The sequence below is a fragment of the Benincasa hispida genome, chromosome 11 (genome assembly GCF_009727055.1).
Source record: "Benincasa hispida cultivar B227 chromosome 11, ASM972705v1, whole genome shotgun sequence".
Lineage (NCBI taxonomy): Eukaryota > Viridiplantae > Streptophyta > Magnoliopsida > Cucurbitales > Cucurbitaceae > Benincasa > Benincasa hispida.
Genome location: NC_052359.1, coordinates 12,083,550 through 12,227,728, shown reverse-complemented (window position 1 = coordinate 12,227,728; position 144,179 = coordinate 12,083,550). Strand labels below are relative to the sequence as shown.

Genomic DNA, 144,179 nt, shown 5'->3' with positions numbered 1-144,179 from the left:
CATTGTCTACATGATTGAATGGTTGTTCTTCATTTTCTTCTTCCATCGTCTACACGATTGCATGGTCGTTCTCCATTTTCTTCTTCCATCGTCTACACGATTGCATGATTCTTCCATCGTTTACTCAAAGTAGTCGCACGGATCAAACAAGAAGACACTAGGGTTAAAAGAAAGTGTAAGGAATTCAGAAGGCAGAGAACGAGAGAACCAGAGAGCAATAAAGAGAGAAAGAAAATTAATTTTGAATTAATCACCCATCAGAAAACATTTTTTTTTTCTTTCATTTCCATCAGACAAAGAGCAGTGGTTCAAACCACGTGTAAAGAATCAACTGGAAAATCGTGGGCGCTTAATAGCCAAGTTTTCTACCAAACCAAAGTAATTTTGGGGCAAAAGAACTGAGCTCACGTTTGGATCAACAAAGAAAGGCCATACAAGTTTTCATCATCTGGGCTGAATTCAACAAATATAAAGAAGCAGGCCCAACAAAGTGGTATCAGAGCAAAAGACTTACAAAATCTCAATTCTTGAAGAATCAAGACACAAGTTTTTCATCCAAAAATGTCAGTAACAAGGTTTGAGGTGGAGAGATTCGATGGCAAAGGAGACTTCAGACTATGGAAGGCCAAGATCAAGGCGATTCTCAGCCAGCAGTAAGCTCACAGAGCCCTCCTTGACCCATCAACACTCTCTACCACTGTGACAACTCAAGAAAAGGAAGACTGAGAACTGGCAGCCTATGGTATATTGGTTCTAAATCTTAGTGATAGTGTTCTTAGACAAGTTTTAGATCAAAAAACTGCATACAGGATATGGACTAAGCTAGAAGAATTATATGCTACTAAAGATATTCCTAGCAAAATGTATCTTAGGGAGAAATTCTTCACATTTAAAATAGATTCATCTAAAACATTAACTGATAACTTAGATGAGTTCAAGAAAATTGTTGCTGAATTTAAAACTCTAGGAGAAAAACTTGGTGATGAAAAAGAGGCCTATGTGCTTCTAAAACTCCTTGCCTGAACCGTATATAGAAATAAAAAATGCTCTAAAGTATGGAAGGGATAGTATAAGCACAAACATTATAATTGTCACACCCCATCCCGAGCCCGCACTCCTGAGCCCGAGGTGAGGCGTGATATTAACTGATGCTACTTTGGTTAACCTACTAGTTTCTTTTAATAACCTTACTTATAATAGTAGCGGAAAATATTACATGCTTTTATTAGAAACTAGTTTACAAACTCAAGTTACATTTACAGAAAGATCTTATCCCGATAACCAATTTCATTTAATACTATTTCTAAACTTGTGGCAGACCTTTACCAACACCACAACCTGGACTTGTCAGCTACCTGCAAGAGAAACACAAAGACAAACCATGAGCTTTACAAAGCTCAGTGAGTGGTAAAACAAATACAAGTCTTTTACAAGCATTATCACGAGGTTCTCATGCGAACCCCCACTATACCATGAAGCTTTCACAAACCCACCTACACACACGGTAGATGGTTAACATATCATAACTCAAATATCAACCTATGTGCACATAGCTCTCCCTATCATGGGTTCAGAAGTTAGGCCCGTCGGCCCTCTGACCATCCCATTTCAAGGTTTCTCTATCCCACAGGCTCAGGTACTAGACTCCTCGGTCCCCTGACCATACTATAAAGATCTATTATGGGCTCAGGTTCTAGGTCCCTAGACCCTCTGACTATCCCAACGTCATACATATCTCATAGCATAACCTACAACATATTAATTCACAATATGCTTAAAAGAATAAAGGAATAAACCACTCACAGTGATTTGTTGAGAACTTTCTTCGCAGTTCACCTGGTTTTCCTTGTTCGACCGTTGGATCCTATTTCAGGTTTAACTTTAAGCTTAGATTACTAACGCTTTCGGGCCTTATCTCAAAACATTCTCTTCTTCAAAAATGTGTGAAAATGTCTTAACTATACTACCTTAAAGTTTCACCTTGAAATTCCTTGGCGAAAGTTCCGAGTCTCAAGTTTATTCCTCTTGGCCCGACTGTTTCCTCACTGGTGAGCACCTCACGGTTTTCCTTGAATTTGACAGTCTTAAAGTTAGAATTGCATTGAGGCAGCCCTCACACTGAACTTAATTTAGAAACTTTTGGTCCAAAAATCACCTAATTTGCACGAGTAGTTTGGAAAAACTTCTTGTTTGAAGTTAGCCTATGCGTCTGTCCATATAGGCCTAGTCCCTTTGGCACCTTTGCTTGCACCTCCGACCGCGCACTGCTTTCCCTTCTTCGGGATCTCTTATTTTTTCTATTCTTTGTGGTTTCTAAGTACATAATTGATGTGTGGGTGGAAGTGAGGCATTCTCCCTCTTTTATAGGCGTTCAATCCTTCTCCTTTGCCCGACACCTTCTCCCTTGGTCACATCCAAGTGTTTTCCTTAGCATCTACCAACTTCCAACCTTCTCCACCTCCTGCTTGAGGTGTCTTCACCTCACACCATCAACACAATCTTAAGTGTCTTCCTCCTCCATAGCCAACACTTGAGGCTTAACTTTGCATGTCTACTCGTGCACCCACCTCATTTCCTTAAAGCCTAAGACTTCTTCCTAGCAAGCCACATGTCTGGATGATGTCCTTCATATGCGCCTATCCAACTCAATATGCGTTCAACTAGGATGATGACCAACACCCCTTTCAACGCATACTACTAGCCTCAGATATCCAATGCATAGCATATCACCAATGCATAACATATCATCAATGCATAGCAATCCTTGGGTCACCTTGGTTCTCAACTCAACACCTCAAGGCATAGCTCACCATCACCTAGGTTCTTGCTAACGCATCTCTTATAACCAACGCAACCCTCCTCATTTACCTTGTCGCCGCAAGCCTTAACAATGCAAGGGCAAATCACTATGCGTCCACCTTAGCTCGTTGCATCGCATAACTTATACCTTATCAAGGCTGCCGCATCCAACGTATCCATAGTGCATGCCATCGCATACTACCAACACATTCCCTCGCCCGCATACGCGCACACCATTGGCCGCATACCTTTAGTCACATACCGTAAGCCGCTCCATCGCACGCCCTCGGTCGCACATTCTCGCGTAGCAAGGCCGCCGCAGACCATCAACACATAGTACCGTGCGCATGTCGTCAACGCATAGCATGGTCGCATGATATCAACACATAGCGCGCATATCATCAACGCATAGCTCTGTCGCATGACATCAACGCATAGCACATGCATGTCATCAACGCATCCCTTCGACTGCAAACCATCGGCTGCATATTCTTGTGTCATCGCATGCCCTCACATCACCGCATGCCCTTGCACCATATGCCCTTTCACCACCGTAACCTACCAATGCATCTCCTTTGGTCGCATGCCTTCGGCCGCATAGACGCATATCATCGTGTACAACGCATCCATCGCACCCCATGTGTTGATCTAACCTCCAAAAGCAATGGTTGTCGCATGCGTTATTCTTGACCCTACTTCAATCTCTCTCCATGCCCAAGTAATCTTAAACCTCAAGTAATCTCTCTAAACTTCATGGCCAACGCATGGCACTACATCAACGCATAGTCCAACACTTAGTCACTTCCACCTTAGCTTCTACCGCATGGTTATACTTAGCCAAATCTTCACTAGTTATGGCTTATTTCCAAAGTATTTAACAAATTATTTTTATCACTTAGAAATTTTCCTACTCTTTGTCTTAGGATTTAACTCATTCTTAGTTAATTCCTTTTATTTCCTGCTACGAAAGGGAAAATAGATTTTGGGTTTCACAATAATCTCAGTCCTAAGAACTAGAGAGCTTGAGTTACAGATTGATAGAAAGGATAAACCTAGTGGTGAAGGTCTGTTTGTAAAAGGAAAATTCAAGAAAAATCATTCAGAAGACAGAAAACCTCATAACTCAGAAGAAAATAAGTCAAAACAGAAAATAAAATGCAAGTACTGTAAGAAAAAGGGACATCCAATTAAGGTCTGTTTTATCTTAAAGAGAAAGAATCAAGAGAAAGAAAAGGATTCTAAAGGCAAACAGCCCGAAGCATCTATTGTAGAAAGATCCTTCATTTACTTAGATGCTTTAGCCTCAACTTTAGACAATTCCAATCATGTAAACCCTCTAGGAAAACATGATTGGGTTCTAGATTCCGGATGCACCTATCACATGACCTCAATGAAACCTTGGTTTAACACCTTTAAAGAAATTGAAGGAGAAATGGGATATATGGGAAACAACCAAGGCTGTAAAATAGAAGGCATTGGCTTTGTTTCCATGAAACTTAAGGATGGAACATTCAAACTTCTTAGGAATGTGAGATATGTTCCATTACTTATGAGAAATCTAATCTCCTTAGGTATGCTAGATGCTATTGGGTGTGAGTACAGGGGTAAAGGAGGAACCCTTGAAGTGCTAAAGGATTCTAAAGTGATATTAGTTGGGGAAAAGATAAATGACTTATTTGTGGTCAAAGGAGTTGAAATGATGACAGGGGCATATGTTGCCACCACAAATGAGATCATAAAGGCTGATGTATGGCACAAAAAGTTATCTCACATTAGTGCTAAAGGCCTAGAAGTCATATCTAATCAAGGGATTCACCCTAAAGGTCTCTCAGAAAATCTAACCTCTTGTGAACACTATGTTTTAGGGAAAGCCACAAGGCAAAGTTTCACTAAAGCACAACATACCACAAAAGCTATCCTAGACTATATACACTCTGACCTATGGGGTCTAGCTCCTACACCTAGCCTAACTGGCTCAAAGTATTTACTTTCTTTTATTGATGATTTCTCTAGAAAAAGTTGGGTTTACTTCCTTAAAACTAAAGACCAAGTGTTTGATAGGTTTAAGGAATGGAAACTCATGATAGATAAACAAACTTCTAAAGAAATTAAATACCTAAGAACTGACAATGGACTGGAATTTGTAGTGAAGAGTTTAACAAATTATGTAAAAAAACAGGAATTACTAGGCATAGGATTGTTAGATTCACTCCTCAACAAAATAGAGTAGCTAAAAGATTAAATAGAACAGTCATGGAAAGGGTTAGATGTCTCCTATCAGATGCATTTCTGAGTGAAAAATATTGGGCCGAGGCTGCAAGCTACACAGTGTACACCTTAAATAGGTGTCCACATTCCTCCCTAAATTTTTTGACTCCTGAAGAAAAATGGACCACACATCCACCTAACCTAGAAAACCTAAGGGTATTTGAATGTGTTGGTTATTTTCATCAAAATCAGGGGAAATTAAAATCTAGGGTAGTAAAGTGTATGTTTATATGGTTTTCTGAAGGAGAAAGGATTTAAGATGTGGAATCATATTGAGAAAAGGTTTGTTATAAGCAGAGATGTCACTTTCAGAGAAAAAGAAATGTTTATGCAAAAAGAAAAGACATCTTATGCAGTTTCTAATAGCCCTAATACTGCTAGGATTGAGGTGGAGTCACCTAAAGTTTCTTCCACTAACCAAAACCCTCCTATAGAATTAGAAGAAGAAGGAGAGGATGTCTCAAATGAGAATACAGGGAATACTGAAGTGGTACCTGATTTAAGTCAGTATTCCTTGGCTAGGGATAGACAAAGAAAAGTGATAGTTCCTCCAGCTAGGTATACTGAAACTAACTATATGAACCTAGTTTTAAATGCCACAATAGCTTCTAATGACCAAGAGCCAGCTACTTTTGAAGAGGTAGTGAACTTCCCTAATGCTAGGTCTTGGATTCAAGCTATGTGTGAAGAGATGGAGTCATTCACTGTCAATAATACATGCTTCAGAATAAAGGTGTCTATTAGCTTTCACTTTATAAATTTTGATAGAATATTAACAAGGTGTCTTTTCTTGAGTAAAGATAAAAATGATTATTATTGTTCATCTAGTTCTATATAAAAAAGTATCTAGAAAACAATTAAAAAATGTATTTAAAGTATAAATACTAAATTTGAATTTGTGAAATCTTTCTTAAAAAAATGTATTTGTGAAAGAACATGAATTAAACAAGAGTACAAAAATCAAGATTATATTTTACCTGTTTTTTTTTATCTCATAAGTAAATTTAAATTTATTAAATGAATACAAATTTTATTTATTAGGTAAGGTAATCAGATAAAAAGTTTCCTTATAAACATAAGAATCTATTTTTTTATTATGGAAGTTTAAATTATTTAGTTTTTCTTAGTATGTAAGAAAAGTGGGGAATTAAACTACGTACACAACTTATGCTAATATGGAGCTAAGATCTAATTAAATTACCTTTTCTTTAAAAAAATTTCTAGAAAACAATTACAAAATTTATTGAAAATATAAAAACTAAATCTGAATTTATGAAATCTTTCTTAAAAAGATTGAATTTGAGAAAGAATATAAATTAAAATAAGATGAGTCCCAAGAGTACAAAGATCAAAGTCGATGCCCAAATAAGCTTTTAAGTTCTGAACTTCTTGTAACTTAAGAACCGGAACACATGTGACAATTGCCATACTTATGTGAAGATAATTCATTTTGTTTTGCGAGCTAATTTTCTTCTTTGGTGAAATAAATTTACTGTTGCTACTCATCAATGGTTAGGTCCGAGCCTCGACAAATTTTTGAAATCAACAAATCTAAATCCAAATATTAGTACTAATTTTGAATCAAATCTTTTGAATTAGTTTATGTGATGTGGATAAAAAAATTAAAATTTCTTTTTAAGAAGATTAAAAATTTAGAACTTTTCTATCTTTCTCTCTTTTTTTTTTTTTTTTTTTTTTTTTTCATTTAGATCGACATCGAACCAACTCCAACGCTTTTCAACACGGACTAGAAAAGTTATGTTCAAGCCTTTTGAATTTGGTTAAAATAATCTAGATTGGTCTTTAACCCTTATATGCTCTCTTTTCATAATTTGGACTCGATTTAGAGTGTTTGGATTCAACTTTAAAGATACGTTTGGGACAAAAACATATCCCTTGAGCATTATTTGGTTTGATTAAGGTTTTTGAATTAAATTTGAACTATAAAACCTTGTGCTTGTTGTTTAGGAGCAATTGGACTCTCTTGAGAGTACTTTAGTAAGTAAAATTCTACTTATCGAATTTGCTTGTTGTGTGCTAATATTTTGAGTACTTTAATTACGTAAGATTTTTTATTTACATTATCGATATTCTTGAATTGTATATGTTATGGATATTGAGTATGTTGTGCTATTATTGTAGTGATATTGGAATGACTAGCATGTTGAAGTGCTGGTGTAAGTGTAGGATGAAGAAAATTGCTCCTAGAATATGAGGTGTAAGAATAAATATTAGTTTTCATTTTGAATATCTTGTCTATTTTTCATACTTTTATATATAACTAATTCCAGTGTTGTTTCTTGCTATTTTGTTTTATGAATTATAATGTAGAACCAAATTGATAATTATGGGAACCTCTTTCATATATTTATTGGCAGTAATTTGTTATAGTTTGATATATGAGGGGTTATTTCAAAAGTGATTTCTTCTTTCTTTCATCCCAACTTTACGTAAAGAGTGCTGACTGGTGAGTACACACACTTCATTGGGAGAGCCTCATGGTCATCATAATTTAATTTTCTCTGTCATTTTTATGAAAGTTTTTATCATTTACTTTATAAAACATTATCTAACCAATGCTCATTAGTTAAAATTTTAATGTGTTTATTGGAATTATGTGAGATTTCAAGGTAAATAAGATTTAACTTTATAATTCTAAATTAAGCTCCTCATATTTTTTCCTTTTCATAGTACCTCTGGGTTTGTAACTTTTGCTATTTGTTCAAAATTGTTCTAATGATGGGGAGCAATAACTCTTATTTTCTTTCTTTGTTCAAGCTACTAATACACATTTTCTTTTATGATCCATGAAGAAACCACCAGTGGGGGAACCATCAGTGCAAGTTAATACAAATTTTGGATCTATCATGGATGATTTTGAAGAAAATGATTAGTAAGAATCTGAATCTTGCTTATTAATGTTTCTATTCCAATTAGAATTGATTCAATGACTTTCTCATAGTCTCCCTTTTGCCTTTGTTTAAGGTTACCGGCTTCCTTTCGGCTTCAAATATGAAAGTTTAAGCTTGTTTAAATTCCATCGAGCAAGTGTTTGAATCTTTTTGGATAAAATTCCATAGATATAAAACACTTTAAATTCCTATCAAACTTTTTAAATGTTGTAGCTTAGTTTCTAAACTTTAAACCTTTCTTTATGTAGCAGTGACCTGATTTCGATCTAATTAGAGCACTTTCTAGCGAAATTTTAAGTATGTTTATGTGAGTTTTAAGTATTAAAATTATGCCTTTTCAAACATAGTTGAAATGGTTAGATTGGTTTCTAATTCTTTGAAACCCTTATTAGCAGATTTGGATTGGTTTTGAACTCTTTAAAATATTTCTTTCAAGGAAGCACCAAGTCGATTTTTTGTCCTTTTTCAACGAGTTATAAATGCCGTATATTAGTTTATAACTTTTGAAACACTCTTTTGTAGTTTGATGTTAATTTGGATTGTTCGAGTTAAGTCTTGAGGCCATTTTGAAGGGACACATGAAATTATTTTAGGAGCACATTAGGTAAGTGTAATTCGAGCTGAGGAGTTTGTTTGTTTTGTGCTTAGCTATATTATGTTTATTGTTTATAACTAAATGTTTGATACTGTTACATTGTAATAACTTTCATGTTGACGAGTTGCAATACTCTTTATGTGGTTTCACTCTGTTAAAGTTCTTATTTGTTTTCCATGAGTTTGGTTTTTTTATATAGATTTTATGATCTAGAGATTGAGAAATGATTATGATTACTTAGAAATTTTAGGGTTATAGTCTGACTTTAGTTTTTGTCTGGTTTCATAATTTTGGCAAGTTAATTCTTCTAATTTAGACCGTTGATTTTAAATTGGCAGTGTCTTTAAACTTGGTATGTTGTCATGGCCTCTTTGTTTCTTTTCATTAGGTAAGAAAAGATGCCAAAGGGTGTCCCAATTGGAAATGGAAACTTTGGACGAAACTTGTTCAACCTACAATTTTAATTGTTTTATGTTTGTTGCCTCCTAAATTTTCTTTTTTGGTTATGGGTTGATTTGGTTGTTTATGATGCTCTAGTTATTCGATTTGTTATATATTATATTTTGTGATTATACTTCAAGTTTATTTATTTATTAATGTTCTTTATTTTGTTAAAGTGTGGTTTTGATTATTTTGAGCGTATACAAAGAGAGATTGTGAACATTAAGAAGGTATATATACCCTACGAGTATTTTTATTGTTATTAACGTTGATGTATTGACTTAAATTCTAAAATGACTGTTGTTTTTTTTTTTTTTAAGTCTTGTGCAAAGTCGTTGAAGTAGAGAGATCGTCGAACAAGTTATTTATATGTGTTTTTCTTGTTAGGATAGTGCCAACACCTTTTTAGCAACTCACGTTTAGTAATTTCTTCGTATATAACTTAACCAAATTTTGGTTACCAATTTCTTTGTATAAATGTTATCAACCTTATTGTTATATATAAAAGTTATTTATGTTTTTATGTATTTTTTCTTATCAAAATTAGAGTGAACTTTGGTGTAATGACAAATATCAAACAAATAACTATACGTCATTATAAACATTTTTTTTTTTTATATTTCACATGTCATAAGATGTATCAATTTGACATTAGAATATTACCATCAATAAAACTCCAATAATTATAAATAAGTATCAATATATGTAATTATGTGTCGTTTAGAAAGTGTAACGATTAAAGTATTATTGACATTGTAAATGTGTCATTATTCATGTTTGTGACAGATTTTCAATACTAATATAAATGTTTGATTGATAGAAAAAGTCAACTTTTTTTTTTATCATTTATTGACAATGAAAAATTGTCATAGAAAATTTGTCATGACATCTTAAATGTCAATATATGTTTATTGTTGACTACATTGGAAAGTCATAAAACAATAATTAATGACATGTTTTTCATGTATCCTCGATGCATTTTTCTTGATGGGGGATTCAAACACTAAACAAAATAAGAGTAAAGAAATGTATTAATGATAAATTTTTAGAGTCATAGAAACTTTATTAAACGTTATTACACTTAACATAATTAAAATTACATTTTTTATGTTTAAAATTACACCAAAATATGCAATCAGTCAAAATCAATTCAATGTTTAGTTTTATACTTTTAGACAAATTTTTCATAATATTAAAATTGATTTTGAATTATTAAAAGCATTTTATGAGTGAATTTAACTATTTTAGAATCACTCGTAAACATGCCCTAATTAGTATTGTTTAGTGGTTTTCTTGTTTTATTAATACAACATTGTACAGTTAAAGTCATATTTTATTTCCTCTAAAAAAAATAGTAGATTGAAATCCTTTCACGCTATATGTGATGTAATATTCTAAATATGTATATGAATGATGATTTTACTTTAAATAAAACGAATACTAACTTTAACTTCAATACATCTTGAATATTGTGTGATATAGTGAATTTTGTTTGTCTAATTTATGATTTTTTAATCTTACAGTCGACCTAAATCTAGGCATCTAATTGAATTTAAATTATGTCAATTCAATAATCAATTTTTCTGTCAATAGCTTTTTTTAGAAGCTTATATTATAAATGTATCAATGAGGTATCCAACATACCACATTTTAAAGACATTTTAAGGAAACTATAAAAGCATTATCGTCGTTTGTTGCTCGAGTTTGGCATGATTCCAACTAATTGAAACACATACCATATATGATTCAAACTTTTAAACGGCTAGTCAGACATGCCTTAAATATATGAAATTGACTTAAAATTTAAATGTTTATCTATGATAATAGTATATATTTGCTTCATCTCCAAACTTTAAAATATTTTAATTTCATTCCTAAATTTCTATTATACTTTTATTTAGTCCTTATTATGAAGCAATACTAGCATTAATTTGTCTATATTTGTCTACTTAATTAGTCAAATATTTCTAACAAGAATGTTAAATCATTAACATTGTTGTGGTTGTTGTTACTACTACTACTATTACTACTATTATTATTTTATTTTTTTAAAATTATTTCTAAATATGTCTTATTTAGCATTGTTTAGTAGTTTTCTTTTTTTACTAGTACAACATTGTTTAGTAGTTAAAGTCATATTTTACTTCCTCTCATTGTAGGTTGAAATCTTTTCACACTATATGTGATGTAATATTTTAAATATGTACATCAATGATGATTTTACTTTAAATAAAATATATGCCTACTTTAACTTAAATAGATCTTGAATATGTGTGTGATATATGAATTTTGTTTTTTTAGTTTTCGTTATTTGCTAATTTTATTGTCGACTTAAATCCAGGCATCTACTTCAACTTTGATTATGTAAACTCAAATCTCAATAATCTGTTAGTTTGTCAATTGTTTTTTTTTCTTTTTTCTTTTTTTTTTTTTTTTTTTTGAAGTTTACACTATAAGTGTATAAATGAGATGTCCAACATACTATATTTTAAGGGCATTTGAAGGAAACCGTAGAAGTGTTACCGTTGTTTCTTGCTCGAGTTTGGCGTGATTCTAGCTAATTGAAATACATACCATAGAAGTAGCTGCTAATTGAAACGCATACCATATAAGCTTCAAACTTTCAAATGGCTAGTCAGACATGTCTTAAATAAATGAAATTGACTGAAAATTTGAAAGTTTATTTGTGATAATATATTTTTTTTTGTCTCCAAACTTTAAAAAAGTTTTAACTTCATTACTAAATTTCTATTATACTTTTATTTAGTTCTTATTGTGAAGTTATACTACCATTAATTTGTCTATGTGTGTCAACTTAATTAGCCAAAATATGTCTAACATGCATGTCAAATCATTAACATAATATTGTTGTTATTATTATTAGGGTTGGCAACAGGCTAGGGCGGGGTGGGGGAGGGGGATTCCCCATCCCCATCTCGGAAATCGAATATGAAGAAAATATAATATAATAATAAAATAAATAAATATTAAAAAATTAAACATAACATATAAATAAATAAAATAAAATAAATTAACAAAATAAAAAATAAAAAATTTATCTAAATTCTCTACTTTCTACAATTTTCATGGATATGTGTAGCTTTCAAAACCCACAAAAGACAATTTGGCAAGCAGGAAATGAATTACATGAAAACTAATAATGTGTAATCTTGAGACACATGGATAACATATGAAGTAATAGATAACTAACACATGACCAATAGATATTAATAAGGAACATCTATATTACACCTAATCTAACATATTTATAATAAATATTATAATTTTATTTTATTCATTCTCATAAAGTATAACTTTTTCACTCATCCTTGTCTCTTCGAGATACAAGAATAATTAAATTTATTAAAATAATAAAAATTTGAGCAGATGAGGATGCAAAATGACACAAAAATTGGAATTTATTAATGTTGAGGTTGGAATTCGAACCTCTAATGTGCTCTTTGTTTTGTTTTTGCTTTTGTTTTTGGTTTTTAAATTTTTGCTCCAGTTTCTAGTTAGTATTTAAATTTTAAAAGGTTACGTATGTAATATTTCAAATTTTGTTTTAATTTGAACTTTAAATTTTAAGATCCTACTATTTTACTTTTAAGATTTGAGTTTTGTTTCAATTTGGTCCATAGATTTTAAGATTTCACATTTTTTAACTTTAATTTTTCATTAAATACCCATTTTCAATCATTGACGTCAATTTCTATTAATTAATTACAAATAATTACAATTAAAATTTTAAATTTAATTTTAAAAGTGATAAAAATTATGAAATTTAAATAATTATAATTCTTTTTATGTTTCTTTTACTTTATTAACATAAATTAATTCTAAAAACAGAAAGTAAGTATTTAGTGAAAAATAGAGGTTAAAAGGTATCTTGAAACCCAAAGTCTAAATAGCAACTAAACTAAAAACCTGGAGACTAGAAAGGTATTTTTCTCTTTCATATTTTATTTGTTGTGTTTTTTTTTAATCTTTTGATCTTCATTTTTCTTTTATTTATTTAGTTTTTACAAACTTTAAACAATTTAACTAAAGTTTATTATTCTTATTTTCCTTGAATGTTAAAGTTTATCTCTATATGCCCCTCAACTTTTAATTTTAACATTTTGAATTTTTCTTGGATCAATTTTTTTAATATATGTTTAAATAGTTAATGAAATGGTTAGATTACAAATTTAGGTCATCAACTTTAAATTCATAAACAAACTTAAATATTGGATAAATTATACTTTTGATCTCTAAAGATTAAATTTGGTGTCAAATTAATCTTTAGGTTTACAAATCAAATAAACAAGTCTCCAACGTTGAAGAGATGCTCAATATCAATCCTCAATGAAAAAAATATATATAATAATAATAATAATAATAATATTTATTATTATTTAAAAAATCCAATCCAAACTCACCCATTAATTATTCAAATATATTTCCAAAAATTGATTAAAAAAAAGTAATTAAAAAAAATACTCAAAACTGAAAGCTGAGAAACCAAATAAAGACAAACCTTATATTGAAGGAGAATAAAAAAAAAAAAACTACAATTACATTATTGAAAAATGTAAAAAAAAAATAATAATAATAAAGGAAGAAAAACAAAAAAGAAAATCAGAAGAAAAAAAAAGAAAGAGAAAAGAAAAACAACAAGTAAAAATAGAAAAACGAAAAACGAAAAAAAATAAAATAAAGGAAAGAGTGAGCCAAGGTTAATTGAGGAAGCATGCAATCCACTTTAGCTAAATGCAGTATTATTCTACATTCCAAGGATGCTCCAATCTTCATTATTATTATGTTTTTAATAAAACTACGACATTTTAGTACTAAGCTCCAAAATAAGAGTTAATTGTATAGATGCTCCTCAAAAGAGTCCAAAATAGTTTTTCGCCTATTCGTTGAAACTTAAGAATTTTATATTTTCTTACATTATCATCGACCAATATTATTGTTGAAATACATTGAGTTAGTTCTAAGGGCATTTTTGTACTTTATACTATATTTTCTAAATTAGGGTTTCACCTCATTCTATTTATATCTGAGGTTGGGGTCTATTGTATACATGACATTAAAATAATAAGTCCTTTTCTATCGTGATTTTTCTTCCCTGAATTAGGGTTTTCCACATAAACTCCTTGTGTCGCTTTCTTTCTCTTCTATTTCAATATGGTATCAGAGCAAGGTGATGAAGCCCTAGCCCCGATAGAAGAAACTCAGTCATCAAACTTGATAGGTGAAGGTACACTGACTAATGAGGTTATGATTCAAGTAGCAGTTGATCGATATCTTCGAACCATCATCCCAGGTAGCGCAACCGGCAGGTGGTGGGCTTACTCCAGCCGGCGCGTCGATTAGCATTCAGACTCAATCGTTCCAGCCGAAAATCATCGATAAAGGTCCCTCGGCTTTCGCACGCAAGTGATTCTTCTCCAACGCACGCACTCTGTCCCTCGCAGCCGATTGGTCCCTCGACTTCGCACAGGATCGGATCTGCTCCAAACGGTCGTGGGTTTGTTCCAGCTGTCGGGTCGGGTCAGATCGGCGCAATTTCTTCAACCTCACAGCCGATCATCGAGCCTTCTGTCCGTTACCAACAGTCGTAGCCGTCTGGGAGCAACGCCAGTCACGGGTTGCCACATTTTACCGTCGGTGGACTTCCGGCAGTAGCTTCTTCACGGTACAGTGGTGGAAAGCCTCTACCTCATGTGTACCCAGTTCAACCTCAGTTTCGAATGGGTGATTCCGTTGAAGAAAATCCCATGACTTTTGGATAGAAAAATTCCAGATCTGAATCTCATGGGGAACTCCAACAAAAATTGGTTAGTCTCCAGCAATAGATGGCCACCCTTGGAGCCAGATTGAATGGCCATGATTCTTCCCCGATGTATTTAGAAAATCCGGTATCAATGTTTCCTACTCTTCCTACTACTAATTTTTTATCTGGAACTATAAGAAATTCTGCAGGAATGATCACGGGAGAGAAGCTAAATGGGCAAAATTACTTCTCTTGGTCCCAAACGATTAAAATGGTTCTTGAGGGACGCCATAAGTTTGGATATTTGACTGGAGAGATACCACGACCGAATCCTGGGGATCCTCAAGAGCGTGTCTGGAAGGTAGGAGATTCTTTGCTCCGCTCAATGTTAATTAGTAGCATGGAACCACAAATTGGAAACCTTTACTCTATTCAGCCACGACTTATATGGGTATATCTTCTTGCTGATAAGTCTGAGGTTTTATCTACCTTCAAATAGTTCTATACCACTATATTAACACAGTTCAACACAAAGATTTCCATTCTTCGAAGTGACAATGGCTGTGAGTTTGTCAATCACACCTTCCAGGAATTCCTAACGTTAAAGGGGATCATCCATCAAAACTCGTGTGCATATACTCCACAACAAAATGGGGTGGCTGAACGGGAAAATCGCCACCTCATTGAAGTTGCTCGTTCCTTGATGATTCCAGCGTCTCTTCCTTCGTACCTGTGGGGAGATGCGGTTCTTACCGCAGCTTATCTCATTAATAGAATGCCTTCACGAGTTCTAAAGTTTTAAACTCCTCTTGAGTGCTTTAAAGAGTCCTATTAGTCTACCCGTCTTATTCCTGAGGTTCCTCTTCGTGGGTTTGGGTGTACAGCCTTTGTTCATACTCATGATCCACACCGGACTAAGTTTGCTCCACGAGCTAAAAAATGTGTGTTTTTCAAGTATCCCCTTCATTAGCGAGGCTATAAATGCTTTCACCTATATTTCAGAAAATATTTTGTCACTATGGATGTCATGTTCCTTGAAGATAGATCGTTCTTTCCCATTAATCATCTTCAGGGGGAGACCACGAATGAAGAGACTAATAGTTCCATGTACTTCATACCTTTTAGCTTCAATCTTGAGCCTAGTCCTAATATTCCCGGACCCAGTCTACCTAGTCTTGAACCTAACTCTGTTGTTCCCATGTCGGTCCTTCCTACTAGTCAAGTGCCCTGGATAACATACTATAGGAAGAATCTCAGAAAGGAAATTCAGAAAACCCCTAGTGTTCCATCGGAAAGTGTCCAAGCGTCGAAATGAGCTCAGGTTCAAGATCCCGTTGTTTCAAAGAAGATTCTTGAAGAGAAGTCTGGGAACATAGAAAATGATGAGACGAGCTTAGAGAAGGTTGAAACTCCAGGAGGTAATGAGGTGCTGAAAGATCCTCAAAAAGATGCAGAATTGTCTCATAAGTCTGATATTGAAGAGAGACAGACGAAAATTGACAACTATGATACCACTCTGGATATGTCAATTGCTCTGAAAAAGGGAACCAGGTCATGTACAAAGTACCCTTTGCATAGTTTTCTGACATATAGTAACTTATCTTCTAGTTTTATGGCTTTCACTACTCAGCTGGATGCTCTAGCAATACCTACCAGTGTACATGCGTCCATGGAAGTTCCGGAGTGGAAAGCAGCAGTAATGGAGGAAATGAGAGCTCTCGAGGCAAATAAGACTTGGGAGTTAGTAGTTCTCCCTCGAGGTCACAAAACAGTTGGTTGCAAATGGGTGCTCACAGTGAAGTATAAGTCTGACGAAACAATCAAGAGATATAAGGCCAGGTTAGTTGCTAAAGGGTTCACTCAGACGTATGAGATTGATTATTCAGAAACTTTTTCCCCAGTGGCTAAGTTAAATACGATTTGTGTTCTTCTGTCTGTCGCTGTAAATAAATATTGGCCCCTACATCAACTAGATGTAAAAAAATGCCTTCCTAAATGGTGAGTTAGAAGAGGAAGTTTACATGAGTCCACCTCCAGGTTTCGAAGCTAAGTTTGGGAATCATGTTTGCAAACTCAGGAAGTCTTTATATGGGTTGAAGCAACCCCCTAGAGCATGGTTTGACAGGTTCACCGTGTTTGTTAAGTCCCAAGGGTTTGTTCAGGGGCATTCTGATCATACCTTGTTTACCAAAAAATCACCCTTAGGAAAGATTGTTGGGTAGTATATATTGATGACATCATCCTATCAGAAGATGACACGACAGAAATTGCTAAGCTAAAACAAAGGATGGCAGGTGAATTTGAAATCAAGGATCTTGGTAGTTTGAGGTATTTTTTCGGGATGGAAGTGGCAAGATGAAAAGCAGGAATATCTGTATCTCAGCGGAAGTACACTCTGGACTTGTTGAAGGAAATAGGAATGACTGGATGCAAACCCATTGAAACTTCTATTGAGGTCAATACCAAACTGAAAAGCATTTCGGAAGGAGTTCCTGTGAATAAGGAGAGGTATAAACGCTTGGTAGGAAAACTGATTTACTTATCTCATACTAGGCCCGACATCTCCTATGCTGTGAGTGTGGTAAGTCAGTTCATGCAGAGTCTATATAAGGAGTACATGGAAGTTGTGACTCGAATTTTGAGATACCTAAAATCCACCTCTAGGAAGGGCTTGGTGTTCAAAAAACACGACACGTGGAGCATCGAGGCATATACTGACTCAGATTGGGCCGGATCTGTGATTGATAGAAAGTCAACCTCAGGGTACCGTACCTTTGTATGAGAAAATTTGGTAACTTGGAGGAGTAAAAAACAGGATGTAGTGTCCAAAAGTAGTACTGAGGCAGAGCTATGAGTCTGGGAATGTATGAAGAAATCTAGTTGCAGAAAATTTTATCTGATCTTCATGAGAGTAGTCCGGGGCCCATGAAGCTGTATTGAGATAATAAGGTTGCCATCAGTATTACGAATAATCCCGTGTAACACGATAGAATCAAACATGGGGAAATTGACTGGCACTTTATTAAAGAAAAGTTACGTGGAGCTATCTGTATTCCCTATGTACCTTCAGTCCAACAGGTTGCAGATGTTCTTACGAAAGGGTTATCGAGACAGACGTTTAAAGCTTCTATTAACAGGTTGGGTCTTGCCGACATTTATGTCCCAACTTAGGGGGAAGTGTTGAAATACGTTGAATTAGCCCTAAGGGCATTTTTGTAATTTATATTATATTTTCTAAATTAGGGTTTCACCTCATTCTATTTATATCTGAGGTTGAGGTCTATTGTATACATGATATTAAAATAATAAGTCCTTTTCTATCATGATTTTTCTTCCCTGAATTAGGGTTTTCCACGTAAACTCCTTGTGTCGCTTTTTTTCTCTTCTATTTCAATAATTATCAAAATATCTTTAATCATTTTTGCCCTTTTCATATCTTCTCGATTTTCTTCTTTCTCTACATTTCAGTTGTTGTTCATTCTAGTTGTCGACCATGTGTTCACCAGAGAGGAAGTGGAGTCAATGAAAGGGATCTAAGAGGTCGACGGAGTGTTGTCGGATGTGTGGATTTTCACTAGAACATTGGTTTGTTGGATTGATTAATTTTTCAATTGAATTTGTGTTTTTCGTCGAAAAGTAGTGTTGAAGCGATATCGAGAGATGTGAGTTTTGAGTGTCGGATCAGCAGGTGGGAAAGGGACAAGAGTGTGTGAGAGAGAGGAAAGCAAGAGAGAGAAGACCAAAAGTAAGGGATGAGAGCGAGAGAGACAAAATCGAGAGAGAGGAGAACGATAGTGAAAATGGGAGAGAGAGGAGCTAGAGAGCAAGAGATTGAGCGATGAGGAGTGAAATCGTATTCTACATGCAAAATAGCCCATTTTAGTAATTTCACCTTGATATGACATAAGAAAAAGCTAAAAAAAAAAAAACAACTTAAAATTTAAAAGATAGGATATATTTCATTTTAAGCTCAAGTTTTAGGCAGTTGGTATGAAAAGTAAATATTTAGTGAAAATCAAGATTAAAAATGTAAATCTTGAAATCTAGAGACTAAATTAAAGCATACTCAAATCTCAAGAGTAAAATTTGTAACTATGGACTAAATTGAAACGGAACTTAAAACTCAAGAATTAAATGTTTCTGAAAAAACCATTCCTACTACTGCAAAAATAAGCATAAAAATAATCGAGGAGGTGTTTGACACAAAAAGTTGAGTTGAGTTGAGTTGGTAATAATTATTTGGGAAGTTAAATCATTTGTTGAGTTAGATGGTTGTGTTTGAGGTGTGTCAGAAATATTATATTGGCTAAATATATTTCTTTAAGTTCCTTAGCTGCACTTTCTTGAGCTTTTTGGAGTTGTCTCTTCTCTAGTCCCAGATGGATCTTGTCTCAGAAGTTGCCTTTTCAGTTGCTGACTCTGCAGAATATTTTTTCCTCATTTATCATATTCTATAGAATATTTCTTATGAAATATTTTCCTTTCTGATGGGCTAAAGATTTTTTGTGGGATTATTTTCATTGTTTCTGTTATGCGATTTATGCTCAAGAAGATCGTTTATGCTAGAGTTGCCACTACATTCATTGTTTGAGCATATTGTGTGTCATCTTTATTCAGTAAGAGCTTTCTCTTTGTAGTGAAGACGAAGTTCTCTATGTTGCATTTATGGTGGTGTGTTCTTCATTAATTTTCATTACAGTTCACAAAGATTGTTTGGTCTTAGAGAGAGTTTAAGATTTTATTCATCGAGAAGGATTTCTCAAGCCTTAGGGGGAGCCTAAGTTGCTTTGCATCAAGAAGGGAGTTCTCATTACATAGGGGGATTATATGTTCTCTTGTGAAGGGAGTTCATAAGTAGAAGGAAAGATATGATCGCGTGAAATGGAAAGCCTAAGTGTTTCGTCACTAATGTTCATATATTTGGGGGAGCCTAAGTTCAAGAAAGGGAGTCTCACTTCTAGGACGAACCTAGGTGTTCAACAAAGTCAGGCTGAAAATGTGTCACTGTAAGGTGCAAACCTACAAAGCTAGACTCGTGAGAAAAGGGTTTATTCAATGAGATGGGGTGGACTATGAAGAAACCTTTTTCGCTAGTTGCCATGATTAAGTCAATTAGAATACTCTTATCCATCGCTGCCTTTTATGATTATGAGATATAGCAAATGGATGTCAAGATAGCCATTTCGAATGGATACCTTGAGGAAAGTATCTTTGTATCTCAATTAGAGGGGTTCATTTAACAAGGTCAAGAGCAAAAGATTTGCAAGCTTAAAAGATTCGTTTATGGGTTGAAACAAGCATCTCGATCCTAGAGTATAAAATTTGATACTGCGATTAAATCTTAAGGCTTTGAACAGAACGTTGACAAACTTGTGTAAACAAAAAAATTGTTAACAAGACTATAGCTTTTCTGGTATTATATATTGATGATATCCTACTCATTGGGAATGAAGTAGGATTTCTTGCTGACGTTAAGGGATGGCTAGCATCACAATTCCAAATGAAAGATTTGGGAGATGTACAATATTTTCTTGGAATCCAAATATTTCGGAACCGCAAAAATAGAATGCTAACATTATCTCAGGCATCTTATATAGACAAAATATTGTCTAGATATAAAATGCAAAATTTCAAGTGACATGGAATTCATTTATCTAAGGAACAATGTCCTACGACACTTCAAGAGGTTGAGGTTATGAGATGAATTCCTTATGCATTAGTAGTTGCCGTTTTAATGTATGCCATGTTATGTACATGACCAGATATCTGCTGTGCAGCTGAAATAGTCAGCAGGTTTCAGTCCAATCCTGGATATGATCATTGGGCTACCGTTAAGAACATCCTTAAGTATCTTAAGAGAAGAAGGGACTATATGCTTGGTATAGTATTAAGGATCTAATCCTTACAAGATACGTTGATTTTGATTTTCAAACTGATGTGGATTCTAGAAAATCTACTTCAGGATCAGTATTCACTCTAAATGGAGGAGCTATAGTATGTAGAAGTATAAAGCAAAGTTGTATTGCTGACTCCACCATGGAAGCAGAGTATGTAGCTGCATGTGAAGCAGAAAAAGAAGCAGTATGGCTAAGGAAGTTCTTGACTGATTTGGAAGTGGTTCCAAATATGCATCTCTCTATCACACTCTATTGTGGAACCTAGAAGCCATAAGTGCGGGAAGCACATCGAGCGCCACTGTAACAACCCACATTTGTACGCATACACTATAGAAAATTAAATGTCAAATGTTAAGCGGGACGAAATTTTATTTAAATGGGTGGTAAATGTAATACCCTAACCCTAATTTAGAAAGCAAGAAAAAAAATCTGTCTCTTATACACATCTAGATGTGTATAAGAGACAGACCCACGTGTGAAAAACTAGCGAGATTAGAGAGGAAATTGGAGAGAGCGAGAGTGGAGAGAGCGAGATTGGAGAGAAAATTGGAGAGAGCGAGAGTGGGAGCGAGAGCCAAACCAACGAGTGCAAGAGTCACAAGAGCCGAACCAGTGAGAAAGCTGGAGAGAGCGAGATTCTGAGAATAGAAAGAGCGAGAATTGGACAGGAACATGGATTATGCATTGAATTTGGCCATGATCTTATAGATTATACATGGAAAACCTAAAATGGAATACAAACAAAGGTGGATGATGTAAGGGTAAATGTTAGCCAAAATTAGGTGACTTATTAAGAGAAATTCTTAAACCTAAGTAATGTGTAGGATGAGTTGTCACACAAAGAAGAGCTGAAACGGCGAAGGCTTTAGGCTAGAAGTTAAACGGATTCTAAAAAAAAACTCAGTAGTAAAAATCGTGTGAAAAGGGTGAAGTAATTCTGTTAGTTTGAAGGAGGAAACGCGAGGGAAGTGCTGCCCAAATTTCCTTCTGATTTAAGAGGGAAAGCTCTACTGATTAAACCATACAGAATAACTAGGATCACAGTCAAGGTAAGTAGTTTATCTCACCCTCTTTTTAAGTGTTTCATGGTAGTATACCTTTAATATGTTGCATAATTATGTTATTTTTATGTTGCATTACATGTTTAAAATATGTTTATCGACAAGGGACCTCATGCATTATGTTTGTTCATAAGATTAAATTTTAATTAGATAAAGGTTATGCTTCTAGGGCTAGCAGGGCAAGTATGGTTGCACTCCTCTAGACCCAATTCTATGTCAAGTTTATGCTAGGGACTAACAGGGTATATATATGGATGCACCCCTCTAGTCCAATCTTACATTTATGTTAATGGTTGATGTTAGATGCAACTCTGGCCCTACTGAATACATAACCCACTAATCATCAGATGGGTTAGTTTCCGCCTAAGTTCTCATCTTCCTATCAAGGCGGAGAAATTTACGTTAAAAGCATAACCGACACCACATGTTATTATATGTTTTTGGTCCCAATCATATGTTTTCAAGACATGTTGCATGTGATTGTGCATTTGGTCACTACCCTATGTGAGAACTACTTACTGGGTATATTATGTACTCATCCTATTTTTACAGACTTTGTAGGTAAGAACACAACGTAGGTGGCAGAACTGGACATCGCTCAAATGGCCAACCATCAAACTCACTATTATAGGCATATGCATTTTTGTATCACTACGCTAATGTTTTATGGATCCTGGTCTTTGTAAAATAAACTTTTTATATAGTTTTCTACCTAATTAATAAAATCTTAGATATGTTCTTTTGATATTTTTGCCAAAACTCATCTCATAATAGAAAAGTCTAAGTATGCATGTCATAGCGATCGGACCATAATATGTAAGGGTCCGATCGTTACAGCAACTACCATCTCATCAGGAAGATAGTACATCGAGGAGATGTGATCGTAATGTAGATAGCCCTAAAAGACAATCTAGCTGATCCATTTACAAAGGCCCTCATGACTAAAATGTTCGAGGGTCACATAGTCAAACTAGAACTACGAGATAGATAAATCTAGGGCAAGTAGGAGAATTCATGGGTATCTGATGCCCTGGTTTATAGTATTCATATTTATTCTCTCATACCCAACATGATATATATTTGTATACATGTAAACTCATTGGATTTTTAGTCCAAGTGGGAGCATGTTGGGCTGTATGTCATAAAACTCGCAGTTTGTAGACATTAAACATATTCTATTGTTCAATAAAGATGTTATTGAGCTTAATTCAATAAAATTATTATTGATTGTGTAAATTGCACTTGTAAAGACTAAATCCAATGGACTAATAAACCCCTTGCTATAACATGAATACTTAAACTTATGTGGAGACATAAAAGAGGATTAGGTTTGAGTATATAGCCTAAACGATCTATAAATATAAGGATAAAGTTGGATACCTTATCTTGGGAACATTATGGACGCAACCCGTTTTGTATTTGATACAAACAATGTGATCCCGAAATCGTTCATGTGGAGACATGCGAGTGGAGGCATCCTATGTAAAAGATGTTAGCATAAGATTGGACCACGAAATAATCACTTTTCTTTATAATGTCGTTTACTGTTAAACTGACTATTTCAATGGGCTCTGCCCTCTATATGACTGAGAGGGACTAAGTTTATTCGTGGGACCATAAACTAATTGTTCATTAATGGATCAGTGGAGACTTAAGGAGCAAGATGTATTATAGAGGTAAAATGGTTTTTGACCCAACGATTAATATGAACAACCTGTGAAGGGTCAACTTACTGATCATGGTTAAATTAAGTAGATAGAAATATATCTATAGTTAGGAGAGTGCAGCTATTGATCTTTAGTTGAATGACCCGACAATTAACGAATGTTGATTAATTCAGTTAGAACAGTTTAGCTAATTAATCTCAGATCGTTAGAGTTCATGATCTGTAGGTCCATTAGGTCCCTCTACTAGCTCACAAATAGATTAAACCTTAGAATAGCGTGATGAGAGAGTTTGAAATGTTCAAATTCGATTTAAGGAAATTATTAATTATATGTGATATAATTGAACGTTTAATTATCAAATTAAATGAAATTGAAGAGTTGGATAATATTTAAATATGATTTAAATATTAATTACATGAATGTGGATTCATTTTTAGGTGTTTTATTAATTTAGTATTTGATATTAAATTATTTTTAATTAAAATTAATTAATTAATTAATTAATTGAATTTGTGAAATTCAAATTTAAAATTGAATTCAAATATAAAAATTAATTTTCCTTTTAAAATATGAAGTTTTGTGAAATTCAAATTGTAAAATGAAAGTTAAGATAGTGGATTGTTCCAACAATTCCCACTTTGAAAACACCTAAACCCACTTATGTTAATGCTTGATTTGGTGTCTAAATTCCATGCAATTTGATTGCATGTCTTAATTCTTCAAAAGAAATGAGAAAGCTGCTGATTTTTTTTTTCATGCAACTCTAAAAATTGAAGAAGAATTGAGAGAAAAGAGTTTCTTTCAATGCTAACACTAAATACTAAAAAACTCCTAGCTTCCCTTAAAAAATTTCTCATTTTGGATCCCACCATCCAATCTAAGGGCTTAAAGGATAGTAGGGAAAATTGAGGAGTGGTCTACAAGATCTTGAAGAAGAAAATCGAACCAAGGAGTTGCTGATTTGAAGGGGTTCTTTAAAGGTATACATTAAAACCCTAAAATCTAGAATTTATGACCTTGCATACTTTTAATCTATTAGTTAGAGTGCTTAAAGTCCTGATTAATTTTGCTTATTGAATGTCAACACCATCACACTCTTCGCACTATAGATATCTTTTTGTGTCCATAGATATAATCGTTACTAGTAAGTCAATCTTTCACGAGTCATTCATAATTATAGTTGGGTAAAATTACCATTTTACCCTTATAAGTACCTCATGTTCCTTAAGTCCCATTGATCCTCTAATAAACAACTTGTTTATGATTCAACCATAAATAAAATCCTTCTCAGACAAATGAGAAGGAGGGGCCCCATTGTTCAAGACCTGAAGTCAACACTTAAAAGAACGACTCCTCTATTTTCCCTAAGGGTGGGAATGAGCGAATTCCATCTTGTGTAGCTATGTTCTCCGCTCCCCACTTAGACTTGTCTCTAAAATGATAGTCTTATTGAGTTGACAACTTGAGCCACTCTCATCCATACAAATCAAAGGCAAGTCTTTCATAGATAGGAATTCATTACTCGCTTAGGATTGAGATTGAGTTACCTATGATCATCCTATGAAATGTTAATCTTTTCTATTAACGCTATTATAAAGAAAGATTAACTATTACATGGTCTGATCTTATACAAACTCTTTGCATAAAATACTCCCACTTGCTTATCTCTACGTGAACAAATTGGATAAATTCATTTGTAACACTTACAACAATTGTAACACTTAGAAAGTGGACCATATCCATAGTGTTATCAGGATAAGGTACCAAACCTTATCCATATACTATAGACCATTTAGATTATAACTTGAACATGATCTACCTTATATGTCTACACACACTGTTCAAGTTTACATTAATAATCATGGACCTTAGTTTATTAGATTTAATTATACAGAACTAAATGTAAAAGAAATTAACATCTTATTTTATTAAATAAATAATTTTGTTTGTAATTTATAATCTATGAGATTTAGGACACACGGACATGTGGTAAATCCTCCTTCTTTTACTTCTTCCATCAGGGAGTGACAAGATCACAACACCCGAGATAATGGTGACCTACTCGGATACCAATTGAAACAATGTAAGGAGGTGTCTGCTGCATTTTAACAATGTTACATATAAAGTTACAACATTCCACAGAACAGTTACCGAAAATAATAAACATATAAATGAACACAAGATATTGATAACCCAGTTCGGCGTAAACAACCTACATCTGAAGGGCAGTGTGCCTACGAGAAATAGCTTCACTAATATGAATGATGAGCAATTACAACCTAGTACTTGTTTGTAACAATTACACGGTTACAATGACTCTCGTACAACTTTATCACTCAATTGATTACCTAGGATCCCCCTAGGTATGAGACTCCCTCTAATGGTAACTTAGGTTCCCCCTAAGTTATAGTTTTAGTGAAAAATGTCTTGGGCTCCCCTTAAGACAGAAACTCTCTCTCTACAAGACTCTAGACCCCTCAAGTCGTGAGACTCATTCTCACTTGAATTGTATCTTTCCTCCTAAGTACAAAGTCCCTTTTACTAGATTAACTTAGGCTCCCTCTAAGCTTGAGAATCCATTCTCAAATGAATCTCGTCACACAAGATGGGAGTAACTTGAAATACATCTCCAAGCAATTCAACTATTTCTTCTATCTGCAATTTCGACCAAATACAAACTATTGTATTACTCAATGGTGCTCTTAGAAAAAAAAATGGCCAACCTAGCCAAAGGAATAATGTCATTTAAATATGCACAACGAATACATGGAAGAGCAACCCTTAACTTCCAAAGCAGTCACACACTGAAAAAGGAAAGGGATCAATAAATAATACTGTAGAAAAAAAAACTCGATAAAGAAAGTATTTTGCTGAATCAACATTCCCGTAGTGTTGGATTTTATGCTCTAAAACTCGTAGATAGTAAATGTAACTTTTGACTGTTCATTAATAAATTATTATCGATGTTTTTCAATAGAGCATTATTGTTTAATATTATAATAATCATGCCTAAATAACTCTAATCCAATAAACTAACATCCTAGGTTGTTGTATGGGTCTTGAGCTGTATGTGGAGACATACGGGGATCACTGTTCAAGATACAACCTAAAGGGTCTATAGTATAAGGATAAGGTTGGGTATCTTATCCTGTAACACTATGGATACAACCTACTTTGTATTTGATACAAACACAATGATTCAACGTGTTCGTGTAGGAGACATGTGAGTGGAGGTATCCCATGCAATAAGTTTGCATGAGACTAGACTGCGAAATAGTAATGCCTAGCTGTAACACCATTGACTAGTTAGGTTTCTATTTCACTAGGATGACCTAGGCAACTTAGTCTTAATCCTGAGTGAGTTATGAACTCTTGTTCACGAGAGATTGTCCTTGTATGGGTGAGAGTGGTTGATTCGGCGACTCAATAGGCCTACCATTTTGGGGACAAAACCGAGTGGATAGCTGGGAACGTAGTTTCATAAGATGAAATTCACTCATTTCCTACTTTAGGAAAGTAGATGAGTGTTCCCTTAAGTGGTGTTTCCGAGTCTTGAATATAGGGCCCTGTCCTCTCATTGGCTCGAGAGGGATTTTTGTTTTTGGTTGGACAACAAACAAGTTGTTCATTAGAGGAGCACTAGTACTTAAGGATGTAGAAGTAACCTAGGGGTAAAAGGGTAATTTTGACCCAGGTGGTGTTACGAACACTCATGAAGGACTAACTTATTGTTATTGGTCTATATCCGTGGACACAATAATATATCTACAGTGAGAAGAGTGCAACTGTGAGTCTATAGTGGACTGTACCCACAATTAACGAATATTGATTAACTCGGTTAATGAGTTTAGCTAATTAATCTCATATCGTTAGAGCTTTTGATCTGTAGGCCCATTAGGTCCCATTGGTAGCTCATTCAAGGGTATTGAGGAAATTAAAGTAATTTGAATTGGTCAAATTAACTAAGGGAAAATAATATGTTGTATGTCGATACATTATAATATAAACTTTATAATTTAATTAAACTTTTTGATATAAATTTATTTTTGAATTTGATTTGAAAATTAATTTATGGGAGAATTAAATATTTGAAGGATTTTAAATATTAATTGTAATATGAATTAATTATTTTAATTTAATTATATTTAATCAAATATGATTTGATTAAATTAATTGAATTAAAACTATAGAATATATGAGAGAAGATAATTGAATGTGATTCAATTATAAGATTAAATTAAATATGTGATATTTAATTTAGTGATTAATTAATTGGAGAATTAATTATTTTATTTTAATTAAATTAATTGAATTAAAATTATAAGTTATGTGAGATGGATGTATTAGAATATGATTCAAATATACATTTAATTAAATATAGGAGATATTTAATTATTATTAATGAATTTGATTAATTAATAATTATTTAATTTTATATTTTATAAATTAATTTGATTTAATTTATTTAGTTAAATTAAATATATATTTATTATTATTATTTAATTAAAATAAATTAAAATTAGATTTTTTTTATTTTAATTAATACTTATAATAATAATAATAAATTAAATAAATAAATGCAATTCCCCACATTAGGGAGTTACGTTTTTCAAGGAGAGGGAGAGTCTTCTCCCTAAGATTTCTCTCTCTCTATGATACTCATGTATGAGGCTTAGATCTCTAATAATTAGTGTGTGAACGAAAATAAAGATCTGTCTCTTAGATTTTTTTTTCTCTCCCATTATTCTCCTTCAATCCAAGATCAAGAAGAGGGGATCCCACAATCTCGCCTTGTCAGGTCCATGAGAAAATACGCTTCTTGGAGATGTCATTGATATCCAATAAGTTTTTTTTAAGGTATGAATTCCTTTTAATTATTTTTTAACGTATATGTTTAGTCTAGGTTTATTTTTCAATGCTAATTTTGTTTGATATTAAATTAGAGTTAGATCTTATTCACACGAGATTTCCGGAGAAACGGGCTTCATGAAGTTGAATTTGAGTTGGTGTTGACATTGAGGTTGATTTTAATACGATGTGGTTTGATCTCTAGTACTTGATCATCTAATCCTCTAATTCTCCAAGTCTTGGAAGAGTCTTTGTGTCTTCAAATTCTCTCTAGCTTCTCTGAATGTAGAAAATGTTTACCCGCAAATGAGGGAACTTCTCTATTTATAGAGCTCCCTGATAGGTTTCATGGGCTTGAGCCTGACCTTGATTGGCCAATGGGCTTGGCCTTTGGGCCTAATTTAATTGGACTTGGGCTTGGCCTTTGGGCCTAATTATTTGGACTTGGGTCTAGCATTTGGGCCTAATTATTTGGACTTGGGTCTGACATTTGGGCCTAATTAATTGGACTTTGGCCTAATTATGTGGACTTGAGTCTTACCTTTGTGCCTAATTAATTGGACTTGGGCCTGACCTTTAGGCCCAATTAATTGGGTTTAGGTCTGTTTTGATGTTTTAAGCCCACCTTAAGGCCATATTTGGGCGTAACTAAGCAACGCCCAAATTATAGCGTCAAATTGGTCGAAATTAATTTTACTCAATTGACGTCTGTGACAAAAACATAGAATTTGTCCTCAATTTCAATTCAAGACACGTGTCAACTCTTAATTGGTACAAATTTGACGAGTTCAAAATTCCGCCATTAATTTAGCAAATGAGGTGGTGGTCCGTGATTGGTCAAAATTTTTCCTCCACCAGTTTTCTGCTGCGCGGGGCTTTAATCCCTGCATGTAGAACATTCCTTTATCAGAAACCCACCAATGTAGAGACAACTTAGATAACATGTGTGGAACTTAAATAACTATTGTCAACCACATAATATTTGATATTATGTTCAAAGAATGCAATAATAATAATAATAATAATAATAATAATAATAATAATAGTAGTAGTAGTAGAATGTATATTAGCATGGTGCTATTTCCCTCCTCTCTTTCAAACTCAATTTTTGGAAAGTGGGTAGAAATATCCCGTGCCAATTCTACTTTGGGACAATAAATAGGAAAGTTAATTAGATTCAATATGCATAATTTTCCCCCAACCATAATAACTCTTCTGTCAAACTAATTAATCTTAATTTCCTTTTTAACATTAGAGACAAAAAAGAATGATTAGGAAACACTGTTGATATAATTTCCATAAAAATATCACTCATTAATTTAAATGTCAACATTTAAGAATACGACTACAATAGTAATTTTATAACAAAAGTAATTGACCTATAAAGAAATAAAAATCTCAATTGTAAGATTATTTCTCTTTTAGGTTGTTGAATTTATTTTATAAAAATGCAAAAAAAAACAAAGTAGAAACAGAAAAAACCAGACATTTTAGAGAGAAAAAGATGGGTTTGAGTTCATCAGAAAATGGATATGTAATGTTCACTATTGTGTTACTTTGCATTTGTCAATCTTATGCCCAAAGTAAAGTGTTCAATATTATGCAATTTGGTGCCAAACCTGATCGAGTGACAGATAACAGCAAGGTAACACAAACCATTATTAAACAAAATATAAATATATTTCTCTCTTTTTGTAGTTTTTTTTTAAGAATAATTTTCATATATTATGTCCATAGCATATCTTTCATTTAGTTGATGATATATGTATCCGAATGTGCTAAAAATATGAGGTTTATGATTCAAATTTCACTATCTCAGATGTACTAAAAAAAGATTAGATGTTTAATGTTGATTAATATCCTCACATTTTTTTTTAGTTTCCTACTTTCAAAATTAACCACATGAATAAAAATGATTTTAACAATAATTTCCAATCGACATTTAAAATTAGAGTAGTGCATCCGTTAAGTTAGGTAAGGATTGAAAAAATAAAGGTTTGTTTTATTTATTTATATATTTTTTTGAAAATTATGGGTGGAGGATTGAATTTTCAATATCAAAATTATTGTACATATTTGGTATTAGTTGAAATATGTTCATTTTGATAAAAAAAAAAAAACAAGGGTTATAAAAATTAGAATTTTGATTTTGACATATTTAATACTCAAAAGGAGATTAACAAGACATTAGTATTAGTTTTTCAAAATTAAATAATACGTTACATTTATAGGAAACATTTTGGTCAAAATCTTCAAATTTAGGTAGAGAGAATTTTGATTTTTCCACCATTTTTCGAAATTTCGAATTTTCGATCAAATTTTTGTTCTTTGTTTTTTTTTTTTTTTTTTTTTTTTTTTCCAAATGGAAGTTTTTTCTCATTTATCATAAACTTTTTTATCTTCAAGACATCATATATTTATTTTTAACTTTGTTCAAACATTTATTAAATTTTTACATCATTTAACCTCAAAATTAAATTGATATGAGTTTTGTTTTTTTTACCATCCAAAACTTTCTTTTTCAAGAAATCAAAATTGAGAAAAATCATATATATTTATTTTTAACTTCATTCAAATCTTTTTATTGAACTTTCATATCATTTCATCTCATAATTGAATTCACTTGAGTTTTTGTTTCTTTTACCAAAAGCTTTCATTTTCAATATATAAAAATTGAGAAAAATAACATATATTTACTTTTAACATCATTCAAATTTCACCTCCAACTTAAATTGAAGTGAGTTCTCTAGTATTCCTCTCATTTCCTTTGAAGCTCTATATACTTGTAAAGTTTTCTTTTATTCTTTCTTTTTCAATATTATGTCATGTCATATTTAATGTTATGCTTTTTGTATCCCTCTTATATTTAATGTTATAATTCTTATATCCTTATTATGTACTTGTTATGTGTTATTCAAGTTTAATGCTATGATTTTTCATTATTGTATTCAACCCCTTTTATGATAAACAATTTACATTTATTTTGTATGCAAATATATCATGTCCTTTAATTTTGTAATTAATTACAAATATTGGATATTATTTTATATTTTTTTCACTTCTTTTTAAAATTTACGCTCTCACATCAACATTTGCATAGATATTTTATAATATACATCTAAATGTTATCTTATTTTATAGAAATAATGATTAAAAATGGTCAATTATAGTCTAATTCAACAAAATTCAAAGTTTCATAAACTAATTATAACAATTTCCATCTATTTCCATAAAATTTCTTGAAATTTCAGTCGATATCAATATTTTTATGAAATTTTCATAAATTAGAACCTCGATATTTCTATAGATATCGATATTTTGAACCTTGATTGTTTTCTTCCTGAACTTTGAAGGTGGGGTGTATTAAGTTACTAAAATTTAAAATGTATTTATAAATAAAGTTTCTTGAATTTTTTTTCCGAGAAAGTTTCTGAATTTTAATTATAATTATATGTCCACACGTGGGTTTATATGTTAATGTGAATGTGAAAATAATATTTATAAAATCTTTAAAATAAAAAATCATATAAGATATTTATATATTAATATATAAGGATTTCACCTAATGAGAGTATATATATATAAATATGAGTTTTATTCAATATACTTTTATATTTTATTGATATCTTATGATATAATGGAAAATGTCGATTCACTTGTGAATATCAAATTCATGAACCGTACATAAAGATCATTGAAAATATGTTTTGACATGTTAATGAAAATTTAATATAATATATATCACGTGATATATTTTCAAAATTTAAAAAGTATCTCAAATATGTCAAAGATTTATTGGACTCAATACTAAAAGTTCTTATATTTATTAGAATATTTCTAAAATTGGAGGTAGCTATTGAATACAATCTCGAGATTTATTAAAGATCTGTTACACATAACCTTAATGGCCCATTTGGTTTACGGGAATAAGGGATGAGAATGGGATATTATATTCTATTACATGTTTAGTATAAGTTTTTAATTTTGGGCACGAGAATATCTTATTCCAACGCATTTCATATTTATATCCATTGAGGTTTTTCATAACCAATGAGTTTTCTCCATTTTCAATGGTTTTTCTCTCCCTTACTTTTTATTTTTTATTTTATTTGGTTAATTTATTTAACTTTTATAAATATGTTTAAATTGACATATATAATTAATTTTATTAATAATGCTAATATAATAATTCATTCTATTATTATAAATTAATATGAAAAATCATAATCTTTTTTTAAAAAATATGAATAATCATAATTATATTTGCTTAAATACCTTTTTATTGGTACTATATATTAACATCATAAATTATTTATTAAAATTATTAATTAGTCTTTAAAAAATATTAGTTAATTAACTAATAATAAAAGTAGTTAATTTTTATCAATTAAACAATTTTGTACACTTGTAATTCTAGTTTTAATCTATAATCATAGTTATTTTTCTAAAATTAAAAACATTTTGTTTGATGATTTAAAATCAATTAGTTTATATCAACTTTTTTTGTATATATATATATATATATATAAAACTTATAATTGACATTAAACAATTAGTTAATTAACTCTTCAATTAACAATATTACTAATAATTTTTTAATAAAAATTGGTAATATAAATGCGCAATATAAATGTTTAGTTGATACTAAATATATTAAACTGGAGGATGTGGATAAATTTAGTTAAATTTTAATGGCTTAAAATTGATTTAATAACTTAATGTAATAAAAATAAATTAACAAACAAAAACTAATTACTAAAATTAATTTTGATTGATTTTATACTTTATAATTGCATAAAAAAGTATCACACATTCCGAGACATCCCATGTTTTCATTTTCATATATAACCAAACACAATCATCTTTCATTCTTCTAAGACATGCATCCTTTATTTTCAGACAATCTTAGTCCAAACAGCTCCTAAATATTTAATGTAGGAACAAAATATGGAAATAATTAGAGGTGGTTTATGAGTATTTGATTTGTAGGCTTTGAGTATGGCATGGAACGCAGCATGTGCAAATAATGGAGGTGGTCTGGTTTTAGTACCAGCAATTGGGAGGTTCTTGGTTTTGCCATTGTTGCTTCAAGGTCCTTGCAATGGCTTCATTCAATTGCAGATCGATGGCGATCTTTTGGCTTCCCCCGATAAGGCTTTCGTTTCCGGTTACTATTGGCTCCAAATCCATCAAGTCAACAACTTAGCCATCCATGGTCTAGGCCGCTTGGTCGGCCGAGGTCAAACTGCTTGGCCTTACAACACTTGCTCTACAGACGCATCATGCACTAGGCTTCCTATCGTAAGTCTATTAATTAACATTTCTCATATATACCTTTTACATGCACTCCCAAACATATTTGGTTTAACATAAATATTTGACGATTACACATGTAGAATTTGATATTCCAATCAGTCAACATTGCAAGGATCAGGAACATAAAATCCTTTCATAGCAAATCTTTCCATTTCGCATTGAATGGGTGCAACGACGTCTTGTTTGATAACGTTACAGTGATTGCACCATCAGATAGTCCCAACACGGACGGAATCCATATTTCCATGTCTACAGGTATCACCATTCAAAACTCGTTGATTGCCACTGGAGATGATTGCATCTCCTTGGGTCCTGGAAGCCATACCGTTAACATAACCAATGTCCATTGCGGTCCTGGCCATGGAATAAGCATTGGTAGTCTCGGAAGATATCCGAATGAATCAGATGTTTCTGGAATCACAGTGAGAGACACCAAGTTCTATGGCACAATGAATGGTGTCAGGATCAAAACATGGTCGTCATCGTATCAAAGTGTGCTTAGCAACGTCGCGTTTTTGAATCTCGAAATGCATAATGTCAATAATCCTATTGTCATCGACCAAAACTATTGCCCCCACAATGCTTGCCAACAAACCAAAGTGGTATATATATATATATGAATCCCTTGAAAGTTATTTGATTATTAACCAAAGTTGATTCTCTAAAGAAAAATGTGTGTGGTTGCAGAGTGAATCAAGGGTACAAATTAAAGATGTCAAGTATGAAGATATAAGAGGAAGTTCAAGCATCCAAGCAGCGGTAACTTTCAATTGCAGCCAAGTTGCTCCATGCCAAGGGATAGTGCTACAAAACATTAACCTGACCTTCAATGGCACTGGCTCCTCCACTTCCATTTGTCAAAATGTTAGGGGTTCTTCTTTTGGCCCTCAATTGCCTCCTTGTTGTTTTTAATTAATAGTCTTTCTTTCTTTCCACACTTATGAAAATGAAGCCATCACATTGTGTCTGTCTCATCCATATATTCATTGTATGAGAGATGCTTCTATCTTTACATCTAACATAAAAAAAAAAAAAAAAAAAAAACTCTCTATGTAGTACACTCATCTCATGTACAAGATAATCTTGTACTATGAGGTCATCCAAATTCAGAATGAAGTACATCTAACATAAAAAAAAAAAAAAAAAAAAAACACCTATTAGGCCGCATACATTGTGGTAGTTTTTCTGAATAATTCTTTCCATTTAAGAAATTTCGTATTTATTTTTAGCATGTGATGATATTTGAGACAAATTCTCAGGCTTTTTATTGCCATGGTCTCGGTATATTTAATTTGTCAAGTATTTCCACTCAAAATGCCTTTTGAAATAGTTTCCTCATGTATTTTAAAGAGCTTTTATTAAAAGAGTTTAAAATGAGTTATAATTACTCACTAATTTATTATGTTATATAAATTATTATTAATTAAATCGTAAATACATGTTTAGTGTTAAAAATTTATATAATTATTATTTGAGATAATTGTTTTAAATAGTAAAATTCTTGAAAATATTTTCAAGTATAGCAAAAAGATACCATCTATCAGTCATAGACCATGATAGACTGCAATAGACTTCTACGATAGACTGCCATAGACTTCTATCACTCAATGCGATAGAAGTCTATTGCAGTCTATCTAATAGACATTGACATTTTATTATATTAGTAAATAAGTTGGCCCATTTCTCTTTGTTTCAAAGCAACCCTTATTATTTTATAATATCATATAAATTATAGTATATTATATTATATATTTTTAATTTAATAAAAATTAATTGAGTTTATAACATGAAATACTATATTTATTATAAATTTTACATTTTTAAATATAAATATGTATTTTGAAATTTCAAATATAGATATGGATACAATAAAAACTAGAGGTGATAGTCGCTTCAATTTTATCAGTTTTGGAGCCAACTAAGAATCAACCAAACTGATCGATTTTATAAAAAAGGAATCAAACCAATGTTTAATAAAGAACAAAACCAATAGATTGGGTTTTATTCGATGCGGTTTATTATTGGTTTGATACTATTGGTTCTTAATTTATTTTGTTCCATTTTTTATTTTTGCTTTGGTTTTGGATGAGTCTTTAATTTTTGCTATTTTCAAATGAAGCTATTTCTTTTTTTATAGATTGAAATTTGACATTTTTGTTTTTTTTTGTTCTGGACATTTTTTTAAATAACAAACATACATACACCATAATAATTATACATACATCATAAGAATTAGTTTTTTTTTACCTCAACAACTAATATGCATGCACCATATAATTAAAATACTAAAATGCACCTAGGGTAGAGTTTAGTTTTAAGGGTACATATGCCTTTGGTAATTTGTTTGGTTTTGATTGATTTTTCCAATAAAAAACTGTTATGAATGGATCATTCTTGATTTTCTTGAAATACAAACTAAGATGTCTCATTTTTAAAAAAGAAAACCAAGAACTTAGTGAATCTACAAAAACATAAAACATAATAGATCTAGCTTGGCTAACAACAAATTAAGTTAGCTACACTAAAAAATGTTTGCTTTTCTAATAAAACATATATTCTCCCCACATGATTTTTGATATCTAATAATGATTTTTGATATCTAATAATACCCTTTTTAGTTCTTTGTAAGAGATACCAAAATCCATGAATGTTATGAAGTAGGAGTGTCACTCTTCTAGAAGTCTTAACAGTAGACCAATTTTGAATAGTTCAATAACTTGAGTCACATATATCCTTGATTAAGAGATTAAATGCTCAAATATATCCACGTACATTGTTCAATGAAAAGAAAATATGTAATGATGTGATAAAAAAAATTATAACTGTATACCCTCATGAATATGTTGTAAACCAAATGTGAAATTGTAGATAAGTACAAACTACTATTTCAAAAGTCAATAGTCTCATCTCCACTCTCGCAATTGCGAGGAATACACGAAAAAAAGGTTAATATGATATTTCGGCTAAACAATTAAAGTTGATGTCTTTGTAAAAGCGAAACTCACTTCTTTTTTTTTTAATTAAACCCTTCAATTTTTCATGCAACGTTCCTATAAGTCAATAATACACATCATTTTTTAAAAGAATTGAATTTCTCAAGATGATTTTCAACCACTTAAATTTGTGATGGAGTTTAGAGTTTAATTCTACATTCTTTTTCAGCAAGAGATCAAAGATATAGAAGAAACTTGAGGAAAGTAAGACAATTTTTTTTTCCTTTAAAAGTTGATTTTATTAATCTCCCAACGCCATGGTTTATGAATAAAATCATTATAGAGATTTTCTAACAAAATAAATTGACCTATAAAAGAAACCAAAAAAAAAAAAAAAAAACTCAGTTTTGAGAGTTTTTCCAGTTTTGGTTGTTAAAATCCTGATATAAAAATGAAGAAAAAAAAAAAAAAAAAGAGAGAGAGAGCAAAAATTAGCCATCTTTAAGAAAGGAACAAAAAAAAAAAAAAAAGGGAAAAAAATGGGTTTGAGTTATTTAGCAAATGGATGTATAGTGTCCATTATGATATTACTTTGCATTTGTAAATATTGTAATGCTCAACATAAAATGTTCAATATCATGCAAAATAAAACCAAAATACTTTAAAAATCAACAAATAACATTTTTTTTTTAAGTTTTGAATATTTATATATATGACATATAGAAATTACTTTACAGATTTGTTTTTAGATATTGGTAGGTTTGCTTCTTCCATCTTTCTTCCATCTTTATTATTTTCCATCCTTATTTTATTATGTCATCATAAGACATAAGTATAAAGTTTTAAATTGTATATTTATCTATTTATTATTTTTGTTATTTATATCAATAATTTTACTTAACTTTTTATTACTTAATAACTTTTTGTAGATTGTTGAAGGACTATCAATGCATACAACACCTAGACAACAAACACAAAACTGAAGTTAATTGGATTTTTTTTATATCAATATTTTGTAATTTATAAAATTTATGTTTTGTTCATCCTCAAATGTATGATACTCATTTATATATCTTTATTTATTTATTTACAATATAAATCTTGTATAAATACTTATTTTGATGATGTGGATTATACTTTTTTTTTTTTTTTTTTAATTTCACTTTACAATGCATAAAACACAATAATAGAAATAGAAACATAATTGTGAAGCTTCAAAACGTTCTTCCTTAAAAAGCTATAAAATGTTTATAAAAGTTAAAAGGAAATTTTTTGAACATCTGAAGGCTTATTATATCTTCCATTAAACAAATAGTTAATTACAAATAAATGCTTTAATAGACAAACAATAACCTCATATTTTGAATATATAAGTATTTTTAAAGCTTTTTCAAAATGCTATATTACATTTTACAAAGATCAAATATGATTTGCAAAATGTTATAAAAAGTCAAGTATTTCACAACGTATTGCTAAATGCTATTAAAAAATCGGATTTTTTATAGCAAAAATGTTATAAAAAGCCTCATATTTTTAATGGTTTGGGTTGTCACGGCTTTGCAAAAAATGTTATAAAAGACCTATTATAGCGTTTTTTCGGACCTATCACATGCCTTTTTCTCTGTAGTATAGCTTTGAGATTAATAAATAACATTATTCTTTTAGATTTTTTTTTCAGAAAAAAGCTTCTCATTTTTACTATAGAGATACATTAAGCAGTGTTATTAAAAATAGACTTTCCTACGAGCCTACAACATTGTTGTAACAAACAATTTGTGACATACTACGGCTCTTAGCAACGTGTGAACATCAGCCAAAGTTGTCTTTTGGCGGTGTGTAGCCAATTAATCTGTCATTAAAAGTTTCCATCGTGGTTATTGCAACATTTATGACACACTTTTATGCGTTACTAATACTTTTAGCGACATTTTCCAGCTTGTAACAACTTGTTTTCTTCATTACTAAAAGTGATTTTTCTTGTAATGAATTAAACATTTTGTACGTATTTAATCCATTTTACACATTATTATGTATATGTATGTATATATCATCATGTGTATATATATACTATTACTTATATATCATCATGTGTATATATATACTATTACTCATTCTCTCAAGTTATCATTAAAAAAAAAAACATTATTATTATTACTGTGTGGAAGCCTACATTGGTTTTTTTTTTTTTTTTTGAAGAATAAAAAGAATATACCAAGTAACTATAGGCAAGAGGGAGGTAATTGTTGCCCAAAAGTAGAACCCCTAACATTATGACAACGAGAAGTTGAATTTCCACCACCATTGAAAGGAAGGTTAATGTCTTGCAACCCTATGCCTTCACATGGAAAAACTTGGCTACATTCAAAATTTACAGCCACTTGGGTATTTGAAGTCCCCCTTATGCCTTCATATCTCACATCTTTAATATGTACTCTTGACTTACTCTGCCAACCACAAAACCACATTTTTCTTTAGAATCTCATATATATATATATGTTCATTATATTACCATCTTTTATACTTGCTAAAACCCTAATAATTTTCTTAAACTGTCATATACATACCATTGCATTTGGACCGCAAGAGTCGGGACAGTACATTTGATCGATGGGGACAGGGTTTTTGACATTATTCATTTGGAGATTCATATATGTGACCTTGCTAACCATGCTTGAATACGAAGACAACCATGATTTTATTCTCACACCGTTGGACGTGCCAATGAATGTGGAGTCTCTTACTGTGACTTCAAAGATGTCTTCTTCGTTTGGGTACTTTCCGAGGCTACCGATGCTGATTCCATGGCCAGGACCACACCGGACATTGGTTATGTTGATGAATTTACTTCCAGGACCTAAGGAGATACAGTCATCTCCTGTGCCAATCATTGAATGCATGATGTTGATACCACTCGACGATGAAATGTGGATTCCATCTGTATTAGGGCTGTTCGCTGGAGCTATCATTGTAACGTGATCAAATGTGACATCATGACATCCATGCATAGCGAAATGGAAGAGTTTGCTATTGTACGATTTTATGTTCCTGATTCTTGCAGTGTTGATATTATTGAGTTTCATAGACTACATAGAGTAATATAAAATCGTTAGATATTGTAATGAGTATATGTTTTAGAGTTGCATTTAAAATAATTGTAGGAGATGTGATCATATAAATATTTCATTATCAACATAACAAATAACTTTTCTTCAAATTAAGAAAAAAATTACTCAAAACAAATTTATAGTTCTTCCAAACATATAGTAAATGTAATGTTAGGTTTTCTATTAGTGGGAAGGAAACGAAAAGATGAACTTACGATAGGACGATTAGCGGATTTGTAATACCAAGCGGTAGAACCACGACCATTCAAGCGACCTAAACCATCGATGAACAAGTTGTTGACTTGGTTGATACTAAGCCAGTAGTTGCCGGTGGCAAAATGGTTATCCGTTGGAGCCAACAGTTCGCCATCAAACTGTATACGAATGAAGCCATGGCATGGACCTTGAAGCAGCAATGGCAAAACTAAGAACCTCCCTAGTGCTGGTATTAAAACCACACCACCTCCATTATTTCCACATGCTTCACTCCATGCTCTACTTAATGCCTATTATACAAATCAACTAATTAACCTTTTATACTAATTATCATTCAACAAAATGATAGCTTAAAATTTTAGAAAAAACATCACTTTTGCATCAATTTTGTTTTCAAACTAAAAAGAAATGAAAACAAAAGAACATTATGTACCATGAGTGCTATGATGACATGTTTTAGATGATCAAAGAAATAAGAGCTGATTTGATTATGTACTTTTTTTAAAATAATAATAATAATAATAATAATAATAATAATAAGTATTTCTATGTAGGATTTAATTTATTTGTTTTCTTTAATCTACTTTATAGGGAAAATACAAGTCTAGGTTTTAAAAACTTAAGAAGGTAGCTTTTAAGAATTTCTTTTGTTTGTTTTTCTTTTAAAATAATAATAATAATAATAATAATAATAATAAGTATTTCTATGTAGGATTTAATTTATTTGTTTTCTTTAATCTACTTTATAGGGAAAATACAAGTCTAGGTTTTAAAAACTTAAGAAGGTAGCTTTTAAGAATTTCTTTTGTTTGTTTTTCTTTTGGCATTTAGCTATAAATTTGTATTTTTTTCGAAGAAAACTATTGTAAATAAATTATCTGAATAATAAGTATATAATTTTCAAAAGTAAAAATAAAATACAAATAGTAATCAAACGAGAGATAGGAAAAATAGTTTCTAAAAAGTAGCTTTTTATTTATTTTTTTTCCCTTGAAGTTTGACTCTAAATTCAAATTTTTCCATAGGAAGAGATGAAATCCATTCTAAACAATTGGCAAGACAACAAGCACATTCTCCATTCTAAAAAATTGGTAAGACAATAAGTACGATTCTAAGAAAATGTAAAATAATTATCAATCGAAGCCTGATAAACTTCAATTTTGTTGTTCCCAAAATTTTTACATCATTTTTTAAATCACATTTCGAAAAATAAAAACAGAAAAACGAACCTAAAATGAAAATATACATATACATACATTCGTTGTCAATATATATATAAATATAACAAGAAACAAAAATACAAATTTCCCCAAATAACATCTTTTTATCATCATTAATTTTATAAATTACTACCAGATATGCCATATATATAAATACTGAAAACTAAAAAAGAAATAGTTGAATTCATTTTATTTTAAAGTATTTGTGGTTTTATATTAAAATGAATTTTTTTTACCTTACTATTATCGGTTATTGCATCAGGTTTGGCACCAAATTGCATGATATCGAACACTTTATGTTGAGCATTACAATATTTACAGATGATAAGTAATATCATAATGAACATTACACATCCATTTGCTAAATAACTCAAACCCAGTTTTTCCCCTTCTTTTGTTTCTTTCTCAAGGATGGCTGATTTTTGCTCTCATTTTTTTTTTTCATTTTTATAACAGAATTTTAACAACCAAAAATGGAAAAACTCTCAAAACTGAGATTTTGGTTTCTTTTATAGGTCAATTTATTTGGTTAGAAAATCTCTATAATGATTTTATTGATAAACCATGGCATTGAGACCTAATGAGATTAATGAGATTTAACTCTTAATGGAAAAAAAAATAGTCTTACCTTCCTCAAATTTCTTTTATATCTCTGATCTCTCTTGCAGAAAAAAGAGTTTAGAAATTAAGCCCTAAACTCCATTACATAATGAGAAGTTGAAAATAAATTATGTGTATTATTGAATAGAAGGAAAGATGCATGGCAATTGGGGTTTAAGGGTTTGTTTGTAATGACAAGAAAAAAGTATTTTTTTTTTTAAAAAAAATCATTTTTGTTTAAATTCTTTTGATAAAAAAATAAAAGTATTTGTGACGAGTAGTATAATTTTCTTCTTAATCATGTCATAACAGTTACACTATTGTTCCATACTCTTTCTTTCTTTCTATTTTTTGGTATAATAGAGAGTGAAGAGAATTTGAAAACCATAGATATTTTGGCCGTTAAAACATCTAAATATCAATTGAATCATGCTCGTTTTGACATTCATGCACTATCTTTATATTTGAGGCTTTAATCGATTGATTGAGGATATATGTGTCTCAAATAATTGAGTCATCCTGAAATTAGTCTACTGCCTACCCCTTCAAGAAGAGTGACATTGCTATTTTTTAACATTCATAGATGATGGCATCTATTAACAAGAGTTAAAAAGGGTATTATTAGATTAAAAAAAACCATTTAAGGAGGAGATATGTTTCATAGAAAGAAAACATTTTTTAGTACACCTAACTTAATGGTTGTTAGGAAATTTTGATTATGTTTTTACTAAATTCTTCTATGAATACGCCTTCAACATATATATATTTTTTTAATTTTAGATTTTCAGATTTATATTTGAAATTTTAAAATAAAATTTATAGTTAAAAAAAGGTAAAAATTTTAATATATATATAGTATTTAATGTAATAACCCAATTCATTTCTATTAAATTAAAAAATATACATTATCATATATTATAATTCTATAAATTGTTATATAATAGGGTTGTTTTCAAATGAAGGATGATGAACCAATTTATTTACAAATATAACAAAATATTACTGTCTATTAGTAAAAGATAGTGATAGATTTTTATAACTATAGACTGCGATAGACTTCTATCACTCAGTGACAGAAATCTATGACAGTTTATCACTAATAGATAATGACATTTGTTATACTTGAAAATATTTTCAGCAGTTTTACTATTTAAAACAATTACCCTATATAATTATTATACAATTTTTTTTAACATTAAACATGTTTAAAAGTGAATTATTAATGGTTTATACAATAAGATATTTTAGTGATAACTACAACTAGTTTTATGATTTATTAATATCTTATATCTAACATATTTTAAACAATAATTGTTTAAGTTGAGATCTAATTTTTAAATATACACTACTAAAAACATATATGAAAATATGATTTCTTCTTCTTTATTGAATCCATTGTTTTCACATTTCTATTTTTAGATCACCTATCTAAGAGATCGAGATCTCTAGAATACAAATGTTAAAATATATCACATTAGATTATTTGAGTTAGATTTATTTCCTATTTGAATTATGTTTTGATATATTAAGGTAACTAGATATTACAATTAAATCTTATTTGGTAGAAATAGGTTCTTAGATATGTACATATTAGGAAATTAAGCCTTATCCATTCTTTCCAATTTCTCCCATTTTTACCTTCCTCTAACTTTCATGACAATGAGAACTAAGGTGTTTCATACTAATCATTTAAGTATGAGAATCTGAGGTCATTACAAAGTATATGAAACCTCATGAAAGGGACCCATATCAATAAAAAGCTAAAGAAAATTTCTCAAATATATACAACCCATGTTAAAAGTAAATGTGAAATTACATACATTGAAAATTATTTGGTTAGACCACCATAATGTGTTCGGCTGACCATGCTTTTATCCATTGAATACATGTGCGTAAAGAAGCATCTATCAAACTAGGGACATGCCGATTATTGAAACTACGTTCAACAATATTATAAGACAACCACAATATAATAGTTTAATTTTAAAAAATCCCGGAAGAAAGAGAAGTCTAGTTCTTAGATATTTATAATATAGGGAACGAAAGTAAAGCATTCTTGAATATTTAAACATAAAAAGTGAATCTAATTATATGAAGACTAAATTCATGGTAGAAATTTCAAATTTAATTGAAACCAAGCGAATTAGATGATGTTTCATGTACAAATTTAATATATAGAAAAGTTAAATTTGTAGCTTCTTCAATCTTAATGAGTTATGTTTTAGTAACAATCCAATTGAGTTAAATTTGTGAAAGATTTTTATTTTGTATTTATTTAACTTATTTTATTTATTTTGAAATTTTGGAGAGTTACCAAGAGCATGTTTGGTAGGAAATTTGAAAAACAAAGATCTGAAAAGAATAGATTCAATGAAAATAGAGTTGTATTTCATATTTTTCATATATGTGTTTGACAGCAGATATAGAAATTAGATTCTAGTTTAAATAATTGTTTAAGATGTGATTGATATCATATTTTTAAATCATAAAACTTCTTGTAGTTTTCCAACTACAATTGACTATAAATTATTATTAATTTATTTATGAACATGTTTTATATTAATTTTTTGTATAATTATTATTTTGTAATACTATATAGTTTATAATATATTACATAATATATTTTTTATTTTTCAAAAAATAAATTGAATTTATAACATGAAATACTGTAGTTCTAAGTGTTTTTATTTTTATTTAATATAATTTCGAGTTTTAAAATTCTAAATTCAAAATATGGACACAATGAAAATATAAAAATATTATTTTCAGAATTTGTATTGTTTAAATCACAGAATCTGAAAGCAGTTTTCAAACACGTATTGTTGAGCTTAGTAAATCTGAAAATATAAAGGAAAATTTGGATTCTCTACCAAACATGTGCTATATTTTTAATAGTCGATAATAACAACTTGTTTCTTCATTTGTAGCATCACATTCCAAATTGACGAGTTCTCTCATTTTTTTTCTTTCTTTTGATCTTGAGTTGATTTGATAGTAAGTATCAAAAAGTTTTCTTAGATTCACCTGAGGATGCTAATGCTTTAAATAATTGGAATATCAAGGCAGGAAAGGTCATGTTTGGAATTAAAACTATGGTTGATGAAGAAATGTTAGAGTACATCAATATAGTGGAGACACCAAAAGTAGCATGGGACATATTTGTCTCACTTGTCTCAAAGAAAAATGATGCGAGATTGCAATTTCTAGAGAGTGAGCTCTTGTCAGTTGTTCTGAATTATATCCCACTTCCTCTGTTTCATAATTGAGAATGAGGAGAATTATTATCCATGGATATAGACCTGAATATAGAAGCTTTATTGCTTCTATTCGAGGTTCGGCCGTCCAATCATCTCTCATTGACCTAAAAAATATACTTGCTAGTCAAGAAGCATTAGCTAAGCTAATGTCAGATGTCACATTAAAGAGCAATAATAAAAAAGTGCTATTTAATGGCCAAAGAAAAGTCATTTAAAATATCAAAAGAAAGTAGGATCAATAAAAGATGAAGAAAGTCCAAAATGCTCTGAAGTAAGGGGATTTAGTAAAATTGTGATTGAAAATACAATAGAAAAAGGGTAAATGTTATAATCAAGTGGAACTAGCGAACATATGTTATGTGCTAGGAATGAAAAAGAATTTGGTGTTAGTATCTCAAATGATATCAATAGGCAACTTTATTGTGTTTGGATCAAATGGTGTCAAGGTGTACCGAGATCACAAAATTAGTGGTATGTTATTAATAAGGACAAGGAATGGACTTCATCTATGTCATGTGAGTAGAAGGCGCCTACGAGAATAAGTAAAGTCACCTGAGGATAGAGCGCATTAATTCTATCAATGAACAATGTTATACATCAAATGTTGCATTTGATAAACCATCATCTTGTTGGGCACTCAAATCATGAAAGACACCCAAGGGTGAGAGGTATCTTAAAGAAGGATAAAAAAAAAAAAAAGACAAGTCAAGTGCAACAAGCTCTAATAGAAGAAGAAGAAGAAGAAAATAACGAAGACAAAGAGGAGCAATTAAGTATGTATAAAGTCCTTGACAAAGTGGCGTACATGATCCAGAACAACAATTACAAAGATCAACAAGACAAATAATACCAAATTTTAGGTATGCCAATGCAACGTTAGCAGCATTTAAAGAACTAACAACATGCGAACACTACAACAATTTTGGCTTTACATATCAGTTGACATTTTCTAAATTGATGATAGATTGACTATATGATGTCGGTTTTGAAAAAAGGCGCCTCATTTTTTGAAACTTTTCGTACATCTTTAATATTTCAGGTTAATGTCTTGCAACACTATGGGTTGACACGGAAAAACTTGGCTGCATTCAAAATTTACTGCCACTTGGGTATTTGAAGTCCCCCTTATGCCTTCATATCTCACATCTTTAATCTGCACTCTTGACTTACTCTGCCAACAAACAATCACAATTTTACTTTAGAGTCACACATATATAATATATTTTACCATATTCAACATTTTGTTAAAACCATAATGCTCTCAAATTATCTTATATATACCATTTCATCATTTGAACCGCAAGAGTTGAGGCAATACATTTGATCAATGATGATAGGGTTTTTGACCTTGCTTATTTGGAGATTGAGAAATGTGACATTGTTAACCATGCTGGAATATGGGATGACCAAGATTTGATCCTCATTCCATTGTAATTTACAGTTAAAAAGGTAATAATTTTAATATATATATATAGTATTTAATGTAATCAACTCAATTCATTTTTATTAAATTAAAAAAATTATAATATTATATATTATAATTCTATAGTTTTTATATAATAGGGTTGTTTTCAAATGAAGGATAATGAACCAACTTATTTACAAATATAACAAAATGTTACTATCTATTAGTAAATGTTCGTGATAGACTTCTATCACTGTAGACCGCGATAGATTTCTATCATTGACTTCTATCACTCAATGATAGAAGTCTATGGCGATCTATCACTAATAGGCAATGACATCTTGTTATACTTGAAAATATTTTCAGCAGTTTTACTATTTAAAACAAGGGACAGTTGTAAATATAGACATTAGACCCAAAGTATTAGCAGATATAACATAATGTAAAAAAAATTACAAACCTGACCAAATTTAAATAGTTTATCGATGATAGACCATATTATCGGTAAGAGTCTATCAGTAATAGAACATATCATAGGCAAGTTTTTTTAAATGATATTATACACTTGGTTATTATTCCTAAAAAGTGCTACCAATGGCAATTACCCTTAAAATAATTACCCTATAATTATTTTACAGTTTTTTTTAACATTAAACATGTTTAAAAGTGAATTATTAATATTTTATACAACAAGATATTTTAGTGGGTAATTACAACTAATTTTATGATTTATAAATATATTATATCAAACTATTTTAAACAATAATTGTTTAAGTTTAGATCCAATTTTTAAATATACGCTACTACAAACATATATGAAAATATGATTTTTTTTTCCTTTATTGAATCCATCGTTTTTCAAATTTCTAATTTTAGATCAACTATCTAACAGATCCAGATCTCTAGAATACAAATGTTAAAGTATATCACATTATGTTATTTGAGTTAGATTTATTTCCTATTTGAATTATTTAACAACCTAAATTTGTATGCATACACTACAGGAAATTAAATGTCAAATGTTAAGCAGGACGAAATTTTATTTAAGGGGTAGTAAATGTAATACCCTAACCCTAATTTAGAAAGCAGGAAAACAAATAAAATATATAATTAAGAATGAAAAATATATAAATTTAATAGGAAAATCGGGTGGAAATTTAGAATTGGACAAAAAAATAAGAAATTTATTAATTATCCAAAAATAATGAATAAGGGGCAGAATCAGGGAGGATTAATTAGAAGCTGGATACTAGCTAATTCAGGAAACAAAGTGCAGTAGATAACTTTTTGTTTGGGCACTGCTCATTTGAGAGAAAGAAGGAGAGAGCCTCACTGGCGAGATTGGAGAGAAAATTGGAAAGAGCGAGATTCTCAGCGAGAAAGTGGGAGAGAGCGAGAGCCACGAGAGTAAAACTAGCGAGAAAGCTGGAGAGAGCGAGATTCTGAGAACAGAGAGAGAGAGAGATTGGAGAGAAATATTGGAGAGAAAACTGGGAGAGAGCAAAGTTGGAGAGAAAAGATGGAGAGAAAGAAGGAGAGAGCCACATTGGCGGGATTAGAGAGAACGAGATTGGAGAGAAAATTGGAGAGAGCGAGAGTGGAAAAAGTGAGATTCTCAGCGAGAAAGTGGGAGAGAGCGAGAGCCACGAGAGTAAAACCAGTGAGAAAGCTGGAGAGAGCAAGAGCCACGAGAGCCAAACCAGTGAGAAAGTTGGAGAGAGCGAGATTCTGAGAACAAAGAGAGCGAGATTTGGACAGAAGCGTGGATTATGCATTGAATTTGGCCACGATCTTATAGATTATACATGGAGAACCCTAAAATTGAATACAAACAAAGGTTGATGACGTAAGAGCAATCGTTAGCCAAAATTAGGTGTATTATTAAGAGAAATTCTTAAACCTAAGTAATTTTAAAGAAGCCATTTGTAGGATGAGTTGTCATACAGAGAATAGCTGGAAACGACCATAAATAGAAGGCTTTGGGCTGGAAGTTAAACTCATTCTCAAACAAAACTCAGTAGTAAAAATCATGTGGAAAGGGTGAAGTAATTCTGTTAGTTAGAAGGAGGAAACGCGAGGGAAGTGCTGCCCAAATTTCCTTCTGGTTTAAGAGGGAAAGCTCTACAGATTAAACCATAAGGAATAATAAGGAATAACTAGGATCGCAGTCAAGGTAAGTAGTTTATCTCACCCTCTCTTTAAGTGTTTCATGGTAGTGTACCTTTAATATATTGCATAATTATGTTATTGTTATGCTGCATTACATGTTTAAAATACGTTTATCGACAAGGGAACCCATGCATTATATTTGTTCACAACGATGAAATAAGATTAAATTTTAATTAGATAAAAGTTATGCTTCTAGGGCTATCAGGGCATATATGGTTGCACCCCTCTAGACCTAATTCTATGTCAAGTTTATGTTAAGGACTAATAGGGTATGCATGGTTGCACCCCTCTAGTCCAATCTTACGTTTATGCTAATGGTTAATGTTGGATGCGACTCTGGCCCTACTGACTGTATGACACGTAATCATCAGATGGGTTAGTTTCCGCTTAAGTCCTCATCTTCCTACCAAGGCGGAGAAATATACGTTAGAAGCATAACCGACCATCACATGTTATTATATATTTTCGGTCCCAATCATATGTTTTCAGGACATATTGCATGTGATTGTGCATTTGGTCACTACCCTATATGAGAACTACTTACTGGGTATATTATATACTCATTCTATTTTACAGACTTTGTAGGTAAGGACACAACGTAGGTGGTAAAACTGGACGTCGCTCAAATGGCCAACCATCAAGCTCACTATTATAAGCATATGCATTTTTGTATCACTAGGCTAATGTTTTATGGATCCTGGTGTTTTGTAAAATAAACTTGTTATATAGTTTTCTACCTAATTAATAAAATCTTAGATATGTTCTTTTGAGATTTTTACCAAAACTCACCTCATGATAGAAAAGTCTAAGTATGCATGTCGTAGCGGTCGAACCATAATATGTAAGGATTCGGTCGTTACAAATTATGTTTTGATATATTAAGGTAACTAGATAGTACAATTAAATCTTATTTGGTGTAAATAGGTTCTTAGATATGTACCTATTAGGGAACTAAATCTTATCCATTCTTTCAAATTTCTCCCATTTTTACCTTCCTCTAAATTTCATAACAATAAGAACTAACGTGTTTCATACTAATCATTTAAGTATGAGAACCCCAGGTTATTACCAAGTATATGAAACCTCATTAAAGGGACACATATCAATAAAAAGCTAAAGACAATTTTTCAAATATAATCCATGTTAAAAGTAAATGTGAAATTATTTACATCGAAGAATTATTTGATTAGGCCACCTTAATGTGTTTGGTTTACCCTGCTTTTATCTGTTGGATGCATGTAAGTGAAAAAGTATCTCTCAAACTATGGACATGCAGATTATTAGAATTACATTCAATGATATTGTGAGACCATCAGGGGTGGATTTAGTATGGACTTAGGGGCTCGAGCCCCTTTCAACTTTGTGCCCTTTATATATATATATATATACTATCATAATATCAAAATCACTAGTTAGGCAAATAGTAAATCTACCTTCCATCCCCTTTTAGACCTAGGTTCCAATCCCACTTATTACTTTTATTTTTACTAAATTATATAAAGCTCACCATCAACAAAATTGCTAAATGTGCCATTGGAGAGAACCACAATGTAATGGTGAATCTAATTATATGGAGACTAAATTCATGGTAAAACTTCAAATTTAATTGAAACCAATCAAATTAGATAATATTTAATGTACAAATTCAATATATATAAAAGTTAAAATTTGTAGTTTCTTCAATCTCAATGATTTATGTTTGATTTTGGTAGTAAGAACTCAAGTGAGTTAAATTTGTGAAATATTTCGATTTTGTATTTTTTAACTTTTTCTTTTTAATTTTTGGGAGTTACTAAGAGTGTGTTTGGTAGGAAATTTGAAAACAAAAATCTAAAAACAATGGATTCAATGAAAACATAGTTGAATTTCATTTTTTTCGTATATGTGTTTGGCAGCATATTTAGAAGTTAGATTTTAATTTAAATAATTATTTAAAATGTGATTGATATCATATTTTTAAATCATAAAACTTGTTGTAGTTTCCAAACTAAATATTAGTTGACTATAAACTATTATTAATTTATTTATGAACATGTTTTATGTTAACTTTTTGTGTAATTATTATATAATTTCTAATCAATTATATAATATATATTTTAATTTTCAAAAAATAAATTGAGTTTATAACATTACATGTTGTAGTTTTAAGTGTCTTTTAATCTTTATTTATTATAATTTTGTATTTTAAAATTTAAAATTCAAAATTTGGATATAGTGAAAACATAAAGATGTTATTTTCATAATTTGTACTATTTAAATCATAGAATCTAAAAATAGTTTTCAAACACATATGTGTTGAATTAGAACGAATCTCAAAATATAAAAGAAAATCTTGATTCTCTACCAAACAAGTGCTATATTACTAACTTATAAATAGCAACTTGTTTCTTCATCTGTATCATCTCATTCCAAATTGTAGAGCTCTCTCTCTCTTTTTTAAATCTTGTGTTTAGTTGATAGCAAGTATCCAAACTTTTCCCAGATTCACCAAAGGATGCTAATGTTTTGAAGAAAAGGAATATCAAGGCAAGTAAGGTCATGTGTCACACCCCGCACCGGATCACCCTCTTAGCCTAGAGAAGGGCATGACTGCAGCAGTTATCAACCCTTAGGCTGACACTTACTGTCTAAAAACTATTGTAGAATAACTCTGATACCAAATACAAATTATATGCAACAGGATGGTTGTAGACCCATAATTTATTAACTTACAAGTCCCAAAACCCACAAACCCTAGTCCATATATGAACAATAGTAACATGTGTACAATATTAACAGTAACCACCTAGCAAACGGTTACAAGTCTTTTCGTCCTTTAGTGGCAGAGCAGATACTGAGCTGTCTTTAGAGGATTTGACCGCTACCTGTGGGGGGGAAAAACAAAAATATTTGAAAACGGGGTGAGCTTACGCCCAGTGAGTGACCGAGAAAACATAGTAAATTCTCATGCATAATTTCAGAAAATAGTTTTATCTGAAATATAAACTTTTGCAGCATAAATATTTTCCAAGCGTAAATTATATAAAGTTGTTTTAAATATAAAACAGTAAAATCATTTCTCAAATCAAGTACTGTATAACTGGTAAAATAATCCTAACACCAACTACTAGTCTAGAGAGAACCCTTTTGCTCAATCTCTGACTTTATTCACCTGTGGCCACATTAGGTACTACTGCTCAGATACCTTCACCTTGTACTTCAGTATCGAGCTACTAGGATACCTTCTCCAACGTACTTCAGTATCTTATTGGCTTGGTACCTTCTCAAACGTACTTCAGTACCAATAGATACCTTCTCCTTGTACTTCAGTATCTAGTTGGGTGGATGCCTTCTCTTTGTACTTCGGCATTGCATTTTACTAAAATTATTTATAAACAACTTTTTTCTTTAAAGCATGTACAGTATAACACATATACAACATGGATTTAAAGATGGTAACGCATGCTGGATAAAATCAACATATGTAAATAGTTTTTCAACAATAGGCATGCGTTCACAACATAATTCAGATCTTGCTTGGAAACCACTTTATAAAACTAGTAGGCATGAGAAGTATTTTCGCAAACATGCTCTCTGTAAAAAATTTGTAATCAAAACAATTTAAAAAATGTTTTAGTTCGAAAATATTTTAGCCACTCACCTCGATTTCTTAGGAACTTTTCACTCTAGTAGCTCCTCGGGTCCTTTTTCACCCCTAGAATCCAGATTCAATTTACAACTTAGATTACTCATAGTTCTGAACCTTATTTGGAAATACTTCCTTCTACAAACTTATTCTTAAATGACTTAGGAATCTTACCCTAAACTTTCAGCTCAGAATTCCGCGTGGTTTGGCCGAAATCTCAAAATCTTCCGGACTGGCCCAGACTGATCCGACAGTCAAACCCTTCTGCCTTCTTCTCAACCTCCAGCCTAGTTCCTTTAAGCCTTTTCCTCCGGCAGCCCTATTTTGAAAACTAGACTTCTAGAGCTTTCAGATGGCTTTGAAATCACTCCAAACGCACGAGCAGATTGGAAGATCTTCTCGTCCAAATTGACACATTCCTCTAAACCCTCACTACTCTCTACTTTCTCTACGAAATTTATGATTTTTGTGTGATTTGAAAATAAAATCCCAACTCCCTATTTATAGGCATTCAAATTGCTCGTGGGTTTGACAGCATCTACTTGGCTGCATGGCCAAATGTTTAATCCTCCCTTTATAAACGTAAACTGACTTCACCTTTGTTCAATGTGTTCTTCTCAAATGCATCCAACACAGAATTGGGTCTAGAAGGGTGCAACCATACATGCCCTGCTAGACCTAGATGCATAACCGTTATCTAATTAAAATTTAATCTTATGAACAAACATAATACATGGGGTCCCTGGTCGATAAACCTATTTTAAACATGTAATGCAACATAACAATAACATAATTATGCAACATATTAAAGGTACACTACCATGAAACACTGGTGAGATAACTACTTACCTTGACTGCGATCCTAATTATTCCTTATGGTTTGATTAGTAGAGCTTTCCCTCTTAAACTAGAAGAAAATTTGGGCAGCATCTCACCCGAGCTTTATTTCTTCTAACCTTACAGAACTTCTCACTCACACTTACTCTTTCACACGATTCTTTGTACTAAGATTTTGTTTGAAAATGAGTTTAACTTCCAGCCCAAAGCCTCCTATTTATAGCCGTTTTCAGCTCTTCTCTGTGTGACAACTCATCCTACAAATGGCTTATTTAAAATTACTTAGGTTTAAGAATTTCTTTTAATAAGACACCTAATTTTGGCTAACGTTTGCCCTTATGTCTTCAACCTTTGTTTGTATTCAATTTTAGGGTTCTCCATGTATAATCTATAAGATCGTGGCCAAATTCAACGCATAATTCACGCTTTTGTCCAAATCTCGCTCTCTTTGTTCTCAGAATCTCGCTCTCTCCAGCTTTCTCACTAGTTTGGCTCTCGTGACTCTCGCTCCCGCTCTCACTCTTGCTCTCGCTCTCACTCTCGCTCTTGCTCTCGCCTTCGCTCTCGCTCCCACTCTCTCCCACTGTCTCGCTGAGAATCTCGCTCTCTCCACTCTCGCTCTCTCCAATTTTCTCTCCAATCTCGCTAGTTTTCACGCATGGGTTGCCTTCACTGCTTGTGGATTCCACTTCTCCGTTTAACTCTTTCAAATTTTAAGAGTATATGGGCAATTAATTCGCCTCCAATTCTTCCAATGAGCAGTGCCCAAATAAAAAGTTATCTACTGCCCTTTGTTTCCTGAATTAGCTATCGTCCAACTTCTAATTAATCCTCCCTGATTCTGCCCCCTTATTCATTATTTTTGGATAATTAATAAATTTCTTATTTTTTTCAATTCTAAATTTCCATCCGACTTTCCTATTAAGTTTATATATTTTTCATTCTTTATTATATTTTTTATTTTTTTTTCCTGCTTTCTAAATTAGGGTTAGGGTATTTATTACATTTACCACCCCTTTAAATAAAATTTCGTCCTACTTAACATTTGACATTTAATTTCCTGTAGTGTATGCGTACAAATTTGGGTTGTTACATTCTTCCCCCCTTATGAACTTTCGTCCTCGAAAGTTTATTGGTTCTTAAACAGATAAGGGTATTTGACTTTCATCTCTTCTTCTCATTCCCATATAGCTTATTCTACTTGCTGATTTCTCCAGAGAACCTTCACTAAACTTATTTCCTGACTACGAAGTGTCACACCCCGCCCCAGACCACTCTCTTAGCCTAAAAGAAAGGCGTGACTGCAGTAGTTATCAACCCTTAGGCTGACACTTACTGCCTAAAAACTCTTGTGAAATAACTCTGATACCAAATACAAATTATATGCAACGGAACGGGTGTAAGCCCACAATTTATTAACTTAGAAACTTAATATGTTTAGAGTATTTACAACATTAGATTTATAAGTCCCAAAACCGACAAACTCTAGTCCCTATATGAACAATAGTAACATGTGTACAATATTAAGAGAATCCACCTAGCAAACGGTTACAAGTCTTTTGGTCCTTTAGTGGCAGAGCAGATACTGAGCTGTCTTTAGAGGATTTGACCGCTACCTGTGGGGGGGAAAAAGAAAAACATTTGAAAATAGGGTGAGCTTACGCCCAGTGAGTGACCGAGAAAACATAGTAAATTCTCATGCATGATTTCAGTAATGAGTTTTTAACTGAAACATAAACTTTTACAGTACTTGTACTGCAACATAAACGTTTTCCAAGCGTAAAACATGTAAAGCTATTTTAAACATAAAACAATAAAAGCATTTCTCAAATCAAAGTACTTTTTAACTGGTAAAATAATCCCAACACCAACTGCTAGTCTAGAGAGAACCCTTGTGCTCAATCTCTAACTTTATTCACCTGTGGCCACATTAGGTACTACTGCTCAGATACCTTCTTCTTGTACTTCAGTATCGAACTACTAGGATACCTTCTTCAACGTACTTCAGTATCCCGTTGGCTTGGCACCGTCTCAACGTACTTCAGTACCAATAGATACCTTCTCATTGTACTTCAGTATCTAGTTGGGTGGATGCCTTCTCCTTGTACTTCGGCATCACATTTTATCAAAATTATTTATAATCAACTTTTCTCTTTAAAGCATGTACAGTATAATACATATACAACATGGCTTTAAAAATGATAATGCATGTTGGATAAAATCAATACATATACATCTGTAAATAGTTTTTCAACAATATGCATGCGTTCAAATCACAATTCAAACTTGCTTGGAAACCACTTTATAAAACTAGTAGTCATGAGAATATTTTTGCAAACATGTTTTGTGCAAAACGTTTGTATTCAAACCAGTTTAAAACGTTTTAATTCGAAAACATTTTAGCCACTCACCTCGAACTCTTAGGAACTTTTCACTCTAGCTCCTCGGTTCCTTTTTTACCCCTAGAATCCAGATTCAATTCACAACTTAGATTACTCATAGTTCCGAACCTTATTTGGAAATACTTCCTTCTACAAACTTATTCTAAAATTTATTAGAATATTATCATAAACTTTCAGCTCAGAATTCCTCGTGGTCTGGCCGAAATCTCAAAATCTTCAAGACTGGTCCAGACTGATCCGACAGTCTGACCCTTCTGCCTTCTTCTCAACCTCCAGCCCAGTTCTTTTGAGCCTTTTTCTTCGGCGGTCCTACTCTGAAAACTAGACTTCCAGAGGTTTCAGATGGCTTTGGAATCACTCCAAACGCACGAGTAGATTGGAAGATCTCCTCGTCCAAAATTGACACATTCCTCTGAACCCTCACTGCCCTCTACTTTCTTTACGAAATTTATGATTTTTGTGTGTTTTGAAAATGAAATCCCAACTCTAGGCGTTCAAATTGCTCGTGGGATTGACAGCACCTACTTGGCTGCATGGCCAAATGTTTAATCCTTCCTTTATCAACGTAAGCTGACTTTACCTTGATTCAATGTGTTCTTCCTAAACGCATCCAACACAATTTCTTAGGGTTTAAGAATTTCTCTTAATCGGACACCTAGATTTTAATTGATATTTGCCCTTACATCTTCAAGCTTTGTTTGTATTCAAATTAGAATTTTTACATGCATAATCCACCCCAACGCGTCCAAATACATCGCCTAGAAGCTTGCTTGGCCGTTCAACGCATAGGCAAGGCGTGGGCGTGACGTTCGAATTGGACAAAGCAAAGCTAACGCATAGGCGCTCTCGCTCTCTCCACTCTTGTCAGTGTCGCTCTCTTAAACTTTCTCGCTGGTCTCGCTCTCTCCACTCTCGCTCTCTCCCCCTTTCTCGCTCAAAATCTCGCTATCGTCACTCTCGCTCTCTCTACCAATCTCGTTAGTCTTGCTCTCTCTAATCTTGCTCTCTCCAGCTTTCTCTTTTTCTCTCCACTCTCGCTCTCTCCAGCTTTTTCGTTGGTATTGCTTTCAATCATCTCGCTCTCAACGATCTCGCTCTTAGCTACTGCGAATATTGTTTGTCTCTGTGCAATTTCTATATGATTGTGCCACTAGTCACTTGCCTTCTAGTGCTTTGTGCACAACACGCATTTCACATAAATTTTCCATACTTAGCCAATTTTTCCCAAATTTTTCAAACTCAATTTCCATATTTTTCTTTTCAAATCCCCATTCCTTCTTCACCATTTCACATTAACTTTCTCATCAACCTACTTAACTTATTTATGCAAATTTAAATAGGGACACACAATTAAATGAAAAATTAAGACAATTTAAGTAAGAAAACACACTTAAGTGTAAAATTGGGATTCGAGGTTCACACGAAGTGACTTCTTTTCTCTTGCTAGGATGCAAACTGGAGTTTTTTCATATTCCAAGTTTTCACTTATTTTTAGAGGTTCATAATTAACTACATGTGATGGGTCAAACACGTATTTTCGAAGTATCGATACATGTATTTTCCATGGTAGAGAAGTGCAGAGTCTGGGGCTGTAGAGAATTGACTGGTTTCTCCATTCTCTAATTGCAGTTGTTTGTTTAGGTATTTATCTATTTGTTGTGCATCAATTATCCTTTGCCTTAATGCAGGTCTTGCAATTAACTGTGCTATTCGAGTTGTGAAGGTTTCCGGTATTAGTGAGATCTCAGCTCTTTCAAGGTCATTCATTATGTGTTTGAAGATGGTACTTAGGGCTGCTGTATGAGCTGACTTTCTGCTAAGCGCAACAATGTTAGCTTTTCCTGGATGATAGAGGATCTCACAGTCATAATCTTTGACTAATTCTAACCATCTTCGTTGCCTCATATTTAACTCTTTCTGGGTAAAGAAGTACTTAAGGCTTTTATGATCTATATAAATTTGGATCTTTTCCCCATATAAGTAATGTCTTCATATCTTTAAGGCAAAGACTATGGTAGCTAACTCCAAGTCATGAACGGGATAGTTTTGTTCATAAGGTTTTAGTTGTCTTGAAGCATATGTTATTACCTTTCCGTGTTGCATCATACATAACCAAGCCCCTTCTTCGATGCGTCACTGTACACAGTTAACCCCCCTGATCCATTAAGTATAGTGAGAATAGGGGTTGTGGTCAACCTTTCTTTTAGTTCCTGGAAGTTTTGCTCATATGCTTGATTCTAGACAAAAGGATTATTCTTCTTGGTGAGGTTAGTTAAGGGTAATGCTATACTTGAGAAATTCTTCACAAATTGTCTATAATATCCTGCTAATCCAAGGAAGCTTCGCACCTCGCTGACTGTTGTTGGGCAAGGCCACTTGCTAACTGTTTCAATCTTAGCAGGATCCACTGAGATTCCTTCTTGCTTTACAATATGCCCTAGGTAGGCGACTTGTCGCGTCCAAAACTCACACTTGGAGAATTTGGCATATAACTTTTCATTTCTTAATATGCAAAGAACGTCCCTAAGATGTTTTTCATGTTCTGCCTTAGACTTGGAATAGACTAAAATATCATCTATAAATACAATAACAAAGTTATCAAGATAGTCCTTAAAAATTCTATTCATCAAGTCCATGAAGGCTGTTGTGGCATTCGTTAATCCAAAGGGCATCACAACAAATTCATAATGCCCATATCTTGTTCGGATAGCAGTCTTGGGTATATCAGACTTTTTGATTCGTAGTTATGATATCCAGATCGTAAGTCTATTTTGGAGAATACTGAGGCTCCTTGTAATTGGTCAAATAGGTCATCAATGCTTGGAAGTGGGTACTTATTCTTTATTGTCAACTTATTCAACTTTCGATAATCTATACATAAACGTATTGATCCATCCTTTTTCTTAACAAATAAGACAGGTACTCCCCATGGAGACACGCCAGGGCGTATAAATCCCTTATCTAACAATTCTTGTAATTGTATTTTGAGTTCTTTTAATTCTGCAAGTTCCATTCTATATGGTGCTTTAGATATTGATTCAGCTTTGGGAATTAGATCTATACAAAATTCTATTTCTCGACTAGGTGGTAAACTTGGTAGCTCTTCCGAGAATACATCTTAAAATTCTCTTATTACAGGAATGACCTTAATTTAATCCTTTTGGTTTCGTTAATCCACTACACTTGCTAAATATGCCCAAGCCCCATGGTTGAGCAATGTTTAGTATTTAAGGCTGAAATTATTCTTGGGGCTAATGGTATATTAGAACTCTTAAACTTAAACTTGGTTGCCGTTGGAAAGATGAATACGACCTCTTTATTATGGCAATCTATGCTTGCATAGTTTGCTGCTAACCAGTCCATACCTAGTATTATATCGAAATCACTTATGTCCAGGATGATAAGGGTCACCACTAGTTTATGTCCTAATACTGACAATTCGCAGTTTTCTACTACTGAGTGGGCCAACATCGATACTCTGGCAAGAGTAACTATGGATAGAATGTAGCCTAAGAGCTTTGATGTTAATTGAGCATGTTGTGCAAATGTTGTAGAGATGAATGAATGAATAGAGCCCGAATCAAATAAAGTGAAGGCATAATACCCGAGGATGGGTAATGTACCTGTAACCACTGCATCTTGATCCTCTGCCTCTTGACGTGTAATAGCAAACACCTGTCCTTTCTGTTGTTGGGTAACCTTGTTACTAGTAGGCTAGGTGGTCTGGGTAGTTGATGCTTGGTTGATGAGCTTTGGGCAAGCCTTTGCATAGTGACCCGTCTGGCCACAGTTGAAACACACCCTTAAGTTCCGAAACATTGCCCCTGATGGTGTTTTCCATAATTTCTGCACTTAGGATATGTGTATGTTTGACTCTCCTGTTGTGATTGTACGCCCTGAGTGCTTTGGAAAATTTTTGCTTGGCGTTGTGAATGTTGGAAGTCTTGTTGGGTGAATTTCCTTTTTTTTTTTTTTTTTTATTTGGCATGAATCCTTGTTCAGAAGTTGAGGTTTTTGACAGCAAGATCTACTTCCATGAGTAAGGCCGACTCGAGGGCAAGAGCATACTCTTTGTGTCGGAAAGCAGTAACAATGCCTCGAATGCCTTCTCTTAATCCCCAAATAGACCTTTCCACATTCTTCTCTTTTGTGTCCACTAGTTGAGGGACAAAGTGGGACAAGCGATCAAATTTCCGTTCATACTCTGCCACCGACATGTTCTTTTGATATCTCACTGTTAAAAGGAAATACTTGTTGTAAAAAGCCTGATTGAATTGCTGCCATGAGACTATATTTTTTATTGTTCTTTGTGTGGATTCCCACCAGAACTTTGAATCGCCTCTTAACATGAAGGTTGCACAATTTACCTTCTGTTCTTCTGGGATGTTCATATGGCGGAAAATAGTTTCTATTTTTGTTATCCAATTCTCTACTATAATTGGATCCATAGATGATCCATCAAATGTTGAAGGATTGAACTTCATGCATTCTCGAATGATCTTCGAGTCATTTGTATTGTTGGTTATTGGTGTGGTGGATGAGGTTGTGTTTCCATTACTCAAATTTTGTATTAGTATTCGTAACGCTTCAAGTGTAAGTAACACGTAAGGTGTTTGTCCATGTCCTTTATTTTGATCCCTTGTGGATTCACTTCGAGGTCTACCTCATCGTGTTGGAGCCCTTTGTGGTGGTATCTATTACACACATTTTATTTTCATAATAAGGAAGCAATCTAATTTTAATTTTTTTAAACTCATACCTTATGTTTACTAAATTACTTGTTTGAAAATTCCACTTACCAGCGTATTTGGCATAACTGTGGGCATCATTTAACGGGACAAACCATCAAACACCACGACTCTTCAAATTAGTAGAGCCTAATTGGCTCAAATGCTCTGATACCAAACTATAACGACCGGATCCTTACATATTATGGTCCGACCGCTACGACATGCATGCTTAGACTTTTCTATTATGAGATGAGTTTTGGTAAAAATCTCAAAAAATCATATCTAGGATTTTATTAATTAGGTAGAAAACTATATAAAAGGTTTATTTTACAAAACATCAGGATCCATAAAACACTAGTGATACAAAAATGCATATGCCTATAATAGTGAGTTTGATGGTTGGCCATTTGAGCGACATCCAATTCTGCCACCTACGTTATGTCCTTACCTACAAAGTCTGTAAAATTAGGATGAGTATATAATATACCCAGTAAGTAGTTCTCACATAAGGTAGTGACCAAATGCACAATCATATGCAACATGTCCTGAAACCGTATGGTTGGGACCGAAAACATATAATAACATGTGGTGGTCGGTTATGCTTTTAACGTAAATTTCTTCGCCCTGATAGAAAGATGAGGACTTAGGCGGAAACTAACCCATCTGATATTAGCGGGTCATGCAGTCAGTAGGGCCAGAGTCGCATCTAACATCAACCATTAATATAAACGTAAGATTGGACAAGAGGGGTGCAACCATATATACCCTGTTAGTCCCTAGCATAAATTTGACATAGAATTGGGTCTAGAGGGGTGTAACCATACATGCCCTGCTAGCCCTAGAATAATCTTGACATAGAATTGGTCTAGAGGAGTGCAACCATGCATACCCTGCTAGCTCTAGAAGCATAACCTTTATCTAATTAAAATTTAATCTTATGAACAAACATAATGCATGGGGTCCCTTGTCGATAAACGTATTTTAAACATGTAATGCAACATAACAGTAACATAATTATGCAACATGTACACTACCATGAAACACTAGTGAGATAACTACTTACCTTGACTGCGATCCTAATTATTCCTTATTATTCCTTATGGTTTGATCAGTAGAGCTTTCCCTCTTAAACTAGAAGAAAATTTGGGCAGCACCTCACCTGAGCTTTATTTCTTCTAACCTCACAGAACTTCCTCACTCACACTTACTCTTTCACACGATTCTTTGTTACTGAGATTTTGTTTGAGAATGAGTTTAACTTCCAGCCCAAAGCCTCCTATTTATAGCTATTTCCAGCTCTTCTCTATGTGACAACTCATCCTACAAATGGATTCTTTAAAATTACTTAGGTTTAAGAATTTCTCTTAATAAGACACCTAATTTTGGCTAACGTTTGCTCTTACGTCTTCAACCTCTGTTTATATTCAATTTTAGGGTTCTTCTGTATAATCTATAAGATCGTGGCCAAATTCAATGCATAATCCACGCTTCTGTCCAAATCTCGCTCTCTCTGTTCTCAGAATCTTGCTCTCTCCAGCTTTCTTGCTGGTTTGGCTCTCGTGACTCTCGCTCTCGCACTCGTTGGTCTCCCTCTCGCCCTCGCTCTCGCTCCCACTCTCTCCCACTGTCTAGTTGAGAATCTCGCTCTCTCCAATTTTCTCTTCAATCTCGCTAGTTTTCACGCATGGGTTGCCTTCACTGCTTGTGGATTCCACTTCTCCGTTTTAACTCTTTAAAATTTTAAATGTATATGGTCAATTAATTCGCCTCCAATTCTCCCAATGAACAGTGCCCAAACAAAAGGTTATCTACTGCCCTTTGTCTCCTGAATTTGCTAGTGTCCAACTTCTAATTAATCTTCCCTGATTCTGCCTCCTTATTTTTTATTTTTGGATAATTAATAAATTTCTTATTTTTTTCCAATTCTCAATTTCCACCCGACTTTCCTTTTAAGTTTATATATTTTTATTCTTAATTATATATTTTATTTGTTTTTCCTGCTTTCTAAATGAGGGTTAGGGTATTACATTTACTACCCCTTTAAATAAAATTTCGTCCTGCTTAACATTTGACATTTAATTTTCTGTAGTGTATACGTACAAATTTGGGTTGTTACAGCATGGGACACGTTTGTGTCACTTTTCTCAAAGAAAAATGATGCGAAATTGCAGTTTCTATGGAATGAGCTCATGTCAGTTGCTCTAAATTAGATCTTACTTCCACTGTTTCAGTATTGACAATGAGGAGAATTATTATCCATGGACTTAAATATATATATATATATATATATAAAAGCTTTATTGCTTCTATTCGAGATTGGTCAGTCCAACCTTCTCTGATTGACCTAAAAAATATGTTCGCTAGTCAAGAAGCATTGGCCAAGCCAATGCCAGATATCACATTAAAAAGAAATAATGAAGAATCGTTATTTAATGACCAAAGAAAAGGTAATTCAAAATATATATTAAAAAAAAGTAGGATCGAAAGAAGATGAAGAATCACAAAAATGCTCTCAAGTAGGAAGAGTTAGTAAAATTAATCGAAAATACAAGCATAGAAAACGGGGTAAATGTTATACTTGTTGAAAGATAATTCATTATGCAAGAGACTGTCATAGAAAGAAAAGGGCAATAGAAAGCAAGCGGTCACCTTCTAGGCTGAGAGCATTTGTGAAGAAGAGTGAGATGCAGACGCATGTTCTTTGACAACATATCCTAACTGTTGGGGTTGATGCCTTAAATCTCGTTGGGCCTTGTAGTTTGTAAACATTTATATGAACAAACGCTTGTGATGTAATAATATGAGATATTTTTTTCACTATTGTATATGAAATATGAGATATTTTGGTTGCATTTACCACAAACCAATAAACTAAGATCTCTAGTTATCATTGTAACTTAAGCATGTATATGGAGACATATAAGTGGATCATGCCATAAATGATAACATAAATGGTTTGTAGTATATGGATAAAGGAGGAAAACTTTATCCTTGTGACACTACGGATACGACCTTCTTTGTAGATGTTACAAGTGTTGTAAAGTGCTATAGATGGTCTGATCCTGATCATTCATATGGCGACATGTGAGCGGGGGTATCCTATACTTAAGAGTTTTTATAAGACTGGACCACGAAATGTTTAGGCTCGTTATATAACGCGGTTCATGACAGAGACTTTCATTTCACTAGGATGACCATGGGTAACATGACCTTAATTCTGAGTGAATTGGAAACTCCTGATTATGAGAGTGGTCCTTTGATTTGCATGGGTGTGAGTGTCCAGATTGCTGACTCAAACCAACCATTTTTGGGATTCGTCTGATTGAAGAGCTAGGAACTCAGTTACACAAGATGAAATTCACTCTTTCCTCAATGCAGGGGTAAGTAGATAGATTGCTCCCTTAAGGGCTGATTCCGGGGCTTGAACGATGCGGCACCACACACTTTCTCATGGCCCGAGAGGTGTTCACTCGTAGTAAGACTATGATGTATTGTTCATTAGAGGAATCAGTGGTACTTAAGGAGTTAAATGTAACTACAGGGGCAAAATGGTAAATTGGTCCAGCTGTACTTACGAATGATCTATGAATCGTTAACGTACTATTGATTGGTTATATCCAATGGACACAGAAATATATATGTAGTGAGAAGAGTGCAGTTGTCGACTTTAGTGGAATGCCCGACAGTTAACGAATGGTGGATTTCATGATTAAAGAATTTACTCAGTTATTCACGTATAGTTGGAGCTTCAAGCTACAGGTCTATAAGGTCCCCTTGGTAGATTAATGGATTTAAGTTGAGAATAAGTTTTTAGGTTAGTTTGAAGTGTTCAAATTAACAAGAGAGAATTTGATTGTATATGATATAACTAAATTGGTTCAGATATAATTGATTTGATGTATAAGATACATTATTGAAGGAATTAGATATAAAAATGATTTATATTAAATAAAGGAGAAATGAACTATGGTTTAAATATTACATATGATGTGATATTAAAACTATAGATTATAAGTATAATATAATAAATTAGTTTACTATCGTTTGGTTTCTCCTTTAATCGTGCATGAAATGGGAGGTTATGTTCAGTTTTGATAACTGAAGAATAAAATGAAAAGAGTTTTCATTTTACAAGATGTTCGTTTAATTAGTGAATAACTAACTATTTATTCACGAGAGACTACACGATAGCCTGCATGAGAAACTAAACGACAACGAGAGATTTACTAAATGATCGTGTAAACGATCTAGCGAGATGTATTAAACGATCGCACATAGCGAGATTTACTAAGCGATTGTGTAAACGATTGAGCGAGAGACTAGGCGATCGTTTAGACGATTCTCACAAGAGTGAGATTTACTAAATGATCAAGTATTTTTTGTCTATGCGATAGACATTCTCCCACTTACTTGATTGTGTAGTTCGGTCGTTTTCTTCCTCCTTCCCTTTACAAAATTCATACATAGCCTACACCTTCTGGATTCTTACTCTGAGAATACCAAGGTTGCCGAGTGGTAGTGTCTAATGGTGCTTATTCAAGGAGGAGACTGTTAGTGATCTGAAGGACAGCGAGAGAATTCTAGAAGAAAAGTTCTTCAAAGGTATGTCTCTCATTCCTTTTGTATTTGATTAAGAAAGCATGCTGTAATATGTTCTAAGATGCATAACTGTTATGTATGTTTGTGAATGCCTTTATTCTTTCACAATGGACTTGAAAAGATCTTTCTTCCACTCATGGAGATCTCTATTGAGATTTCCTTCACTAACCCCCAGTCCACATCCAATGTAGTTGAGAAAGAGATAAATTATGAAAATGATTGGATTGTCCATTCAAATTACTCTAACCATAGGATAGGAGATAAGAGAAGCTGCATAACACATTAGAGTACAAAGGAAGTTTAATTTTCGTAATTGCAAACAACTCGAAGTTGTCAATAGCTCTCATTCCAATTCCAATCAAGCGGGACTAAATAACATGTGTTATATGCCAAGAATGAAGAAGAATTTGGTATTAGTATCTTAATTAACATCAAAAGGAAACTTTGTAGTGTTTAAACTTGATGGTGTCAAGGTGTATTGAGATCTCAAATAAGTGTGGTATGTTATTAATAAGAACAAGGAATGGACTCCATCTATGTCATGTGAGCAAAGGGCACCTACGAGAATAAGAAAAGTCACCTAACAACAGAGTACGACGATTCTATCAATTAACAATGTTATACATCAAATATTGCATTTGATATAAAGCATCATCTTGTTGGGCACTCGAATCATAAAAGGCACTCAAGGATGAGAGGTCTTTCAAAGAAGGATTAAAAGAAGAGATAATTCAAGTGCAACAAGCTCCAATAGAAGAAGAAGAAGAAAACAATGAAGACGAAGAAGAGCAATTTAGAATATACAAAGTCCTTGGCAAAGTGGTGTACATGATGAGAATCACAATTACGAAGATCAATAAGACAAAGAATACCAAATTTCAGGAATGTAAATGCAACATTAGCAAAGTATCTAAAGAACTAACAACATGCGAAGAAGCATAATAAACATCGAATCGACGATTGAGGAAGAAGAAGTAGATGCATTAAGAAGGAATTGAAGTTGTGACATAGTGCCAGAAGGCTGAGAGCATCCAAGAATGTAGAGTTCCACCAATAGCTGGAGATGATGGAAAGAGCTAGAATAGTTAGCATTGACGGGGAGTGTTGTAGTAGAAGCTAAATATTCTAGAATATTCTTGAAGTATCTATATGTTGGAATGTATTAACAACAGTAGAAGCAACAAGGATCAATAAACACTCTAATTCCCTAATTTTGGAAGTAACTAAAGCATGCTCATATTAAAACAAGAGGATTTCAAGCAATACCTTTGTAGAACTTCTTCAACTCTTGATACTATAAACTTCTCTAAATCTTGTTGTAGACCACCTCAAGATCTTCCCCACTATTCTCTTAGAGCTTTAGATTGAGTTGTGGAACTCAAAATAAGTTTGAATGAAGGGAAATTGGAGAAGAGCTCACTATTACCACCACTTGAAGAACAATTTCTTCAACACGATTTTTCCGGCAAAACTCTATATTTGCATGCCTCAATTCCACTCCAATCTTCTTAATATATTGCAGGCTATCATGCAAAGAGGATGGCTGCATGAGATGCAGCTCATGCTTAGAGATATTGAAGCCAAAGTTGGTGGGTTTTGTGTGAGTAAGTTGAAGATGATAATGGAAAAAACCAACATTCCATTTTAGTGTTTTTTTCTTTTTCAATTTTTCCAAAATGATTTCAAAAATCAATTTGAATTCTAAAATCGAAAATATTATTAATTTTACAAATTTTTTTTCATAAATTAATTTTATTAATTTTATTAATAAATAATTATTTAAAAATTTAAATAATTCTAATTAATTTAATATAAAATATTAAATTAATTTTACACAAATCCACCTTAATATGTTTAAATCATATTTAAATATTTATTCTTCTATTCTATTTAAATCTTAAAATTAAACGTGTAATTATATGTCATATAATTATTTTTTCCCTTAATTCTAATTTGAACATTTCAAATTAACTTATAATGCTACTCTAAAGCTAATCCATTTACGAGCTAGTAGGGGGACCTCGCGGACCTACAGATTATGGGCTCCAAAGATCCGAGATTAATTGATTAAACTCATTACACCGAATTAACCTCCATTCGTTAACTAATGAGTCACTTTACTAAAGCCCATAGTTGAACTCCTCTCACTGTAGATATGTTATGTCCACACAAGTTAATCATAATTAATAAGTCGATCCTTCACAGGTTGTTCATAATAACGGCTGGGTCAAATGTCTGTTTTACCCTCGAGATTACGTCTTTGTTCCTCAAGTTCCTATTGATCCTCTAATGAACAACTGGTTTGTGATCCAGTGACTAAACCAAAACTCTCTTAGCCTAGTGAAAGGGTTGGGTCCCTTGTTCAAGACCTAGATTTAGTACTTGAGAGAACAACCTTTCTTCTATCCCTAAATCGGGTAGGCGTGAATTCCATCTTACACCTTATGTCCTTAGCTATTTATTCGGTTTTATCCCTGAAATGGGAGACTTATTGAGCTGACGCTGTTGAGTCGACCCTCACCTATGCAAATCTAAGGATAATCTTGAATAAACAGGAGTTCATAGTTAACTTTGGATTAGGATCGAGTTATCTAGGTCATCTAAGTGAAATAGTCAGTCTTATACAATAAACAACGTTATAAAATAAGAATGACTTATTTCTTGGTCCGATCTTATGTAAACTCGTTGCATAGGACGCCCTCATTCCTCATGTCATAACATGTACGAATTAGGATCACTTCGTTTGTAGCACTTTACAACTCTTTGTAATAACTACAGAGTAGGCCGCATCATATAGTGTTACCAGAATAAGATACCCAACTTTATTCATATACTATAGATTATTTTGACTATTTACTCGAACCTGATCCACTTTTATGTCTCCACATAAAGTTCAAATACTCATGTAATAGTCATGGGTCTTAGTTTATTGGATTTAGAATTTTATATATATAATTTATAAAATCAATAATAAGTTTATTGACTATAGAAAATGTTTATTTTTTAAAAAATTGCGAGTTTTAGGACATAAAACCCAACACTACATATATCTTAAATGTAAATATAATACATCTCTAGATTATCTAAAAGAATTGTAAATATATATCTAAAAGAAAAGATCTAGAAATATTCTAAGAATTCTTTAGGCTCCAAGGAATTCTAAAGAATTCTTTTAGATAAGGATAATATCATAGAATTATCTAACATTGGTTAGACCTAAGAAAAGTCTAGAAAAATTCTATTCCTCAAAGGTTCAAGGATATCATACCTATAAATAGAAGGTATGTCCTCATTTGTAAAGCAATAAAGCAAAGAGAGGTAGAAAGCAAGTAAAGAGACGAAGAAAGAGAGTGACTGTATATTGAGAGAGTAAAAAAGTATCCTCACAAAAGTATCCATCTTTGTATTTTTTAATAAAAATTAAATTTTTAAAAGAGACTGTCTCTCCTTTTGGTTCCAATTGTCTTAAAAATTAATATTATTATTACTACTTTGTGGAAACCTATATTGGGTTCTTATAAATCATTTCGAGAATCATCTTCTCCTTCCACCTCTCTCTAACATGGAAGAATAAATGGAACACCAAGAAATTAAAAGCAAGAGGGAGGCAATTGTTGGCCAAAAGCAGAACCCTTAACATTATGACAAATGGAAGTTGTTTGGCCACCATCATTGAAAGAAAGTTAATGTCTTGCAACACTGTGCCTTGACATGGAAAAACTTGTTTGCATTCAAAATTTATTGCCATTTGAGTATTTGAACTCCCCTTTATACTCTCATATCTCACATCTTTAATCTGCACTCTTGATTACTCTGAGAACAAAAAACCAATTTTTTTGCTTTAGAATTGCGCACGCCCACACGCACGCACACACACACACGCACAAGCGCGCACATGCACATGCACACACATGCACATACACACACAGACACACAAACTATCACACCCCACCCCGGGTCTGCCTCCTGAGCTCGAGGAGAGGCGTGAGGGACCGCAGATAGCACCCTTTTGTGATACCTACTACCCATCTAAACCTTTTTACTCTCTGTAAACTTGAAGTCAAGGAGATAACAACAACTGATTAAGTAGGCCCATTTTATTGCCACAATGTAATGTTTATACAACTCCAAGAATTAACAACAAGCTTTATAACAGTCACAATTATAAAACTTGGATTTTCATTTTTCCTACTTAAGCAGGTGATAAAATGAATTAACTGAGTGAAAGTTAAATCCTATGTTGAAGAGAAGGAAATTTCTAAGTGTTGAATAGATTTTCCTTGAGTAGTTTTGAGTTAAGCCTTAATTGGTGAAATTTGGCTAAGTGTAAAGTAAAAAAGGACCCATCGTTGAGTGTTTGGAGACATTAACACATAAGATGAGTAGAAAGGCAACCATGCACTTGTGAGGTTGAACGCATGATTGGTCGAAGTATTGGCAAGAGGTGTTGCCAAGAGTTACTCATGTGTTGGGTATGCGTGAGCAAGAGTAGAGAAAGCAAAATGTTGAGTGCAAGGCACTGGGCAGACGATCGTGTAACAAATGAGCAGTGCTACACGATGAGGTAGACGATCATTTAGTAAGTGTGCGGCTTTACACGATGAGATAGGCAATTATGTAGGCAGACACTGGATGATTGTGTAGCAATGCGGGGAGCTAAACGATGAGGTAGGTGATCATATAGCAAATGTGCCGAGCTAAGTAATGCACTAGAAGATCGTGTAGATGCACGCGACGTTAAATGGTGAGAAGTGACGTGCTAGAAGATTGGGCTATTCGATTGGTAAAGTACTGCACGATCAGCTTAAGCACTAGATGATAAACGTAGAAGCTGGATGATAGCACTATGCGTTAGACGATAGCGTTAAGCGATAGGGCGTTGAAACAACACGTTCATCATCAATGCTAGACGATGACGTTGAGCGATGGCACTACGCGATGGACATGTTCACTAAACAATAGCCATGCTGCATTAGACGATAGTCGTGTTGTTCTACACGATGGGCATCATTGCTACACGATGGGCATTAGTGTGCTATGCATTGGGCGAGATCGTCGGGTGACAAGCATCAACATGAGGTCATAAACGATGAGCTAAACGATTGGACTGATTTGATTGACATCAATCACCAATTAAAATTACCAGATGTCCTTAGCACCGGATTTAACTCTATGAAAGTTGAAGGTGTCGGGCTAGCATTTAATGAGAGGCGGTGGAAAGTAGTATAAAAAAGGGAGGTTAAATTTCAAACGATCAGTGTGATCGATTCCTTCGTGAAAATTTAGAGTCCTTGGTATCGTTGGAAAGTCCTGAGAGTCTACTTTCAGAAGTGACAATACCGAAAGATGTCCTCATCAGATTAAGGTCAGAGAAGGAGAAAAAGGACCAAAGGTTATGTTCTCCTGTGAATCTGGGTCATCATTAAAGAATTGAGTCTCTAAGGAAGACCACGAGGAGGTTGAAGCTGAAATTTTGAGGTAAGATTTCTGAGACGATATTAACAAGTTTGTAGAAGGAAATTTCTTGAGATGAGCTTTTGAATTCAAGTTATTAATTTCGTAAGATAAATCTAGAATTTTATGAACAAGCAGGCAGCTGATTGAGTTGAGTAAGCTAACAGCTCGAAGGAAACGACAGACTAAGGGCTAAGCTTTTCCATGCGTTGAACCTACTATGTAGGCCAAGGAGAGCATGCAGTGGAGTCTTGGACACATAAACAGCCATGAGGACGACCATATGCAATTGTAAGAACACTTAGAGAGAAAAGTGTTGGTTGCATAAGTGGTGTTGTGTTTGTAAAGAGCGGTTGGAATCTTTGCATGAGCCAAATCTCAAAGAAATTCCTAAGTGTCTAAACCTACAGCAAGGTGGGTTGTTGTGAAAGTCTTCAAGAGGAAGGCTAAACACAAAGCTTACTTAAGGGTTAGTCTCAAAAGGGAGACTTATGCTAGTAGCTAATATATACTTTTGTGTCCACAGGATTGACACCAATAATAGAAGCATATCGACTCTTGAGGAATAGTTCTAAAAGTTGTGAGTGACTAAATGTTTACAATGTTTTAAAGAAACCATGTTTTAAAGAAAGATTATTCTCATGCTAGCTAGTTTTACAAAGTAATTTTCAAGCAAACCATGAGTTATGTTTTAAACGCATGCTATGTATGAAAGTTTATTGAAAAACTATTTATGTGTGTTTAAATACACCAAGCATGCGTTAGTATCTTTAAAGATATGTTTTCTATGTTGCTTTACATGCTTTAAAGAGAAAGACATTGTATGACTAGTTTTACTTGAAATTCGATACCAAAGGACATTTGAGAAGGTATCCGAGCAGCTCGATACTGAAGGACAAGTTTTGAGAAGGTATCTGAGCAAAAGTACCTAAGGTATGATGGTACTTAGTATTGCCACGTGCACATAGGTAGTTAAAGTCAGAGATTGAGCAAAAGGGTTCTCTATTGACTAGCAGTCGACGTTGGGATTTAACCACAGCAAGGTTATTCTCAACTAAGGAACAATTTTTATGTTTTCTGATAAAAATAGATTTATATGCTTTATGCTTGGAAAATTTTTATACTGCAGTACAAAGTTACTGTAGAAATTTATATTTCAGTTTAATCTTTTTATTGAGACTTTTGCATGAGAATCAATTTTTTTTCTTAAGTCACTAACTGGGCTAGCAAGCTCACCCCGTTTTCAAATGTTTTCCTTTCTCCTAGGTAGCGGTCAAATCCTCAAGAGGTAGCTATGCATCTGCTCTGTCACTAAAGGAAAAAGATATTGTAACCCATCTGTTAGGTGGTTATTGTAAATATTGTACACATGTTACAGTTGTTCATATAGGGACCAAGGTTTTGGGCATCAGGACTTGTGAAACTAGTAATGTAATCTCTCTAAATATGTTGTGTGTTTAAACTTAATGTATTTGGCCTAAGAGGCATCCGTTGTCTATGAGTTGTTGGTATCAGAGTTATTTCCACTAGAGTTATTAGGCAGTAAGTGTCAACAAAAGGGTTGATAACTGCTGCAGTCATATCCTCTTCTAGGCTCAAAGAGTAGTCTGGGTGGGGTGTGACACAAACACATACACACGTACACGCACACGCACACGCACACGCTCGTAAACACCCACACACACGCACAGACACACAAACATGTAGACACGCATAGACACACACATAGATAGACAAACACACACATACACATGCACACGTACACACCCGCATGCACGCACACACATACAGACACGCACACATGCAAACAGTACAAATGCATACACGCACATACGCACGCATACACACACACGTACACACGTACAGACAAACACACAACCAGACACACACACACGCACAGACATGCACAAACACGCACGCACGCACACATATACATGCATACACACACAAACACGCATGCATGCAACACCCACACACACGCATGCACGCACGCACGTACACACACGCACACACACACACACACATCGCTTGATGATGAAATGTGGATTCCATTTGTGTTGGGACGTCTACTAGAGCTATCACTGTAATATGATCAAACGTGATGTCACAACATCCCTTTACAATGAAATGGAAGAGTTTTCTATTGTAGGAGCTTATGTTCTTGATATTTGTAGTGTTGATATTATTGAGTTTCATAAACTACATAAAATAATATAAAATAATCATATTTTGACGAGTATGTTTTGGAGTTGTGTTTAAATTAGGGGATGAGATCATAAAAAAGTTTTCATTGTCAACATAGCAAATAACTTTTTTAAAATAATGAAAAAATTAAATATATAAATGTAATAGATTATTATTACGTTCATTGTTCACCCAAAACATATAGTAAATGTAATATTAGGTTTATTGTTAGTGAGAAAGAAAAGAAAACATGAACTTACGACGAGACGATTAGAACAGTAGTATGGCCAAGCAGTAGAACTGTAGCTGTTCAAGCGACCCAAACTACGGATGAACAAGTTGTTGACTTGATTGATATTAAGCTAGTAGTTTTCAGTGGAAAAATGCCTATCGGCGAGAGCCAACAATTCAGCATTAAGCTGTATACGAATGAAGCTATGGCATGGACCTTGAAGCAACAAAGGAAAAACTAAGAACCTCCTTTGTGTTGGTATTAAAACCGCATCACCTCCACTATTTTCACAAGCTTCACTCCATGTGCTACTTAATGCCTATATTATACAAACAAATCAACTGATTAATTATAAGTTTAATTTTCAAACTAAAAAAGTGAAAACAAAAGTACACGATGTATCATGAGTGCCTAGTATATATTGACACATGACTTGGATGATGAAAGAAATAAGATCTCTTTTGATAATGCTCTTATTTTTAATATAAAATATATAAAAGGTAGTTGTAAATACAACAATCCAGTTTAAAGTACTAGTGGATATAGTACAATGCAAAATAAATAAATAAATCAAATATTGCAAAATTTAGATTTGCTATTAGACACTAATATCTTAAATTACCAATCAACTAATTAATTATAAGTCTAATTTGTAAATATAGAAAAAATTAGATTCAGTTATCAAACTCTAATATCTTAAATCATCTAACATATTATACTATATCGCTAATAGGGGTTTATCCATAATAAATTTTGCTATATTTGCAATTCTTTAATAATGTTGCTATACACTTAATTATTAACCCTTGACAATATGTAGATTAGGGGAATTGAACCTCTTGAGTTCTGACGTTGAGGTTGATAGTACAAACACTATATCAGTTTTATTTTATTTTATTTTTTTGTTTCTTTATCAACTTGTAAATTAAACATATCTAAGCATATTTGCATGGTAATCGTTTCCTCTTTTTTGTCTGAGCAATACTTGAGTGCATCTCTAGATGCATCCATTTTTGTGCATCACATTCTCATCACACACAAACAAAAAGAATTATATACTTTAAAAAGTAAGTAAAGTGAATTTATCATGTGACAAATAATGATTGGACAATTTGGTATACACAAAGATAGATGCATTATGTATCTAAATATTTCCTTTTTTTTTTTTTTTACATTAAATTTACAATTAGATATTTATTAAAAAATTATGCTTACAAACAACGATTACTATTAGGTTTGAAACTACGACCTTGTTTGAAAAATATTTAATTTTTTTTATTTTCATTTTTGAATATTAGTTTATAGATTTAATTCTACCTATAATTTATTTATTTTTTTTAATCTACTTTACAAGAATAACTTTTAAAATACATGTCTAAGTTTTAAAAATTTAAAAGGTAGTTTTAAATTTTTTATTTATTTATTTTTTTTTAGAATTTGTCTATGAATGTATGTGTTTTCTTAGGGAAGGTGAAAATATATTGTAATAAATGGTAAGAAAAATGAGCATATAATTTTCCAAATTTAAAACTAAAAAACTACATGGTAATCAAACCAGATATAGGAAAAAAAATACTTTTCAAGCAGTAGTTTTTATTTTTGATTGCTCAATGTTTCTGTAGAAAAAGATGAAACCCATTATATAGAAATTATAAGAAAATAAATATAATTATGAAAAATATCAAATGGTTATCAAAAGCCTCGACTTTCATAATTTATAGCTTCCAAAACTTTATTACATCATTTTGGAGACGACAATACTTAGAAAAGAATAGAAACGAATGAGAAGTGATTATATATGAAAGAAACAAAAATGTTACCAAACTATCCCTAAAAAGAATTTTTATTGTCATTTATTTTAGAAATTAGTACAAGATATATCATATAAATAAATATTCAAAACTTTAAAAAAAAAAAAAAAAGTTATTTGAATTGATTTTTAAAGTATTTTGGTTTTATTTTGCATGATATTGAACACTTTATGTTGGGCATTACAATATTTACAAATGCAAAGTAATATCATAATGGACACTACACATCCATTTGATAAATAACTCAAACCCATTTTTTCCTTTTTTTTTTTTTTGTTCCTTTCTCAAAGATGGCTAATTTTTGCTCTCTCTCTCTCTCTCTCTCTCTTTTTTCATTTTTATATCGGGATTTTAACAACCAAAAATGGAAAAATTCTCAAAACTGAGTTTTTTATTTTTTTATAGGTCAATTTATTTTGTTAGAAAATCTCTATAATGATTTTATTGATAAACCGTGGCGTTGGGAGATTAATAAAATCAACCTTTTACTTTCCTTAAGTTTCTTTTGTATCTCTGATCTCTTGCTGAAAAAGAATGTAGAATTAAACCCTAAACTCCATTACAAATTTAAGTGGTTGAAAATCCTCTTGAGAAATAAGGTGTATTATTGACTGGTAGGAACGTTGCATGAAAAATTGAAGGGTTTAATTAAAAAAAAAAGTGAGTTTCGTTTTTACAACGACATCAACTTTAATTTTTTAACCGAAATATCATATTAACTTTTTTTCATGCGTTCCTCACAATTGTGAGAGTGGAAATGAGACTATTGACTTTTGAAATGGTAGTTTGTACTTATCTACAATTTCATAGTTGGTTTACAACATATTCATGAATTGTGTGTAGTTATAATTTTCTTTTTATCGCATCATTACATACTTTCTTTTTGTTGAACAATGTACGTGGATATATTTGAGCATTTAATCTCTTAATTAAGGATATATGTGACTCAAGTTATTGAGCTATTCAAAATTGGTCTACTGTTAAGACTTCTAGAAGAGTGGCATTCCTACTTCATAACATTCATGGATTATGGTATGTCTTAAAAGGCGCTAAAAAGGGTAGTATTAGATATCAAAAATCATGTGGGGGAGAAGATATGTTTTATTAGAAAAGGAAACATTTTTAGTGTACCTAACTTAATTTGTTGTTAGGCAAAACTAGTTCTATTATGTTTTATGTTTTCGTAGATTCACCAAGTTCTTCAGTGAAAATATGTTTAAAAAATGTGTTTTTCTATGTTCCTATTGAGTTAAAAAAATCCAAAAATTGAACAACCAAATGTGGTTTACTTTTTTAGTATAAAATTAGATATCTTAATTTGTATTTGAAGAAGAATTATAGATTAAGAACAGTTTTTATTGGAAAAACTAATCAAAACCGAACAAAATTACCGAAGGCATATGTACCCTAAAACTAAATTCTACCCTAGGTGCATATTAGTATTTTAATTATATGGTGCATGCATATTTGTTGTTGAGGTAAAAAAGATTAATTATTATAGTGCAGGTATAATTATTATAGTATACGTATGTTTGTTATTTAAAAAAATGTTCAGAACAAAAAAAAAAAACAAAAATGTCAAATTTCAATCTATAAAAAAAGAAATAGCTTCATTTGAAAATAGCAAAAATTAAAGACTCATCCAAAACCAAAGCAAAAATAAAAAATGGAACAAAATAAATTAAGAACCAATAGTATCAAACCAATAATAAACCGCATCGAATAAAACCCAATCTATTGGTTTTGTTCTTTATTAAACATTGGTTTGATTCCTTTTTTATAAAATCGATCAGTTTGGTTGATTCTTAGTTGGCTCCAAAACTGATAAAATTGAAGCGACTATCACCTCTAGTTTTTATTGTATCCATATCTATATTTGAAATTTCAAAATACATATTTATATTTAAAAATGTAAAATTTATAATAAATATAGTATTTCATGTTATAAACTCAATTAATTTTTATTAAATTAAAAATATATAATATAATATACTATAATTTATATGATATTATAAAATAATAAGGGTTGCTTTGAAACAAAGAGAAATGGGCCAACTTATTTACTAATATAATAAAATGTCAATGTCTATTAGATAGACTGCAATAGACTTCTATCGCATTGAGTGATAGAAGTCTATGGCAGTCTATCGTAGAAGTCTATTGCAGTCTATCATGGTCTATGACTGATAGATGGTATCTTTTTGCTATACTTGAAAATATTTTCAAAAATTTTACTATTTAAAACAATTATCTCAAATAATAATTATATAAATTTTTAACACTAAACATGTATTTACGATTTAATTAATAATAATTTATATAACATAATAAATTAGTGAGTAATTATAACTCATTTTAAACTCTTTTAATAAAAGCTCTTTAAAATACATGAGGAAACTATTTCAAAAGGCATTTTGAGTGGAAATACTTGACAAATTAAATATACCGAGACCATGGCAATAAAAAGCCTGAGAATTTGTCTCAAATATCATCACATGCTAAAAATAAATACGAAATTTCTTAAATGGAAAGAATTATTCAGAAAAACTACCACAATGTATGCGGCCTAATAGGTGTTTTTTTTTTTTTTTTTTTTTTATGTTAGATGTACTTCATTCTGAATTTGGATGACCTCATAGTACAAGATTATCTTGTACATGAGATGAGTGTACTACATAGAGAGTTTTTTTTTTTTTTTTTTTTTTATGTTAGATGTAAAGATAGAAGCATCTCTCATACAATGAATATATGGATGAGACAGACACAATGTGATGGCTTCATTTTCATAAGTGTGGAAAGAAAGAAAGACTATTAATTAAAAACAACAAGGAGGCAATTGAGGGCCAAAAGAAGAACCCCTAACATTTTGACAAATGGAAGTGGAGGAGCCAGTGCCATTGAAGGTCAGGTTAATGTTTTGTAGCACTATCCCTTGGCATGGAGCAACTTGGCTGCAATTGAAAGTTACCGCTGCTTGGATGCTTGAACTTCCTCTTATATCTTCATACTTGACATCTTTAATTTGTACCCTTGATTCACTCTGCAACCACACACATTTTTCTTTAGAGAATCAACTTTGGTTAATAATCAAATAACTTTCAAGGGATTCATATATATATATATACCACTTTGGTTTGTTGGCAAGCATTGTGGGGGCAATAGTTTTGGTCGATGACAATAGGATTATTGACATTATGCATTTCGAGATTCAAAAACGCGACGTTGCTAAGCACACTTTGATACGATGACGACCATGTTTTGATCCTGACACCATTCATTGTGCCATAGAACTTGGTGTCTCTCACTGTGATTCCAGAAACATCTGATTCATTCGGATATCTTCCGAGACTACCAATGCTTATTCCATGGCCAGGACCGCAATGGACATTGGTTATGTTAACGGTATGGCTTCCAGGACCCAAGGAGATGCAATCATCTCCAGTGGCAATCAACGAGTTTTGAATGGTGATACCTGTAGACATGGAAATATGGATTCCGTCCGTGTTGGGACTATCTGATGGTGCAATCACTGTAACGTTATCAAACAAGACGTCGTTGCACCCATTCAATGCGAAATGGAAAGATTTGCTATGAAAGGATTTTATGTTCCTGATCCTTGCAATGTTGACTGATTGGAGTATCAAATTCTACATGTGTAATCGTCAAATATTTATGTTAAACCAAATATGTTTGGGAGTGCATGTAAAAGGTATATATGAGAAATGTTAATTAATAGACTTACGATAGGAAGCCTAGTGCATGATGCGTCTGTAGAGCAAGTGTTGTAAGGCCAAGCAGTTTGACCTCGGCCGACCAAGCGGCCTAGACCATGGATGGCTAAGTTGTTGACTTGATGGATTTGGAGCCAATAGTAACCGGAAACGAAAGCCTTATCGGGGGAAGCCAAAAGATCGCCATCGATCTGCAATTGAATGAAGCCATTGCAAGGACCTTGAAGCAACAATGGCAAAACCAAGAACCTCCCAATTGCTGGTACTAAAACCAGACCACCTCCATTATTTGCACATGCTGCGTTCCATGCCATACTCAAAGCCTACAAATCAAATACTCATAAACCACCTCTAATTATTTCCATGTTTTGTTCCTACGTTAAATATTTAGGAGCGGTTTGGATTAAGATTGTCCAGAATAAAGGATGCCGAATATGATATCTGATAATAAGATGTCTGGAAATGAAAGATAATTATGTTTGGTTATGCATGAGAATGAAAACATTGGATGTCCGGGAATGTGTTATATTTTTTATGCAATTATAAGGTATAAAATAAAAAAAAATTAATTTCAATAATTAATTTTCATTTGTTAATTTATTTTTATTAAATTAAGTTATTAAATAAATTTTAAGCCATTAAAATTCAACTAAATTTATCCACTAATCCTCAAGTTTAATATATTTATTATCAATTAAACTTTTTATATTGCACATTTATATATCAATTTTTATTAAAAAATTATTAGTAATCAAATATCTTTTTTCTTTTTTTCTGTAGTTTTGTTAATCGAAAAGTTAATTAACTGATTGTTAAATGTCAATTATAAGTCTTATATATATACAAAAGAAGTTGATATAAACTAATTGATTGATCATCAAACAATGTTTTTAATTTTAGAACAATAACTATGATTATAGATTAAAACGAGAATTACAAGTGTTCAAGATTATGTAATTGAAAAAAATTAGCTTATTTTATTATTAGTTAACAAACTAATATTTTTTAAAGACTAATTAATAATTTTAATAAATAATTTATGATGTTAATATATAGTACCAATAAAAAGGAATTTAAGCAAATATAATTATGATTATTCATATTTTTTAAAAGATAATGGTTTTTCATATTGATTTATAATAATAAATTAAATTATTATATTAGCATTATTATTAATAAAATTAATTATATATGTCAATTTAAACATGTTTATATAAATTAAATAAATTAGCCAAATAAAATAAAAAAATAAAAAGTAAGAGAGAGAAAACTATTGGAAATGGAGAAAACTCATCTATTTGAGTGGTTATGACAAATCTCCATGGATATGAATATGAAATGCTTTGAAATAAGATATTCTCATTCTCAAGGTTAAATACTTGTATCAAATATGTAATAAAATATCATTTCTTGTTCTCACCTTTTATTTCCATAAACCAGACCAGCCACTAAGGTTATGTGTAATCGATCTTTAATAAATCTTGAGATTGTATTTAATAGCTTCCTCAAATTTTAGAAATATTCTATAAATATATGAACTTTTAGTATTGTGTCCAATAAATCTTTGACATATTTGAGATACTTTTCAAATTTTGAAAATATATCACGTGATATATATTATATTAAATTTTCAGTAACATGTCAACACACATTTTCAATGATCTTTCTATATGGTTCATGAGTTTGACATTCACAGGTGAATCAACATTTTCCATTGTATCATAAGAAATCAATAAAATATAAAAGTATATCGAATAAAACTCATATATATATACACGCGCTTTCATTAGGTGAAATCCTTATATATTAATATATAAATATCTTATATGATTTTTTTTATTTTTAAGATTTTATAAATATTCTTTTCACATTCACATTAACATATAAACCCACGTGTGGACATATAATTATAACTAAAATTCAGAAACTTTCTCGGAAAAAAAAAATTCAAGAAACTTTATTTATAACTATATTTTAAATTTTAGTAACTTATTACACTCCACCTTCAAAGTTTAGGAAGAAAAAGAGTAACATAAGCAAGTTTCGAAATATCGATGTCTATAGACATATCGAGGTTCCGATTTTATAAAGATGTAATAGAAATATTGATGCCGACTAAAATTTCGAGAAATTTTATTGAAATGGATGGAAATTGTTATAATTAGTTAACGAAACTTTGAATTTTGTTGAATTAGACTATAATTTTGAGGTGAAATACAAACAAATATATTATTTTTCTCAATTTTTATTTCTTGGAAATGAAAGCTTTTGGTAAAAGAAACAAAAACTTAAGTGAATTCAATTTTGAAATGAAATGATGTGAAAGTTCAATGAAAAGATTTGAATGAAGTTAAAAATAAATATATATGTTTTTTCTCAATTTTGTTTATTGAAAAAGAAAGCTTTGGATGGTAAAAGAAACAAAACTCGGATCAATTTAATTTTGAGGTGAAATGATGTAAAAATTTAATGAAAAAATATTTGAATAAAGTGAAAAATAAATATATGGTGTCTTGAAGATAAAAAATTTTATGATACATGAGAAAAAACTTCCATTTGAAAAAAAACAAACAAAGAACAAAGAACAAAAATTTGACTGAAAAGTCGAAATTTCAAGAAATTGAGGAAAAATCAAAATTCTTCTTCTATCGATATTTCGAGACTTCGACCGAAATTTTTCCTATTATTTAATTTTGAAAGACTAATACTAAAGCTTATCAATCTCCTTTGAGTATTAAATATGTCAAAATCCAAATTCTAATTTTTATAACCTCATTTTTTACCAAAATGAACATATTTAAACTAGTATCAAATATGTACAATAATTTTGAGATGGGAAGTTAAATTCTCGACCCATAATTTTCAAAAAAATATGTAAATAAGTAAAATAAACCTTAATTTTTTCCATCCTTATCTAACTTAAGGATACACTACTCTAATTTTAAATGTCGATTGGAATTTATTGTTAAAATCATTTTTATTCATGTAGTTAATTTTGAAAGTAGGAAACCAAAAATCAAATGTAAGAATATTAATCAACATTAAACATCCAATCTTTTTTTAGCACATCTGGGATAGAGAAATTTGAACCACAAACCTCGTATTTTTAGCACATTCGGATACATATCTTCTTTATTATCATCAACTAAATGAAAGATATGCTATGGACATAATATATGAAAATTATTCTTAAAAAAAAACTACAAAAAGAGAGAAATATATTTATATTTTGTTTAATAATGGTTTGTGTTACCTTGCTGTTATCTGTCACTCGATCAGGTTTGGCACCAAATTGCATAATATTGAACACTTTACTTTGGGCATAAGATTGACAAATGCAAAGTAACACAATAGTGAACATTACATATCCATTTTCTGATGAACTCAAACCCATCTTTTTCTCTCTAAAATGTCTGGTTTTTTCTGTTTCTACTTTGTTTTTCTTTTGCATTTTTATAATATAAATTCAACAACCTAAAAGAGAAATAATCTTACAACTGAGATTTTTATTTCTTTATAGGTCAATTACTTTTGTTATAAAATTACTATTGTAATCTTATTGTTAAATGTTTACATTTAAATTAATGAGTGATATTTTATTGGAAACTATATCAACCGTCTTTCCTACTCCTTTTTTTTTTTCCTCTAATGTTAAAAAGGAAATTAGGATTAATTAGTTTCGCAGAAGAGTTATTATGGTTGGGGGAAAATTATGCATATTGAATCTAATTAACTTTCCTATTTATCTTTCCATAGTAGAATTGGCATTGAATATTTCTACCCACTTTCTAATAATTGGGTTTGAAAGGGAGGAGGGAAATAGCATCATGCTAATATACATTAAATTATTATTATTATTATTATTATTATTATTATTACTGCAATTTTTAAACATAATGTAAGATATTATGTGCTTGACAATAGTTATTTAAGTTCCACACATACTATCTGAATTGTCTCTACTTTGGTGGGTTTCTGGCAAAGGGATGTTCTTCAGAACTGTTGATTCTGCAAAATACTTTCCTTATTGAGTTTTTCCTTCTGCAATATTATTTATCGATCCCTTTCTTTTTTCAGTCTGCGATTGATTTGGAAGTTAAGGTTGCTCTTCCATATATTCGTTGTGCATATTTAAAAGAAATTTGTCCTTTGGCTAGGTTGGCCATTTTGTTTTCTAAGAGCACCATGGAGTTATACAATAGTGTGTACTCGATCGAATTCACAAATAGAAGAAATAGTTGAATTTCTTGGAGACATACTTCAAGTTACTCTCATCTTATATGACGAGATTCATTTGAGAATGGACTCTCAAACTTAGAGGGAGCCTAAGTTAATCTAGTAAAAGGGACTTTATTCTTAGTAGGAAAGATACAATGAGTCTAAGATATTCTTCATTAACACTACAACTTAGAGGGAGCCTAAGTTATCATGAGAGGGAGTCTCACACCTAGGGGGAGCCTAATGATGGAACGAATACATGCGTAGCGGAAGAAGAATGGATCTAAAGTACTATAATTAAGTTAATTACAAAGATAAGCATACAATACAAACAAATAAAACGGAAAAAGAATACAACCTTTGTAGACATTGAAACTTCTCTAAATTAACTCTAATATCCTCACAAACGGTTCGTAGACCACCACGAGAGTGTTCCTATCTATTCACCTAAGTATCCATATGGTAGCTTCCCAATGTCTTCTTCCAGGGTTTGACATGTACCTACTGACTAGGCTTGCACAATATGATAGATCAAGCCTAGTAGAGATCATAAATACATCAAGCTGCCTACTGCCTGACTATAGGGAACCAATTGCATCTGATTTAAGTGTTTCAAGGCAGTTTCTTTAGGTGAATTAGCTGAGGATAGTTCAAAATGATGAGCAATAGATATAGTTATAGGCTTAGCATTAGTCATGTTGAATCTTCTAATGATTTTCTCACAATAGTTGGTATGATTAATGCTAAGTGTAGAGGAACCCCTGTCTCTGTTAATTTCAATCCCAAGGATCTTCTTAGACTGACCCATATCCTTTTGGTGTTGATGCCCTAAACCCTCGTAGGGTCCTGTAATTTATAAATACCTGTATGAACAAATGCTTGTGATGTAATAGTATGTGATATTTTCTTCACTGTTGTCTATGAAATATAAGATATTTTATCTGCATTTACTATAAACCAATAAACTAAGATCACTAGTTGTCGTTGTAACTTAAGCATGTATGTGGAGACATACAAGTGGATCATACCTTAAGTGATAACCTAAATGGTCTGTAGTATATGGATATAGGAGAGAAATCTTATCCTAGTGACACTACGGATATAACCCTTTTTGTAGATAGTTATAAGTGTTGTGACGTGCTACAGATGATCTAATCCTGATCATTCATGTGGAGATATGAAAGCGAGAGTGTCCTATAGAAAGGAGTTTGTATAAGACTGGACCATGAAGTGTTTAGTCTCGTTATATAATGTCGTTCATGACATAGACTTTCATTTCACTAAGATGACCATAGGTAACATGACCTCAATTCTGAGTAAGTTGGGAACTCCGGCTTATGAGGACGGTCCTTTGATTTACATGGGTGTGGGTGGCCAAATTGTCGACTCAAACCTACCACTTTGAGGATTCATTTGATAAGAGAACTAGGAACTCAGCTACACAAGATGGAATTCACTCCTTCCATGAAGCAGGGGTAAGTAGATAGATTGTTCCTTTAAGGGGCTGAATCCAAGGCTTGAAGGATGTGACGCCACACATCTTCTCAAAGCCCAAGAGGTGTCCACTCATAGTAGGACTATGATGTATTGTTCATTAGAGGAATTAGTAGTACTTGAGAAGTTAGATGTAACTATAGGGGCAAAGCGGTAAATTGGCCCAGCTGTACTTACGAGCATCTGTGAAGGGTTATCATACTGTTGACTGGTTATATCCGATGGACACAGAAATATATATATAGTGAGAAGAGTGCAGCTGTCGGTCTTTAGTGGAGTGTCTGACAGTTAACGGATGGTAAATCTTGTGATTAAAGAGTTTAATCAGCTATTCACGCACCATTGGAGCTTCAAGAGACAGGTCCACAAGGTCCCTTTTGTAACTCAATGGATTCAAGTTGAGAATCAGTTTTTTGGTCAGTTTGAAGTATTCAAATTGACAAGAGGGAGTTTGATTATATATGATATGATTAAACTGGTTCAGTTATATATGATATAATTGATATGATATATGAGATACTTCAATTAGAAAAATTTGATATAAATATGATTTATATCAAGTAAAGAAGGAAAGGACTATGGTTTAAATGTTACATATGATGTGATATTAAAACTATAGGTTATAAATATAATATGATAAGTTAGTTATTATATTTACTTATAATTTAAAACAATTATACGATAATTATAGGCGGTTTCTTCTTTAACCGTGCGTGAAGTGGGAGGTTATATTCAGTTCTCATAACTGAAGGATAAAATGAAAAAGGTTTTCATTTTGTAAGGAATCGCTTCATTAAGTACACTACTAATCATTTAGCTAATGAAAGACTACATGACAACTTTCAAGTGTTTGCCTAAACGATCGTGTACACGTGCCATTCTCTAAACGATCGTGTAGCATTTTACTAAATGATCGCATGGCAAGAGAGATTCACTAAACGATCGTGTAAAAAATCAAACCTTGTTTTTCTAAACGATTATGTACCTATTGAGATTTAATAAACGATCAAGAACACAAAGTCTATACGATAGACAGTTCATTCTCCCACTCGCTTGGTCGTATAGTACGATCATAGTTTCCTCCAACCCTCTACCAAATCCAACAGAGCCCACACCTCCTAGATTCTCACTCTGAGAATTCCAAGGTTACTGAGTGGTGGTGTCCGAGAAGTTACTTGTTCGTGGAGAAGATTGTTCACAATTGACTAGACAATTAGCTAGACGATCGGGGCGAGAATGAGATTTTTTTATCCAAGTTATTCTCGAAAGCAAGAGATTTTTGGAAGAAGAGTTCTTCAAAGGTATGTCTTTCGTTCCCTTTGTATTTAACTTTGAAAGCATGTCGTAATTTGTTCTGAAATACATAACTAGGTTGTATGTTTGAGAATGTTTGTAATTCTTTCACAATGAATTTGGATCGATTGTGCTTCCGCTCATGGGTTCTCTTTGATAAGAGTTCCTTCATATCCTTCATATCAAACTCTTTCTTTAGGAGATTTTTGACATGACTGAAATCTTATTTAAAACTCTCAGCTAGCAACATATCATCCACATAGAGAAGTAAGTATACCTTGTTCTTATAGGTAGTTGAGTTTACATAGGTACATGTCACACCCCATCCCGAGCCCGCCTCTTGAGCTCAAGGAGAGGTGTGAAGGACCGCAGATACCACTCTTTTGTGACACCTACTTCCCATCTAAACCTCTTTACTCTCAGTAAACTTTAAGTCAAGGTGATAAACAACAACTAATTAATTAAACTCATTTTATTACAACAATGTAATGTTTATATAACTCCAAGACTTAACTACAAAGTTTACATCAACAACTCTAAATCCCCGGAAGTGTGACTGTGGTGTGGCAGACTTTGACCTTAGCAGCACCTTAGAACTCCCCACCTTTCGCTACCTGGGAAGAAAAACATGAAAGAACAGAATGAGCTTCACAAAGCTTGGTGAGTGGTAAGAAACTTCTAGAGTCTATTTTAACTCATAAATAACAAGCATATCATATATACGAGGTTGATACTCAAACCACCGCTTTTGAATGAGTCTGGTTTCAACTCTACCTACACTGGTAGATTGTTAACTATTACTAATCTTAAATGTTTACTCTCTTGCGTTCTCTTTATATCCTATGTGCACATAGTTCCCCACTTATGGGCTCAGAAGCTAGGCCTGCCGACCCTCTGACCATCCCATACGAGGTTTCTTCCCCAAGCTCAAGAACTAGACCTCTCAGTCCCCTAACCATTCCATGAGGTTCAACTCGTGGCTCAGGAACTAGATCTATTGACCTCCTGACCATCCTGATCACATAATCTCATTCTCATGCTAATTACACATTCATAACATAAGCATATACATTTTACTCTAAAAGGTATGTTTTAAGACTTAAAGGAAAGTACCACTCGCCTTGGTAAGGTAGGAACCTTTCTCTCTTAGAAGTTCCTTGATTTTCTCAGACTCCTTTTTGAACCCTAAAATCCGGATTCAACTTCAATCTCAGATTACTCATAGTTCTAAGCCTTATTTCAAGATACTTTCTTCTACAAACATGCTCTAAAATGTCTCAGAAAGCTTAGCTTAAAATCATAACTCAGAAATTCTCGTGGTTTCGCTGTAATCTCTAAATTATAAAGAACAACCCAAGCCTACCCGACAGCTCGACCCTTCTGCCTTTTCTTCATTCTACAACAAGATTCCTTGGAGCTTCTTTTCTGGCAGCCCAACCTTGAAAACTAGACTCTCATAGATTTTAGGTGGATTTGGAATCACTCAAAACGCACGAGTATTCTGGGAGAACTTCTTGTCCCAAGTTGATGCTACTTTCAGTCTTCACTGTCTGACAGCATCTCCTCCTCTTGGAACTTCATGACCAACGCATGGTCTTGCTACCAATGCATGCCCTTCATGATCAACGCATAATCTCTTCCAAATATATCTTCTAACACTCTTCCTTATGTTCTTTGAAGATGATTTTGAGTTATGGATTGAAGAGATATCCTGTGGAGGTATTTATAAGCTAAAGGAACCGATCCTTCTCATCTTTACTAAGCCTCAATGCAAGACACCTCCTACTTTGGGATGTTTGCACCATGCTTTACCACCATCTTCTTCCTTGCCATTCACCTACTCTTATGCCGCTCATCTGTTTAAGTTGCATTCCTCATGCATAAGACTCTCTTTGCATGAAACTCTATTCGTCTAGCTCCTACTAACTCAAGATTCAACCTTCTCTTGGTATAGCCATTTTTCTGGGTGAGCTCATCAGCCTTGCATAACACAAGCCTCAACACCATTCCATTGTTTAGTCCATCGTGCAACTGTTGCACTTCATCATACATCACCATCGTCTAATGAATCTCTCGCTATCGCTTAACAACCAACCCTCTCGCTGTCTCTCGTTGTAATCGTCTAGTGCCTGCGTCCCATCGCATAGCACTTACGTCGCATCATGTGCTCAATCGTTTAGTGATATCTCGCTCTCAAGATCTCGTGAATAGCCTATCGCATAGCTCCTATGCCTATCGTTTAGCTCCATCATGTAGTGTTGACGCCTTATCGTCTAACGCATCTGCCTATCGTGTAACGCCATCAACCAGCGTTTGCGTCTAATACATCGTCTAGCGCTTAGCTTATTGTCTAGTGCCCACTCATCGCTTAGCGCTATCATATAGTGTTATCGTCTAGCGCTATCGTCCAACTTTTACGCTTATCATCTAGCGCCTACGCTGATCGTTTAGTGTCATTCCCTATCATGTAGCGCATCGCTTCACATCATTTAGCACCACACGTAGCTACACGATCGTCTAGCACATCATTCAACGTTGCCCAAAGCTATAAGATCGTCTGCTTAGCGCCTTGCGCTCTAGCTCTCTCACTCTTTTCGCTCTCACTCACGCAGTCTAACACGTGAGCAACTCTGGGCAATGCCTCTTGCCAATGCTTCGGCCAACCTGCATCCAAACCTCACCATCTCTACGCATGGTTGCCCTTGGCTTCAATGCTTAACTTCTTTAAACCTCTACTTAGTCTCATCTCATGCATTAACATCAAACGCATGCCTTCTTTTGACTTTAAACTTAGCCAAATTTTCATTAGTTAAGGCTTATCTCAAAGCCACTCAAGGAAAATCTATTCAACACTTAGAAATTTTCTTTCTCTTTAACTAAAAATTTAACTTATACTTAGTTAATTCCCTTAATCACAATACTCTTTTCTTCACAGTACAAATGTCATAGGTGCTTTTCTGAAACACAATACTCTTAACGTAGTCATTAAATCTTCTATACCAGCATCTAGGAGACTACTTAAGTCCATATATAAACTTATTTAAAAGACAGTAGAGGTCCTTCTTTCCCTTTTCTTCAAAAGCCTTTGGCTGAACCATGTATCTAATCTCATCTAGGTGGCCACATAGGAAAGTTGTATTTACATCTAGTTAGTCTAATTCAAGGTTATATTGAGCAACTAGGGATAACAAGAGTCTGATTGAGGTTTTCTTTATTATAGGTGAAAAGATCTCAGAATAGTCAACATATTCCCTCTGTGTGAATCCCTTAGCCACAAGGCTTTTTTGCTTTAGAAGTGCCCTCCTTTAGTTTATAGATCCATTAGATGCTATTGGCTTGCATCCTTTAGGAAGAAAAGTTAGGGTCCAAGTGTTATTGACACTTAGTGATTGCATTTCTTCACACATAGCTTCAATCCAATTCCTAACATCAAGGCAGCTTACTGCCTCTTAAAAGTTAGCTAGTTCTTGGTCATTTAGAGTTATGGTAGCATTTAAAAATAGGTTCATATATTTTGTTTCAGTATACCTAGCTGGAGGAACAATCACCCTTCTTTGTATGTCCCTTACTAATGAGTATTGAATCAAATTAGATTGAGCTTCAGTATGTTCTATTAGCTCTCCTGTAGTTTCCTTTTCATCTTCTGAATCATTAGGAGGATCCTAACTAGTGTACTTATCTTTAGGTGCCTCCACCTCAATTTTAGTGGTAGGACACTTTGGTATCTCCATTGCAGTCTTCTCCTTTTGCATGAACAATTCCTTTTCTCTAAAAGTGACATCCCTATTGACCACAAAGCTTTTCTCAACAGAATTCCATATTTTAAAGCCCTTTACACCTTTAGTGAACCTTACAAACATACATTCATAGCCCTAGACTTAAGTTTTCCCTGATTTTGATGTATGTACCCAACACATTCAAATACGCTTAGGTTGTCAAGGTTAGGAGGATGCTTGGAGCATTTTTCTTCAGGAGTTAAAAAGTTTAGGGATATATGTGGGCACCTATTTAAGGTGTACACTGTATAGCTTGCAGCTTCAGCCCAGTACTTTTCACTAAGAATGGCATCTAAGAGTAAGCATATGACCCTTTCCGTAATAGTCTTATTAAGCCTCTCTGCTACCCTATTCTGTTGAGGTGTATATCTGACTGTCCTATGCCTAGCTATGCCTGATTTCTTACAAAATTTGTTAAATTCTTCACTAAAAATTCTAGTCCATTGTCTGTTCTTAGGTATTTAATTTCTTTAGAGGTTTGCTTCTCAATCGTGAGTTTCCATTCTTTATATTTTTTAAACACTTGGTCTTTTGATTTAAGAAAGAAAACCCAATTTTTCCTTGAAGTCATCTATAAAGGAAAGTAAGTACCTTGAGCCACTTAGGCTAGGCATTGGAGTTGGTCCCCATAGATCTAAGTGGATGTAGTCAAGAATAGCTTTTGTTGAATGTTGTGCTTTGGTAAAGCTATGTCTAGTTGCTTTCTCCAAAATACAATATTCACAAAAGGTTAGCTTGTCTAAAATTCCCTTGGGTAGAATTCCCTGTTTAGACAACACTTCCAGTCCTTTAGCACTAATATGAGACAGCTTTTTGTGCCATATGTCAGCTTCTGTCATATCATTTGTAGTGGCAATATATGCCCCTGTCATCATCTCAATACCTTTGACCACAAACAAGTCATTAATTTTCTCCCCAACAAAGACTACCTTTGAGTCTTTTAGAACCTCAATAATTCCACCCTTATCCCTGTACTCATACTTAATTGTATCAAGCTTCTCAAGGAAATTAAATTCCTCTCAAGGAGTGGAACATGCCAAATATTTTTTAGTAGTTTAACAGTCTCATCCTTGAGTTTCATAGAGATAGAGCCAATATCTTCAATTTTACAACCTTGGTTGTTCCCCATGTAGACCATTTCTCCATCAATTTCTTTGTAGGTGTTAAACCAGGGTCTCATAAGTGTCATGTGGTAGGTGCACCCTAAATCCAAGACCTAATCATGTTTCCCAAGAGGGTTAACATGATTGGCCTTGTCAAGTGTTAAGGCAAGTGCATCGGAGTAGATGTAGGAACTTTCTACAACAGAGGCTTCAGGTTGCTTGCCTTTGGACTCTTTTTCTTTCTCTTGATTTTCCTTGTGGTAGGAAAGAATCAAGAGAACCTTCTACAATAGAGGCTTCAGGTTGTCATGTGGTAGGAACTTTCTACAACAGAGCTTTGAGCTGTCATGAGGTAGGAACCTTCTACAACAGAGGCTTCAGGCTGCTAACTTTGTTTTTAGGCCCAAAGAGAAGGACAACTCGATCCAATTTTGTGTGGTAGGTGAAACGCAAGGCTAAGGGATAATCACGATCCTCAACTCAGATTGCCACACGAGGAGAAATTCACTTACTCGATTCTGAGGAAAATTGATGAGGCTGATGGGAAAATGTCAGATAAACAAAACCACACACTCTTCCTCTAGCTTCACTATTCTAAAATGCTCCCAACTCTCTCTAACACTTCACTGTTCTTGACAAAAATCACAGACAATGAAGAAGAGATTCAAGCATGCAATAGAGTAAAGAGAAAGAAGAAGAAGAGTTCTACATAGTGTTGTACATGGTTCGATAAGAAGGTGACTACATCCACGGGAAGGGAGCTGAATCTTTATTGAAGACTACAAAAACAATAAGTATTCTTTTCATCTTACAGATCTTGTACAAACTAAAGTAAAAGTTGTAAAATGATTTGAATGTAACACACTTATATATGTTTACAATTCTGTTATAAGTTTGTTAATCAGTTTGAATGAAGAGGAAAAAAGCCATTGAGATTATATCTTCATTAATCGTTACAAAACACGAGTTTTAAGACATACAACCCAACAATAATATTGTTTTATTGACCCTTTAACTCTTTCCTTCTAATTTTTTTGTTTCACAATTTACCTTATTTGAATGGATTGGCTGCTTTGTTTAGGAAATACATGAAATTTGTTCATCAAATTCTATTAGAACTCTATCTTACTTAAATTTTATTTCGAACTATAACTTTGAAAATAGTTAGTTGCTCCCTACTTCTCCCCTAAAACTCACTCACTCAAATTGCTAACGACAATTTCAAGAGTTTTTTGTTCACATAGTTGGAGACTTCTAGTTTAACAAATTTATTTTCTTTCTTACAACCAGTTTGTTGGAAATTTGAAATGATGGTCTAAATTATTAGTCATTTGTTTGTCAAGAAGCCACAATTATTAAAAATCTCATTTAAATTTGGGAAATTGCATTGTATGGCAAATACATTCTAAGAAACCAAAGTCATGACTTCAACTTTTTGTAATTGCAAGTGTGGCAATCACATAGCAAATACATAGAAATCAGATATGAATCACATTACAATCACATAAAAATCAGATAACAATCAAATTTTCAGATGTAAATTTTTTTGACATGTTTGTAAAAAAGCAAAACTTAGGGATACGCGCCCAATTTTCAATATTTTTTTAATAATTAAAATTGCAATTTCCCTTTTAATTTAGCTCTACCAAGATGGGTTCATTTTCCTCATGGATTACTTTTTTTCTCATATCAAGTTCAATAGATTCTTATTCATTGTTTATATGGTTCTCCGTCCTTTTTTCTAATATTCAAATTGTTCAACCTTAATTTCTATCGTGCGTGCTTGACTTTTGATGTTGTTGATGGAAAAAAATCAAGTGTTGGGTCTGTTCAAAGTAGTCAACTCAAACGACATGATTGCACCATTTTCTAGGACACTAGCTAATCGAGTGAGGATCCTGTCAATTATCTTATAGTGCCCTCGCTAAAAGGGTTGAAGTGCCCTCAACAAAACCACTTTGGAACGTATTATGTAGTTTTGTTTTGGTTGGCAGACTAATTTTTGTAACTTTGTTATGGTTTCTACTAATCAGTTAATTTCAGTTCATGAGTATCATTAACTTGTTGAGTTTCTTTCTTGAGTTGAGTTTATGTTGATAAGTTTAGTTTATGTAATTTCTTCCTATTTCAGTTTTTTATTCTCACATGCTTACATATTTCATGTTTGTTTTCATACATGATTTTGTAGATTTAATTTGGTTAGTTATTCAAAGAATTTGGGTTAATATTTTCTCCCTTTATTTCAAATGACTTGTTATACTTCAAAGAATTTACCTTGAAATTTTTGTTACGTCCTGTGATAAATCAAAGGATAGGTACATTATCATTTAATCAAATAATATGAGTATTATGTAATGAGGTTCATGAGAGAGGTATTCCATTATCTAGATATTCCTATCAAATCTCTTATATGTCACTCTTCTAACATAATATTATTATTCACATATTATGTACTTATTAATAACAAGTTTATTGTAATATTTGTTACTCATTTGCTGTCATATAGTTTGAGGACATACGAGTTGGGTGGGTGGAATTGTCAAGCTCCATTTGATCAGATTGTGTTTTGAAACATATATTGTTTGGCTTCACTTTGAACATTTGGAAGCTCTTAGACATTTTGTGTTGGTTTGAAACAAATTGTGTAGTTTTGTTTGGTTGTTAAGATATTTTTGTAGCTTTGCTAGATTTCAAACATATTGTACATTGAAACCTGATATAATAAATATTGAAATAAAATGATAGATTGTGTTTTAGAATTTTGTCGCTGTTTTGCTGAACATTTTTATTAAAGAATTAATTGAAATAGGGGTTGAGAATTATTATTTTTGTGAAAAAACATTTTATGTGGGATTTGGGTTCCATATTATGCTAATATATTTATTGTCAATTATAGAAGATATGACGTCAGTTCTATATTGCCATAGTAGATTATAATAATAACTGGTATGAACAAACCACCAACGTTTATGTATGATGACATGGGTTCCATGTCAGTTACAAACTGACATCGTAACAAAATGCCTATGATGGCATGGGTATGATGTCAGTTCTAAACAGACATCACAAAAAATTGCCATCGTATATATGTGATGGTGAAAGTTTTGATTGCGGTTTAGAACCGCTATCGTAACCTACAATGTCACCAGATGTAATGGCGGTTTGTAATCTGTCACCATAAGTATATGATGTAAGTTCAAAAATGACATCTAAAGCCAAAATTGTTGTAGTGGAAGAAGCATCATAAAATTTCAAATCAAATACCGTGGAAGAAGAAGTAGATGCATTAAGAAAGAATCGAAGTTGGGACATAGTGCCAGAAGGCTAAGAGCATCCAATAATGTAGAGTTCCAACAATAGCTCGAGATGATAGAAAGAGCTAGAATAGTTAGCATTGAGGGGGAATGTTTAAGTAGGAGCAACACTAACTGTTCTGAAATCTTCTTGAAGTATCTACATATAGCTTAAGTGTAAATATAAGACATCTCTAGATTATATAGAAGATTTTTAAATATATATGTCAAAGAAAAGATGTAGAAATATTTTAGGGGTTTTTTAGGCTTCAAGAAAGAATTCCTTTAGATAAGGATACTCTCATAGAATTATCTAGAATTCATTAGATCTAGGAAAAGTCTAGAAAAATCATATTCTTTAAAAGTTCAAAAGTCTTATACCTATAAATAGAAGACATGTCCTCATTTGTAAAGCAAGAAAGCAAAGAGAGAAAGAAAGCAAGTAAAGAGAGGAAGAAAGAAAAACAAGAGAGTTAGAGAGAAACCTAGAATAAAAGTGAGTGATTGTGTATTGAGAGAGTAAAAAAGTATAGTCCCAAAAGTGTCCATTTTTATACATTTTTAATAAAAGTTTCATTCATTAAAAGAGATTATCTCTCTTCTTCTTGTGTCAATTATCTTAAAAATAAAATTAATATTATTAACTATGTGGAAACCTACCTTGGGTTCTTATTAAATTATTTTGAGAAATAACTATCTTCTCCTTCCACCTCTCTCTCTAGCGAGGAAGAATAAATGGAAGACCAAGAAATTAGAGGCAAGAGGGCGGCAATTGTTGGCCAAAAGCAGAACCCTTAACATTATGACAATAGAAATTGGTTGTCTACCACCATTGAAAGGAAGGTTAATGTCTTGCAACACTACGCCTTGACATGGAAAAACTTGGTTGCATTCAAAATTTACTGCCACTTGGGTATTTGAAGTCCCCCTTATGCCTTCATATCTCACATCTTTAATCTGCACCCTTGACTAACTTTACCAACAAAAAACCACAATTTTGCTTTAGAGTCACACATATATAACATATATTACCATATTCAATATTTTGTTAAAACCATAATTCTCTTAAATTATCTTATATATACCATTTCATCATTTGGACCGCAAGAGTCGAGACAATACATTTGATCAATGATGATAGGATTTTTGACATTGTTCATTTGGAGATTGAGAAATGTGACATTGCTAACCATGTTCGAATATGAAGATGACCATGATTTGATCCTCACTCAGTTGGAAGTGCTAATGAATGTGGAGTCTCTTATTGTGACTTCGAAGATGTCTTAATCGCTTGGTTACTTTCCAAGGCTACCGATGTTAATTCCATGGCGGACCATATTGAACATTGGTTATGTTGATGAATTTACTTCCAAGGTCCAAGGAGATACAATCATCTCCAGTACCGATCACTTGATGCATGATGTTGATACCGCTCATTGATGAAATGTGGATTCCATCTGCGTTGGGGCTGTCTGCTGGAACTATCACTGTAACGTGATCAAACGTGACATGACGACATCCATGTACAGTGAAATGGAAGAGTTTTCTATTATAAGAGCTTATGTTCTTCATACTCGTAGTGTTGATATTATTTTGTTTCATATACTACATAGAATATCAAACTGTTATATGGCAATAATAATTTTTGGAGTTGCATTTAAAATAATAAATATTTTGTAGGAGATGATCGTATATAAACACTTCCATAGTCAACATAACGAATAAGCTTTCTTTTTCAAAATGAAGAAAAAAATCAACTCCTTTTTAAGGCAATAACATGCCATTCTTTACAGCATAAGAAAAACAACCACAAAAATGTTTTAAACAAATTGTTATGGGACACTATGTAACTGGGTGGCTAGATTGGCTTACAAAGTATTGATAGTAATATTTTTTCAAAAATACCCTGGAATAAAGGTTTGAGATAGAAAGCAAAGTTACCGTATGAAAAACAATTTTTTAGTACTCACAAAAATATAGTAAATGTAATGTTAGGTTTATTGTTAGAAACAAAAATATGAATTTACAAATTTAATATAACAAATGTAATAGAAACAAAGACATGAAAACAAGTTATTATTTAATCAAAACAAATTGATAGTTCTCCCAAACATATAGTAAATTTAAAATCAGGTTTATTGTTATTGAGAAAGAAAAAGAAAAGATGAATTTATGACGTGACAATTAGCGAAGTTATATGGCCAAGCGATAGAACCGCGATCGTTCAAGCGACCCAAACCATCGATATTGAACAAGTTGTTGACTTGGTTGATACTAAGATAATAGTCGCGCGATGGCGAAATGCTTAGCGGCGGGAGCCAACAGTTTGCCATCACTATTTCCACAAGCTATGGCATGGACCTTGAAGCAACAATGGCAAAACTAAGAACCTTCCTTGTGTTGGTATTAAAACCACACCGCCTCTACTATTTCCACAGGCTTCACTCCGTGCATAATGCCTATATTATACAAATAAATCAATTAAGTTTAATTTTCAAAACTAAAAATTTGAAAAGTAAAATACATTACAAAGAAATTGTAAGAAAACAAATAAAATTAATTTGGTTTTTTAAAAACTTTGGCTCAAAATTGAAAATTTTCCCTACGAAAAGATGAAATCCATTGTAAAAAATTATAAGAAAGGAAATATAATTCTAAAAAACGTCGAATATGTTACAAACATCTTGACTTATGTAGTTTGTAACTTCCAAGACTTTACATCATTTTGGAAATGATACATTTTTAAGAAAAAAAGTTCTTAAAGACAGAAACGTTAGACGTGATTATATATATATATATAAAAGAAAGAAAAATGCTATCAAACTATCTCCAAATAACAATTTTTTATTATCATTAATTTTATAAATTACAACAAGATATGTCATAGATATAAATACTTAAAACATTTAAGAAAAAAAATATTTGAATTGATTTTTAAAGTATTTGTGGTTTGATATTGAAAACAAAAATTTTACCTTACTGTTATCCATTATTCCATCAGGTTTGGCACCAAATTGCATGATATCGAACACTTTATGTTGAGCACTACAATATTTACAAACGCAAAGTAATATCATAATGGACATTACACATCCATTTGCTAAATAACTCAACACAATTGCAAGACTAGAGGTCGGACTATTGACGATTGAAATGGTAGTTTGTACTTTATTCAATATCATATACGATTTTATTTTGTATGCAACATATTTGTGATTAGTAGTATAATTTTCTTCTTTTATCACGTCATTACACTTACACTACCATTCCACATACTTTCTTTCTTTAGTACAAGAGGGATGAGAATTCGAAAAATACAGATATTTTGGCCGTTAACAGTTAACACACATCTAAACGTTAGTTGAGCTATGCTCACTTTGATATCAATATTCTATCCTTTAGTTCAACAATGTACATAGATATATTTGAAGCTTTAATCTATTCATTGAAAATATATATGTCTTAAGTAATTGAGTTATCCTCAAATTGGTCTACTACTACCCCTTCTAGAAGAGTGACATTTCTATTCTTTTAACATTCATGGATGATGGTATCTATTAACAATAGTTAAAAAGGGTATCATTAGATATAAAAAACATCATGTAAGGAGGAGATATGTTTCATAGAAAAGGAAACATTTTTTAGTACACCTAACTTAATGGTTGTTAGGCAATTTTGATTATGTTTTTACTAAATTCTTCTATGAATATGTCTTCAACGGATTTTTTTTTGTTTTCTTTATTTTATATTTTTAGATTTATGATTGAAATTTTAAAATGCAAATTTACAGTTAAAAAGGTAAAAAAAAAATTATTAAATTAAAAAATTTATAATATAATATATTATAATTCTATAAATTGTTATACAATAGGGTTGTTTTCAAATGAAGTATAATGCCAACTTACTTACAAATATAACAAAATGTTATTGTCTATTAGTAAAAGACCGCAATAGACTTCTATCACTCAATTATAGAAGTCTAAGGCGGTCTATCACTAATAGACAATGATATTTTGTTATATTTGAAAATATTTTCAGCAATTTTACTATTTAAAACAAGGGACAGTTGCAAATATAGACATTAGGTCCAAAGTATTAGCGGATATAACATAATGTAAAAAAAATTACATTTGCAATTTTAAATAGTCTATCAGTGATAGACCATATTATTGGTAGGAGTCTATCAGTGATTGACTATATCATTGTAAGAGTCTATCAATGATAGAAGTCTATCGTTGATAGACTTGTCTATATTTACAATTTTTTTAAATGATGTTATATACTTGGTTATTATTCTTAAAAATGCTACGAATTGCAATTATCCTTAAAAAAAATTACCTTATATAATTATTATACAAATTTTTTTTTAAGTTAAACATGTTTAAAAGTGTATTTAAATAGTTTATACAACAAGATATTTTAGTGGGTAACTACAACTAGTTTTATAATTTATAAATATATTATATCAAACATATTTTAAACAATAATTGTTTAAGTTGAGATCCAATATTTAAATATACTCTACTACAAACAAATATGAAAATATGATTTTTTTTTTCATTGAATCCCTTGTTTTCAAATTTCTAATTTTCGATCAACTATCTAAGAAATCCAGATCTCTAGAATACAAATGTTAAAGTATATCACATTAGGTTATTTGAGTTAGATTTATTTCCTATTTGAATTATGTCTTGATATATTAAAGTAACTAGATATTACAATTAAATCTTATTTGGTTTAAATAGGTTCTTAGATATGTACCTATTAGGAAATTAAGCCTTATCCATTCTTTCCAATTTCTCCCATTTTTACCTTCCTCTAAATTTCATAACAATAAGAACTAACGTGTTTCATACTAATCATGAAAGTATGAGAATCTGAGGTTATTACCAAGTATATGAAACCTCATTAAAGGGACACATATCAATAAAAGCTAAAGAAAAATTTTCAAATACAATCCATGTTAAAAGTACATGTGAAATTATTTACATCGAAGAATTATTCGATTAGGCCACCATAATGTGTTCGGTTGATCGTGCTTTTATCTGTTGGATGCATGTAAGTGAAGAAGTATCTCTCAAACTAGGGACATGCAAATTATTAAAATTACATTCAATGATATTATGAGACCACCAGGGATGGATTTAGTATGGACTTAGGGGCACGAGCCCCTCTCAACTTTATGCCCTTTATATAGTAGATATATATATTATCATAATATCAAAATCACTTGCTAGCAAATAGTAAATCTATCTTTCGTCCCCTTTTAAACCTAGGTTCCAGTCCCACTAATTATTTTTATTTTTACTAAATTATTTAAAGTTCCCATCAACAAAATTGCTAAATGCGCATTGGAGACAACCATAGTGTAATGGTTTCATTTTGGAAAAATCCCAAACGAAAGAAAAACCGAATTGTTGGGCATTTAAAATATAGAGAAAGAAAGTGAAACATTTTAGAATATTTAAACATAAGAAGTGAATCTAATTATATAGAGACAAAATTCATGGTAAAACTTCAAATTTAATTGAAACCAATCAAATTAGATGATATTTAATGTACAAATTCAATATATAAAAAAGTTAAATTAGAGTTTCTTCAATCTCAATGATTTATGTTTGATTTTGATCAAGTAACAACTCAAGTTAAATTTGTGAAATATTTCGATTTTGTATTTATTAAACTTAATTTATTTTTTTAAAAAAATTGGGGGAGTGACTAAGAGCGTGTTTGGTAAGAAATTTGAAAACAAAAATCTAAAAATAATGGATTCAATGAAGACAGAGTTGAATTTTATGTTTTTCATATATGTGTTTAGCAGCAGATTTAGAAACTAGATTTTAATTTAAATAGTTATTTAAAATGTGATTGATATCATATTTTTAAATCATAAAACTTTGTAGTTTCCCAACTAAATATTAGTTGACTATAAACTATTATTAATTTATTTATGAACATGTTTTATGTAAACTTTTTGTATAATTATTATTTTATAATATTATATAATTTCTAATATGTTACATAATAAATATTTTAATTTAAAAAAAAAATAAACTGAGTTTATAACATTACATGTTGTAGTTTTAAGTGTTTTTTTAATCTTTATTTATTATAATTATGTATTTTAAAATTTAAAATTCAAAATCTGGATACAATATGAACATAAAAATGTTATTTTCATAATTTGTACTATTTAAATCACAGAATTTGAAAATAGTTTTCAAACACATATATGTTGAACAGAGTGAATCTGAAAATGTAAAACAAAATCTGGATTCTCTACGAACAGGTGCTATATTACTAGTTTATAAATAGCAACTTGTTTCTTCATTTGTATCATCTCATTCCAAATTTTAGAGCTTTCTCTATCTCTCTCTCTCTCTCTCTCTTGTTAATCTTGAGTTGAGTTGATAGAAAGTATCCAACTTATTCCCAGATTCACCTGAGGATGCTAATGCTTTGAATAAAAGCAATATCAAGGCAAATAAGGTCATGTTTGCAATTAAAACTACAGTTGATGAAGAAATATTGGAGTACATCAATATAGTGGACATACCAAAGGTAACATAAGACACGTTTGTGTCACTTTTCTCAGAGAAAAATGATGCGAAATTGCAGTTTCTAGAGAATGAGCTCAAAATATACAAAGTCCTTGGCAAAGTGGTGTACATGATCGAGAACTACAATTATGGAGATCAACAAAACAAGCATTCCAAATTTCAGGAATGTAAATGCAACATTAGCAGAGTATCTAAAGAACTAACAACATGCGAAGAAGCATTATAAAACATTAAATCGAAGATTGAGGAAGAAGAAGTAGATACATTAAAAAGGAATTGAAGTTGGGACATAGTGCCAAAAGCCTAAGAGCATCCAAGAATGTAGAGTTCCACCAATAGCTCAAGATAATGGAAAGAGCTAGAATAGTTAGCATTGACAGGGAGTGTTGAAATAGAAGCTAAATATTTTAGAATCTTCATGAAATATCTACATATATCTTAAGTGTAAATACAAGACATCTCTAGATTATCTAAAAGAATTGTAAATATATATATAAAAGAAATATCTAGAAATATTCTAAGATTTCTTTAGGCTCCAAGGAATTCTAGAGAATTCTTTTAGATAAGGATAATCTCATAGAATTATCTAGCATTGGTTAGACCTAAGAAAGTTCTAGAAAAATTCTATGTCACACCCCGCCCTAGACTCCTCTCTGAGCATAAGAAAGGACATGAATGCAGCAGTTATCAATCCTTTTGTTGACACTTACTGCCTAATAACTCTTGCAGAAATAATTCTGATACCAATGAACAAATTCAACAGTCAACTGATTAAGTGAATGAGGCAAATAACAACTGATTAAGTATGCCCATTTTATTACAACGATATAACGTTTATACAACTCCAAGACTTAACTACGAAGTTTACAACAACAACTGTAAAATTCTTCGAAAGTGTAACTGTGGCATGTGGCAGACCATGACCTTAGCAGTACCCTGGAACTCCTCACCTTTCCCTACCTGGGAAGAAAACATGAAATAACAAAATGAGCTTCACAAAGCTCAGTGAGTGATAAGTAATTTCTAAAGTCTATTTCAACTCATGAATAATAAATACGAGGTTACATTCAAACCTCCACCTTGAATGGGTCCGGTCTCAACTCTATCTACACGCACGATAGATAGCTAAACTGATAACTACTTAGAATGAGTATGTTGTCTACCTACACACACGGTAGATAGATAACTGTTACTAAATACAACGCTTACTCTTTACGTTTTCTTTGTCTCCTATGTGCACATAGCTCCCTGCTCATGGGCTCAGAAGCTAGGCCCTTTGGCCCTCTGATCATCCTATATGAGGATCCTCCCACAGGCTCAGGAACTAGACTTCTCGTGTCCCCTGACCATCCCGTGAGATTTTGCTTACGGGCTCAGGCACTAGGTCTATTGACCCCATGACCATCCCGATCACATAATCTCATCCTCATGCTAGATACTCATTCATAACCTAAGCATATACAATTTACTCTAAAATATATGATTTAAGACTTAAAGGAAAGTAGCAATCACCTTGGTCGTTTAGGAACCTTTATCTCTAGAAGTTCCTTGATCACCTCGGGCTTTCCTTTTGAATCCTAAATTCCAGTTTCAATTTAAAGCTCAGACTACTCATAATTCTAGGATTTATCTCGAGTTACTTCCTTCTACAAATATGCTCTAAAATGTCTCAGGAAGCTTACTTCAAAATCTTAGCTCATAAATCTTTGTGGTTTGGCCGGAAACATCAAAACATCAAGACTGGCCTAGTTTACCTAACAACTCGACCCCTCTGTCTCGTCTTCACTTTCCAGCCTGATTCCTTAGAGCTTCTTCTCCGGTAGCCCTACCCTAAAAACTAGACTCTCTTAGCTTTCAAATGGATTTGGAATCACACCAAACGCACGAGTATTCTGGGAGAATGCCTCGTCCCAAATTGATGCTTCTTCCTATCTTTTCTGTCTGACAGCATCCTCCCTTTTGGAATCTCTTGACCAACGCATGGTCTTACTATCAACGCATAGCCTCCTCTCAATACACTTTTCTTTATGTCCTTTGAAGAGAATTGAGTTCTCATCTGAAGTCCTTGGCCCTATTTATAGGCATCCAAGATTGCTCTAAGACTGACACCTTCTACTTGACCATATCTAAGTGTTTTCCTTAGCATCTGCCAACTTCCAGCCTTCTCCACCTCCTGCTTGAGGTGTCTTCACCTCACTCCATCAATGCAACTTTTGATCAATGCAATCTTAAGTGTCTTTCTCCCCCATTGCCAATGCGTGAGGCTTAACTTTGCATATCTACCTGTGTACCCACCTCATTTCCTTAAGGCCTAAGACTCCTTCCTAGCAAGCTACATGTCTGATAACGTCCTCTATATGCGTTCATTCTCCATATGCACTCATTCTTCCTATGCGTCCATCCAACTCAATGTGCATTCAACTAGGATGATGACTAACGCCTCTTTTTAATGCATACTGCTAGCCTCAGATATCAACGTATAGTATACCATCAACGTATAGTATGCCATCAACGCATAGTGTATCACCAACGCATGGTTTATCATCAATGCATAGCAACCATTGGCTCCACTTGGTTTTTAACTCAACACCATCGCATCTTCTACAACGCAAACCCAACTCATTTACTTTGTCACCGCAAGACTTAACAATTGCAAGAACAAACCACTATGCTTCCATCCTAGCTCTTCCCATCGCATGGCCTATGCCTTAGCAAAGTCGCCATGTCCAACGTATCCATCGTGCATGCCATCGTATACTTCCAATGCATAGCATGGTCACATGGCATCAATGCATAGCACAGTCGCCTAACATCAACGCATAGGATGGTCGCATGGCATCAATGCATAGGACGGTCGCATGGCATCAACGCATAGGACGGTTGCCTAGTCCAACGCATCCATCACGTCCAATGCGACCATCGCATCCGCCTCTATCATCGCATGCCATCCTCCAGCGCATGCCTCGCACCGTGTCATCGCATACCCTCGCGTCACCGCCTGCCCTTCCAACGCATCTCTTTCAGCTGCATGCCTTCAGCCGTATGGATGCATACCATTGTGTCCAACGCATCCAACGTAACCGTCGAACCTTATGCATTGATCTAACCTCTAGCCGCATAGACGCATACCATCATGTCCAACGCATCCATCGCGCCTGCCTCCATTGCCGCATGCGTCTATCCATCGCATCCAACACATCCAACGCATCCAACGTCCAGTGCCCTTGGATGCGTAACTTGAGGCTGCCGCATGCGTTTTCTAACCTCTTCAAGACCTTGGCTGCTGCATGCACTACTAACCTTTCAAATAACCTCTCAAAGTCTAATGGCCAACGTATGGCACCACATCAACTCATAGTCCAACACTTAGCTATTTTTCTTCTTGGCTTCCAAGGCATGGTTACTCTTGGCAATGCCTCTTACCAATACTTCGGCCAATCATGCGTCCAACCTTACAGACGCATGGTTGCCTTTTCAACTTATGTGTTAATGTCTCCTAACACTTAATGCATGAGTCCTTTTAACCTTACATTTAACTCAAAGATACTCAAGGAAAATCTATTCAACATTTAGAAATTTCCTTTACTTCAACATAGGATTTAACTTTCACTTAGTTAATTTCTTTTAACACATGCTTAAATAGGAATAATGGAAATCCGAGTTTCACATTCTATTCCTCAAAGGTTCAAGGATCTCATACCTATAAATAAGAGATATGTCCTCATTTGTAAATCAAGAAAGCAAAGAGAGGTAGAAAGCAAATAAAGAGACGAAGAAAGAAAGTGAGTGACTGTATATTGAGAGAGTAAAAAAATAACCTCACAAAAGTATCCATCTTTGTACTTTTTTAATAAAAATTAAATTTTTCATCTCTCTTCTTTTGGTTCCAATTGTCTTAAAAATTAGTATTATTATTATTACTTTGTGGAAACCTATATTGGGCTCCTATTAAATTATTTTGAGAAATAATCATCTTCTCCTTCCACCTCTCTCTAACAAGAAAGAATAAATGGAACACAAAGAAATTAAAGGCAAAAGGGAGACAATTTTTAGCCAAAAGCAGAACCCTTAACATTATGACAAATGGAAGTTGGCTGGCCACCACCATTGAAAGGAAGGTTAATGTCTTGCAACACTATGTCTTAACATGGAAAAACTTGGCTATATTCAAAATTTACTGCCACTTGAGTATTTGAACTCCCTTTTATACCTTCATATCTCACATCTTTAATTTTCACTCTTGATTACTCTATGAACAAAAAACCACATTTTTTGCTTTAGAATCGCGCACGCACACATGCACACGCACGCGAGTGCGCGCGCGTGCACACACACACATGCACGCATGCACGTACCCACACGCACATACATGCACACACACCCACAGACACATAGGCACATAGACACCCACAGAGATGCATGGCTGTATGGACATGCATACAGACACACACACACACAGATAGATAGACACATACACACACACGCACACACACACACGCACGCAGCACACATGCACACACACACACAGACACAAATGCACAAACACGTACACAGACACACACATGCACACACACGCACACACGCACAGACACACACGCACGACATGCACACGCACGCACGCACACACACACACACACACCGCTTGATGATGAAATGTGGATTCCATTTGTGTTTAGGTTTTCTGCCGGAGCTATCACTGTAACATGATCAAACGTGATGTTTCAACATCCCTTTACAACGAAATGGAAGAGTTTTCTATTGTAGAAGCTTATGTTCTTGATACTTGTAGTGTTGATATTATTGAGTTTCATAAACTATATCAAATAATATCAAATAATCATATTTTGACGAGTATGTTTTGGAGTTGTGTTTAAAATAAATGTAGCGGATGAGATCATAAAAAAGTTTTCATTGTCAACATAACAAATAACTTTTTTAAAATAATGAAAAAAATTTAATATAATAGATTATTATTAGGTTCATTGTTCACCAAAAACATATAGTAAATGTAATATTAGGTTTATTGTTAGTGAGAAAGAAAGGAAAACATGAACTTACGACGGGACGATTAGCGCAGTAGTATGGCCAAGCAATAGAACTGTTGGCGTTTAAGCGACCTAAACTACCAATGAACTGTTGGGACGGTACTAGCACACAACGAAAGAGACGAAGATCGATAAGCACTCTAAGTGATTAATTTTGGCAGAAATGAAAGCACGCTCAAACAGAATTTAATGGGTTTCAAGACATACCTTTGAAGAACCATTGAAATCTCGATTTCTAGTTGCTAATTTCTACAAATCTTTGTGCAGACCACCATAAGGTATTTCCTACCATTCTCTTGATACTCTAGATTGAGTTGCGGGACTCAAAATAAGCTGGAATCAAAGGGAACATGGAGAATATTCACAATAGCAACCCAATGAAGAACACATTCTTCTACTCGAATTTTTCGCTAAAATTCTATCGGTTGCCTTGCTTCAACTTCACTCCAATCTCTTCAATATATTGCAGACTATCATGCAAAGAGATTTTTTGCATGGGATGCATCTCATGCTTGGTGTTATTGAAGGTTGAAGATAATGAGTTCTTTGTGAGCTAGTTGAAGATGAAGTTGAAAAATCCAATTTTTCATTTTTGTGTTTTTCTATTTCCAAAATCCAAAATTGATTTTAAAATCACATTTGATTTCTAAAATCAAAATTTATTAATTTTACAAATTAATTTCATCAATTAATTTTCTAATAAATTAATAAATAATTATTTAAATAATTTAAATAATTCTAATTAATTTAATATCCAATATTAAATTAGTTTTTACACAAATCCATCTTCATATATTTAAATCATATTCTCCAATTCCATTTGATTCTAATTTGAACGTTTCAAATTAACTTATCACGCTACTCTAGAGCTAATCCATTTTCAAACTAGTAGGGGGATCTCGTGGACCTACAGATCATGGGCTCCAACAATCCGAGATTAATCGGCTAAACTCATTAGATCGATCTAACCCCAATTCGTTAACTAATGGGTCATTCCACTAAAGCCCATAGTTGAACTCCTCTCACTATAGATATATTATGTCCACTCGATATAACCATGATTAGTAAGTCAACCCTTCACAGGTTGTTCGTAATAACGGTTAGGTCAAATCTCTGTTTTACCTCTTGTTCCTTAAGTCCCCATTGGTCCCCTAATGAACAATAGTTTTGTGATCCAATCAACAAAACCGAGTCCCTCTTGGGCCAATGAGAGGGGAAGAGGGAGGGGGGGGGGCTTGTTTAAAACCCATAATCAGCACTTAAGGAAACAACCTCTCTACTATCCCTAAAGCGGGTAGGAGTGAATTCCGTCTTGCACCCTATGTCCCTAGCTATCTATTAGGTCTTACCCCTGAAATGGGAGGATTATTGAGTGGCGTTGTTGAGCCAACCCTCACCTATGCAAATCTAAGGATAATCCCAAATAAACAGGAGTTCATAGTTAGCTCAGGATTAAGGTCAAGTTACCTAGGTCATCACTTTGAAATAGGCAGTTTTAAATAGTAAATAACGTTATAAAGTAAGAGTAACTGATTTCGTGGTCCGATCTTGTACAAACCCTTTTCCATAAGAACACCCCCACTCCTCATGTTCCAACATGAACGAATTAGGATCACTTCGTTTGTAACACTTTACAACTCCTTGTAACAACTACAGGGCAGGCCGCATCCAATAGTGTTACCAGAATAAGGTACCCAACCTTATTCATATACTATAGATCATTTTGACTATTTACTCGAACCTGATCCACTTTTATGTCTCCACATAAAGTTGAAGTACTCATCCAATAGTCAAGGGACTTTCAGGTTTATTGGATTTCTATTAAGCAAAATGTCTATTCAATAACACCTTATTGAACTTTGAGAATAAGTTTTATTGTTTACATGCCACGAGTTTTAGGACATAAAATTCAACATGAAAAAGTTGTTGACTTGGTTGATATTAAGCCAGTAGTTGTCGGTGGTAAAATGCTTATCGGCGGGAGCCAACAGTTCGCCATCAAGCTGTATATAAATGAAGCAAAATTTAGATTTGCTTCTAGAGTCTAATATCTTAAATCACTGATCAACTAATTAATTATAAGTCTTATTTGTAAATATAGCAAAAATTAGATTCAGTTATCAAACTCTAATATCTTAAATCATCTAACATATTAGACTATATCGCTAATAGGGGTTTATCTGTAATAAATTTTGCTATATTTGCAATTCTTTAACAATGTTGCTATACACTTCATTATTAACCCTGACAATACGTAGATTAGGGGAATTGAGCCTCCTCAGTCCTGATGTTGAGGTTGATAGTACAAGCACTATATCAGTTGAGCAATGTTCATTTTGATTTTGATTTTGATTTTATTTTTTGTTTCTTTATCAACTTATAAAGTTAGACGTACCTAAGCATATTTGCATGGTAATCATTCCCTTTTTTTTTTTTTTTTTTTTGAGCAATACTTGAGTGCATCTCTAGATGCATCCATCTTTGTGCATCATATTCTCATCACACATAAACAAAAAGAATTAAATACTTTAAAAAATAAGTAAAATGAATTTATCATGTGACAAATAATGATTGGACAATTTGATTGGTACAAAGATAGATGCATGATGCATCTAAATATTTTCTTTTTTATTTTACGTTAAATTTACATTTAGATATTTATTTAAAAAATTATGCTTACGAACAACGATTACTGTTAGGTTTTGAAACTAAGACCTTATTTGAAAAATAGTTAATTTTTTATTTTAATTTTTGAAGATTAGCTTATAGATACTATTCTACCTATGATTTATTATTATTTTTTTAATCTACTTTACAGGAATAACGTTCAAAATACATGTCTAAGTTTTAAAAATTTTAAAGGTAGTTTTAAATTTTTATTTTTATTTTTTTTAGAATTCTTGTATGGATGCATGTGTTTTCTTAGGGAAGGTGAAAATTTATTGTAATAAATGGTAAGAAAAATAAGCATATAGTTTTCAAAATCTAAAACTACGAAACTAAATGGTAATCGAACTAGACATAGGAAAAAAATACTTTTCAACGAGTAGGTTTTTTTTTGATAGCTTAATGTTTCCGTACAAAAAGATGAAACCCGTTATATAGAAATTATAAGAAAATAAATACAATTATGAAACATATCAAATGGTTATCAAAAGCCTCGACTTTCACAGTTTATAGCTTCAAAAACCTTATTACATCATTTTGGAAACGACAATTCTCGGAAAAGAATAGAAACTAATGAGAAGTGATTATATACAAAAGAAACAAAAACGTTACCAACTATCCCTCAAAAAACAATTTTTATTGTCATTAATTTTAGAAATTAGTACATCAACCAATTTTAATTGCATACATCCAAATAAATTTTTGAAAGTGTTAACATATATACTTATTTGAACTTTCTAAAAAGAATTCAATAAGAGTTTGCAAAAATAACTACTCCTGCCTTGATCAGGTACAAATAACAATACAGCATTAAAGAAAAAAAGAATAGGTATTATGCTGGTCCAAGTAAAAATAAAAAAAAAATAAAAAAGGACAATATCCTCAACAACCTTACCTTACTGAATCAACTCAACACCACTTTAATAAATCCCTTAATTTCCACAAGCATTGAAGTTGAAAACAAACTTCCAAATGAATTAAGGCTTCAAATTCTTCATTGCAACTCCACCAAGATCTTGAAGTCTCTTATAAGAAAAAGCTAATCCTAATCATGGCCGTCAAGTTTGTCAACTCAAGAAAAATTCGGCTTCGGCCCAATAATCCTACTTCGACTCAAAATAGAAGTTAGTAAATAGTACCTTCAAGCTGTCACTGCAAGCACAAGAAATATCCAAACTCTTAATACTATCGTCTTCCTGACATATTCAACATTCAAGTATCTTCAAGGTGATTAATAATTCAAGTATCTTCAGGGTGATTAATAAAAGCCAAGAAACAATACTTCAATGCAACCAACAAAAGAATCAATCCATTGGAAACCACATATATGGCGTTGTAAAATCCTGAATGACAAAACTGATCTTGCAATAACAACTAAGCATACCCATTTTAAGTATTCATGTACCATATAGTTTCAAGTTTTGCTATGTAAGTATGAGAGGAAAGGCAACAAATACAAAAAGAACGCAAAGGAGTTACAAATAAAATATGGGTCTTTTCAACTTACATGGAATCTAGTGTCCCAAGAGTGGAACTATACCCTTGTACAACCTGCAATTATAAATGAGTCGAAACAATCTTAGTGGGTCTTTTTCTATAATGCACTTCAACAATACTTTGGGAGGTTTTATGTTATTTTCAAAGAGATATACAAACCGAAAAAAATGATAAAACAATATTTTATAGGTCTTGAAGAGCAAATATAGAACATCAACTCTTTTATTACAGATCCTTTATTGTGATCAAGCTTGGTCCTATTGTTGTAAGCTATTACAGATCCTTTATTACAGATCCTTTATTGTGATCAAGATTAGTTGCAATCCAATCTTCCCCAACATCGAGATTATTTTGGATATAATCATTTTTGATAGATTGAGAAAATCAATCCTAATGTGATTTGTCTTTATTCATGCCCAATGAATTGGGTTGAAACGCACATTCAATCCCTCTCCATCGCATTTAGTCAAAAGAAGGAGAACAATCATAGTCTTCAATAAAAAAAAAAGTAAGCCAAAAAAGGTTAAGTTGAAGGAAAACACACACCAAGAGAAGGGCATCAGAATCAACGATCCAGCGAAACAAATCCAATTGCTCGACGTGAAGCCTTTGAAAGTTGGGGCTTGAGAGCACCATTCTAGTATTCTGGCTCTTCTCGATCCTATGCACAAACTTTCTACAAGAGAGGTGGAAGCTTTGAGAATGGCAAAGGCGACAGCATAAGTAACCTGTCAAATGAGACAAAGGTTGAGGCTAGGGTTTGCGATGAAGAATGTGTGAGTGAAGGATAAGGACAAACAAAGTTGAAGAGGACTAACAAATATGCTTCACGTTGCGACTTACTTGCGAAGTTGGAGAGGAGATAAACAAAAGAGAAACCTAAGAGCAAACAATAGATGGAGTTGTTCGAAGGAGAAGAGGAGAAAGAAAATGAAGGGGAAGAGACTGACGCTTGAACGAAGTGGCAGAAGAGAAAATGACACTCGAAGGAAAAGGCGGAAGAAAAAAAAAAATCCTAAAGCTTAATCTGAAAAAATGAGGAAAAAATTAACCCTCCGGCTTTTTTTTTCCCTCTTTTTTAATAGCCTTTTATTTAAAAGCTAGGCGAAAATGCTATTAAAAAGTCTATTTGTCGTAGCGCTATGAAAGTTAAAGAGATAAAAGAGCATAGTCGCAGTATGAATATTCATAACAATTCCTTAGATATGTGTCAATCCCATATATCTCAAGGCTAGTTGCATAAATAACATTCAAACTCAAAATAATAGAATATGTAGCATAAGGATAAAATAATTGTATATATAGCACAAAAACTTGCAAAAGACTAAAATGTCCACACCCAGTCCACCATTTCGTGCGTTCTTCCTAGTTTTCTCAAATTAAAAGTTATCATTGATAGCTACTATCAGTGAATATCACCGATAGCTGCTTTTAGCGATAACTTTCAATTTGAGAAATATGTTATCAGTTGCTATCACTAATAGTATTGATAGCTGCAAATTGAGAAATGTGCTATTAGTGATAGCTTGCAATTTGAGAAATATCAGGAAAACAAAACCTCTTCCCTCCTCTTGCAATCTCTGCTATCTGAGTCTCACACATCTGAACCCTAAAACACATCGTTTCTGATACGCGCACGCCCATTCACCGCCACCCTCTGCCTATGCTCACACCATCGTTGCCGTCCTCGATGACTCGAGCCTTCTCTCTCGTCTCTTCCATCTGATGGTTGCCCTCTTCTTCTCAATCTCTATCACAAAACCCAAAAGAAAGAAAAAGGTGAATTAGCTTCTTGAAACCCAAACCTAATCTTGAAGCTTATCGCCAAGCTTTGTGAAGGTGATGAATAACGGAAGAACTGAAGAAATCAGAAAAAAAAAGGAAGAAGAACCAAATTTTCGAATAATGCAGGAGTAGAGAGCTGCAGAATTGAAAAATGAAAAAAAAATGTTGTACAATCGGAAAAAGGAAACAAAAAAGGAAGAAAAGATGGAATGAAAATGTGTGTGCGAAGGTAAACTTGTAATTTTAAAAAACTTTTAAAGAGGTGCTATAATGTCGGTTTAAAAAAAAATGGATCTTTAATGTCAGTTTTAAACCGACATTGAAGATGGGCTTTAATGTCGGTTTAAAACCGACATTAAAGGTATAATGTTTTTTTTTCTTATTTTATTAAATAATATACCCCTAATCTATCGCATCCTTCTCGATTATCATTCTTCGCCCAAACCCTATGTCGCACCGAAGCAGAAAAAGTCCCTCAGGGCCACAAAAACGTCATCGCTTTGATCGACTACTTCCATCATCTAGGGCTCGACGTCCTCGATTTAGTCGCACTCTCCGGCGCCCACACCATCGGCCGAGCAGCCTGCCATACCTTCCAAGATATGCTCTACAATTTTAATAGGACCTAAAAACCCGACCCGATTCTGAAACCTCCATTTCTAAATTTGCTTCGAAGGCAGTGTAAGAAAGTTATGGATCTGGTATTTCTGGATGCGACAACTTCAAAAATGTTTGATACTGCTTATTTCAAGAATCTTCAGAAGAAATTAGGGCTTCTGGCGACGGATCAATCGCTGTTTTCTTAAGAGAACTTCTTCCTTTGTGGATTTGATGGCGAATCAGCCGTTTCTTTTTTATAGCCAATTTTCGGTGTCGATGTTGAAATTGGGGAATGTAGGAGTGCTTACAAGAAAAAATGAAGGAGAAATTAGAGTGAATTGCAATTTCGTTAATCCCAAAAGAAGGAAGTAAGGATTTGCTTCTTGAATCTCCAACACAAATTATTACAAAAATGTTTGGTAATGTTTGTTATTATTATTATAAATATGTATGAATTTTGACTCTTTTGGGGGTGGGACTCCTAAAATAGTGCTGTTTAGTGATTAAAAACACTTTCAAACTAATGTTAAATTCACTGTTGTTGTTTCCATTGAAGGCCTTTGATTTTTGTGTTCTTTGTTTAATTGTTTATTTTAGGATCCTTTCCTGAGAATATCTAGAGTTGTTGAAACTGGAGGCTCAATTCCAATCTGTAAAACTGAAGTGGTTAAAGACAATCTTAATCCTATTTGAAGAGCTTTATGCTTGAGCATGCAGAAGTTTGGAAACAAGGCAAGCATATGGCCTTCTGAATCTTATTCTCATTAATAATATTTTATAGCCTCCTTATTTTTTTAAAAAAATAATATTAATAATTTCTGGTTTTCTCTTTAAATACAGGATAACTCATTGGTCATTGAGTGCTTTGATTTCAATAGCAATGGCAGTTATGAATTAGTTGGGTAACTATTTTATAAATTCATCAATGTCTAGTATTTACTTTTCCATTATGGAAAAAAATTATCAAAGTATACCTTAAACTAGAATGTGGGAAGGAATTTTATTAGTAGCCAGATGCGATTACTTTTGTAGGTAGGGTTTGAACATATCTATCTCTATGAGTAGATTTTGAGTATTACTTGTTGGTTAGGTTTTGTATGATTCATTGTTTGGTTCAGAAATTATGTTCTAGTTTAGTTTTGAAAAGGTCTGTTGTTCAAAGTTTAAGACTGGTCTATTTTAACATTTTAAAATTGAAGGTAAAAACATTGACTTGTTTAAGTAATCGAATAAAATTGAAATTGTCTTATAAATTATTAACTTGTGCTTTCTTCATGTGCATATTTCCATTTATTCAGTAAGCTCCAAAAATCAATGGGTGATCTCGAAAAACTTTACAGAGAAAAAAGTGGTGCAAATTTTATTATTCCATCTTCTTCTCATGGTGGCTATGAGACGGTCGGATCTCTCAGATTTTTCAGAAATTATTAGTATCGTTTTTTTCTTCTTCTTCTTCATATTGATATAATATAATTGTGTTCTTTAGGTTATAAAAGGTCAGCTATTTGTTGATCACTACATTGAGAAAACACAATTCAGCTTTCTTGATTACATTTCTAGTGGATTTCAGCTTAATTTTATGGTCGTCGTTGATTTTATAGGTACCTTCTATGAAAAAAATTAACACATTCTCTTTTTACTTCGGTTAATTCTGATGTCGAAATTAATAAATTCTAAAGTTAATCGCCTTAATTAGTTATAGAATTTCTTATACTTGGATATCCCTCTTTTGGGTTAATGAAGATGTTGCATTCATGTTTTATGTCTTCTCAGAGTTCGGTAGCAGATTTAGAAATTCGATGCTTTTAGTTCCTAAAGTTGTGGGATTCATGGTTTAAGTGCTTTTTACAGCTTCGAACGGAAATCCCTACAATCCAGATTCATTGCATTACATTGACCGTAGTGGATGTTTGAATAGTTACCAGCAGGTTAGCCACACCATTTCAACTATACTTCCAAATTATAAATTTAATACTTACTTCATTTAATTTAGAAAGTTGTTAGCTTAGTATAATTGAATTATTCAAAGATTCAGTATATTAATAACTTTTCTTTGTTCTATGGGCTGGAAGTTTAAATCTCTATATTTGGTGATCTTTTTTTTTGCTTTTGCTGTAGTAGGAGATAAAGATAATAAATATAATTGAAAAACTACTTGAACTTATGGCGGGCCATAATAGATGTAGGGGAGGTAATTCAATTCTACGACATTGATCGGTGCTTTCCAGCTTGGGGGTTCGGGGCAAGAACATCAGATGGCAACGTTTCACATTGTTTCAACTTGAGTATAGCTCCAACTCAACCTGAGGTTCTTACAATTCTATATTTGTGCTTTTACTTTCAATATTGTAACCTTTAACTCTTTTAAGTTTTATGTTCGTCTTTTTGCTTATTATTTCCCATTCATTTCAATTGAACATCAACTTAATTAATAGGTGGAAGGAGTGGAAGGCATAATGGCAGCATATGCAAATGCTCTTCACAATGTTTCATTGGCCGGACCTACTTTATTTGGCCAAGTGATCAATAAGGCTACTGAAATTGCTGCCCACTCTTGCATAAAGATGAAACATGACCCAATGACAATGTTATAACATTATCTCTCTTGGGCAGCAACAGTTAGCTGGCAAATGTTACAGAGTTTCTAAGGGTAAGGTCTAAAAAATTTTATCCATTTATATTTATATATATATATATTTGAATGGATACAATCTTCCGTTGCATGTGTTACGCTTATGCCCAAACCTTTATTGTTTGTGATCCTTTGAACAACAGTAGTCAGACAAAGATGCCTATAACCAGACACTGCTGAAGCTGGGGGGTCTGTTCAAGAAGAATTATGAAGGAATCTATACTTACCAAGTAGAGAGGGACAGTAAACTCATAATGTTTGTAAAATCATAATCTTTGTATTACTTGTAATTTGTGTTTTCAAGCCCTGAATTATTGTACGCCTTTTAAATTATAATTTTATAGTAGAATTTGCAGATTAAATGTAATAGATTTACAATCCATACATGAATAATATGTCATAGCCATAGCGTTCGATGATGATGTGTCATGTTATACTTTTTTACCACAAAAATGGATTTGGCAAGGGAACTTTAAAAAATGGACAATAATTGATAAAATGGACAAATTCGGGCTTCAATGTCGGTTAAGAATTTAAAAAAAAAAAAAGGCTTTAATGTCGGTTGTAAAGACCTTTAATGTCGATTGCAACCGATATTGAAAGCTATGTTATTGGTGTTATTGAAGCCCTTCAATGTCGGTTTAAAACCGACACTAAAGGCAACCAACATTAAAGGGCTTTAATAACACTATCTTTAATGTCGGTTGCCAACCAACATTAAAGCCCGAATTTCTTCTAGTACCACAAGAAATGGAGTTGTGTCAACTATCATTTAGCAAAAAAAAGAGTTGTATTGTCCCTCAACTTCCATATTTTCGTGACTCCATTTTGGATGAAATGATAAGTCAAGAAATTATTTATAACTAACAAAAAAAAAAACTTATAGAAGAGCACTACTTAGTTTTGTTGGGGTTGATGCCCTAAAGTCTCATGTCTTGTAGTTTGTAAACAGCTTGTACGAACGCTTGTATTGTATGATATATGATATTTACTTCACATCTTGATTTTGCTCAGTTGTATGTTTTATTTGCTTTACCACAAAGCAATAAATATAAAATTTCTGGTTATCTGTATATAACTTAAGCATGTATGTGGTGACATACAAGTGGATCATGTCTTGAGTGATAACCAAAATGATCTGTAGTATATAGATATAGGAGGGAAACCTTATCCTAGTAATGCTAAAGATGCGGCCCGCTTTGTGGAATGGTCACAAGTGTTGTGATTTGTCACAGATAGTCTGATCCTGATCATTCATGTAGGGGACATGCGAGTAGGGGCATCGTATACAAAGAGTTTGTATAAGACCTGACCACGAAGTATTAATGTCTCGTTATATAATACTGTTCATGATAGAGACTTCACTTCACTAGGATGACCATAGGTAACATGATCTCAATCCTGAGTAAGTTGGAAACTCCTACTATTCAGGGTGGTTCTTTGATTTGTATAGGTGCGAGTGGCCAGGTCACCGATTCAAATCTACCATTTTCGAGATTCGTCTGATTTGGGAGTTGGGAATTCAGCTACACAAGATGGAATTCACTTCTTCCCCGAGGCAGAGGCAAGTGGATAGATAGCTCCCTTAAGGGCTGAATCCATGTCTTGAACGATGTGATGCCACACACCTTCTCTTGGTCCGAGAGGTGTTCGCACATAGTTGAACTATGTTGTATTATTCATTAGAGAAATCAATGGTACTTAAGGAGTGAGATGTAACTACAGGGGCAAAACAGTAAATTGGCCCAACTTTACTTACGAGCATCTGTGAAGGGTCATCGTACTCATGATTAGTTATATCCGATGGACGCAGAAATATATCTGTGGTAAGAAGAGTTCAGCTGTTGGTCTTTAGTGGAGTGTCTTGTAGTTAACGGATGGTGGATCTCATGGCTAAGGAGTTTAGTCACCTATTCACGTACCGTTGGAGCTTCGAGCCACAGGTTCATAAGGTCCCTTAGGTAGCTTGGATAAAGTCGAGAATTAGTGTTTGGGTCAGTTTGAAATGTTCAAATTGACAAAAAGGAGTTCGATTATATATGATAATTGAACTGGTTAATTATATATGATATAATTGGCTAAATATATGAGATACATTATTTTTGGAGGAAATTAGATATAAATATGATTTATATGAAGTGGAGTAGAAATTACTATAGTAGATATGTGGTATCAAACTATAGGGTAAGAATATAATATGATTATATTAATTTATTATTAAATTGGTTAATTATATGATAATTGATCTAAATCCTGTCCTCGATCGTGCGTTAGTGGGAATTCAGTATTTGGTTATTGTAACGGAAGAATAAAATGAAAATTTTTTTGATTTTTCAAAAGGTTCGTAAAAATTCGCAATTGGTGTGAAAAAGTATCGGTCGCCTAGCTGAGAGCCTATACGATAAAGTCTCATCGTCTAAACAATCGCACATCCGCATCTAAACAATCGCTTAGCTTTCCTAAATGATCGTCTAGCGTGGCGCGTTTTCTAAACGATCATTTACCTATTACTAGACGATTGCTTAGTAAAACCTACACGATCGTGTAGCTTTGTCTAAACGATAAGTACTCCGCTATACGATAGCTTTCTCTCCCACTTGCTTATCTTCTACACAATCAACCTTTCCTCCTACCTCTATCAAATTCACCAAAGACCACACTTTAGATTCTCACTCGGAGAATACCAAGGGCTTCATCTGGTGGTGTCGTCCCCGCTTCTTACTTGTTCGTGTTTGTTTGTGTTGTTGCCGTTCGTGTAGACGATCATGCTGCCATAGCCGACTGATTTGCTGGGCGATAGAGTTCGTAGAGGTTCTTCCGCTACGTTGAGTTTGAGTTTGAAGAGAGTCTTCAACTGGTATGTTAACTCAATCCTTTGTATTTTATTTATCAAAGCATGTCGCTAATTAGTGTTGAACTGCATAACTATCTGTTAGAATGTATGTGTTGTATTTCGGTCACAATGAAATCGGAAAGATTCGAACGCACTCATGGATGCTCTTCATTAAGAGATCCTTCAATTGGTATCAGAGCTAGGTTTTGATATTCCAATTTCATTGTTGCAACGAATTGCATATATATTCTTGGTGGGTGCATATCTACTCTATTTAATCATTAAATTGTTGGGATGTGCAGATTAATGGAGTTTTCTGGGATGTTAGCCTCGATATGATTTAATTCTTTTACATTTTCGGTTGATTGTAAAGGCCCCTGCATTTTTTGTTATTTTATCGAGTCTGTAATTCAAAGTCAGTTTGAGTCTTGAGTCTTTCGTGAAGAAGATTGGAGCAAGGGTTGCAGTTCTTCGAGGAAGGAGACGGTCAAGGGTTGATCGGGTCGTGTAGACAATAGGGTAAGCGATCGTTGAGTATCGGATCGTGTAGATGATGGGATGCTGACATATCGTTTAACGCACACGCGCACTAGACGATCATTTAGCTCAGAAAGCTCATCGCTTAGTAACTGACTAAACGATCACTTAGAAACACACGACAAATCGTTTACCTTTCGCCGCGTTAAGCGATCGCTTAGACGATCAGGCTTCAAAGCCTCGTTGTCGTCTAAGTGATCGTTTAGCTTTTGCGCCTATCGTCTAGTGCGCACTGGGCGATTGTCTACCTTCGACATTTACTAAACGATGGAGTTCTCCTGGCGGTTCAAGACCCAGTTCGCTTGTGAATCAGTTAGCTCAATAGAAAATATAATAGATAGGGTTATTTCATTCCGATTTTTTGTAAATGCTCATCCCGTTCCATTAATCCTTGGTTTATTACATGCGATGTCTGTTTTTTATATGTCATATCGTATGCACATATAGTAAATCCCACCTTAACATCATCTCTTTATTGTAAATATTATAATTTAGAGAAGCATGATTTAATTATGTAAGAGCATGCTCCTGCATCATAAAATATAAGAGTTATACTTATGCATGCATAAAAAGCATTGACATGCATCATCTTTATATTATAATTGTTATAGTATAAGGGTGAATGGGAAGCATGTTTGCTTGGTTATTACGCATATATATAAAAGTTATGTATAGCAATGACTGGACATTGCATGAAGCATGACACATAGGTTACTTTATAAGTGTTATAAACACTTAGTTGGCATGATATTTTTTTAGTTGTTTCTTTTTAGAAGTTAAAGAGAAATTAGAATTAAAAGTAATAAGAAAGACATGCATGCTCACTTAAGTTTAATTCAGGTTTTAAAATGTTTAAAATTTGGATCACATAAACCTAAGATCACGGTTCTAATATGATTAGCAACCCTAAGGCTTTAATCTTTTACTCAGTTTAATAGGATTAAATTGACTAATAAAAGGTTAAAGTGTAGCAAATCTATCTATAAGGTACCTTTTGTCTATGTCGGGTTATGTCTAGGCTGGGGTATTTAAATTGATGGAAAAGTAAATTCTCGCTCTTGTTTGGATCAAAATTTTAATTTTGCTATATAACGCTTATGAGTTTTAGTAATTTGTTGATTACCTTGGTTTTATAGTTAAATTATCATCTCCAATTCCTCTTTTGTAACTTATTATTATGGATTTGTGAAAGCAAGCAATTAAGAATTTATTTTGTGCATGTATAGGTTGATTACCTTGGTTTTAGGGACATGTCATTTTTAACTTTGTGACCAACATTAAAAATGGATTGGACAATAATTATATTGAATACACGGACAATAATTGAAAAAAACGGGCATGGTATTTATAAAAAAAGGACAATAATTATGGCTTTAATGTTGGTTTAAAACCGACATTAAAGACAACCGACATTAAAGGGCTTTAATAATTTAGTTTTCATATAATTAGATTCATTTTTTTATGTTTAAATATTCAAGAATATGTTTCACTTTCTTTCCCTATATTATAAACATCTAACCACTAGACTTTCCTTTCTGTCAGGATTTTTAAACTGAAACTATTACATTGTGGTTGTCTCATAATATCGTTGAATGTAGTTCCAATAATCGGCATGTCCCTAATTTGAGAGATGCTTCTTTACGTACATGTATTCAATGGATAAAAGCATGGTCAGCCGAACACATTATGGTGGCCCAACCAAATAATTTTCAATGTATATAATTTCACATTTACTTTTAACATGGGTTGTATATATTTGAGAAATTTTCTTTAGCTTTTTAATGATATGGGTCCCTTTAATGAGGTTTCATATACTTTGTAATAACCTCAGATTCTCATACTTAAATGATTAGTATGAAACACCTTAGTTCTCATTGTTATGAAATTTAGAGGAAGGTAAAAATGGGATAAATTGGAAAGAATGGATAAGACTTATATTCCCTAATAGGTACATATCTAAGAACCTATTTATACCAAATAAGATTAAATTGTAATACCTAGTTACCTTAATATATCAAAACATAATTCAAATAGGAAATAAATCTAACTTTAATAACCTAATTTGATATACTTTAACATTTGTATTCTAGAGATATGGATCTCTTAGATAGGTGATCTAAAAATATAAATTTGAAAACAATGGATTTAATAAATAAATAAATAAATAATCATATTTTCACATATGTTTGTAGTAGAGTATATTTAAAAATTGGTACTCAACTTAAACAATTATTGTTTAAAATATGTGTGATATAATATATTTATAAATCATAAAAGTAGTTATCTACTCACTAAAATATCTTATTGTATAAACTATTTATAATTCACTTTTAAACATGTTTAATGGTAAAAAAAATTGTATAATTATTATATAGGGTAACTGTTTAAATGAAAATTTTCCATTAAGAGTGAAATCTCATTAATCTCAATGCCATGGTTTATGAATAAAATCAATATAGAGATTTTTAACAAAATAAATTGACCTATAAAAGAAACCAAAAACTCAGTTTTGTGAGTTATTCCATTTTTGGTTGTTAAAATTCTGTTATAAAAATGAAAAAAAAAATGAGAGCAAAAATCAGCCATCTTTGAGAAAGAAACAAAAGAAGGGGAAAAATGGGTTTGAGTTATTTAGCAAATGGATGTGTAATGTCCATTATGATATTACTTTGCATTTGTAAATATTGTAATGCTCAACCTAAAGTGTTCGATATCTTGCAATTTGGTGCCAAACCTGATGGAATAACCGATAACAGTAAGGTATACTTTTTGTTTTCAATATCAAACCACAAATACTTTTCAAATCAATTCAAATAATTCTTTTTAAAAGTTTTAAATATTTAAATCTATGACATAGCTTGTAGTAATTTCTAAAATTAATGATAATAAAACATTGTATTTGGGGATAGTTTCGTAACATTTTTGTTTCTTTTATATATATAATCACTTTTCACTCGTTTGTGTCTTTTTTTTCCTAGAAATGTATCGTTTTCAAAATGATGTCATAAAGTTTTGGAAGTTACAAACTACATAAGTCAAGACGTTTCATACATATTGACATTTTTTAGAATTATATTTGTTTTCTTATAATCTTTTTAGAATGGATTTCATCTTTTTGTAGGGAAAATTTTCTATTTTGAGCCAAAGTTTAAAAAAACTAAATAAATTAAGCTTAACTGATTTGTTTGTATAATATAGGCATTAAGTAATGCATGGAGTGAAGCTTGTGGAAATAGTGGAGGTGGTGTGGTTTTAATACCAGCACAAGGAAAGTTCTTAGTTTTGTGGCTTCATTCATATACAACTTGATGGCGAACTGTTGGCACCTATCGATAAGCAGTACGCCACCGGCGACTACTGGCTTAGTATCAACCAAGTCAACAACTTGTTCATCGATGGTTTGGGTTGCTTGAACGGTCGCGGTTCTACCGCTTGGCCATACAACTCCGCTAATCGTCCAGTCGTAAGTTCATCCTTTCTTTTCTTTCTCACTAACAATAAATTTGATATTACATTTACTATATGTTTGGGTGAACTATAAATTTATTTTGAGTAAATAATAACTTGTTTTCCTGTCTTTGTTTCTATTACATTTGTTATACTTAATTTGTAAATTCATCTTTTTGTTTCTAACAATAAACCTAACATTACATTTACTATATTTTTGTGAGTACTAAAAATTTATTTTTCATACAGTAACTTTGTTTCTACTACTTTCTATCTCAAACTTCTATTCAGCGGTATTTTATAATATTATTACTATCAATACATTGATGTAGGGCTTGAGACTCTGAAAGTATTTTTATTTGGCTTCTAGTTAGATTGCAACCATTCTTTGTAGCCCAATCTAGCCACCCAATCACATAGTGTCCCATAACAATTTGTTTAAAACATTTTTCTGGTTGTTTTTCTTATGCTGTAAAGAATGTCATGTTATTGCATTAAAAATGAGTTGATTTTTTTATTTATTTGGAAAAAGAAAGCTTATTTGTTATGTTGACTATGAAAGTGTTTATACCATCATCTCCTACATTTTAATATTTATTATTTTAAATGCAACTCCAAAATATACTTATTGCCATATAACGGTTTGATATTCTACGTAGTCTATGAAGCTCAATAATATCAACACTATGAGTATCAAGAACATAAGCTCTTATAATAGCAAACTCTTCCATTTTGCGGTACATGGATGTCGTGACGTCACGTTTGACCACGTTACAGTGGTAGCTCCAGCAGACAGCCCCAACACAGATGGAATCCATATTTCATCATCGAGCGGTATCAACATCATGCATTCAGTGATCGGTACTGGAGATGATTGCATCTCCTTGGGCCCTGGAAGTAAATTCATCAACATAACCAATGTCCAATGTGGTCCTGGCCATGGAATTAGTATCGGTAGCCTTGGAAAGTACCCAAACGAAGAAGACGTCTTCGAAGTCACAATAAGAGACTCCACATTCATTGGCACATCCAATGGAGTGAGGATCAAATCATGGTCATCTTCATATTCCAGCATGGTTAGCAATGTCACATTTCTCAATCTCCAAATGAACAATGTCAAAAACCCTATCATCATTGATCAAATGTATTGCCCCGGTACTTGCGGTCCACATGATGAAATGGTATATATAAGACAATTTGAGAGCATTATGGTTTTAAAAAATATTGAATATAGTAATATATATATGTGTGTGTGTGAGACTCTAAAGCAAAATTGTGATTTTGTGTTGGCAGAGTAAGTCAAAAGTGCAAATTAAAGATGTGAGATATGAAGGCATAAGGGGGACTTCAATTACCCAAGTGGCAGTAAATTTTGAGTGCAACCAAGTTTTTCCATGTCAAGACATAATGTTGCAAGACATTAACCTTCCTTTCAATGGTGGTGGCCAGCCAACTTCCATTTGTCATAATGTTAAGGGTTCTGCTTTTGGCCAACAATTGCCTCCCTCTTGTCTTTAATTTCCTGGTGTTCCATTTATTCTTCCTCGCTAGAGAGAGAGGTGGGAGGACAAGATAATTATTTCTCAAAATAATTTAATAAGAACCCAATCTAGGTTTCAACATAGTTAATAATAATAATGTTATTTTTAAGATAAATGGCACACAAAGAAGAGAGACAATCTCTTTTAAAGAAAGAATCTTTTATTAAAAATGTACCAAGATGGACACTTTTGGGACTATATTTTTTTACTCTCTCAATACACAATCACTCACTTTTATTCTAGGTTTCTCTCTAACTTTCTTGTTTTTCTTTCTTCCTCTCTTTACTTGCTTTCTTCCTCTCTTTGTTTTCTTGCTTTACAAATGAGGACATGTCTTCTATTTATAGGTATGAGACCTTTGAACCTTTAAAGAATATGATTTTTCTAGACTTTTCTTAGATCTAATCAATTCTAGATAATTCTATGAGATTATCCTTATCTAAAGGAATTCTTCCTTGGAGCCTAAAAAAATCCTAAAATATTTCTTGATCTTTTCTTTGAGATATATATTTACAGTTCTTCTAGATAATCTAGAGATGTCTTATGTTTACACTTAAGCTATATGTAGATACTTCAAGAAAACTTCAGAATAGTTAGTGTTGCTCCGACTTAAACATTTTCCCTCAATGCTATCTATTCTAGCTCTTTCCATCATCTCAAGCTATTGTTGGAACTATACATTACTGGATGCTCTTAGCCTTCTAGCACTATGTCTCAACTTTCCTTCTTAATGCATCTATTTCTTTTTCCACGTTCTTTGATTTGATGTTTTATGATGCTTCTTCCACTACAACAATTTTGGCTTTAGATATCATTTCCAAACTTACATCATATACTTATGAAGACAGGTTACAAATCGTCATTACATCTGGTGACATCGTAGGTCATGATGGCGGTTCTAAACCGCCATCAAAACGTTCGCCATTATATATATATGATAGCAGTTGTTTGTGGTGTCGGTTTAGAACTGACATCATACCCATGTCATCATACGTTTACGATGCCAGTTTGTTACGATGTCAGTTTGTAACTGAAATGGAACCCATGTCATCATAAATATGAAGGAACTCTTAACGAAGGGCATCCATGAGCGTGTTCGGATCTTTCCGATTTCATTGTGAACGAAAAACCACACACACATTCTATAATTATGCAATTTACATTAATTAACGGCATGCTTTGATAAATAAAATACAAAGGATTGAGTTCTCATACCAGTTGAAGGCTCTCTTCACTTTCGAACTCAACGCAGTGGAAGAACCTCTACATTCTCTATCGCTCAGCAAAACAGTCGGCTACGGCAGCACGATCGTCTACATGAACGGCAGCAACACAAACAAGCACGAGCAAGCAGGAGGGGGGATGACACCACCACTTAGAGCCCTTGGTATTCTCGGAGTGAGAATCCAAAGAGTGATCTTTGTTGAATTTGGTTGAGGTAGACGATAAGCAAGTGGGAGAGAAAGCTATCGTATATCGTGTATGCTTATCATTTAGATAAAGTTACATGATCGTGTAGGTTTTACTAAGCGATCGTCTAGTAATAGATAAACGATCAATTAGAAAACACAGCACGCTAGGCGATTGTTTAGTGAAGCTAAGCGATCGTTTAGAGAAAAGCGTGTGATCATTTAGAAAAAAGTGTGTGATCGTTTAGACGCGGATGTGCGATTGATTGAGTGATGAAGCTCTATCGTATAGGCTTTCAGCTAAGTGATCAAAACGTTTTCACACCGATTGCGATTTTTTCGATCTCTTGCAAAAATGAAACAAATTTTAATTTTATTCTACGGTTACAATAACCGAATACTGAGTTTCCCACTAACGCACGATTGAGGAGAAGATTTCGGCTAATTATCACATAATTAATCGATTTAATTAATAAATAAATATAATCATATTATATTCTTACCTATAGTTTGATATCATATATCTACTATAGTAATTTCTCCTCCACTTGATATAAATCATATTTATATCTAATTTCCTCCAAAATAATGTATCTCATACATTTAGTCCATTATATCATATATAATTAACCAGTTCAATTATATCATATATAATCGAACTCCCTCTTGTCAATTTGAACATTTCAAACTGACCCAAAAACTGATTTTCGACTTTATCCAAGCTACCTAGGGGACTTTATGGACCTATAGCTCAAAGTTCTAACAGTACGTGAATAGCTGACTAAATCTTTAGCCACGAGATCCACCATTCGTTAACTGCCAGACACTCCACTAAAGACCAAGAGTCGAACTCTTTTTACCACAGATATATTTTTGTGTCCATCGGATGTAACCAATCATGAGTACGATGATCCTTCATAGATGCTCATAAGTACAGTTGGGCCAATTTACCGGTTTTCTCCAATAGTTACATCTCACTCCTAAGTACCATTGATTCCTCTAATGAATAATACAACTTAGTCCAACTATGTGTGAACACCTCTCGGGTCAAGAGAAGGTGTATGGCGCCACATCGTTCAAACCCTGGAATCAGCCCTTAAGAGAGTTATCTATCTACTTGTCCCTACTTCGGGGAAGGAGTGAATTACATCTTGTGTAGTTGAGTTCCCGGCTCCCAAATCACACGATTCCCCAAAATGGTAGGTTTGAATCGGCAACCTAGCCACTCGCACCCATACAAATCAAAGGACCGCCCTCAATAGCAGGAGTTCCTAACTCACTCAGGATTGAGGTCATGTTACCTATGGTCATCCTAGTGAAGTGAAGTCTCTGTCATGAACGGTGTTATATAACGAGACGTTAACACTTCGTTGTCAGGTCTTATATAAACTCTTTGTATAGGATGCCCTCGCTCGTATGTCCTCTACACAAATAATCAGGATCATATCATCTGTGAAAAGTCATAACAATTGTGACCATTTCACAAAGCAGGTTGCATCCGTAGCGTTACCAGGATAAGGTTTCCCTCCTATATCCATATACTACAGACCATTTTGGTTATCACTTAAGACATGATCCACTTGTATGTCACCACATATATGCTTAAATTACATACAAATAACCAGGAATTTTATGTTTATTGGTTTGTAGTAAAACAAAATAAAACATATAACTAAGCAAAATCACGATGTGAAGTAAATATCATATATTATACAACACAAGCATTCGTACAACCTGTTTACAAATTACAGGACACGAGACTTTAGGACATCAACCCCAACAATATATATGATGGTGGTTTGTTTATAGTAGTTATTATGATAATCTACTATGGCAGTTTAGAATTGACGTCATATCTTCTATAACTGACAACAAATATATTAACATAATATGGAACCTTAATCCCGAACAATTTTTTTTTTTTTACAAAAATAATAATTCTTAGTTCCTATTTCAGTTATTTCTTTAACAAAAATGTTCAACAAAACAGGGACAAAAATCTAAAACACAATATGTCATTTCACTACAATATTTATCTGATTGAGTTTCAATGTAACGCTCTTAAAATAGCTATACAATATGTTTCAGATCTAACAAAGCTACAAAAATATCCTAACAACCAAACAAAGCTACATAATTTGTTTCAAACTAACACAAAATACCTAAGAGCTTCCAAATGTTGAAAGTGAAGTCAAACAATATATGTTGCACCAAAACACAATCAGATCAAATGAAGCTTGACAATTCCACCCACCCAACTCGTATGTCCTCATTGAGTTATTCCTAGGTAAAAGGGTTCTCAGTATCAAACTATATGAAAGCAAATAAATAACAAATATTACAATAAACTCGTTATTAATAAGTACACAATATGTAAATAATAATATTAAGTTAGAAGAGTGACATATAAGAGATTTGATAGAATATCTAGATAATAGAATACCTCTCTCATGAACCTCATTACATAATAATCATATTTTTTGCTTAAATGATAAGGTACTTATCCTTTGATTTATCACAGGATGTAACAAAAATTTCAAGGTAAGTTCTTTGGAGTATAACAAGTCATTTGAATAAAGGGAGAAAATACTAACCCAAATTCATTGAATAACCAACCAAATTAAACCTACGAAATCATGTATGAAAAAAAACATGAAATATGTAAGCATGTGAGAATAAAAAACTGAAATAGGAAGAAATTACATTAACTAAACTTATCAACATAAACTCAACTCAAGAAATAAACTCAACAAGTTAATGATACTCATGAAGTTAATAGAAATCATCACAAAGTTACAAAAAGTAGTCTACCAACCAAAAAAAGAAATACTACATAAAATGTTCCAAAGTTGTTTTGTTGAGGGCACTTCAACCTTGTTAGCGAGGGCACAACAAGACAATTGACAGGATTCTCACTCGATTGGCTAGTGTCCTTGAAAATGATGCAACTATGTCGTTGGAGCTGACTACTTTGAACAGACTCAATACTTGATTGTTTTCCATCAACAACATCAAAAATCTAGCATGCAAGATATAAATTTAAGTTGAACAATTTGGATATTAGAAAAAAGGACGGAGAACCATATAAACAATGAATAAGAATGAACCCATCTTGGTGGATCTAAATTTAAATGAGATTTTCAATAATAGTGGCTTATTGCACATACAAATGACTAATAATTTAGACCATCATTTCGAAATTCTAACAAATCAGTTGTAAGGAAGAAAATAAATTTGTTAAACTAGAAGTCTCCAACAACGTGGAACCAAAAAAAAAAACTCTTGGAATTATCATTAGCAATTTGAGTGAGTAACTTTTAGAGGAGGAGTGGGGAGAAACTAACTATTTTCAAAGTGATAGATAGAAATAAAATTTAAGTAAGAAAGAGTTCTAATAGAATTTGTTGAACAAACTTCATGTATTTCACTAAACAAAGCAGCCAACACATTCAAAGAAGGTGAAACAAAAAAATTAGAAGGAAAGAGTTAAAAGGGTCCATAAAACAACATTGTTGTTGGGTTATATGTCCTAAAACTCGTATTTTGTAAACATTAAACATATTTTATTTTGCAATAAAGATATTATTGAAGTTTATACAGTAAAAGATGTTATTGAATATGTGATTTGCACCTTTTAACCCTAAATCCAATAAAATAAGAACCTCTGGCTATAGTATGAAGACTTGAACTTTATGTTGAGACATAAAAGTGGATCAAGTTCGAGTAATAGTCAAAACGGTTTTAGTATAGGGATTAGGCTAGGTACCTTATCTTGGGAACACTATGGATGTGACCTACTTTGTATTTGATATAAACGATGTGATCCTAAATCGATCATATGGAGACAAGCGAGTGGGGACGTCTTATGCAATGAGCTTGGACAAGACCGGATCACGAAATAGTCACTTTTACTTTATAACATCGTTTACGATTAAGAATTGACTATTTCAATTTGATGGCCAAGGTAACTCGATCTTAGTCCTGAGCAAACTATGAACACCTGTTTATTCGAGTTTATCCTTTAATCTGTATGGGTGAGAGTGACTCAACATCGCTGACTCAATAAGCCTCTCATTTTAGGAGTAATATCAGGTAGATAGCTGAGGATATAGTCTTGCAAGATAGAACTCACTCCTACCCGATTCTAGGGATAGTGGATGGTTGTTCTCTTAAGTGTTGACTCCGGATCTCGAACAAGGGGCCTTGTCCTTTCACTGGCCCGAGAGAGACTCGGTTTAGTGGTTATACCGCAAACCAATTGTTCATTAGAGGATCAGCGGGACTTAAAGAGCAAGATGTAATTACAGGGGTAAAATGGTAATTTTTGATCTAGTTGCAATTACGAATAAACTGTGAAGGATCAACTTACTAATTATGGTTAAATTGAGTGGACAGAAATATATCTACAATAAGGAGAGTGCAGCTATTGATTTTTAGTGGAGTGTTTCGATATTATCGAATATTTGTTAATTAGGTTAAAGAGTTTAGTCGGTTAATCTCGGATCATTGGAGCTCATGATCTGTAGGTTCTTTAGGTCCCTCTGCTAGCTCATACCGGACTAAACCTTAGAATAGTGATGAGAACATGAAATGTTCAAATTTGAAATAGAGAATTATAGTTAATTATGTACAATATAATTAACGTAATTATATAGTTTAATTATTGAATTAAATGAAATTGGAGAGTTGTAAATATTTAAATTTGGTTTAAATATTGTACACGTGAATGGAGATTCACGTTCAGGATTGGTGTTTTATTAATTTAATATTTGATTTTGAATTAATTTGATTAATTAAATTGTTTAATTAATTATTTAAAATTAATTATTATAATTAATTTATTTTAATTAGTTTTAAAGAAGGAAAATTATTTCAAATGGTAAACCTGTTGAAAATATTTACAAGATATAACAAAATTTTAGAACTATCAGTGATAGATGTTGATAGACACTGATAGACTCTATCTTATTATATTTTATGATTTCCTTAATCATGAAAGACACCCAACATCTATCACTGATAGTTTTAAAATTTTGTTATATTTTATAAATATTTTGGTTCATTTTTCTATATTTAAAATTAGTCCTTTAAAGAAATGAATTTTATTTAATATTAATTATATGAATTAATTTTATTTAATTAAAATTCATTTAAATTTTCGATTTTTTAAAATTCAAATTAAATTGAATTTTGAAAATCCATTTTAGTTTTGAATTTATGAAATTCAAAATGGAAAATTAGGGTAATGAGTTTTTCCCACTTATCCCACTAATTAACATATATCCCACTCAATTGCATTCTAATTTGGTGTCACTTTGTAGTTAAATCAATTTTGCATGTAATCTTCTTTAAAGGGAATAAAAATGGATTGAGAGTGGTTCCAATGGTTGGGCTTTTGAAGCCTAAAACATTCTCTTAAAGTGTTGAACACAAAAATTCTCCCTAACTTCAAATTCCCTTTAATTCTATCACAAAATTGGAACTAACAATCTGTTCTAAGATCGGAGAATAGTGGGGAAGACTTTAGCGGTGGTCCATGATGAGTTTATGATAGAATAATTCAAGGGATTTCCCCTTTTGAACATGTGTGTTTTATTCCTAAATTTATTATAGTTAGAGTGCTTAGAATCATGATTTCCTCCGCATGTGCATTATATGAAATTTTCGCAAATGTACGAAAAGTTCCATAAAATCAGACGCCTTTTTCCAAAACCGACATCATAAAGTCAATTTGTCATCGTTTAAAAAATGCTATCTGATATCTAAAGCTAAAATTATAGTAGTGTTCGCATGTTGTTAGTTCTTTAAACTCTTCTAATATTGCATTGACATACTTGAAATTTGGTATTCTTTGTCTTGTTGATCTCTGTAATTGTTGTTCTCGATCATGTACACCACTTTGCCAACGACTTTATACATCCTTAATTGCTCCTTTTCATCCTTGTTATTTTCTTCTTCTATTGGAGTTTGTTGTACTTGACTTATCTCTTCTTTTAATCTTCTTTAAAATACCTCTCGTCCTTGGGTGTCTTTCATGATTTGAGTGTCCAATAGGATGATGCTTCATCAAATGCAACATTTGATGTATAACATTGGCCATTGATAGAGTCGATGCACTCTGACCTTAGGTGACTTTTCTTATTCTCATAGGGGCCCTTTGCTAACATGAAATAGGTGAAATCCATTTCTTGTCCTTATTAATAATATGCCACTGACTTTGAGATCTCGGTACACTTTGACACCATTAGGTTCAAACACGACAAAGTTGCCTATTGATGTCAATTGAGATAATAACACCAAATTCTTCTTCATTCGTAGCACATAACATATGTTCTCCAGTTCCACTTAATTATAACATTGACCCTCTTTTCTATGCATGTATTTTCAATCACAGTTTTACTAAATCCCCCTACTTCAGAACATTTTGGACTTTTTTCTTCTTCTTTTGTTCCTACTTTCTTTTGATATTTAAATGACCTTTGTTTTGGCCATTAAAGAGCACTTCTTCATTATTGCTCTTTAATGTGACATTTGAAATTGGCTTAGCCAATGCTTCTTGACTAGCAAGCATATTTTTTTGGTCAATGAGAGAAGGACGGCCCAACCTCGAATAGAAGTAATAAAGCTTCTATGTTCAGGTTTAAGTTCATGGATAATAATTCTCGTCATTCTCAATTCTAAAACGGCAGAAGTAGGATATAATTCAGAGCAACTGACAAGAGCTCATTCTCTAGAACTCAAATCTCACATCATTTTTCTTTGAGAAAAGTGAGACAAACATGCCCCATGCTACCTTTGGTGTCTCCACTATATTGATGTACTCCAACATTTCTTCATCAACTGTAGTTTTAATTGCAAACATGACCTTACTTGCCTTGATATTCCAATTATACAAAGAATTAGCATCTCAGGTGAATCTGGAAAAACTTTTGGATAATTACTATCAAGTCAACTCAAGATCAAAAGAAAGAAAGAAATGAGGGAACTCATCAATTTGGAATGAGATGGTACAAATGAAGAAACAAGTTGCTATTTATATACTATTAACAATATAGCATTTGTTTGGTAGAGAATCCAAATTTTGCTTTATGTTTTCAAATTTACTAAGCTCAACAAATATGTGTTTGAAAACTGCTTTCAGATTTTGTGATTTAAAATGTACAAATTCTAAACATAATATTTTTATATTTTCATTGTTTCCATATTTTAAATTTTGAATTTTAAAATGCAAAATTACATTAAATAAAAATAAAAACACTTAGAACTACAGTATTTCATGTTATAAATTCAATTTTTTTTAAAAATATATATATATATATTATGTAATATATTATAAACTATATAATTTTACAAAATAATAATTATACAAAAAAATAACATAAAACATGTTCATAAATAAATTAATAATAATTTATATTCAATTGTAGTTGGGAAACTACAACAAGTTTTATGATTTAAAAATATGATATCAATCACATTTTAAACAATTATTTAAACTAGAATCTAGTTCCTAAATTTGTTGCCAAACACATATATGAAAAACATGAAATACAACTCTATTTTCATTGAATCCATTATTTTCAAATCTTTGTTTCCAAAATGCCTACCAAACACGCTCTTGGTAACTCTCCAAAATTTAAAAATAAATTAATTAAGTTAAATAAATACAAAATCGAAATGTTTCACAAATTTTACTCAATTGAGTTGTTACTTGACCAAAATCAAACATAACTCATTAAGATTGAAGAAACTACAAATTTAACTTTTCTATATATTAAATTTGTACATGAAACATCATCTAATCTGCTTGGTTTGAATTAAATTTGAAATTTCTACCATGAATTTAGTCTTCATATAATTAGATTCACTTTTTTATGTTTAAATATTCAAGAATATGTTTCACTTTCTTTCCCTACATTATAAACATCTAACCACTAGGCTTTCCTTTCTTCCAAGATTTTTAAACTGAATAAAATCTTTCCGACTCTTTCCACGAATTAGAGCCCAACTATTATACCACCGCTCCTTTTACGGGTTCAAGAGCAAACTCAATCCTTTCTACGGCTTAGGATCAAACTGTTACAAATATTGGAATTTTTTAAGAACACAATACAACTCTCACTAGAGTGGATTTACAAGTTTTAGCACTCAATAAGTTTATCTTCATAATACAAAAATACTCTTTCAAGAATAAGATGAAAAGAAAAAAATTGGGAACTTAAAGAGAACAACAATTGAACTTTTGAGTTTTGGATGATTATGAAATGTAAAATTCGTTGATTTAAAAATTGGAGAGGAAGATGGTTTATATAGAGATGGAAACATTTTTAGAAACCACAATTAATTTAGACCATTGGATTTTGGAAAAGAAAAATCAATGGTAGAGATTTTAAACTAAACTAGTCGTTAGATATAAACAAAATATAATATTAAATTCCTTTTCTTTTGAAATTCATTTTCTTTTTAAAATTAATCCAAAAAATAAAAAAACATACCGATGTGTCAAAAACTAGCCCGTTGCTAGACACAAACATAAAGAATAAATATTAAATTCATTTTTCCTTTTTAAATTCATTTTCTTTTTAAATTCATTCTCTTTAAAGTCAATCCAAAAATAAAAAACGAGTACCATGTGTAAAAAAACTTAAAAGCCGTTATGAATCACAAACATAAAGAATAATATATTTTATTTTTTTCCTTTTAAGAATTTCTTTTTTAATATTTTCAATTTTTTTTATTTTAATTCAAATCCCAAAAGAATCAAAAGTCCATCATATGTTTAATCTCTTAATGATCCACCAATGTCAACCAATATGCTGGTTCACCATGTCTACATGCAAATGAATCTAGTTATTGCTACGTCATCCACCACGGTATTTCTCTATAAGACTTGTTTCTGGTCATAATCGTTTCGTTTTTGCTCCAGATTTGAGTGATTCAAGAGGTGTTGGAATCGTTTGTTCCGGCTCTACGTTATGAACATATTTTTAAATACTGAAGATTTTTAGTAATAATTAAAAATTGAGATTTGTTATCATCAAAATACTTTGATTAATTAATTAATTAAAATTTAATTAATTTGAAGATTAAGGGCCAACAAAGCCACAATACTCACCCCACTTTTTATGATGACAAACGCATTCAAGAAAAAATAACTTGAAAATACAATTGTAAAACCATAATGTAAGCACATAATAGAAATTCAACAATATCACCATAAGAGATCATTCTTGAAATTCACTCAAAAAAAATAAATTCTCCCCCCTAATTTAAATACAGCATAAAATCCATAAACATAAATTTATAGCATATTTTTTGTAAACTTCTCCCCCTTGGAATCATCAAAAAGAATAATTAAGAAAAAATTTAGAACTACATTAAATGTTTCCCTTAAAAAACATGAACATAAATTTAGTGCACAACTCCCCCTAAAGAATATTAAACAGCATGTTTTCCATTATCTCCCCCTATCAAAATTGCCTTCTAAAAGGATTTAAACAAGTAAAAATTATAAAATCAAAAGGGATCACATACGATAATACCGAAGCTCATACTCCTATTTATTGCACAAAAGTTTTCTTCCATTCAAAGGCTTGGTAAAAAATATCCATTAATTGATTAATGTAGAGCCTACAAATTCAGAGTAATATTATCATTTTGCACCATGCTCTCTAATAAAGTTGACTGTCTGAATATCAATATGCTTAGTCCTTAAAATGATGTATAGGATTTTTGTAGTCAAATTAAATAGGCATTAGTACTTATTAACAAAATATAGGGCAACATTAGTCAAACTTTAATCAAAAAATTACAAAGAGTTGTTTCATCCCAAAGAAATTTGGGCACAAACACTAAGCAACTGGCAATATATTCCACCTTCGGTAGTGGAATAAGGCAACTGAATTTTGCTTTTTACTAAAACCAAGAAACTAAGGAACTAACCAGAAAATTGACCAAGTCCACTAGTACTCTTAGCGGTCAAGTAAAACGTACCCACAAAATCCGCATCGAAATATCCTACCCGAATATTAAATTTAAACATTTCTAGGATATCATAAGCCTAAATCAATAGTACCAAGCAAATATTTTAATTCTTTTTAAACGGCATGTAAAATGTGATCCTTGGACAAGAAATTGAAATCTTGCACGAAAGACATACAATTAAACATAATATTGGTCTAACAGTGTTAAATAACAGTAAGACTCCATCAAGCTCTAATAAGTTTTATATCCACAACACTTTACTTTTTTCATCTTTATCAAAGGCTAGGGATGGTGCTTATAGGAGTTTTTGCAAAGTTTACCTTCATTGAATTTGAACCTTTTGAGCAAATCCCTTGTGTATTTTTTTTCTTGACATTATGAAAAATATCATCCTTGAGTATTTGATTTGAGTCCAAGAAGAAGGCTAATTCTCCCATCATACTCATCTCAATTCACTTGCATACACTTAGAAAATTCTTCACACAAAGAGGATTATAAAGACCAAAAATAATATCATCCACATTATATTTGTACTAAAAGCATGTCATTTTCTTTAGTCTCTTAATAAGAAAGAGTAGTATCAGTTTTTCCCATTTTAAATCCTTCTCAAGCATAGAAATTACTAATCTATCATTACCAAGGCTCTGGAGCTTGTTTAAGCCATTAAAGAGGCCTTTTTCAACTTATAGACATGATTAGGGAAAATCAAAACTTTCAAAAACCCTGGAGGTTGTTCTACATAACTTCCTCCTATGATAATAACCATTTTAAAAATCACTTTTCACAATCCATTTGATACAAAAAAATGAAATTCTTATAAGAAAGCAAAAGCAAGCAACATTCTAATAAACTTCTAATCTAGCAAACGGGTGCAAAAGTTTCCTCATAAACTATTCCTTCCTTTACAAAACCTGAGCTACAAGTCTAGGTTTATTTTTTAATTGATAATTTCCATTTTAATTCCATTTTATTTCTAAATACCTATTAGTTCCAATTATAGAAAACATGAGAGGCCTAGGACTAACTTCAAAATTTTATTTCTTTCAATTGATTTAATTCTTCTGATAGCTAAAATCCAAAAATTCATCATTTCCGGCATTTTTAAACTTCTATTTGGTTCAATTGAAAAAAAAAAGCAAATATTAAACATATTAAGAAGAGGAACGAGTTTTTCACACCTGTTCGGGAATCACCAAGAATTAATTCTTTGATAGAATGAAGATATCTCCACTCTTTTAACATGGATGAAGTACAACTTCTTCTTTGCGATTAAGCTCACCTCTTGCTACTTGAAACAAATTTCCTTGGTCTTGTTACTAACGAATAAAATCTCCAAAATTTCCTTCTAAAACACCTATAAAATAGCTCATTAGAAATAACAATTGCAAGATTCCATCAAATCTACAATGCATAATTCCTCAAATTACTAATTCTTTTATTGAAAACCTCTATAAGGCTTACTAGTAGATGAATACCAAGGAAAATACCAACATCCGTCTTAGAATCAAAATTTTGCAGTTTTTCTTTGTTATTCAAAATAAAACAATTGCAACCAAAACGAAAAACTTGAAAATACCAATATTTGGAATTTGTTATGTTCAAAGTTCATAAGGATTTTATCAAAGAAGGTCTAATTAAAAACTTCTATCTTAAAACATAACCAATGCGGTGGTAACGGCTTCACCCAAAGTATGTAGTGTAACATACTCATGTAACATTTATCTAGCAAATTTTGCAAAGTACGATTTTTCCTTTCAGTTACACCGTTTTGTGAGAAGTTCTTGGAGCGGAAAATTATGAGAAAAAAACCATATTTCTTCACAAAAAGTTCAAAAGCATTGGCTATCAAATTCTCCTCCATGATCACTCCTGTTTTAAAGATTAAAAAACCTTTTTCAATTTTGAACCCTTTTTTGCCAAAACTAGAAAAGCTTTTCAAAGCATCATCCTTATGTTTTAGCATCAAAACCCAAGTAAATCTTGAATAATCACAACATCACAAAGGCATAATAGTTCCCTCCAAAACTAGCAATTCTAGAAGGCCAAAATAAGTCCATGTGTAATAGTTGAAGGGTCTAGTTGTAGAGATTACATTTTTAGATTTGAAAGAGGACTTAGTTTGCTTACCCATTTGACAAGCATCACAAACTTGTTCTTTTTCAAATTTAAAATTTGGGAAGACTCTAACCAAAGAATTCTTTGGAAATATTTGAAATTAAGTTGCATGCTACATGTCCTAGTCTTCTATGCCATAACCAAGAATCATTATGCAAAGCCGATAAACATTTATCATTAATAGAACAATCATTCAAATCAATAGTATAAACATTTTCATACTCTATTTCCAACAAATATAACTTTTCTATCACTAGCATTTTCAATGAGCAATTCTTTTATCAAACACAACTCTAAAAGCCTTTATCACACAATTGACTAATAATTAAGTAAACTCATGCTTCAAACCATCAAACCAAAAGTACATTTTAATTAAAATAGAAGATTCATTACCTATACTACCTTTACCAATTATTTTACCTTTCTTGTTGTCACCAAAGGTTACAAGACCTCCATCCTTTTGGAGAGAGAGACAAACTTGGATGGGTCTCCCGTCATATGCCTCGAGCAACCACTATCCAAGTACCACTTGTTTTTCTTAGAGGCTTTCAAACAAACCTACAAACACAAATGTTCAAGTTTGATTCTTTGGTACCCCACACTTGTTTGGGTCCTAGATGGTTAGCATTGATAAACTTAGGAAATCCATTTCATTTTTGGCATATACATTTAAGGCATTGGATTTAGACAAGTAACAAGAATAAGTTGTATATCCAAACTTGCCACATGAGAAACAAACAACATTATGTAAAGATTTCTCTTACAACAAATTTATGCACTCTACTTTTCTTGGAGAAATTATTCCTTGGAGCATTGTGAAACTTTGCCCTTTGAGAAAAATTTCTTTTGGAGAAGTAGTATGAGCATATTTCAATTTAAAACACTTAGGTCTAATATGGCCTTCAACACCACAATAATGACATATAGGCACAAAGTTATTTACCATGCTTAGACACAACCTTAGGCATATTAAGCTTAGGCAATATTATGAGATGCTTTAACAAAGATAGTTTTAGAACTTGAAGGAGTAGAACATTCATCAATTTAGCCTAAACCTCTTTTATCACCAAAAGGCTTGCCTACTTCAATTATCTTGTCTAACCTTTGAGCACCTATTGTCAACTTTTTAATAGATTCTTTAGCCTTATCAAGTTCTTGCAAAGCACTAAAATTCCTTTTCTTTGAGTAATTTAATCAAATTATCTTTTTCACAACTATCATGCTCAAGAAATTTAACTTTGTCAAGCAAGGCATTTTTCTCATCACACAATCAAAAACATGCTTGTCACAAGAGATATTCATTTCATCAATATGCATAACATCATGATCATTCTCTTTTAAGCAAGCAATTTCTTCAAGTAAAGACTTATTTTTACTAGATAAAACATTGTATTTCTTTTGAGCACAACACACTTAGAAACTAAGTTTTTCTAAATCATTTTGCATATTTTCAAAGCTTCGAACATTCATTATAAGAAGAGGTTCTAGAGTTATCTCATCATTTTGTTCATCCTCTTTGTCACTATGATCCATGAAGCAAAAATTGGCCACTTCTTCATTATCACTCCCTTTCGCTTTCATCGCTATCATTCCAAGTAGCTTTCATTGCTTTTTTCTTGGATTTCTTGGATGATTTGAGAAAATGACAATCGGTTCTAATATGACCTGGCTTCTTGCATTCATAGCATATTACCTCATCATTTTTGCTCTTTTCACCTTTTGACTCTTTTTTGGTTGGAGAGATGCTTCTTGAATTGCTTCTTTCTCTTGATGAAGTTCTTATACTTGCATGAAAAATAGGCAACATCATCTTCATCAAGGTCATCTTCATCTTGGGAGTCAACTTCTAAATAGATGGTCTTTAAAGCTATACTCTTTTCTTTGTTTTTCTTCTCATTCTCCATGTTTTTCTTGATCTTTATCTCATGCGTCAACAACGAGCCCATGAGTTCATCAATGGAGAGAGATTTGAGATCCTTTGCCTCTTGAATGGCGGTGACTTAGGCTCCCATTGTTTAGGCAAAGACCACAATAGCTTCTTTATCTTCTCAAGATTTGAGTACTTTTTCCCAAGTCTTTCTAAAGCATTGACAATGTTAGTAAATCTAATAAACATATCGGAAATAGCTTCATTTTCATCAATTTTAAACATTTTATATTGATGAACTAACATGTCAATCTTTGTTTCTTTCACTTGACTAGTTCCTTCATGAGTAATTTCTAATTTATCCCATATCTATTTAGCGGTTTTGCAAATAGACACTCTATTATACTCAACTTCATTCAAAATATAAAATAAGCAATTAATAGCTTTGACATTTAAAGAGCATGCTTTCTTTTCATTTATTGACCATTCTTCCTTAGGTTTTATAGTGCTAACACCATCAACATCTTTTGTTGGAATTTTAAAACTTTCTCAACAATATCCCATAAATCATAATCAATAGAAAGCAAGAAAATTCTTATTCTATTTTCCAATAACTATAATTAGTACCATTAAAGAAATGAGGCTTTGTAATAGATTATCGATAAAACCTAAAGTTGCCAATAGCTCAAAAACAATTAAGTTTATTAAGAAATAAATATTTCAAGAAGAGCAACCCGCTCTGATACCAATTGTTGGATCGATATGGCAACCCTAGAGGGGGGTGAATAGGGTTTAATTAAACTTTTTTTCTAAATTGACCCAATTAAACTAATTAATATACTTTTTATAAATATATAAGAAAATTTCAATTTATGCAACAAATAAGATGACAAAAATGTGATAATTTAATTCTATCAAATTTTAGCAAATAAATAAGAACAAATTAAAACATACAATAAATTGCTTAAATTAATTGCAAAAATAAAAAGGAAAAGAGTTAGAGAAAAAGACACCGTGATTTTTATAGTGGTTTGGTCAAACTCGACCTACTCCACTCCCCAAAGCGCCTCTTGGAAATTTGAATAAAATCTTTCCGACTTCTTTCCACGGATTAGAGCCCAACCATTACACTACCGCTCCTTTTACGGGTTCAAAGGCAAACCCGATCCTTTTCACAGTTGAGGATCAAACCGTTACAAATTGTTAGAATTTTTAAGAACACAATACAACTCTCACTAGAGTGGATTTACAAGTTTAAGCACTCAACAAGTTTATCCTCATAATACAATAATACTCTCTCAAGAATAAGATGAAAAGAAAAAACTGGGAACTTAGAGAGAGAAACAATGGAACTTTTGAGTTTTGGAGGATTATGAAATGTAAAATTTGTAGGTTTAAAAATTGGAAATGAAGATGGTTTATATAGAGATGGAAACATTTTTAGAAACCAAATTAATTTAGACCATTGGATTTTGGAAAAGAAAAATCAATAGTGGAGATTTTAAACTAAACTAGTCGTTAGATACAAACAAAATATAATATTAAATTCTTTTTCTTTGAAATTCATTTTCTTTTTAAAATTAATCCAAAAAAAAAAAAAATATACCATGTGTCAAAAACTAGCCATTAGAACAAAACATAAAATAATATTAAATTCATTTTCCTTTAATTCATTTTCTTTTTAAATTCATTCTCTTTAAAGTCAATCCAAAAAATAAAAAACATACCATGTGTGTAAAAAACTGGTCGTTAGACACAAACATAAAATATATATTAAATTTATTTTTCTTTTAAATTTCTTTTTAATTTCAATTTTTATTTAAAATCAATTCAAAAATCAAAAGTCCATCATATGTTATCTCTTAATGATCCACTATTTAACCAATATGCTGCCACATGTCTACATGCAAATGATCTGGTTATGCCACGTCATCCACCACGGTATTTTCTCTATAGACTTGTTTCGATCAATAATTCGTCTTCGTTTTAGCTCCGATTTGAGTGATTCAAGAGGTGTTGGAATCGTTGTTCCGAGTTCTACGCTATGGACATATTAAAATACTAAGATTTTCAGTAATTAAAAATTGAGTTTGTTATCATCAAAACATTGATTAATTAATTAATTAAAATTAATTAATTTAAGATTAAGGGCCAAAAAGCCGACATTTCCTACACGATCGTTTAGATGATCGTTTACCTTTTTCCTACACGATCGTATAGACGATTGTTTACTTTTACTACACGATCGTATACTTCACCTAAATGATCAAGCATCCTGTCTATGCGATAGATGACCTCTTCTCCCACTTGTTTGATCATTTTGTACGGTCACTCTTCCTCCTTCCCTCTACCAAATCCGAACAAAGCCCACACTTTGGATTCTCACTCTAAGAATACTGAGGGCTCTAAGTGGTATTGTCTTCTCTGATTCCTTCTGATCGAGTGGTGACTGTTCGAGGTAGACGGTTGAGCTTCAAACTCGAGAAATCTTCATCTGGTAAGATTTCTTGATCCCTTTAGCATTATGAAAGTTTGTTTGAATGTATATGCGGTAATCTGTCACAATGAATTGGAAAGATCCGCTTCCGTTCGTAGGTACTCTCGAGTAAGAGTTCCTTCATGATGGTGGTTTGTTCAAAGCAGTTATTATTATAATCTACTATGACAGTTTAGAATTGACGTCATATCTTCTATAACTGACAACAAATATATTAACATAATATGGAACCTAAATCCTGAATAATTTTTTGTTTTTTTTACAAAAATAATAATTCTCAGCCCCTATTTCAAATGTTCAACAAAACAGGGACAAAAATCTAAAACACAATTTTCCAGTTCATTTCAATATTTATCGAATCGAGTTTCAATGTAATGCTCTTAAAATAGCTATACAATATGTTTCAGATCTAGCAAAGCTACAAAAATATCTTAACAACCAAACAAAGCTACGGAATTTGTTTCAAACCAACACAAAATGCCTAAGAGCTTCCAAATGTTCAAAGTGAAGTCAAACAATATATGTTGTACCAAAACACAATTGGATCAAATGAAGCTTGACAACTCCACCCACTCAACTCGCATGTCTTCATTGAGTTCTTACTAGGTAAAAGGGTTCTCAGTATCAAACTATATGAAAGCAAATAAATAACAAATATTATAATAAGCTCATTATTAATAAGTACACAATATGTAAATAATAATATTAAGTTAGAAGAGTGACATACAAGAGATTTGATAGAATATCTAGATAATAGAATACCTCTCTCATGAACCTCATTATATAATACTCATATTATTTGCTTAAATGATAAGGTGCTCATCCTTTGATTTATCACAGGACGTAACAAAAATTTCAAGGTAAGTTCTTTGAAGTATAACAAGCCATTTGAATAAAGGGAGAAAATACTGACCCAAATTCTTTGAATAACCAACCAAATTAAACCTACGAAATCATATGTGAAAACAAACATAAAATATGTAAGCATGTGAGAATAAAAAATTAAAATAGGGAGAAATTATATAAACTAAATTTATCAACATAAACTTAACTCAAGAAATAAATTCAACAAGTTAATGATACTCATGAACTAAAATGAACTTATAGAAACCATAACAAAGTTACAAAAAGTAGTCTACCAACCAAAACAAAACTACATAATATATTCCAAAGGTTTTTTGTTGAGGGCACTTCAACCTTTTTAGCGAGGGCACTACAAGACAATTGACTAGACTACTTTAACTCAATTGAGTTGTTACTTGACCAAAATCAAACATAACTCATTAAGATTGAAGAAACTACTAATTTAACTTTTTTATGTATTAAATTTGTACATGAAACATCATCTAATTTGCTTGGTTTCAATTAAATTTGAAATTTCTACCATGAATTTAGTCTTCATATAATTAGATTCACTTTTTATGTTTAAATATTCAAGAATGTTTCACTTACTTTTCCTACATTATAAATATCTAACAACTAGGTTTTTCTTTCTTCCAAAATTTTTTAAAATGAAACTATTACATTGTGGTTGTCTTATAATATCGTTGAATGTAGTTTCAATAATCGGCATGTCCCTTTTAAGAGATGCTTCTTTACTTACATGCATTCAACCGATAAAAATACGGTCAGCCGAACACATTATGGTGTCCTAATCGAATAATTCTTGATGTAATTTCACATTTACTTTTAACATGGGTGGTATATATTTTAGAAATTTTCTAACTTTTTATTGATGTGGGTCCCTTTAATGAGGTTTCATATACTTGGTAAAAACCTCATATTCTCATACTTAAATGATTAGTATGAAACGCGTTAGTTCTCATTGTGATGAAATTTAGAGGAAGGTAAAAATGGGAGAAATTGGAAAGAATGGATAAGGCTTAATTCCCTAATAGGTACAATCTAAGAACCTATTTCTACCAAATAAGATTAAATTGTAATACCTAGTTACCTTAATATATCAAAACATAATTCAAATAGGAAATAAATCTAACTCTAATAACCTAATCTGATATACTTTAATATTTGTATTCTAGAGATTTGGATCTCTTAGATAGGTGATCTCAAAACATAAATTTGAAAACAATGGATCCAATAAAGAAAAAAAAATCATATTTTCATGTAAGTTTGTAGTAACGTATATTTTAAAAATTGGATCTCAACTTAAACAATTATTTTTAAAAATATGTGTGAAATAATATATTTACAAATCATAAAACTAGTTCTAGTTACTCACTAAAATATCTTGTTATATAAACTATTAATAACTCACTTTTAAACATGTTTAATGTTTAAAAAAAAATTTGTATAACTATTATATACGGTAATTGTTTTAAATAGTAAAACTACTGAAAATATTTTCAAATATAACAAAATGTCATTGTATATTAGTGATAGATCATCATAGACTTGGAGTGATAGAAGTCTATCGCGGTCTTTCATTAATAGACAGTAACATTTTGTTATATTTGAAAATAAGTTGGCTCATTATCTTTTATTTGAAAACAACCCTATTATGTAACAATTTATAGAATTATAAGACATGATATTATATATTTCTTAATTTAATAGAAATGAATTGGGTTTATTACATTAAATACTATATATACTAAAATTTTTACCTTTTTTTAACTGTAAATTTACATTTTAAAATTTCAAATATAAATTTGAAAATATAAAATTTTTTAAAAAAAAACAAAAGAATCTGTTGAAGGCATATTCATAGAAAAACTTAGTAAGAACATAATCAAAATTGCCTAACAACCATTAAGTTAGGTGTACTAAAAAAATGTTTTCTTTCTATGAAACATTTCTCCTCCTTAAATGGTTTTTTTTTATCTAATAATACTCTTTTTAACCCTTGTTAATAGATACCATCATCTATGAATGTTGAAGAATAGCAATGTCACTCTTCTTGAAATGGTAGCAGTAGACCAAATTTGAGGATAACTCAATTATTTGAGATACATATATCCTCAATTAATAGAATAAAGCCTTAAATATATTCATGCACATTGTTAAACTAAAAGATAGTGTATAAAAGTCAAAACGAGTATGATTCAATTGGCATTTAGATGTTTTAAGGGCCAAAATATCTATGGTTTTCAAATTCTCTTCACTCCCTATTATACCAAAAAATGAAAGAAACAAAATGTATGAAACAAGAGTGTAAGTGTTATGACAAGATCAAGAAGAAATTATACCATTCCTCACGAATATTTTTTTTTTTTATCAAAAGAGTTTAAACAAAAATGATTTTTAAAAAAAAATACTTTTTTCTTGTTATTACAAACAAACCCTTAAACCCTATAGATCAATTGTCATGCATCTTTCCTTCTATTCAATAATACACATAATTTTATAAATGAATTGATTTTCAACTTCTCATTATGTAATGGAGTTTAGGGCTTAATTATTTCTAAATTCATTTTTTCTGCAAGAGAGATCAGAGATACAAAAGAAATTTGAGGAAGGTAAGACTAATTTTTTCCATTAAGGGTGAAATCTCATTAATCTCATTAATCTCAATGCCATGGTTTATGAATAAAATCATTATAGAGATTTTCTAACAAAATAAATTGACCTATAAAAGAAACCAAAAACTCAGTTTTGCGAGTTATTCCATTTTTGGTTGTTAAAATTCTGTTATAAAAATGAAAAAAAAAATGAGAGCAAAAATCAGCCATCTTTGAGAAAGAAACAAAAGAAGGGGGAAAAAATGGGTTTGAGTTATTTAGCAAATGGATGTGTAATGTCCATTATGATATTACTTTGCATTTGTAAATATTGTAATGCTCAACCTAAAGTGTTCGATATCATGCAATTTGGTGCCAAACCTGATGCAATAACCGATAACAGTAAGGTATAATTTTTGTTTTCGATATCAAACCACAAATACTTTTAAAATCA

General features: G+C 32.4%; 5 protein-coding genes and 1 pseudogene across 5 annotated transcripts in view; 4 read left to right on the top strand and 2 right to left on the bottom strand.

Moving 5' to 3' along the window:
• The first annotated feature begins 33,247 nt into the window (after positions 1 to 33,247).
• On the top strand, positions 33,248 to 34,477 carry LOC120090564 (exopolygalacturonase-like). The gene is made up of 3 exons (XM_039048291.1): positions 33,248 to 33,550; positions 33,646 to 34,167; positions 34,253 to 34,477. The coding sequence occupies exons 1-3, from the start codon at positions 33,248 to 33,250 to the stop codon at positions 34,475 to 34,477; spliced, it is 1,050 nt and encodes a 349-aa protein (XP_038904219.1).
• A 4,240-nt stretch (positions 34,478 to 38,717) lies between these two features.
• Positions 38,718 to 46,284, bottom strand: LOC120090563 (exopolygalacturonase-like). The gene is made up of 5 exons (XM_039048290.1): positions 46,177 to 46,284; positions 45,995 to 46,066; positions 39,818 to 40,108; positions 39,063 to 39,581; positions 38,718 to 38,942 (listed from the first exon to the last, which is right to left on the bottom strand). The coding sequence occupies exons 1-5, from the start codon at positions 46,282 to 46,284 to the stop codon at positions 38,718 to 38,720; spliced, it is 1,215 nt and encodes a 404-aa protein (XP_038904218.1).
• A 26,378-nt stretch (positions 46,285 to 72,662) lies between these two features.
• On the bottom strand, positions 72,663 to 87,137 carry LOC120090562 (exopolygalacturonase-like). Its single transcript, XM_039048289.1, has 6 exons — positions 87,007 to 87,137; positions 85,979 to 86,093; positions 78,086 to 78,397; positions 77,469 to 77,990; positions 77,312 to 77,383; positions 72,663 to 72,851 (listed from the first exon to the last, which is right to left on the bottom strand). The coding sequence occupies exons 1-6, from the start codon at positions 87,135 to 87,137 to the stop codon at positions 72,663 to 72,665; spliced, it is 1,341 nt and encodes a 446-aa protein (XP_038904217.1).
• A 2,905-nt stretch (positions 87,138 to 90,042) lies between these two features.
• LOC120090561 lies at positions 90,043 to 113,999 on the top strand (annotated as a pseudogene).
• A 6,024-nt stretch (positions 114,000 to 120,023) lies between these two features.
• LOC120090560 (exopolygalacturonase-like) lies at positions 120,024 to 122,372 on the top strand. Its single transcript, XM_039048287.1, has 5 exons — positions 120,024 to 120,167; positions 120,606 to 120,656; positions 120,748 to 120,870; positions 121,514 to 122,035; positions 122,148 to 122,372. Exons 1-5 carry the CDS (start codon positions 120,024 to 120,026, stop codon positions 122,370 to 122,372), a joined length of 1,065 nt encoding a protein of 354 aa, XP_038904215.1.
• Positions 122,373 to 143,988: 21,616 nt separating this feature from the next.
• The window catches only part of LOC120090559 (exopolygalacturonase-like), a 2,025-nt gene continuing 1,834 nt past the window's right edge, over positions 143,989 to 144,179 (top strand). The window contains exon 1 of the mRNA XM_039048286.1: positions 143,989 to 144,132. Within this exon, the coding sequence (XP_038904214.1) occupies positions 143,989 to 144,132 (144 nt within the window). The remainder of the gene's footprint in view (positions 144,133 to 144,179) is intronic.

What these genes read in the sequence shown, in the direction of transcription:
- LOC120090562 (XM_039048289.1), bottom strand. Translation starts at nt 87,137, where the DNA reads ATGGTGATGTATGATGAAGTGCAACAGTTGCACGATGGACTAAACAAT. An exon ending in AAGAAACCTCGTATGGGATG is followed by an intron (nt 78,398 to 85,978) that starts GTCAGAGGGTCG and finishes TTTGATTTGTAG; the next exon opens with GCTTTGAGTATGGCATGGAA. An exon ending in CTTGCCAACAAACCAAAGTG is followed by an intron (nt 77,384 to 77,468) that starts GTATATATATAT and finishes GTGTGGTTGCAG; the next exon opens with AGTGAATCAAGGGTACAAAT.
- LOC120090563 (XM_039048290.1), bottom strand. Translation starts at nt 46,284, where the DNA reads ATGGTTAACAATGTCACATTTCTCAATCTCCAAATAAGCAAGGTCAAA. An exon ending in CTTCAAATACCCAAGTGGCA is followed by an intron (nt 40,109 to 45,994) that starts GTAAATTTTGAA and finishes TTTGTATAATAG; the next exon opens with GCATTAAGTAGAGCATGGAG. An exon ending in CTTGCGGTCCAAATGCAATG is followed by an intron (nt 38,943 to 39,062) that starts GTATGTATATGA and finishes TGTGGTTGGCAG; the next exon opens with AGTAAGTCAAGAGTACATAT.
- LOC120090560 (XM_039048287.1), top strand. Translation starts at nt 120,024, where the DNA reads ATGGGTTTGAGTTATTTAGCAAATGGATGTGTAATGTCCATTATGATA. An exon ending in GAATAACCGATAACAGTAAG is followed by an intron (nt 120,168 to 120,605) that starts GTATACTTTTTG and finishes TGTATAATATAG; the next exon opens with GCATTAAGTAATGCATGGAG. An exon ending in ACTCCGCTAATCGTCCAGTC is followed by an intron (nt 120,871 to 121,513) that starts GTAAGTTCATCC and finishes TATTCTACGTAG; the next exon opens with TCTATGAAGCTCAATAATAT.
- LOC120090564 (XM_039048291.1), top strand. Translation starts at nt 33,248, where the DNA reads ATGGCATGGAACGCAGCATGTGCAAATAATGGAGGTGGTCTGGTTTTA. An exon ending in CATGCACTAGGCTTCCTATC is followed by an intron (nt 33,551 to 33,645) that starts GTAAGTCTATTA and finishes TTACACATGTAG; the next exon opens with AATTTGATATTCCAATCAGT. An exon ending in CTTGCCAACAAACCAAAGTG is followed by an intron (nt 34,168 to 34,252) that starts GTATATATATAT and finishes GTGTGGTTGCAG; the next exon opens with AGTGAATCAAGGGTACAAAT.